General features: G+C 41.3%; 4 protein-coding genes and 1 long non-coding RNA gene across 12 annotated transcripts; 2 read left to right on the plus strand and 3 right to left on the minus strand.

Moving 5' to 3' along the window:
• Positions 1–10,123: 10,123 nt before the first annotated feature.
• LOC119024627 lies at positions 10,124–48,153 on the minus strand. 3 transcript variants are annotated; one of them, XR_005076537.1, is made up of 4 exons: positions 47,999–48,153; positions 15,557–15,643; positions 13,554–13,639; positions 10,124–11,076 (listed from the first exon to the last, which is right to left on the minus strand). It is a non-coding gene; the product is annotated as an uncharacterized LOC119024627 (long non-coding RNA). The 3 variants fall into 3 exon arrangements; XR_005076536.1 differs by having other exon boundaries at positions 10,124–12,518; XR_005076535.1 differs by having other exon boundaries at positions 10,124–12,521.
• On the plus strand, positions 42,855–56,829 carry rgma (repulsive guidance molecule BMP co-receptor a). Of its 2 annotated transcripts, none has more exons than XM_037107579.1 (4): positions 42,855–43,417; positions 48,127–48,242; positions 50,264–50,781; positions 53,372–56,829. In XM_037107579.1, exons 1-4 carry the CDS (start codon positions 43,404–43,406, stop codon positions 54,059–54,061), a joined length of 1,338 nt encoding a protein of 445 aa, XP_036963474.1. In that variant the 5' UTR covers positions 42,855–43,403; the 3' UTR covers positions 54,062–56,829. The 2 variants fall into 2 exon arrangements, with proteins under 2 accessions (XP_036963474.1, XP_036963473.1); XM_037107578.1 differs by lacking the exon at positions 42,855–43,417 and adding an exon at positions 47,478–47,766.
• A 1,428-nt stretch (positions 56,830–58,257) lies between these two features.
• On the minus strand, positions 58,258–86,248 carry chd2 (chromodomain helicase DNA binding protein 2). 5 transcript variants are annotated; one of them, XM_037107500.1, is made up of 42 exons: positions 86,110–86,248; positions 84,642–84,707; positions 84,437–84,498; positions 81,296–81,352; positions 77,765–79,733; positions 74,037–74,271; positions 72,892–72,978; positions 72,623–72,684; positions 72,094–72,216; positions 70,783–70,959; positions 70,523–70,662; positions 70,201–70,426; positions 70,008–70,108; positions 69,860–69,901; positions 69,558–69,736; positions 68,768–68,892; positions 68,429–68,645; positions 68,259–68,348; positions 67,953–68,143; positions 67,642–67,830; positions 67,358–67,520; positions 67,026–67,178; positions 66,016–66,087; positions 65,556–65,705; positions 65,318–65,466; positions 65,119–65,215; positions 64,937–65,029; positions 64,659–64,832; positions 64,348–64,517; positions 64,205–64,246; positions 63,945–64,084; positions 63,717–63,855; positions 63,456–63,606; positions 63,181–63,303; positions 62,938–63,060; positions 62,335–62,475; positions 62,031–62,147; positions 61,753–61,931; positions 61,560–61,659; positions 61,281–61,473; positions 60,333–60,579; positions 58,258–60,242 (listed from the first exon to the last, which is right to left on the minus strand). In XM_037107500.1, the coding sequence occupies exons 5-42, from the start codon at positions 77,914–77,916 to the stop codon at positions 59,957–59,959; spliced, it is 5,538 nt and encodes a 1,845-aa protein (XP_036963395.1). In that variant the 5' UTR covers positions 77,917–79,733; positions 81,296–81,352; positions 84,437–84,498; positions 84,642–84,707; positions 86,110–86,248; the 3' UTR covers positions 58,258–59,956. The 5 variants fall into 5 exon arrangements, with proteins under 5 accessions (XP_036963395.1, XP_036963393.1, XP_036963392.1 ...); XM_037107498.1 differs by having other exon boundaries at positions 67,642–67,833; XM_037107497.1 differs by having other exon boundaries at positions 74,031–74,271.
• On the plus strand, positions 86,191–95,994 carry fam174b (family with sequence similarity 174 member B). The gene is made up of 4 exons (XM_037107503.1): positions 86,191–86,322; positions 90,169–90,890; positions 91,615–91,746; positions 93,297–95,994. The coding sequence occupies exons 2-4, from the start codon at positions 90,601–90,603 to the stop codon at positions 93,298–93,300; spliced, it is 426 nt and encodes a 141-aa protein (XP_036963398.1). The 5' UTR covers positions 86,191–86,322; positions 90,169–90,600; the 3' UTR covers positions 93,301–95,994.
• Positions 95,995–96,438: 444 nt separating this feature from the next.
• st8sia2 (ST8 alpha-N-acetyl-neuraminide alpha-2,8-sialyltransferase 2) lies at positions 96,439–110,073 on the minus strand. The gene is made up of 6 exons (XM_037107502.1): positions 109,471–110,073; positions 107,856–107,912; positions 105,710–105,850; positions 105,326–105,583; positions 102,334–102,627; positions 96,439–99,195 (listed from the first exon to the last, which is right to left on the minus strand). The coding sequence occupies exons 1-6, from the start codon at positions 109,641–109,643 to the stop codon at positions 98,883–98,885; spliced, it is 1,236 nt and encodes a 411-aa protein (XP_036963397.1). The 5' UTR covers positions 109,644–110,073; the 3' UTR covers positions 96,439–98,882.
• Positions 110,074–115,384: the final 5,311 nt, after the last annotated feature.

Raw genomic sequence — 115,384 nt, forward strand, 5'->3', positions numbered from 1 at the left:
GAATTTTAAATGTGAACCCGTCAATACTCTGTGAATCTGCTGGGAGGAGAAGATAAGCAGGAGAGCTCCGTCCCTTTTGTGGCACAAACAAAAGCAGAAAACCCAATTATTCAACACAAAAGTTAAAACAATAAACTTTATATAGAATCTACAGATTGGTGGCTCTATTCATCTAATGTGCTTTGTGTGACATTTACTGTATGGGGCTCATTGAACGTGTCACTCAGAGACACTGTTTCTGTGACTGATGAATTCTGAATCACAATGAAGCATGAATTCATTACCCCGGGCGCTGATATTACAGCACAAACAACACGTTCGCTCGACAGTCAACACTGGATCTCCTCGGTTAGAACTGAGCCAGGGGAGTGTGGCGCGGAAAATATGGTTATTTGCCCTCAATTCAAATGCCTCACTAAGCCTTGTTTTGTTTATGCCCATTGAATTCTCCATTGAAGACTGAAACCTACCATTATCCTCTGCTTCCCCCGGCTGAGTTATTCATCTGGGTCTCCTGTCGTGTCTCCTAAATAAAGAGCCTGTAGCGCCTCGCCAACCTCCTGCTCTCCGAGGCACCGCAGGGCCTCTCGCAGAGCTAATGGTCACACCGGGGCCTGTCAGTCCTCTCCAAAGCCCATCCTTTGTACACACTCTGCTCCAGTCACCCCCGCTGCCCTGCACCTTACTACAAATGTCAAAGAATATTGATTTGGCTCAGAGTGACAAAGTCCTCAGTGAGATAGCTGCCTTTGTACTCCCGCAATAAAGGAAGAGCCCTGACCTTCATACAAGCTGCAGCTGGACCATCAATATTTCATCTCAAACTGTAGATTTTCCTGTTGAATTTGAATGATATCCAGAAGCGTATCAGACTGCCAGCTGAAACGTCGCAGTGGGACGGTAATTGCAAAAAGAAACGCTGCCAGGTTGTGAGCAACCCTCATAAATGCTGCTTCTCTGATGAACACGATGGTCTCTTTTAGAAACAAGCTTCTGAGGCGGTGTGAAAATTCCTGTGAGCCTCTTAGCGCGGCTGATGTACACAACGCGGGAGAGGAAGATATCATCTAAATTTCTGACTGATATCAGCTTCAAAAGAGCACCAGAGAAGCACGATAGACAAACATACCCGAGGAGGTACAAAAGAAAACAAGAGGACAACAAGTGGGTGTTTTTGAAAACGCACACATGGTTACGACTTTCTTCAAGATCTGTGAAATATCTCAGCTATGATTTCATAGATTGCGGCCGTTTATCTGACACCCTGATGTGTCACGGACGCAAAAAAAAAGCCACGTAATGTCCAATAAACCGTCTCATTATTCGTCGGCGTAAAACAAAAGCGTGACATTTATCCGAAATGTAGGTTGCTGCGCTGGATCCATGTGGCGTGATGCCCAGTTTCTTACGTCTTGCATGGCTGATATCTAATTGTTTCTGCAGAAAAACTCATTAGGACTCAGTTGACTGGAAATTCTCGCAGGAGAATCACCGCAGTCATCTGATAACCTCCACGTTCCCTTTCAGAGGAGTTTATTCGAAAATCCTCTTACAGAGACAGCGAGAACAAAAAGCCTCTGATTTCCCCGAGGTGTAATGATATTAGTCTACCTGATTATATTGTTGGAAGTCACACACACAAAAAACACAGTGTGGAGAATATGCTGCTTAATAACTGTGTTGTTCTGCATCATCTAGATGACTTTCCACTCGGAGTAATCAATCTGAGCAAATGACAAACAACAAATGGGAACAAATGACTGATCCTTTATCATTTACCCCACAGATATCATGTAGCTAGTTAGAAAAGTCAGTAAGTTTCAGCCTTTTTTGGGCATGAAAATAAGTTTCATCTATCTGACTTTAGGACTGTGTGATGTCTTTGTAATTCTCTAATGATTGTGAATGCTCGAATGCCTCATCAGGTTTTTCCTGCAGTCATCAGTCTGGGTTCAGGGGCACTTTGCCCTTTGCCTGTACTTGTACATGTGCTGGTCCCTCTCCTCTTGCCCTGCTCGCTCAGGGGAGCACTTCTCTGTAACGCTAGATGCATCCGTTGCATCTTCATCCCTCATTATTTTACCCCTCAAAGACCTTTGGCTGGAAACAGGAGATGCCGCAATCTGAAAGAAAGGTTTAACTCTTTGTTGTGTCACACTGTGAGCTGTGTTGTCTAATTTTCTGTCTAGGCCCACTTTGATAAACTTGCCAGGTGCTTAACAATGGAAATACACTGACAATTGTGAATCCTAAGCTCTCAGAGGAGCCACAAATAAGCCAATAACATGGGGATTGTAAAATGTTTTTATAAAAACATCAATCAAATGACAACTTGAATGTGAAAGGTGTTGCTCATATAAGGATGACGCACAAACTGTAAAATATGGACAGAGCTTCTGTGAAGCCAATACCAACGTGTCTCATTCCTGCAGTCTTTCCAATGACCAGCAGGTGACGACTCCACTAGTTTCAAAAAGAAGTCACATTGTATGTAAACTTACGAGAGAATAAACCTTCTTCTTACTTGATTTGTTGCATCAGCAAACAGTTTTTGGTCGCATTCTCTAGTTTCAAGTCTTCAATTCAGCATGAAACAGACAATAAAGCAGGGTATGCTTTAGAGCGTGGATGCTTTGTGATTGACAAGTCTATACCTCTTCGGGTTTTCAGTCAGATTCAGTCAGGATATCCTCCAAATCTCCACCCTCTTGTCCAAATATGGTCACTTATAACTCCAAACACAAGATGGCTATGATGTAAGGCCAAACTTGTGGTTTATAAATGGTAGTCCACAAACCATCGGGTGACGTTATGGTGGGTTTACAGTTGGGATGAACCCACAGAGAATTACCAACAGCAATTATCCGCATTAGCTCCGCAGCCTTACCTCGGACTGTTTTCGCATCTTTCAGATATTTGTTTTGGTTTCCACTCAGGACTTTAATGTTCTGGGCTCACTGTCGTCGCCCTAATCAGTGTCATGATGCAGCAGCAGATGTTTTTGTTCCAGCACCAAACAACAGACAAACTAAGCATCTAGTTTGAACAAAATGTTGTACTCAGCTTCAAGATAATTCCCTCAGTAGTCAGTAGGGACCAAAACCAGAGTCAGACGGTAGAAAATATTCAACCCAATCACCAGAATAAATGTTAGCCTTGTATGTTGTGACAAAACAACAGTTAAGATAAACTGAACATTCCTTTACGCTGCAACTCTACATTTGTTAAGGTAAAATGTATTTTGTCCCAATGCTTGCTGTGCTTATGCTCTCTTTTCCAATTGAAAAAAAATATTGTGTGGTTTAAAATACCTGTTTTGGTTGCCACAGTTACGGATGGAGATGGTCCAACATCTCATGAAAAATAGCTAGTTTTGATTAACACAAAGGCTAATAATTTATCCCCATCGCCTCAAAGGCAGTTGGAAATGTCCCCCAATGTCCTCAATAAAACTGTGTGGTGTGATTTGACTTTTTGCAGCCTAGTTGGCTTGTAATAACTCTTGACTCTCATTATAAGGCTCCTTTTGGCCCAACCCAACCATATTTTCAGTGTCCACCATTTTTCCCACACTTATTGAACATACTGTCTTGTATATACTAACATAGTTATTGGTTTTACTAGGAACATTTCCTTTCATTTGCTCTTATTCTAAATATAAGATGTGATCAAAGTCAGAGGGAACAGGAACTCGTTTAAAATCCTCCTCAAGGCTTAAGAAAATCGATTGTGGACGTAGTAAGAGTTGCCTTGCTTACATCTCCTTGAATAAATCTGTCTGATTGCACCACTAACGGCTAGAACTCAATTGCCCGGCTGATGGTTTCTGTCTGTACTTTACCGCTTGATCTATTTCACTTTTTCAAAGACTGGGCCTGTCCATCCCCCAGAGGCTTTCACCCTGCTACATTATGATTGATTGCCATTTCTATTTCATTTGGGAGGCAGGCCATAGAACAGGTAAATGAATTGTGGGTGGCTGCATCTATTCTACGAGTAGGGTGTTGAATACAGCGTATAAATTATCACAGTTTGACTGACATTTAATACCCCGACATTATTTCACCTGACAGACCTGAAATATTAGTGTCGCTCCAGGACGTCAGCTCAGTTTGATTCTGTCACAAAAGACAGCGAAACACACCCGATAAACCAGGAAATAGAAATGGACGTCCAAATTCTTGTAAAATAAATATCATTTTATCATTGTTACATTTTTTGGCCAAGTATTATTTTTTTCCTAGATAATGAAACATCAAGGAAAATCTCTTCAATGCCACACAGCGAAAATGTCCAGCGACAATCGATTAAAAACACCAGGAACATCTTTCATTTGCATCTGCATAATATATCAGCGTAATAGAAGGCTGATTTACCACAGTTGGCTTCAGGATTTCAGGTCATTCCAGGTGGAATGCCAAATAAATCCATCACATGATTAGACTGTGAGGTAAAATCAATGGTGCGCTAGATAAATGGTGCTGTTAAGTAAAAGGTGCATTAAATAAATGGTGTGAAGTGTGATGTTGGAATTAGTTCTAATCTAATCCGACAAGATGCCATGGTGCTGTAAACTGACGCTGATCCAAGCTGAGCCTTTTAATTGACTCTGAATATTGGATATTTTTTCGACAAAATGTTCAGTCACCACTCCTGAGGTTGATTTTGTGATTAGATACAAAATGAACATGCAAGTGTGACAGGAATGCTGATTATCAACCGACTTGCTGTCATGAAAATGAATGCTAATGTGCTAAACCTAAATCTGTGAAGCTGCAGTTCGGTGTCACTCCCTCACGCGTGTATACGAGGCTTGCAGTCGACAGGAGGAAGTCAGCGAGGAAGTAAAAACTGCAGCCATTATTAATTGTCAGAGCTCGTTGTGCTGAGTGATCAATCTGCCGCTGAGGTTGGACTGGAGGGAGGTCGGTAATGGAGTTGGCCATCTGACTTCCACACTGACTCTCTGCAGCCCGGCTCACATATTGATGAGGAACTGCTGCACAGACTGGAGAGTTACTTGGACATAAAGGATCATTTCGGCTTTAAGTGATGTCGTCTTCACATTATATAGATCTAAATATTCAAGTTTGTTTTGTCACACGTCTGTTTTTTTTGTATTTCTGTAAATTACTTCTGTTTGTCTGAGAGCTATGAGAACTGGAATCATTTAAATCTGTCATAATGTCCATTGCAGATTTGTTTTAACATAAAGGCTAGAGACATAAAGGTTGTTAGGTAAGCTAACATGCTCGCACTAGATTGAAGGCAACAGAGATTACAGCTAGGAAGTTGAAAATGACTGTAGAAGAAAGCGATGGTGAGTTTTATGGATAGTTGTGGTGCCGCACTTCTAGTATTTTCGTGGGACCTCTAAGTTTCTTTCATATCAAATTGACTAAAATATTGTTTGTTATGTTGTTGTAATCTCTTACAGAAACTGCTGTGTGTTGCTGGATGTCCATTTGTCTGAGAATATGGAAAGTACTCAGGTGAAAGAAATGCTAAATGAGAGATTAAAGATCTCATGAGGTCACAATCATTATGTCTTACTCTATATCTCACCTATATGGCAATATTGGGCCCAATAGTGGCAGAAAATGTCATTTTGAAAGTTTTGAGTTTGAAACTTTGATGACTCATCCTGCTCTCAGAGGTGTATACTAATTTAACGTCCAATAAACTTTGTCTGAACTGTTTCACTGATTGCTTTGTGGACTGGACAGGAAATCTTGTTTTCTCTGTGGAGCAAAATTGGATGGTACTACAAGAAAGAAAGAAAAAAGTGGGACTCCAGATTCTCCATTCTGTAAAAGGTCAGCACTGTCAGAACAGTTTGCAGTTGGTTAACCTTATAAATAAGCACGTTTATGGTCACCGAGGTAGAACTCAACAACAAAAGCTCTGCGCTGACTTGCTTCACCGCAGCAAGTGAATCCAATTTAATGCTTTGAAAATGAGCTGGTTTTGTTCTGAAAACGTCTCTGTAACTGCTGTTGTGACACGGAAGAGCACGAAAATGGCATAAAAAAGACGCAAAAAATGTTCTGTTGAAATACAAAATAATAACACTTGATCTTGATTTGGCTCAACACAAGGTGTCACATGGACATGAACCCACATCATGCAGATTAGCTCAATGTCGGGGGAATAAAGAAGCAGCGGCGGCAGGAAACAGGTGGCTGTCTCTCTCACTCTGACCAAATGAGAATACTTTGGTCGCCGGCCACTGGACTGAGCTAAAGTTGGCAAGTTTTGACCGCTTTGGTTGGCTTCTGGGCTTAGTTTCGCTAGGAGCAGGGTCAGCGTACCACGGTGCCATAATTACATTTGGCTCCCGCTCCCACAACAGGATTAGGTGATTTGTGGCCAAGAGGCCTTTATAATTGCCCCTGATTACCAGTTGCCAGTGCAGTGTAGAGAAAGGTCAGCCGGTCTGCCGCTCAGACACCCTTTGGGCTCATAATCCCTCAACGCCCTGTGTCTGTGTCACCCCCTCCCCCCTCCACACCTCTGAGCATGGATCATCACTTTTGTCTGTTATTGTCTGAATCCTAATTGTTGCTCGTCTGCCTTCACCGTTCAGCAGATAGGAAATAGCAAAAACAAAGAAGTGCTGCAGCGGATGTCGAAAGCATTACCTCCATGCATGTGGTCTACGTTTTTCTTTCCAGAGAGCCACGGGTGGCTCATTATCCGTGGCTGGAAATACGTGACCTTGTTTGGAACCACAAGAAAAATAGACATCGCAGGGTTGCATTGTCTGAAAGCAATTGTGTCTCTCTCATTTTCGCCTCTCGTTAAGCTTCGTAAGGGCTCTGAAAAAATTCCCTCAAGCCCCCTCAGTGTTTTTCGCGTCTAACTGAGAGATTCCTCTCCTTTTTTTTAAGTTCCAGCTTTGTTCGCCTGCTGAAAAGGAGCCGCTTGTACAGAAATAATTAGCTGCATTATGTGCGGAGATACAGGCATCTCCCTTCTGAGGTGAAAATCCTCTTATTCATTTCACTTCATGAAAGTCCAACATATCTCTGCACTTCAGCTCGTCAGCACTGGAGGTTTTTTTTAACTGCACTGAGGGTGAATTTTAGTGAGAGTGTGAGGCAAACTGAGATAATCTGATATTATTCCACTGGCTTTGTTCAAGACATTTTGCATACGCGTTATCTGCTGTGTTTCTGCTGAATATCATGGAAGTGTTGTTGTGGTGTCCCCTTGTTTTTCCTGTTGGTGCCGTTTTATATTAACTCCACAAGCATTTTTCTTATTTATGCACCATGAAAAACCCCGGTGGTTGTTGTGGCAAAGGTTAATACTCTCAGGGAGATTACTACAATGGCTAATCCATCTGGAAAAAAAAACAAACAGGCATATTTTTGCAATCACCTACAGACATTGCGGATGAGCTTAAAAATACAAAGTGTGATTTTTATAGCCACATATTTTTAACATGGAGTGAAATAAATACACAAAATTGGTGTGAGCCATTTTCACAGTAACCAGGAAGCCTCTTGCTTTGACAGACCGACTGCACAGGACAATTTTTAACCAACCTCAGACAGTTTTTAACACCTTAGGCCTGAAATCCCACAGTATGAACACAACACAGATTCACCATAGAGCCAGCTCTATGTTTTTACACTGAACCAACACAAGCATTATGTCGCCCCTGTATGTGATTTTGGATTGGGTGCCAGTGTCCGTCTCTAGTGTGGCTCCAGACGTGCCTGCTTGATCCTTTTTTACAGATGTCAGTATAGCTCTGTTACTTCTCATTCCTCTGCAAAACAACATGTCAACCGTTTCTATCTTTCTACCTTTGACACAGAGCGGTGAAGCGGAATCACTGAGTAACCTTCCCCCCTTTGAACAGGCAACGGAAAGATGCTTAGAGTGTGACTCCACCAATTTTCATGTGCAGTGTTTTTACACGTCTTAAGGAGTGTGACTGCATTTGTGAAAAAAACAGATGCTGATTGTAATCTGATAAATTGCTTCCTGTCATGCAACTCAGCAGCTAAGTTGCATTGTGGGTAATGTAGGTCCTGCATTTTTAGAAATGAAGAAGATTGTGTGGAATAAAAAAGACTATCTCTCTGGTTCAGCTGTCTCAATTTGGATAATTTAAAACTGAGTGACATCATTGAACTTAATTCAACAGATGACATGCACAAGAGGCTTTATACTACTTTTTCACATACATGTACTCCCCAAGACCTGTAAACACACAAATATGTCTAAGATTGGTGGAGTTACCATTTATTACTTAAAAAGTCAATGCCCAGCAAACAGAAAATTCAAAATGTACAACTAAAAATAATACATAAATAGTCAAATTAAACTTAAACCCAGCCTAAATATAGACATTTCCAAACATATCACTTATATGAATTCACCTGTGAAGCACGGTGAAGTATTACTGCATAGTTGTACCGATCAGTAGCACATCTGATTGGGCTCCAGGGGTAAAATTGGCGGAAACCGCTGGAGACATCATTCTGCAGCACAGCCAAAGACATTTGGAAATTGTCCTCTGCACTTCACTGAGGCTAATAATTTCAATCTCGACACAAAGCCCTTTGACTCGTCTTTGATGACGACTTTGTTCCGCCATAAAACCATTTTAGCTGCCTGTGGACAGCGGGCTTATAAAAGATTTATGTGAGAAATGGCGTTTGAAAAGGTGTCAGCGCAGTATCACAACATGTGTATTACTGCTCATTGTTGGGTGCAGGCAGCCCACCTCCCAAGGTCCTTGGCTTTTCAGATAAAGGATGATGTGAATGACCCAGTGTGACTGTTTGTTCTCCAATTTGTTCTGCAGTTTCTCTTGATCCTGAAAGGTGCCTTTGGCTTGGAGCAGCGCTGCCTCTAAGGCTGACTGAATTGCTTAACTGGGTGAGAAATGAAGATTTATCTGCACATCTGCGAGGCGCTCCGAGTCCACAATGTATCTGAACTTCTCACTCATACAACAACTGAGGAGCACATACACACAAGCTTTTGTTCAACTTCATTTCTATAGAGACTTTTTTTTCTATCAGTCCGAATTTTATACTCATTTGCTGTATAAAACTCAACTGTGACTCAACTTTTTCTGTGCTCAGTTGGACTTTTTTTTATTTATTCGGGCTCCAGCCCCACACTATCGCCCAAAACTGCCACAACCACCTTCATTTCCTGCCAGGCCCCAGCGCGGGCTCTCCCTCATCTGACCTCTCACACAGTGAACCCCATGAATGGACAATAGTGCCCTTCAGTGGGGCCCCACGACCATAGCAAAAAGCCTGCAGCTGGAGCACATAGCGAGGCTGCCCTGGCCTGAGGGTATGCTAACAGCTGAGGGAGATCACTGAACTGCCAAGGGGATTTTTGGAAATGCTCAGGGAAATCACAGATGTTAGGGATGAAAAGTGGCCTCTACGCCATGCAAGAGGATCAAGAGTTGGAGCTGTTTATTAGATGCAGTGGGAGAAGCGGCCTTTAACAGGTGCTCAGGGGCTGGATGGTGCATCTGGAGCTGAGCTGCACAAGGACAAACCTCTGGAAAGCCCCGGGGCTATTTTTCATCAGACAAAGGAAGCGGGGGATTAAGGCGGTTGCGACAAAATCCACTGGATTCCTTGCTGGATGTAAAAAATAATTAAATTTCAGATGAAACAATCAAAGCTGATTCAGTTTTTACCAGTCACATTACTAAATAAACTACACTCAGAGGGTAATAATTTAGATAGAAAGTCTAAAGCCCTTGAAAACTTGGTTTCAAATTTTAAAGTCCCCCTCTTGTCAAAAATGTGTATTTTTTTCCTACAGTTAAATGTTTGAGCATCACTGACTAGAATGAAGTAAGCTTGACATCAGAAGGCTGTTTTCACATTAATCTGCTGGAACTGTACATTTTCTCTGTGCTCTGATTTGAAGAGGCTATTCTATGAGCTTGATTTGTGACATCACAATTAGTCTAGAAGTCAATCGTGGTCCAATATTCAGCACATACGAGTGTGATGTGGAAACCTTGTCCAGCAGCTAATCTTGTGAGATGAAAGATCATTTGCATACTCACATACATATTTGCATATTTTCTGAATTTTTTTAACGAAGGAAAAGGAAGAGATGCCATTTTAACAACTTTAATGTGGTAATTCTGTTTTTTCAACCATATGTCATACACATATTAGAAAATTTTCATGTATGCCTTAATACATGTGTAGAGGGTAGTACAAGTATGTGTAACATAAAATATTCATGAATAAAAGAAAAAAATCTAAGCTGAAGCTGATAAATTACATCCCCAGTAATCACATATATTTAGGGTTTAATGCTCAAAAACTAAGCAAGTGTGCAACACTGGTTTCTCAAACCAGTGAGAAATTCCAATAACACAAAAGTACAGAATCTCTCATGAGAAAGTATGTTTTATAGGACTCTGTCATCATAGTAAGGGCCTTTAAAGAAGTCATATCTTGGCCTCACGAGACGAACGTAAAGAACCAGGAGCTTTGGCTGCAGTGACAACATCTCTGCATGCTACGCTACTGAAAATCGTCCAATATGTGCATTTACATGGCTCAAAACGTGCTATACTGTAACAGTAATGACTGTTGCGTGTGAGTGTGAGATGAAGAAGAAAAGGAAGAAGAAGAAGAATTTTATTTTGAGCTACTGGCACCAATAACCCATGTTTCTCCTCCCCACACTCAACCCATGCAGTAAGAGAGAATGATGTGTCCAGTATCTCTGCCCACTTTATCTAATCAGGAGACAGAACTCTATAAAGAGGCAGTCCTGTCTGCTTGTCAATGCTTAGAGGTCAGGATCCTCCCATTTGCCGATATGCCATGTCGGGTGTTTACCGCTCTGCATTCATGCAAAACAACAACAATACTTACAGCAGCTTTAAATTTTTTAAATGTGCAAAGTGGTTCTAACCTTCTGAAATGTAACAAGACGAGGAAAAGCAGAAGTTTTCAGACACTTGTTTGATCATCTTGTTGTTTTGAGCCTTTCAACCGTGGAGGTGTTCAACAACCCTCTTCAACAAAGTGCATCAGCCACAGATCATGTTTCTGTCGACGTCACCTAACGTAACACCCACATGAGACGAACACAAGAAAAAAGGCTATTTATTCCAGCCAGCCAGTCATTTAAATGATTGTTAGCAGCTCATATTTTCCTAATGAACAGATCATCAAAGGTTTACGCCAACCCTCTCCATCTGATTGAGAATTAATTCACAACAGTCCAGGTCAGATCAGTTTCTTCTGGTTGAAGTGGTTACATAACACATCTTATTCTGATTGGGGTGTTATTCTGGTTATTAGTGGAATATTAGGCTTGAGATTTTATGCTCATGTAGCTCTCAGGGAGCCAGTGGTGGGTTTAATGGTTTCACAGAACTCATTGATGGAGTATTGACCTTTACATTGCTTGTGTAATGAATGATCAATGTTTCTTAGTGAACACGTGTCCGTAACATGCTGTCATGTGCGGTGCGGCTCCCTCTGACGTCTCTGTATATCGCAAGCAATGCTGGCACCAAAGCAATCAGCCGCTCGGTGCGTTTAGCTTTTTGGTTTCTTGTTCTTCCCCCTGAAGGGTTTCTAATTAGACGAGAAAATCAATTATGTCTGAAAAAACACCAAACATGTCTTATCTTCTGTTGCCAGGGAGTTATTTGGTAGTTTGTGCCACGGGGCAAGTGCAGACGAAAAATACGCATGCAAATGAGAAGCAGAGGAGGGGAAAGAAGTCAGTGTGGGAATGAATCCATGAGTGTAGTCTTTGGACAAGATAAATACGATAAAAAAAAATCTGCAATCATCATCAGCATCACAAGGCTTCTTTCTCCTCCAGCCCTATAATAATATTCTGTCCAAGAAGCCGTTAACTCCAGCCAGCCCTGCTGCACTGAGAAGTCGTCCACATACTTGCCAGCGTGCCCCCGCCCTGCCTCTCTAAATGAGCCCTCATTAGCATAATGGTGTGTGCTGCTGCTTGGTGATTTCTTTTAATCAACCCCGGAGTCACTGGTAATTAGTAACAGACGACTAATGGATTCTGATGGACACTCTTGGCATCCTCTGACTTGTCTGCTGATTTGATACGAAGAGAAATCTCAGTGGCAGCTGCGACTGACAAATGTATTCCCATGGTGGGATTGTAGGGCGAATTAAAATAGGTTGAATTAAAAAAAAAAAAAAAAAAAAAACTGTCTGGCAGTGAATTCAGCACGTTTCTGATCTTCACTCCCACCTCAGCCATTGTCAGGTTTTCTCCAGCACATTTTTTAACTCGTTGGATCTCAGGTTTGACATCAGCTTAATCTTCAGTCGCTGAAAGAGAAAAAAAAAACCCTTCCTCTGAGCCGATTGGAGGAAATTGACATTCCCTCCGCTGTTTCCATCTTTTGACTGTGACTCGCAGCTTTGTTTCTCCACAGGACGTGTGGCGATTGCAGCTCTGAAAGGTAATAGGAGGAATAATATCCCGCGGTGCAAAGACACAGAGTGAGAGACTCAGTGCTTCTAGCGAGGGGACAGAAAAAAAGTTGTTAAAATTCATAGGACGAGAAAAGGAATCAACTGCAGAATACATTACGCAGCATCAACTGTTCCAAGGACAGGAAAGGTCAGACTGCTCGTCTGGCACGCTGTCTAGCAGTCAATGGGACTGGTGGGACTACATTGTACAAGGAAAAACCGAGGATTAAAGCCGCAGAATGGCAAGCTCCAAATCCATACACCCAATCTGCGATGGCTTCCCTGCATCACTGTCCACATATATGTGTGTGTCCCTTGACAGCATGTGTGGGCTTGTGTTTGTGGCACAAGCAATCCACGGCAGCCACTGACCCATTTCTTATTTCAAATTTACCAGCAACTCAACGCCCCGATGCTCGCCTTCACTCGGCTGCCCTGACCTTTGATAGAGAAGACTTACAGATCATGTACCCTGCAGACAGAGAGCTTGTCTCCAACCTAATCTGTCCCAAGGCTGAGATTGATGCCGTCCAGGGCTTAGAGGGGTTTCAATACAGACATGTCATTTCAAAAGAAATTCACCAGGATGTGTTGCAGCACGATCGCAAGTTACCAGAGTTGTTTAATCGCGGATTGATAAGAACAATAGTTTCCCTGGAGACCAGACTACGACGCATTTAGCTCCCAGACATGCAACCTCTCCAACATCATTCTTTGTCATTCTGTTTGCTTACGGCCCTGCTGTTTCTTAGATATACACAGATCACTCACGCTTACACACATAGAAACAGGCGCAGAGTGCCCAAACATGAACGAAAAAATGTAAAAACCTGTGCTCTCTCCCCTTCTTTTTTCTCTCTCCCACCTCCATGCATACACTTTTTTCTTGTTCAAAGTTATGGCAATGTGAGATTACATTTACGCAGAGGCCCCACCCAGCCCACCTCCCCCTCCTTCCCAGGGAGTGAGTATTTCAACACAGGCCGGGAGCCTGGGTGTATGTATGACTGTGAGCCACACCCCGCAGCTGTGCACCTGGAACTGCTCCCATTCCAGCATGGCAGTGAACCTACACACCTGTTCACACCTGAGGCCTGCGCCTCTGGACCGCCACCTCCTCGACTGCCTTTGTTTCATCCATCAACTCAAGAGACTGACACGAGCTGAAAGAGAGCGGGCGGAAAAAAAAAGTGTCAGTGTCCCATCAGAGTAACGTCAGGTATGTAACAGTTTGAGAGAACGTTATATGAAACTGTCGATGTCTGATCCGATTAGACATTTGCACTATTTTTCACATCTGTGTAATCTCATCCAGCCAGTTCAGCCGCTGCCTAACACAACACATTAGCATGATGAAATGGCTGACCCATTTTTCTCACTTGGAGCAGAGTTCAGGAGAGAAACAACTGTGTCATTTGTATTAATAACATTCACAGTGAAAGCAACAGGTGTTGTGTGATCTGTTGCAGCTGCGTGTCCTTTATCTCATCTCTGTACATTGACTGTACGTCTGTGTGCTGTTGGTTATTTGCAAGAAAGATATGAGAACAGGTTCACTGAGGAGGACTGGAGTCAAATCTATTAGTGCTGTGTCGGCTTTAGAGAGTTGCCCTGTCGGCACCCTGTACAAAAATGTAATATATGACAAATGTACATTATGTTACATGCTTTGTTAGGCAATGTATGATGATCACATACACTCGTCCTTGAAATTTTGGTAGCTTCTTCCTCGCCTCAGGTCTCGGTGCCCGGCCACGTCTCTTTAGTGACAGCTGTATGTGTGGGTGTGAGTGTGTGGGTCTGTGTGTGCGTATGTGTGGGAGTGTGTATGTATTTGTGTATCTCTTGGTGCATATCTGTGGGGGTGGGAGGGTTGCGTTCTTTTGATTTTCTTTTCTTGATTTTCTTTGTTGTTTTTAATCGCTGTTGTTGTTTTTAATCTCTGGGAGGCACTTTGTGCTACTTTCTGTATGAAAGTGCCATACAAATAAAGACTGATTGATTGATTGATTGAATTACAGAGATATATGTTTATAGCATTGAAATACCCATATTTAAATTTGTGAATGTTGAATTAAAATTTTTTTTGGTATTGTGTGCTGAAGCTGTACACGTTGATAACATATATGCAATTTATATATGGAAATATGAGTTAATAACATACATTAAAAAAGCCTTAGTAAAATGTATATGTGTGCAAAAATTAAAAGAATATATGATATGAACATTTCATATACATGTCCATCATGATCTATGCATATAGGTATTGTTTCTCCATTACATATTTATGTATATTATGCATTATATGAATGATTATATATGTGACATATGTGTATCTACCTAGATAAACATACATATTTGTATGTCCTGGACATAAATGCCCCTATATATAGATACAGGTGTAGAACATACATGAAATACCCCTAGTAGAATTTGTATATAGACATATATAAGAAAAAATGTCCATATGCTTATTTGCTATATGGTTTTACATGTTGCAGCTGCAATGTGTTAACAATAAATGTAACTATGTATTTTTTAAGATATATGAAATACCATAGTAAATAAAGAAGAATATATCTGATTAACTTTTCATGTATATGTTCATAATATTTTATACATAGATACAGTCTATATGTTACACATTTATACAAATACATGTCTGTCATATGTTTAATAATTTCCATGCAAACATATGTACAGAAATATGTTTATATGTCAATATATGGAATTGGTCCAATTTCAAAAAGGCTTCACAAATGGTTTGTACATATATTCCATATATGTACACATAGTACATTTACATATGGGAGTCTTTCTTGGAACAATGTCTCCTATTCTACTGCCATATTACTGGCTCTACAATACATGATGCAGTAATATTACAGGCAGTTATAGTAGCCCAGATTCAACAAAATCACAGTTTTCTTGAGCAGCAGAAGTTTTTATATCTCAACTTTATTCCTTACAACATTAAACACGATACATTTCTACATAAATCCTTTAAAATGCATGAAAACTTTGGATGCATTCATGATCTTAATAACACATTTGTGGTCAAAATGTCGTCTTTTACTTACTTTTGCTTTTCATTGAGCTCCTGATGATATTTCAGGACGTCTTTAGTGAATGGAATTTCTTCAGGTGTAGTCAAATGGTCGAAAGCTCTGTGAAAAGAAAATCAATGCAAAGTTAGAAAATAACCCAAAGTTTCTGATACCATATATGACTCATGTTCAATAACTCCTGACTCAAATGACTTTGGCTTCATGTGGCCTGTGTGGGTGTAGTGTGATTCAGTGTGACTGACAGCGTCATCACCCTGTCAGCATAAACAAACAGTCTAACAGCTGTCAGCAGAGATCTTTACTGTATATTGTTCAATCTTCATTGTATAAAAACACATGACATCACTTTTTCCAACACAGACGCACCTATATTAAACCGGGAGGAGGAGTCAACAAGAACACAGACCTGTCACATGAGAAACACAGTGATTGATGATTAATGTATTAATGTGCATCACTGTGTGTTTTCCAGCGTTCCTAGAAATATAAGTATTCAAGTACAAACAAACAAACAAACAAACACCTCTGTTATAGTTCACCAGCTTTGAACATGGCGGTTAAATAACAAGGGTTTTGTTTCTGTTTGTTTTTATTCATCCTCTGACCACCTGTCAGTGTCACATATGTGTGACTGTGTCACTTTGCAGAAACAGCACAAACACTCTTTGCTAATGACTTCACCACTGCAAACAAATGTGGGAGGTCTGAGCGCGCTCAGTTGCTCCACAGCGGGGCTGCCTGCCCTCCCTCATGCCTGCTGACAGGTACTGTATTAGACCATCTGTTGTGCCATTTAACCTCAACAAACCGGCCGGATTTAACAGGGGAATCACCTGTGAGGGCTGACCACCAGCTTACACAGAGAAAACAAGTGGATCCAAGGAAAAACACAACTGTGGATACTCCGGATAACAGCTGCCTGATTTCTGTTTTATTTATCTATTTCACCAGGAAGTCCCATTGAGATCAAGGACAGATCTGTCCAAGGTGGTAGCAGTAGAAAATTACACCATACCTCCTTCAACAGATTCCTAATGATGCCCAATATATATAAATGTGTCTAATTTCAGATCTAGTTTTCAGATCAAGCATGACAATGCAGTTTTTCCCTAAATCTGTCAAGATCCGGGGAACATTAAAAAGCAACCACTTGGAGGATTGTACACAGAGGTAACTTGGAAGTTTAATGGGTTTTATAGATTTCAAAAATATACTTGTGCCGTTGTTTGCGGGTGGTCAATGATGTCCAACCCCGGCAAATGGTAAAGAATACAATGGTGAGTAAGAGACTAAAGAGGCCTGGTGCACAAAGCTTGTTCAAATGGCTGCATGAGTATACAATCGTAGTCAACCACATGGAGAATTGTAGCTTCCATAAGTTTTCCTTGACATTGTCAGTAAAATCAGTGACTCTCAACAACTCAGAGAAGCAAGTTAACTTTTCCCATTAATCTGATACTTATGTGACACAGTTATTCCTATTTTACTGTTATATATACTTTTTTCATTGGTGACATCTCACACGTTTGATATCGAGAGCAGAAAAATACAAATCTAATCCTTCACTTTGCTCCAGTTTCTAGTCCCTGTCTTTGGCTTTGAACTACAGTGTCCAAATTTATCTGCACTTATCACACTCGTTTGTATAAAATGAGGAGTCTCTCTCGTGTCAGTGCAAACAACTTCAAGTAATGTCCATATTAATAGTAACACATGCATATGCAGGTCCATTTTATGCATGATTCTAAAGCAGTATGCTCCTGCTAAAGTGGTAAGCCTCACACATCTTGAAGCTAAATTAGTAGATAACAGCTAACAATAGCAATGCTAAATATAACAGCTTTTGAAATGTGAAACAGCACCTGTGTGCTGAGGCTTCACGTTATATTTAGAAACAGTGAGTCGCTTTTTATGGTGTGAGCCGAGACTGTGACTGTTTCATGTGTTAACTGGTTCATCTTGTCTATAAAACACTGTGAGAAAACATTGATTTTAGTTGGATCGTAGCAACATGATTGACTGAATACTGAGGCCACATAATTGTTGTTTGGTCTGTGTGAAAATAGTCCGTGTCATTAAGGACATAATGTGAAGTGTTCGCAGTTTGTTTTCTATTAAACTCTTTTGTAGCTACTCCGAAAGAATCTCTTGACGTGACATTAGATCGACAGCGTCTGTTAACTCAAAAAACAAGAACGCTGATCCGAGGTCTGGACATACATCGCCAATATCTGTTTTTCATTTGTTCTTTAATCTTCCGAGACAGACACATTGGTTTAATTATCCTCTTGTTTCTAAATTTATTAGAAAAAAAAAAGCTTTGTGCCTGAGAAAACAATAACGCCAACAGCGCTGAAATGTCTGAACAATGAGCACGGCTGTCAGTCTGAATGTCAGCCATGCGTCTCTGCTGGGAACGGATGTATCTTTCCAGTTTGGCATGAGGCACCTCCAAAAAAAAGAGGCTACCTTTCATCCTCCTCGGTCTAAAGGAATAATAAACTTTCTCTCTCCTCTCTATTTGTATCTGACCAGTGCGGAGTATTAGTCAAGGCTGTCACTGGTGAGAGCCCAATTAGAGGTCTGAGACCGCCCTGAGGGCTTATTTTCTGCCCTGTGTTTTGGGGACTCAGTTGCCAAGCACTGCCATGTGCGCTGAAATCGTTAGCAGCTCTCTGGCACATCACCCTGGGACTCTAAATACTTTAATTCTCTATGGTTGTCTCTGAATTGATTAATTGGTTGTCTACACACATACACAGGCTTCTCTGTCTGTGCAGCATCCAGTGTGTCGATACCGAGCTCTGTTTTTTTTTTCTTCTGTCAAATGCAAACTTCCGCTGCTCACATCTAATTGGCTGAAGCATTATATTTTTACATGTCTCTTTACAAGTTACCTCTGAAGTTGTCTCTAAAGAGAGAATGTTTAACCCTCATTTGCTTACCCTGAACACAAAAAAACAACCAGACGTGTTTTTTTTTTCTCATATAATGTATTCAAGAAATCGTTTTAAATCCTGACCACGTTCAGCTCCAGCGGTATCTTTCTCAAAGCTGCGAGTAATTGAGGAACAGGAGGCAAAGTCTAGTAACTCAGATGTATGAATCAAGGCACGTACAATACGAAATAAAAAGCAATGGAGACTACCAAATAAAGTCGGTATTTCAGTGAGCAGGCAGCAAGACAGCTGGACTAATCAAAACAGACCAAAAACTCCTGTGGTCTCTTGCAACAAGTGTTAACGGTGCAAGACCACCCACGTAGTCCACACACTATGACAAAATCAAGTTTTTTATCGTTTCAGCGCAAAATATTTCAAAATGACACCTGGAATCTGCTCAGATTCAGCTGCTACAAGACATACAAACGATTGCAACATGGCTTCGGATCATTTCCAAGCCTGAGGTCATAATTTTTTATGATGATTGGTGACAGTACTATACTATAGATAAAGACTGGAATTCACAACAACATCACAACTACTTGCAGAATAAAGTTCAGGAAATATGTGTTCTGTGATTGATGGATGTGCTGATAAATGTGGAACAAAAAATGGGACAGAAAGAAGATGAAGAGACTGATGTCAGAACTTACTGTTCTGTCTCCAAGAAGTTACATTTAAAAGCAACTTATTTGCAACATTAAATACATTTTGAGCGAAAGTCACTACGGACCAAAGTAATTATTAGGTACATAATAGGAAATGTTGTTCATTAACTCACCTAGGAAGACACAGAAATGTTTCTACAGAACGTACCAGTAAAATGTTCACTCAAAACAGGCAATCTTCCAATAAATTATCCTCTTGCAGTGGCTGCAGCCTCATTCAGTTGATCAGGAGGGTTATGTTACTTATGTTAACTTAAAGAAAGATCACAGTCAATTACAATCTCTCCCTATAACCTTACCAGAAGTTCTTATGTTGCCCATGCTTAAACACTGCTAGAGAAAGACTGCTAGATGCAAACCCTGGACCTTGGTCCACCCTCATCCATCCCAACTTCCCAAATCCAATACACATTGTCCTTATGTGTATTGATTCAGAAGCTTTTTCCACCAACTATATCTATATAAAATAACAACGATATAAGCATGAGATGATGTATCTCTGTTTTGAATTTGCTACACGGAGTTGCAGAACCTTCTGGAAGTTTTGTGAAAAACCTGAGAGTTAGGGCACAAATCCTCTGTGACTTTCTGTTTGGGCCTCTGTGGCCTCAGCTTGTTCCTGTAGGTTTGATGCAAGCCTGTGAAATTCTTGCTCTCACGCTCACCTACACTTGAGGGGGGCTCCACCTCCTGGACTTGCCCTGTGGGGGTTTTCAAACAGCCACGACTTGAAAGGTGTAGAAGATGTGGTGTAATAATGTGGAGAATGTGATAAAGGGAACAGTCGATTAAACTGCAGCCGATGACCAAAGTGTATGAGGCATTAGGTGACATGGCACTCAAAGAAAATGTGTCATCCTCACAAGTTTGCATTCAAAATAGAATCTTTGGTCACTGATCTTTGGTCATGCTTGGAAATTACTTTGGTAAAAGTGAAAGTCACACATAGGAATAGTACTTGGGCAAAAATATCTGATATTTGATGTCCTTAAAAATCAGAAAAGTACAAGTAAAAGTAAACTATACATATATTTACATGGATGAATTTACTGTTTACTATTAATATTACCCGTCTGGCAGATTATTAGATTGAATTTTCAGCATTTCTCTAATTATACAAATCTTTTTTTTTCATCTAACTGCAGAAGAAAACATGAATTAATTTGATGCAGCTGAAATCTGCAATGTAACTGGTTAGCAAATAAATGCAGTTGAGTCAAAAGTGAAATATTTGCCTCTCAAAAATGTTGTGGAGCAAAAGTATAAAGTAGCAGAAAATGGAGATGTACTTGTGTAAATTTTATCGCTGGTTATTGGTCATAGTTTTATCGCATCGTGCAGCAGCAAGATGTTGGCGCTCATGATGTCATGATGGTGACAGTGGAGGTGTTAATAATGACGATGATTCAGTCAGTGTTGCTGCATGCATTCTGGTTTATGGCAGCAAAACATTGCTTTAACCGTCTGTATTGATTTCCCTTTGAATAACACTTGATTAATATTTGATGACATGCAAATGAATGTGAAATTGCACTGTAAAAAAAAAAAAAAAAAAACATGGACGTGCGTGTTAATAGCTTTTAAAACACGAAAACAACGTGGAGGTCCTCTAAATGTACCATATGGTTGCAGCAACAAAACCACACAGTCTGAGAGGAGGGGGGCGGAAGAAAAGCTCTGACCTTTGGCTGTCTACAAAGCATTCCCTAGACTATGGACCCATTGAACTGAGGTTCTTCAGAGGTTTCATATAAAGAGCATCTCTAATGTGACCGCCATGCACAACTACCACAAACACCAATATCACCCAGGAAACTGATTCTCTGTGCAGCTGCCAATGAGCTGTCTTTACTCTTGCAACCATGTGGACGAGCCGGCCGCGTCCACGGCCCTCGTTGTCGAGGTGCTTTGTTCGTATGTAAAACAACACACTCACACACTGTTTTTTTTTTCTCTCCCTGTCTCACACACACACATGAAGCCAGAGTGTCATGTGTCCATCAGTACAGTTTGTAAATCCGGTCGGTATTCTTGGCTTCGCTCTGCGGAGGATATCTGTCTCCAACTCAACATCTGTTTAGCAGTCCTGTCAGCTGGAACAGTGGATAATCTCTAATTCTTCCAAATGTGGCACGAGTCGTGCATAATGCTGGCTCCGAGTCAGGGAGTATAAGAAAATAAATGCACATCCAAGCAGCTCTGCCAGGATATAGATTAAGTGCAACTGGCTCTTATTTATGCACTTGGTAGGCCCTATCTGAATATTACAGCACCGCCGTGCCTCCAGGAGCCCAAAATATAAACACTGAAGCTCATATTTAATTTATTGGCTGGAGTCTAACTTTTAGGTTTGTCTATATTTTGTTGTTTTTCGAAGCCACCAGGCCGTCGGTTACTTGAGATGTTGTAGAAACGGCTGTTTGAAGCGCTCAACACATTTAAAAAAAAAAAAAAAAAAAAAAAAAAAATCTCTTATCTGCTCATTGTGTTTGCCCAGCCTGTATACTCCATGTTGGATTTGGTCCGGTGTTTTTATGATGCTTATCAGGTGTGACAGCTCTTTGTCGCGACGATCTTCATGCTTCATAATGTCTTCAGTGTAATCTACCGCAGAGTAAAAGTTAAAAGGGAAAAAAAAAAGATGGAAGGGGGAACGTAACTGCAGAAAGAGGAATGATTTGTCATTCCTGCCTCTTGTGAATGGCTTGATTAAGATCTTGCAACAGCCGCATTTCCGCACTTTCAGCCAGGACTTAGGTTGTTATTCCTTCGCTCCACTGGGAAGGCAGAGGAGGGTTCGGTGTAAACACCTCAAGAGGGCTTTCGCTCTCTTTTCTCTGCAGGTGAGAAGCAGCCCCTCGCTCCACAATGCACCTCTGCAGCCTCGAGGCCCCCCCACCCCCCCGCGAGCACAGCAGCTATCTTTTCAGTGGGTTCGGGGGGTCACTATTTTCCCACCAGGGGGAAACTCTTTTTTTTTTTTTTCAGCTCATATACGGCGGATGCATTATGGCCTCTGAATGAAGAATCGTAGCTTTTCAATGTGCATTCCTCTGGGTTTCTGCTCATACAGAGGGCCAGTGAATGAGAAATCAGCATCTCTATAAAACGCTCTTTTTGGCACACAGTCCCCCTCCTTCCCCCCTTCTCCCTCCTCCTCCTCCTCCCTCCCAACTCCGTCCCCCTCCCCCCGCGCTGCCATTCTGTTGAAGTTGAGGAATCCATAGGAGGTTTATTTGAGATGCAAGCACAAGTGTGAGAACACTGGGCTTGAGAGAAAAAAAAAAATCCCTTCCTTTTTGGCCTGAATGGGGGCATTTGAAAAACCGGACGTTTTTTCGGGAACTCCTTCAGCAGCAGGCCTCGTCGTCTGTCAGTGGGACAAAAACACTGCTGCCATTCAGGGAAGAATAAAGCTTCATTACCGCCTAATTTGATTGAGTTTCGTTTAAAAAAAAAAAAAAAAAGTATTTTGTTTCTGTTTTTTTTTGTTCATATCGGGATGATAACTGTAACGACCCAATCTGGTAAACACGTTAAGAGACCCCGGACAATGTTTCGGGGCCATGGATCGGATGCTTTTTCCACAGCTGAGGCTCTGCTTAGCTACTGGTGTCGAGAAATGAAAAGAGAAGTCAGTCACACAGCGATACCCAGCCGCTTCATTCAACTCCGCTCCCATTTACACTTTCTGAGAACATCAAAGTCGCTCGCTGTCGGAGTCGAATCGCAGCAAAAAAAAGGGGACACAGAAGGGCTGAACATTCAGAAGTCCCTTTAAACTCGACATCAAGAATTGGCTTTCACGAGGACCAGTTCAACTGTCAGACGCATGAATAATGCATTTCTTTCAGGGGGTTATTGGGTTAATTTGTTCCTGTTATTTAACAACACAATCATTCATGGGATTTTATCACCTACTGTACATTTCTAATACAACCTTCCATTCCTGTATCTCAACTTGTTTCGCTAAAAAAGCTGCACACCCTCATAATAAAGATTTTTCTACTGACACTCTGAATGTATGGCACTATGAAATGGATCAGAGGATGATATTTGCAGAGGCGTCGCTGGCGCAGCATAATGAGATGAATCTAATAACAGTGTTGTCAAAACCATCCATAATGTCGACTAATGCACAGATACGGATGGCTGTGGGAGGCTGGCTGTGAATACAAACTCTGTCTTGGCTCTCTTGTCAACAGATTCTTTGGGTTTTTGTTTTTTTTTTCCCCCTCCTGCTGGCGTTTCTGCACACAATGTAAAAAAGAATTCTAATGACACTCTTCGGGCTTTTTTCGGCGATGGCAGGGAGGGTTTTTTAGAAACCTTGTTGCGTAACCGCCCACAGACTTTACATATTAATGCCGCCGGAGTCGAAAATTAGTATGCGTCTATTTTTATTTTTAGCCAAATAGAGTAATACTGGAAATGCTTTTGACAAAACCACACCGCAAACCTTTATTTCGCTGCCTGCAACAGACTTTTCTCTCTCGGTGAGATTGCGCCGATTTTGAAAATGATCTACAGGGAAAAAAATGTGCTTGTGTTTACTTCCAAATGGGCCTCCAGTGCCTGGATGAATTGGATCAATGCGTTGTAACTGACGCTGTCTCATTGTGCTGAATATTACAGCTTTCTGGGAACAAAAGTCCCCGGAGATGAAGCTGACACAAATCCAATTGTGCAGGGACGTAGAACATTTGTGTTTCATTCGGTCTGCTGTGGCTGATTTGTGTCTGCGCGACGGCTGGAGCTCCAACGTTTCTGGAGTAATGTCATGAAAGCTCCCACAGGAAAGTGTGTGAAATGACAAATGAAAAGTCTTTTCCACCCCAAAAAAATTATGCCATTCTACTCTTGGCTTCAACTAAGGCTTTTTTCATTGTTAGTGAATCAGTTGATTCATTCAAAGGTGTCTAAAGTGACATGTTTGAAGACTGAAATCAAAAGATAGACACTCATGATATAGAAAAGGTGTTAAATATGCACATTTGAGACACTGGATTGGCATTTTGGCTCAAACCATCGATTGATTCCCAAAATCTCTTCTGTCATTTATCTTGTTTGATTGGTCGACTAATTCAGCCCTAAAATCTACACGTCACATGTATCTTAGTTAACCTCGATCCATTGGTTTCCACCAATCGCGGCTCTATATATACCTAAATGTGTCACACACTGTTCCTGAGTGTTTGGTCTCCTCACACTTTGGGCAAAAACCCACCGAGCTGTTAGAATAAACAGCTTTTTGGGAGGTCTATCACTTTAATTAACGCTGAGGGGGTGAGGCTGACAGCTGTGATGGCAATAGGCGAGCCAATCGCAGGTGCTGTGTGGGGCACGGGGAGGAATGCGAGGGAGTGTTTGACAGAAGAGGCCATGTGCAGAAATAAGATGACAGGTGGTTGGTCTGATCCAGCGCCCAGGCTGCCAAAATGAGTTTGCCTCTGGGAGCTCCGGAGAAACATGACAGTGTTAATGAAAATGGCAGCGCCTAAATGTGTTACGCTCCACAACAGCAGCCCATCCCAAGGTTAGGAGAGTCTGGAATAAAGCCTTAGATTACCTGAAATAGAAAATTCTCAAGCGCTATGAGAGGAAAGGTATTTTTTCCACTTGACTTGTGGACTGAATTGAACTTCAGTGGAAATGTTTCTCTTCAAAAAGTTTCTAGTTGGGGTTTCCAACTGTTAAGTGGAGTCTCTTAATACAGTATGGCTGCGATCCATCTCTGAATATCATGTTGGATATATACCGAATGTGATTAAGCCGAATCTTAGGTTCGCTCTACATATTAGACTCGCTCTGATGTTTACAGATGAACTAAATCTGATTTTGTGTTGCTCCGTCGTTCAAAATCAAACATCTAAAAGTTGCTCCTCTGTATGTTTTCTTTTTTTTTTTAAAAAAAAGTCTCTGTGGGAGCTGCCCTAAAAACAACTCCCAGCTCACAGGAAGTAGAAACAGACACCCCCAGGTGCAACGCAAGATTGACACACATGTGAGCGCTGAACCTTTTTTTTTTTTAAGGAAAGGCTTTTTTGTTGGTGTCTGCACACGTAGAAAAATTCGTCACTCAGCATAGTATATTGTATAAGCCGCTCTGAAACAGAAGCATCAGCCAACAAAAATGAATCAAACAAAACACTCCCTGCATCTGAGTGCTGCAAGATCCCTGACCGAATTTAAAGCATTACTCACATTATAAAGTACTAATTATATTAAACAAACGTGCCTTACAGTTAATGTTTCTGCAAACCACACATACACTCAGAGATGTCTTGACATTTCTATAATACGTATCATATCATATTCACATCACACGTTTATGACCTGATTGTCACATCAGGAGGTGAAGGGCGACGGCGGTGGATTGAAAGGCGAGAAGGCTTCCAAATATTAGCTTAGAGTGAAGCGACTCTGTATTTTTCACAAGGGACTGCAGTGTTTTTCAGCTGGACTTTTTTAATGAGACCTCAGGACAGTTTTCAGCCTCGCTCGTCTGGCAGCAGAAAAACAGATATTTCTGACAAGAAGTCGCAACATCTCCAGCCTTGTTTGTGGTATTTTATGCCAACATGATGTTTTCTTATCCTGAGTGTTTTTTGTGCCTAAACCGAACCAGATGACAAGCGCAGTGTTGCTGTAGCATCAAATGGGGGAAAAAATTAACATTTAAGATAGCGTTGAAATCTGAGTTGTCAACAGATGTTCCCCAATGACAGATGTTCAAATGTTTTGGGACATAAATGTTTGCGTCTTTAAATGAAACATTTAGAGGTATCATTCTTTTGCTGGAAACATTGGAAAGATTTGTGGTGCAAAGTACTTTTTCTAAGTACTGTTTGTATAAGTCAAGTTTTGAGGTATATTACTCGAGTATTTCCATCTTATGTTTCTGCTCTACTTCTACTCCCACTACATATTGTTCTTTTTACCTCACTACATTTATTTGACAACTTTTATGACTCCACTAGTTAATTTAGGAGATTTCAGTGATTAAATTAATTTAGTTTATAAATAGTTAATCAAACTTTAGTTCATTGTTATTGAAAAGGTTTATAAACACCAGTTGCAACTTCACAATAAATCTATAACGCATGTCATTGTTTCTTAACAGTGAAATAACTAATAAATGACTTTTTTTTACCTATAAACTTTATCAATGGTAGTGTTACGTAAAGTAATTCAACCCAGGAACATATATTGTTTTTAAAATGTTCAGTTCAGCATAACAGTGTGCATATTTGGTATTTTTATGCTAATATGTATCTAAAGGTCTGTAAAAGAAACTTCATGGGATTCATCTATTTGTAATGTAAAATCTGTAACAAATGAACTGATGCCTGTTAAATGTGAATGACAAATGTGGCGAAGCAGACGTAGAAAATAGCAGAGATGGAAATGCTCAAGTGAGTGCGGATACCTCATGATCTGCCAGACTCAAACTAAATCAAGTTTTTCTCCCCAAACATGATGCAACTTCTACCCTCACCAACAATTTCATGCAGGAATAAACACATCCACATCCACTTAGCATGAATCCCTCTCTTCTATCTTCCTCTACCAAACCAAAACATTAATTCCAAGTTCAGTGTCTGCGCTGAACTTGAATTTACTGCTGGAAAATAAACTGCTCAGCAACATACACAAAACATTCACAGCGGTAAACAGCCGGTACGTATTTGTCCTGTGGGCGCACACGTTTGTGTGCATATGGATGTGTTCTTTATCCCTGCCAGCATTATTCCAACCGTATCACTGTAGATGTTCTCACTGTAAGCTAAGTTTTTTCCACCGCGTTGCTGCCGCGCGAGGCGCCGTGCATGCTGGGGCCTGTTCCTTAAGCCTGCCATTCTGACACACACAAAGTGCTGCTCATCCAGGCTTTGTGTCGGAGATTAGGAGAGCAGATACGCTGCAGCCACAGAGAGACACATTCAAAATTGCTGCTTCCGTTTTCTCACATATACCCCCGGTAGATTCCTGAGAACACGACGCAGGATTTGTCCCAGGTGGAGCAGTGAAAGTCTCAGCGGCAGCCCCCATGATGTCACAGCTTAAAAAGTGAAATCTAACTACAGTACGAGGAATTAGCGAGTCGCCGCAGGGGGGAAAAGAACGGTTAAACCGATAATCTGGAGTGTTATTAGCAAACACAGTAGACTTTTTGGAACGTAAGTTAACTGGCCTGACAAGTTAAGGGGTTTTAACGCCCGAGCTCACAGCGCAGCACAAAGGACGTCCAGTTGTTTCTAACTGCTTTTCAACCAAAGAACAGCGCGAGCCATCAAGTCCAATTAGTGTTGCGCTCTTATGTCACAGCCCAGAGGTTCAGAGCCGCACTGAGAGCAGCAGGAAAAGGATTAATGGCCCCTGAACCATGTTGAGGTAGTTGGAAACATACTGGAGAAGTGGGTGAGATTGTTTGACTAGAGCGTCTTTCTATCCATCGTCCAATCAGTTTTTTTTTTAATCTCAGTCTTTGCTTTTCTCAGAGCTTTTTTATTTGTCCACTAAATAAACAGTTTCCAATTGTTTCTCACAGTTTTATGGAAGATGCTTCATTGTCTGTTTCGATCGTATATCAACCTCTGATGTTTGCTCGCAAGACTATCTTGAGAAAAAGAAGACGGGAAAGAGTTTATGCTGATTAAGCAAGAATGAGTACTGACGTTGCCACTGCATGCACGGCTGTCAAAATAATGGATGATTTTTAATGTCTGCGCCAAATAAACCTTTCTCTCTCCGACGTGTTTTGCTTTGCTTTTCAGTCGATGGCGATAAAAGCGCGGATCCAGCTGCACAGATGTCAGCGGTGCTGTAGATTGCTGTGAGGCCTGTCTACGCTCATCTCTGGATCCTCCAGCTCCCTTTTCACACACCCCTTCATGCTTCCTGTATCTGTCTGAGTCTCCCTGCCTGGTTCTATTTGAGCAATTTTGCCTGGGTGGTTCCAATCGGATGCCTTAGAAGAGAGTATTTTTTTTTCTTTCTCACCCTCCATTCTGTTAAAACCATATTGGCTGACAGATGCCTCTGTGAAACCGAGGCTTCGGTTCTTTGTGAGCCTGCTTGCATTGTGACAGAAGAATCGCAGGTGCAAAAAAATAAGGAACGGTTAAATGAATAGAAAGGAAAAATGTGGGAGAGGTATATGAGTGCACATGCAAAAGAAAAGCAGGAGGAAGTAAAATACCAAGTCCTGTGGGTGTGAATGTCTGTATCTGTGTTGGTCATGGGTGAGGATTTTTGAGACACGTATGAGGCTATTTAATACAGAACAAGAGGAGACGACACTGATGGAAAAAACTGGCGTCTACATTCTTGAACAGCTCTCTTACTACAACTGCCTTAATTCTACTTGGAAAAGTCAGTCGATGGCAGCAATCAATACTCTGAAAATGCAGCAGAGGACAAGCACGGGCAGATTCTCTGGATTTTGCATGGCAGAATTCTTGGCTCTGGGATCTGACAGAAATTGAGTTTCTTATCTAAAATGGCAGAGTGATTTCAGATTTCCTCTGCGTAGGCTGGATTGGGTTCTTTCCAGTTCTCCGCAGACTGACGGTAATGCCAATGTGTCAGATTTACAAACCTCGAGTGGGCTGTATTTAAAGATACTACAGGTAAAAGTGTGCAAAACTGGCTTTGCATTAGGTCTCATCTTCTTTTATTTGCAATTCCATCGCATGTCTTTTGTACTCCCCCCATGTGTAGGGTGTGGTTGTGTTTTCCACATGGGGCAAAGTTGGGTCTGAGATGAGAGGCGCTGAGCGTTTGACTGCTGATACCCTGGAATTCGCTGCAAAGATACAGCTGGGATCATGAGTGCAGATCACCTTACTGTGAAAAAAGAGACTGATAGCAGCTGGAAAGCAAATGAGCATGTGTCAGCCATCTGGAAAAGTCACCCAAAGCACTATACATCCCCTGTGCTGAGACAAAGGAGTCATTTTACTTTATGAAAAGACTTGTTCTCTCTTTTCCACTGCAGATGAAGCAGAATACTTGAGCTCCCTTTTTAGTCAGATACAACAAATTTGGGATTTAGTGCTCCCTGAAGTCTCTTACAAATTCACTCTTACATTCAGCAGACTTAACGGCACGTCCAATCCCACATTTTGATGTGCTGAAAGCTTCTCCCACAGACCCGACCACACTTTGATTGTTCCGAAGGCCAAACGTGCTCCAAGTGAGCCGCACCTGATGCTGTTAAGCTCAAAGGCAGTTAGCTAAATTTGGCAAGCATGACAACTAGCTAGTGGAGCTGATGTTTGTTTGTCCGTGCAGACCAGAAAACACCACAAACAGCCAGTCTTAAAAAAAAAGGGCTTAGATGTGATGCATGGGCGGCTGACATCTTGTGTGGCAACCATATGATTCAGTCAGGAGACGACTGAGGTTGAACACTCTCACCTGGTGGGACTACAAAGAGAAGTTTGTATGAGGTGTTGTCCGAATACATATGATCAAAACGTGGCTATAGCTTTTTCTAATTTTTACTCTTTTGTTCCTGAGCTATGGCAGTGAATAACAGGCAAAAGTTGTAACAGTACATTTTCTCTCTGACGTTTTGGACATCAAATTACAGAACTGCATTATTTAATTCTATTAGATATTTGAGCAAAAATGTACTGTAATTATCGTATGAATGAGTTATGGCCTTAAATGTGTTTTGCAAGGTCATAGTTACTGTGACCATTGCCCTTTGGTAACCACACTCGAATCAGGTCTACCTTGAGTCATACTTGACATATGCAACAAATATGAAGAATTCACCTCTTGAGATGTTGTGTTAATGTGAATGGGACGGCCGGAGGGACCGACAGACAACCTGAAGACATAAGAGTAGGGAAAAACAAAAATATTGAAACTCAGACCCTGCTTATTTTCTTATTTCCTCACATCTGGCCAGTTCGTACATGAACTAAACATTTATTGAAGGATCAGCGCTTTCAGGAGGTTATGATGGAGAAGCTGTGGGCATCAAATCGACCATTCAACGAGCACATCAGTGAAGCTAACTGACTATATTACAGTGAACAGCTGGCTGGAGACTTGCCTCATAACACCACTTGCTACGTTATAAAGCTGGTCGGTTAGGGCCTCACACTCTCTCCTGGACCAACCACTTGGCCATGACCAAAACCACCATTCTGCTGATGGGCTTGAACAGCACACATTGACTTAAAAGCACGGTGGGGAAAAACATTCATTTCAGCCTTCAAGTTCTGCCTCTTACAAGAGGAAAAACTGCGATCAAATACAATATTTCCCACTGCCGAGGAAGAAAATACAGGACTGGCTGTACACCTGTGTCTCCTTTAGACAGTTACCTCTAAAGACTCAGCCTGTCCTTGATGGAAAGAAAGGCTTTATAAGTTGTTTGTGCAAGCGGTTTAGTTTACGATTATTGTTTGGCTGCGACCACTAATGGCTGCAATAAAAATAATGAGAGCAACGGAAGAAAGCAGTCGATGCCGTTCAAGAGTGACAAAGTCCACTCAAGGAGGTCAGTGGGGTTGGTGGTTGAGACCGCTGTTTATGTCCTGAGCAAAACCCAAAAATCATCAGTGAGTTCTTTAACTTATGTCAGGCGATTAAACTAAATCTTATACATAATGTATGTTTCATGTAACTTACATAACTTAGTTATTTTAACCCATACCATGATAAGTTTCTAAACCTGACCAATGAAGGTCCGGTCTGGTTCGCCTGTCGCTCTCCAATGGTCATATATTGTAGTTTTGTGAGTCACTTGCAATCAAGCTATTCATTCCTTGAGGTTATTAGTATCTGGTTTCACTTATCAGTGAACTTGCTGCAATTATGTAACAGAGCAAAAGAAGCTACAGGGCTATAACTGAAAATATATTTTTAAATGTCCCACCCCAGAGGTCAATAAATTATTTCTGATTCTGATTCTGTTCTCTAATTTCCACAATTCACAGTGACATTGTCAAGACTGCTTCTTTTGTACAACCAAAAGTCTTGTTTGTACTGTCATGAATGACAAAGAAAAGCAGCAAAAATTCTAAAAGTCCCATATTATGAAAAACACGTTTTCTCTGGTCTCTGCATATATAAACTGGTCCTCCCTGAGACTGCCAACTCCCAGAATAAGGAAACAAGCGATTCCTGCATGGTCTCTGCAGCCCACCCACTGGTAACACGGCGCTCCTACAGGCTGTTCAGATTCAGCGCCCTACGTTACGCAAAGAAAGGGAATCATTTTCTTAGGCCGACCTCCTCTGCGCGGTGATGGGAGATATCTGAGAGGGGGGCGTTCATCCCCGAGGTGAAGTTCGGTGTGTCCAGCTCTGAGCTGGACACGCAAATTGCTCTGTTGTTGGTTGTAAAAATCAACATAAGTGCCTATATTCTGTCCCAGCTACAGAACAACAGAAGAGACAGTGGTTTTAAGACAATGTGCAGGCTGCGGTTCATGTTAGCTTCTATGTGAGTGCTAACCACTTCACATCGGACTGCCTCAGTTAACGTAACGAGGGTCAAAACAAAGCTGGCTTTGCCTCGACACTGACCCTCGTAAAAGGATCAGTCCCAACCATACCAGACCCAGCAACAGCACCCGAGCCACCGAAAAGTATCGCCCCGGTTTAATAGTATTTATATTTGCGAGTATGGTGACGTCAGCTGGAAATCGGCTAACTAGTTAGCTCCGCTTCGGCCCGCTATGCAGTGGTGTTTGAAGCGAGTTTAATGTTCATAATATTACGATGGAGCTTGGTTGTCACAGTAAAAAGTCTGGGAACATGTGCAGACTGGAGACAGAGATAATGCGAACAGTGTCCGAGAGTTTGGAGACTGAGTTGGAGACAAACACATCTTTCGCTAGCTGTTAGCCATTAGCTAGATGGTAGTAACTGTAGCAACACATACGAACAAACTAACATTATTCATACTTACCATCTTGAAACGTCCTGCTGCAGCCATAGAATCTGTACTTCTTCAGCAGCCTCTCCTTCTAGGTCCCATTCTGGGTCAAACTGGTATGGTTGAACGAAAAAAATCTCCACGAGCCATAGCGATACATCCACCGTAAACATTAGCGCATGCTAATCAGTAGCGCAAGGGGCTTCCTCTCCCTGAGAATGACGTAGCAGGGCTTTCCGAGTAGGCGTTGACAGACGGAGTTCATTAGCATTTAAAGGTGCAGGCACAGAAACAGACTGCTCTGAATAGAGCTCTGTAGAGTGACTTTTAGACAGCAGAAATTCAGGACCACGCATGGGTTTGGGGCAATACATATCGAATACAGAGTTGTTGGGTCTCTGACAGCTGTGAAATTGATGAAAACAGTATAATATGGGACCTTTTAGGAGCTAGAACACCAGATTTATATTTTTGCTTGGGCAACCATTTTGGACTCATTGCACAAACACTCCAACCTCAGAAGAACAGGGGGTTTCCCTCCTTCTTCCTGTTCTACTGATACTGTGAGAACGCAGCAGCATTACAAGTCACTCCTCAGATGAGATTTGTGGGCCGCTGACAACCATTAACTTCAGATGATCGAGGTTGAATGCTCACTTTTTCTGTAATGAGACTTTAACTATGGCGAAACAGCTCGAAAGTGCTGCAGTGGTGTTGGCGTGTAGCTGTAGGGCAAAAACTGATATCTGAACCCACAAGTCAAGATTAAAGGTTTCTCTTCAGAGTGGTTCTGTACGTCTTAGAGGCCAGATTGTATAACTCAAGGAAGCTAATCACAGCAACAAAAATGTTCCCCCTCAATCTAAATCTTACAACATGAACTACTTTTGCCTGCTGGTATTTGATTGGTCAGTACAGGTTGTTTCACAATGACAGTGCAGTGCTCCAACTTTCTAGGTACACCATCTTGTGTTTTTGCTTGAGGCTTCTTCAACATTAAAACCCCCGTTGTGCCGGCGCAGTGGTCTCATTAAAACGAATGAGGAAACCAGCATTTTTTCACTGTGGTGTTACAGTCAAAGCGAAAAGGGCCCTGAGGCTGTGGAAAACAGTTATACTCAGACCAGCCCTTGAGCTCATCCAGGTGTGGGTTTGATATTCAGACGAAACAGGAAGCCCATGTATTTTCCACCTCAGCCCTCACCCAACCGCGGGAACTTAAGAGTCTTGTCACCTTTTCACTGTTAGTTTGCGACAGGTACAAGTTATTTAATCACGTCCGCAAATGAAAAGGTAGCTTGTTTTCATGTACTTGTTCAGCTCCTGCACAGAAACCAACTTTCTCGCCTCTGAAATTGCAGCTCAGCAGTACAAAGAGCTCATTTTCAGCCTCTCCCAGACTCCTCACACCTTCAGTAAAGCTGAAGTGGCAGCTCCAGCTCCTATCAGGGTGCTGGACATAATAGCCATGTGCTAAGTGGACGGCCGGGTGCCTCCAGCCGACTAACAAGAGGCAGCAGCACTGCCGTGGGCTCTCCCACTGGCAAAGACCTGTCGACTGAGGCTTCAGGGTGAATTTCATTCCCTTGATCAGGACTTTGTATTTGGTGCGCTTGATCTTTTTAGAAAAACCATTTAGTCTGGCATTATTTTTACGTGATATGGATGAGCAAGTATACCACTATTTGTGTCTGTTCAACCAATTAAATAATCTGTATCCATTTCTGTACACCGAGTGGGCAGGGTTTAAAACAGAACTGGGTGGGGCTTGTCAAAAGTTGTTGACTCAAGCCCCAAATTGATGTGATGTTGGTCAGAAGTTGCTATTTATTATTTGTTAGTAAACTAGTTATTGGACAGACTCTTTTAAAATATGTTTATTATATATCTCGGCACGATTTTGGATTTTGTAATATCATGATATGGCATAAGTGTTGTCTTTCCCTGGTATTAATGACTGAATGACAGTAAACTGATGTAATTTTTATACTTACCATTTTGTTTGATTTCATTAGTGATGATTATCTGCCAAAAATCTCATTGTATTAATACGCTGTACTGATAATCATCTGTACAATATTGTAACAATATTGATATCAACGTATTTGGATAAACACATCATTACATTCGCCCAGTCCTACAATCTCTGAAGTGCTTTTAGGGAGATTTCAATACCATGTGAACATTTCTACCAAACTTAAAGAAATTCCAGGAGATAGTGCTTTCACAAGACTAGGACGAGCAACCCGAAAACATTATAAAAATTATATGTATGCATGCAAAATTATTTTAAGACCGTTTCTCCCAGCACTGCTTTTTAATAAACTTTAATGAATAAACTTCACCATTTATTGTGGTTGTGCTGCTTTACTCAAGTAGTGTGCCTTTAACCAATGCTGCAAGACGTGTGATATCACAGTTTCCTGTCATAGATATTCTCTGTTACTGTACCTACATGCCTTTTTGGACTCTTTTTCTACCCTCAAAGTTAATTTGGCATCTCAGTGTCTCAGTGGTTGCGCAGGTCAACTAGTGAATCGGGGGCTTTTTTTGTGTGACATAGTAGCCTACATATCTATACCGGAGCTGCACACACAACAGTATATCACACCCTTCTGAACAACTGATTTACAGAGGGTATTAAAGCGCTTTTCTTTGAGTTTCTTCTGCTTTTCTTCTTTCTTTTCTGCAGCCAGTGGTTTGGGTGATTTACATGCCCTGACAGTTACAGTAAAATGTCTGTCAGGACACGTCACCGCTCCTCATAAAAGGTAACCTATTTTACCTAATATGTCACTTGTCATATCATTGAATTTTTATTGGCCAGAGGTACTTTTCTGCTTTGGTTTTCTGCTTTGATTGGCACAAACGAGAGGAAATGTAGACAATACCTGGGCAAGTAGAGGCACAAAGACCGAGCCAGACTTTTCCTATATTAGTCATGAAAACCACCATTCAATTTTCAATATAACTCAAACGCCTCGTCACAAGTGAGAGGTTGCAAACCTCTTGCTAATATACCTTCAGTGTAGCACAATGGTGGCACCTCATCTGAGTATCACTAACAGTCACATTAATCTCAATCTTAATGACTGGCCACGGATCGACCGTGGAAGACTTTTTAAATCGAGCCGTTTAATAGACACATTACGATGAGGTTAAATATGTGGCGACTCCTACTCGAGCTTTAATTAAAGTTACTGGTGAGAGGACCATCCTGCGTGTTGAGACAGAGGAGATAAAGTCAACGTGGCCTGAAGGCAACTATGACTCACTGATGTTATTTTGGCTCTGGCATAGGGATTTTTTTCCTGAGGGGGGGCTCGAGTCTCCTCCTGTTTCACAACTTTTCAGGAGAGCCGCGCCGTGTGAGGTGCAGCTTCGCCACGAACAGCCGTCAGGAAAAACATCAACAGCCTCCGCCGTCATTCCACTGTTTCAGCAAACACCTGACCAAACACAAGACGCCCGAGACTGTGCAGCTCCAGAAACCCATTCGACTCGCTGTTAATTAACCTCATTGCATATTAAGCACGATCCTCGAGCTACAGCGTCTCCATAACGAATCAGATCTTTAGAGCTGGTTCAGCACCAATATTTTTTTTTTCTCAGGGTCTGATTCAATTAACCTGCTTCTATTGCAGCAGACGAGCTGGAGAAATTACAGTATCATTTTACATATAATGATCAATAACAGCATCATTTGGCCCAGGGGAGAGGCCCGCTGTCTCAGAGGGCTGCAAGTCTTTATCCTGTAATTAGACGTCCGCGGACCCTTCAATTAATCTGAACCCAGAGCGCTGACATTTTCCACATCTCATTAATGAACAACAGCACACTTCACAAAGATGGAGTGGACTACACGGCTGCACAGGGATATGAACATGGATGACATATCGTGGTTGCGGACTCACTGTCTGTGGTAACAATGCGAGAGGCAGCTCCAACTGTTTTCGGAGGCGTCTAATGGGAAATAGCTCCTCTTTGGCCTGCTGACGAGATAGCATACATCTTAATGAGTTTCAAATTAATCTGTTCTTTCAGCCACCACTGAATTCCACTCTTCAACAGTTTTAAGGAGACTATAAATATTTCAGCATGGAAATGATCTCCGTCTACTTCGCCCTAGAATTGCAAATTCATTTCCCTTCCACCAGCAGAGGATAAAATGACTGCTGTTAGAAGGATTGCTCTGAAATTTTATCGCAGAGCTGACCCAAGATAATGGTTTAAAGCTTAATAGGGCTGCCAATTTATATTGCAAATGAAATCTACTTTGCTGCGCAGATATTGGAGGGAAATGACTCCAAACTCTCAAGCATCCCATAATGGTCATATTTGCTCGAAATAATGACAATTTCGAAAGGAATTAGTATCAAAATGTGAAATGGTGCGAGTTGTGGGATTTGTAGGAGCAGCTCTCCTGGTGGGGGAACTTTAAAGTCAATGTGTGTGGTCAGAGTAATAAAGAGAGAGAGCTAGAGGGTGAACAATGAAAAAGTTGCGAGCCAACCGTGCCATAATGCCGAAGATTTACCGGCTAGACTGGGTAGAAATTAATTTCGGATTGCGTCTTATTGGATTCCAGTCTTATGATGTTTCCTAAAACCAAAATGCGGGTTGATTTGTATGATAAACATCCAAGTGTTTGTCTGCAGGAGGCAACAGCAAACACGCATCTGACTCCCCCCAAGCAGCTTAGAAGAATTAGCCCGATTCCTGTTTCTCACTATCGGCAGAGCATGAAAGCTGCAAAGTGATTTTCGGGGGCTGCGGATAATTTGCTTGCACCTGCAAAAACTTGAGCTTCTCGCTGCAGCTATTGTGGCAAAATGGGACAAAAGGGAAGGGCAGGACGCAGCCCCTGCAGCTGTGTATACAGGACAACACTGCACAACACCAGTAAAGTTCAACAACCGAGCAGACGAAGCCAAGACATGAAAGAGCTGTGAGGAATCCAGACCGGGTTGCTTATTTTCCGACACCCAGACAGTGAGAGCATTCACCTTGATAGAAGTCGACATTTTGTCTGTGCTTGGATTCCTGTGACTGACTCCACATTTGCACAGGTCGAGGAGCTTAAATGGAGGGAAGAAATTGGGTCTGATAGGAAGATGTTTGCAGACAGAGAGAGTTGACTTGAGGTGAATGTCTTTCTGCCACGTTTTTCAGATAAGATATAAGCGTAGTAACACTGTGGCAAATATGGCGGTGACAGCGACTAATTTAAAAATCAAACGTGCCACTTTATGAATCCATTTAGTCCGAGGGATAAATGCGCCGCACCTAATTTTATTGTCCGAGCAAAAATGCAAAAACAAAAAAGAAGCGTTGATTGTTTTTTTTATTATGACAGTAAAGACAAATAAAGGCATAATGCCAAAATCTCTGAGACTGATTAGCTGTGAATTACTGTAAATTAAATTGCGGGAAAGGCATTTCACACCGCGTGGAGAAAAAAAAACCTTATCTAATTCTATTTTCATAAACCGAACGTCGAGATTGGTCTTTCACTTTTTTGCGCCGAAATTTCAGAAGCAGGAAATTAAAACAGGCAGCTGTTTTATTGAGATAAGCCGCAGTCTTCTTTGCGTGCATTTATGGCATCTTGCATGCTAATGGAGTCATGGCCGCTCACCAACATGTGTTGATGTTAAACCCTGTCAGGTGCAAAATTGCGATGATCATTCATGGTCCAAAACTGTTATTCGCTGGCTAATGTTCCTCCCCTAAAAAAAAATTTGGCTTGATGTGTCGTGTCTTCCATTGAGATCGCTTCTGTTTAGCAGCGGAGCTAATTATTTGTCTCGCAGTCTGTACACACTCTGTCTACTTCTGTCCATGTCTGGAATTAAACAGTGTGCATAATTCTCACTGGATTCGCAGTCTGGCTTTAGAAAGAAGGGGAGAAAATAAGGGCGGGGGAAGAAGAAACTCACCTTCTCTGCTTAAAAAATGAGATAGAGGAGTCTGTAATGAGGGTTTACACATTCAAGCCCATTCCTCCGTGTGCACCAACGGACCAATTTGCAAGCTTCCTGCATTCATATTGTTACCGACTGTGGCAGTAATTCCACACAGTGTCTGAGCCCCACATATCACCTCCTAATAGAATTTCTTGCATTCATGCTCACACCTGATTACCAAAGACAGTGCCACTAGATGAACTACCCCCTTTCCTTTTTTAAATGCCAATCATGTACATGCAACGTACATCTTGGTCTGGTTGAGCGAACCGCTGAATACCAAGGGACTCCACCCCCGGTTAACTGGGTAATATTTTTCTCATTGAATCGCCTTTACAGGAAGAAAGAAAAACCTTTGGCGGGGACAGAAGGTCATTCTTAACACTAAACACTGCTCTTCAACCATATTCGATACACTCAATGAGTTCTACAAGATGCATTTCAACACCGTGTTAGCAAACACAGTGGTGCAAATTGAAGGATATGCACATGTGGTATATGTGTGTTATATTAGTAAATGGATATTATTTCACGCTGGACTCGAGTCTTATGATGTGTGGAGAATACAAATAGAGGGCCTGTGTCATTACGAGCAGCAGATAGTTGCATTTGCTACAGTCGATTCAGTCAACATGGCGGTTTCTCCAACAAATCAGAAAAACACAAAGCAGTGCATGAATCACAACATGATACGCCATGTGTGTAAGCATGTAATGTGTATGCTGACAATATGCTGTTAAGTGCCACATCTTGTATGGACTCTTAAGTTTAAAAATGTTTTCACTTGAGCAATCTGGCAGCACAATCGGTTTGAAAAATCCAAATAAATAGCTTTTGTTTCTTGCAAAATCTGAAATATTCCTTTAAATATAATTAGTTTTTTCTGTTAGTTCTTTTAAGCTGTAATTGTAAAGAAAACTAATTAAAAACATTGCAGATAAGAGCTGCAACTATAGCCTTCATTTTATGAATTCATGTTTTCCTGTTTGGTCCATAAATGTCAGAAAATGGGTGAAAATGTCCTGTGTGATATCATCAAACATCTTGTTTTAAGCAACCAGAAGTAGGGCTGGACAATATATTGATATCATATCATTAGCATGACATAAGCCAATGTATTGTCTTATGGTTTCAGATATTGTTTTAGCATGATATGGCGTGAGTGTTGGTAAGTGTCATTTCCTGGTTTTAAAGGCGGCATTACAGTAAAGTGATGAGTCATATCCTGATCCTACTGTTTCTAATACTTGCCTTTATCTACGTAGTCATTATATGCACTTATACTGATGATTACTTATCATAATTGTCATGTAATGTGTTAATATTTTGTTGATGTTTAGATATTGGCATATTGTCACTGAGTGACATTTATAAAGTGCTTTTAGGGAGATTTTTAAAAAAAAGATATTGCAATCATGTATCAGGATATAGCCCAACAAAAAAAATCACAATATTATTCAAAGCCATATCACCTGGCACGTGTCTTTTTTAGCACTGTGTATTGTTATTTTTAATGTTACTGTTTTTTTTTTACCTTCCGAGGGACTATAAATTAGCATTCTTGCTAAAAACCTGCGTGTTTACATTGTGTATTTTTAAACTGATGTTCATTAATGTGCTCCATCCTGATCAAACGAACGAACGAACAAATGAATAAATAAAAGCGCAGCACCTAAAAGATATTCAGATTTTATCACCTAAGGCAAAGAGAAAAGCAGTAAATCCTCACAGCTAAGAGAACAAAACCAGGCAAAGACTTTTTCAAAATGTATTTTCGCAGATGTTCTGTCAGCTGACGCAGTGATCACAGAGGATGTGTCTGTATACTGTATCTCAAACAGCCCCTCAGATCTTCCAGTGTGACACCACAGGAATAAGCGGCGCGACACACTGTGACGAGCTAATTGTTATGCTGCAGCAGTTCAAAAGCCGACTGGAAGGTCAGTAAGAGCATAGTATGTTTACTAATCCGTGTCTGACTCAGAAATACTGCAACCGCTGACTCGTTTCCTGCATGTCTTTCATAATATCGTCCACTCCCAACATGCGGTCAGTTATGGAGACACATTTTTTCTCAACACCTCGTGTCCCACATGATCACTGTTTCACCTGGTATGATCTTGATCAAGATAAGAAGCTTTGACTGAGAATAAACACAAACAAACCAAGTCCGTCATCAGTAAACTGGGTTTATGATGAACTGATGATCACAATCTCTCCTTCAACAAGGGGAAAACAATCTGATTTTACGGTCAGAGTGAGTACAGCATGTGATGATCTGAATGACTCCTCTGCATGTGTTGACCTTACAGTATGTAAGTTTAGCGAATCTAGAGACACACAACTCTGCATGTCAGGAAAGTTAGAAGCAGAAACAATCATTAAGCCTCGTCTTGTCAGCATATACACTGTATTCTTTCTCTGACAAGGTTTGAAAAATAAATGCTTTCTGTGGCTTATAATCTTTTTTACATCAGCCTTGCAGGAATTTCCTTCACTCTGGCAGATTTTTCCGTCGGTTTCTGTCTCTGTGCCGCTTCTGTTTTATTTGGTGAGACCGCCTGAGCTGAACAGATTTTCATAATGGACTAAATCACAGGCTACCACCACATAGACCCCGAGAGCGTTACTCACTGCTCCTTTCATTTGGCCCCTATAGCAGTGACACGGCTGACTGTCACTGATTCGTTCTGTGAGAGAAAGCAGAAGCTGAGCTGCGCTGTTTCTTAATCCAGTGATATGTAAAGCAGATCTGTTGTGTTAACTCGCCATGATACCTCAGTGAGGCAGCGCTGTACACCAGCTGTGTTTGAGATGGGGCCAGCATCCGGCACCTCTTCAACCATTCTTTTCACACCGGGGTGTCACTCTTTCATGTTCTAATGTTACATCGATGTAAAATATGCTGCCTCTCAGTGGCCATCTGGGGAGGGCCGGTTCTGGGCTGTGATAGTAAACGAGTGGATTACAGGGGTCAGTTTCTCACTGGATGCATAAAGGGGATGATGTAATGTGTCCGGCAGCCACATGCAAATGACATCGCCTGCATCAGTGTTAATAAAGAGGGGAAAAATCACATGCTGGTTAATGAGAAGGTTTTAACTGTCATCACCACCAGTTACCATCCTGACATAGTGTAAGGACAGTGAACTTGTCGATGTGCTGCTTCAGTTGGCCTCCCCGATGTGGTGGATTTTCCTGATCACAAGCGAAACTGGAGCAGAGAGAACCAGTTAGGAGGAGCGGAGGCTTGAAAAAAGCTGAAGAGGAAAGGGGGGCGGGGGATGGGGGGGACTGTGGTGGTATTTTCCTGCATGCAGCCTGATCCTAAAACACAGGTGCAGCCTCTATGCAGTCCTCTCTGCCTTGAAGCCTTCCCCACCCCCCCTCCTGCAGGGCTGCAAAGTGTTTGTCCATCTGATCCTCCATTAAATCCTGATTATTATGGATTTGTCTTTTTCCAACCTGTCATTTGTAAAGATGGGGGACTGCTAAAGGTTACCCGACGAGGGTGCAGATCTGACAATGGAGCTGTTTGTTGAAAACGTTCAGAATTAATGAAGTTAGCAGCTCATGTTTAATCTCATATTTCTGTTGCCAAAGGTGCGGATACTCATACCCAAATTCTGCAGAAAAGATATTAAAAGGTACATTTCTCTTGTTAGGGTTTAGGCACAAAAACCACCTGGTTAGGGTTAGGAAAACATCATGTTTTTTGTTTAAAATATTTGTTTTGGTCACCACAAACACTGCAGATGTCCTGTTGAAAAAAAATCTTATTTTTGTAGCGACAAAATCAGCTGGAGATGTCCTGACTTCCTGTCAAAAATATTTGTAAAAATTTGCTACAAACATGGCTCGAGATGTCGTGACTTTCTATCAAAAACATCAATTCTTTCTCACCACAAGCATGGCTGAACATGTCCCAACTTCAAAAATATTAGATTTGTGTAGCCACAGAAACAGCAGGAGATGTCCCGACATCCTGTCAGAGATAAAAAAAAAAAAAAAAAAAGTTCCTCACCACAAACTCGGCCAAAGACATCCTGACTTCCCCTCAAAATAAAAGTATAAAAATAAAATAAAATGTAAAATATTTTCTCGCCACAAACATGGATAAAGATGGTCCAACTTCGAGTCAAAATATCAGTTTTCTTCCCCACAAACAGCCTGACTTCCACTCAAAAAGTATCTGGGTTGGTCACCACAAACAAGGCTGGAAATTGACAGACTTCAAAAATATTCCGTGGTGTGACTCCTACAAATATGGAACGCCGTCTCGAGCTGCGGTTACCGGCTTTTTGGCCGATAAACATGTACCGTGAACATGATATGACACAATTTGTGAAGACAGTATCAATATGTTGGGGCCTGTAGCCACTGACATGCACAAATCTGGGCATATCTGTGTTTTTGTTTTGTTTTGTTTTGTTTTGTTTGAAAAACACTTCATCTAACATCTTATCCTCCCGATCGGGCTGCTTATTCTGAAACGAGGCAGAAAAAACACAGCACATATCTTCTCTACACCTATCATGAGATTTACATTTGACACAACATGGGTTCTAGTCTCACTTGCTTTAACAATAAAAATGACACTGACTCAACGACTCAATTTTTTGTTTTGTTGTTGTTGTTGGCTTGTTTTTCCAATGCAGCTGCGCCTCCAAGCTGAGGACTCCTGTCTCCTAAAGCCTCAGAGAGAGAGAGAGAGAAGTTGTGTGTGTGTGTGTGTGTGTGTGTGTGTGCAGCAGAGGGGGTTCACACACAGCTGAGATGTGGGGCTCCCAGCGGCGTCATGCAGAGTCGATCATTGTCTCTCTCACACTTTCTAACTAGCCATTTCACAACATCCACGCAGCGGATCGGGGCCGTACAGAGCAGCAGCAGCAGCAGCAGCAGCAGCGGCGGCGGCGGTTCTTTTTGCCCCCGGGGCTTTTTTTTCTTTTCCTCCCCCGACCCGTCGACCATAAACAACAATTTGGATCCACCGCGCAGGATGAGGGCAATTACTGGACTTAATCTATCATAATGTCTCCTTTTCCCGATCGACTTGATAGTCAAATGAGTTCAGCAATGGCTGGAGAGATCTGAGTCCCCCCTCTCTCCTCTCCTCTCCTCTCTCCTCTCATGAAGCCTAACTCCCCCAAACAGCACTTTGATTTCCCTGAGAGGCTCATCGGTGGACATCATGAACACATCGGCGGGTTTTACGCTCAGAGAGCCGCTGGGTGCGTTTGATTTCGGATTACTGTGACGACTTGTTTGAAAAAGGGGGGAGATATTTTTTTTTTTTTTTTTTTCTGTTGGAGGAGTCGGCTTCCTCTCGCTCCTGTTCGCTGTCCTCCGGGTTCCTGCAGGACTCCAGAGCCGCGCAGAGCTCATGCAGTCGCCAAGGTCGGTTTGTCTGCTTTTATAAGTGACACGCTTGTTTTTTTTTATTTTAATTTTCATTTTTTTGAATATTTAAGTTCATTTATTTTAAAAGCGCAGGTGTCTTGTCTCTGTCTTTTCGCTTTCCAACTACTATCTGTCTGTGTGCCTGATTTCCAGCCAGCGGAGCTACGTTTCTGCAAAAACTTGATCCATTCCCGTCAAAGACGTTTTGCAAAACGCTTGAAATCGAACACCTTTATTCTCATCTATATCGCACAGACTGGTTTTTAATTACCATACTGTCAGGGTTGGTTACTTCTATCTGACAAGGTGTAAGGGATGATCAGGACAAAACGCGCCTGCCGGCTGCAGATCTCCACCTTCCCTTTTAAATGCAATCCCTAATTGCATGACAGCTGCAATTAGAGCAATAAGCGAGCTGCCCACAGAGCTCACGTTTAATGACAGGTTTGGTTGTCCTCGTACTGCCATGTGCGTTTGTGTGTCATGATTTGAGGTTTCATTATCAGAGCTCCCAACATGCGCCATCTGTTGGGAAAAGAGGATCAGTCCTCTGTGCGTCAAGACGCACGGATACCAAAAAAGGAGGGTAGTGCACGAGAGATGTGACACTGCACAAAAGAGAGAGAGAGAGAGAGAGAGAGAGAGAGAGAGAGAGAGAGAGAGAGAGAGAGAGAGAGAGAGAGATCATTTACCTAATATAAAAATGCCAAAAGTGTGTCTGCTTTGACAGGTGACATCAGAGGCTGGGAAGCAGCACACCATAAAAACGTGATTGGATGATACTCTCTGGGATTTATGGCGGTGTTTTATTGTTAAGTGATGTCACCTTTACCTGTTACAGCAGGTGGAGCTCATAATCTGTCTGGTGTCTCTGTGCAGATAAGTCTTAATTTACAGCTGTTTTTTTTATATATATATATATTTTACTACAGGGAGATGTTAAACCTCAGATTCATTCTGTTAAGAGCATCAAACAGTCAAACGGTTGATAAAATGACTGGAGTTGTCGTCTGAAAGCCCAAAATAGAGCTGATAGCAAATTCTTGATGATTAAAGGCTGTTGGGAAGACACCCCAACATGACTTTGACTGGTTGGGTAACCCAAATGATAAAAACGAGCCTTTATGATAAGAATTAGGACTGTGGCATTAAATGTTGCACATAAAATGGCCATCACAATTTCGTAAGAGCTCAATAAAATTGCTTCAGATTGCTAATTTTGCCCTCAAACAGCCCGAATAACTCCCCAAAATCATTGTATATTAACAAGAATCCTTGGAAATGAGACGCTGGAACCATGAGGACCCTTCTCGAGCCAGACCGATGCATGAGTTGGTCCATGTTATCGGCTGATATCGGCCTATCACAGGTATATCGGTATTAGCGTTATGGTGTCCTACACGCCCGTTAATGTGAAAACTATTCCTTTTTAGAGCATATAATGCAGAAAAAGATTACTGAGAAGATGTATAATTATTAAATCTGCAGTGAAATGTATTGTTTCATTGCAAAGATGTCATTTTAGACAATGACGTTTAAACTAAAATATTCTGCCACCGTTACACGTGTTTTGTGGCAAAGATATGCGACAAAAAATGCGTAGTTATGACCGATATATTGATATCGATCATTTGTTTTAATCCTCAACATTGGTATGAGCCAAAAAAAGTACAACTTCACATTTTTTCATAATAAATTACTTTATTAATCTATGAATTGACTTCTTATTTACAAGCTTATTGCCATTATTCGATATTACTGATTCAGAATAAGAACTAAATTCTCCCGTCCTGATGATGTAGACTCTAAAATCCATTGATACACGTTTAAAATCAGTGAAATAATTAATTTCTCCAGTGTCTTTGTTACAATGCAGATGAACGTAGTCTTGCACTAGAATCTCTAAATATCTACTATCAAAGCTCACTTGATGCCATAATTATCTTTTAATGATCTTAGCTCATTATTCATTAAAAAAACGGTTATTAGCAAACGAGTACTTATTCAATCACGACAGTGATGACATGATTAATAGACTAATTGTGTGACAATGTCACAACACGGCCTATTAACATCTTAATATAACTTAATGTGCAGTCATGATGCGCCTACATCTCGCAAAGCCACTGCAACAGGTGAAGAAGAACAAGGAACCAGAGCTTTTTTTCCTAAAACGAGTAACTCTTAAACCACCTGCAGCAAAATCCTCACAGTGATAGAGGATAGAGTTTTGTCTTCTACGTCCACAGTGTCACCGCTAAAGAAGCCAAAAAATGTTCCACAATCCATCACAAGACTTCACCGAGCTGCTTCTAGGCTTCCTTTCAGCTGCAGCCATTCATTTCAGATGTGGGTGCCTGGTATATATAAGAGCTAGAAATCAGTGTGCACGGGGCCACCCCTGATGAAAACATGTATAGGCTCAGACCTCATTGTACACCAGCGTATCCATCATCCACAAACGGGACAGCAATCACAAAGACATTCAACAGCCGCACTGTGGAAAAATACTGTACAAGCCAGCCTTAACATGAGCACGCAGACATCTGTCCGCTCGTATTCTGGTTTAAAAAGACACCAGTAATGTGTCATTTGTTGAAGTGAAAGGCGATGTTGTGGCTCTGAGAGGAGGGGCTCACAAATGATTCAGATCCTTTAAGCCAACATGCCAAAAATAAATGACGTCAAAGTCTTGCAACGTACCAAAAAATGTGCATGTGATGTGTTAACCTACTGCTGAGGCCTCATGTTTAATTATGAGCCCTTGGCTTGTTCTCTGCTGATCAATACGACTGTCCAGCACTGCAGGTGTCATTGAGAACACACAGCTCGTGTTCTGTTGCATTTCTGCTGGGAATTTTGGGTCATTTACCAACCCGAGGATTAAGTTTACATCATATAAATCACAGGCGTGTTACACAAAGTGTTTTTTTTTTAAGTGCTTATTCTAAATGTGCTTTCTTTACATCCACCCTGTCCAATTCAGTTTGATTTAATAAGCTGTGTTTAGGGAGTTAAATTCCCTTAAAACCCTTTAAAGCCCAGTTCCTCCCTTTTAATACACCCTCTTACAGTGCTGTCAGTATGATTAAGAGTATCTTACATAGATCTTTCACACATGTATCTTAAAAACATAAAATCAGGTGATCAATCGATATGTGAATCTGATATGCGGCATATGAAAACTTCATTGTTTTACAGAACACAGTGTAGAAAAAGACTCTTGTGACAATTATAATTATTAAATCCTTAGTGAGGTTTATTGTTTCACTGCACTGGTGTCATTTTGGACACTAGATAGATAGATAGATAGATAGATAGATAGATAGATAGATAGATAGATAGATAGATAGATAGATAGATTTTGTATATTTTCTATATATATAAGAATTTCAGCTGATATATCTATATTGTTTTTTATGTTCCCTTAATGGCAATAGCCCCAGAAATCCAGTATCAGTCAGGCTGTGGTTATGACAGCACTCTGGATCTGGCGATCATTTGCTATTTATCGGGTATCGGTGGTGATTATTCTGTCAGATTGCCGATAAAATAAGCTAATTTCAAGATGCTAGTTTGGGTCTGATGCATCATCCTCTCGCTCAATGTCCAATCTCTGATTGGTAACACGACACAATTAATAGCCTAGGAACACTGGACAATCAAAATCAGCTAAGTAACTAAAGTAATCAAATAACTTCAGTGGAGTGGAAGGATGAAGTCGCAGAACATGGAAATATTCAAAACTGTTTTGCTGCAAATGAATATCTGTCACAGATGTTAGGTTTTTAGTCTCCTTGATTGATTTCTAATAATCGCTATCGGTCGACCTCTATTTAATAGATTAGGCAATTAGTTGTTTGTTTGGTGTTTCAAATGTCAAAAAATGGCGAAAACGTTCAATCAGTGTTAAAAACCGATTAATCGATTATCTGATCGATTCATTTCTGCAGCTCCAAATCTTATGACACCTGAGTAAAATACAACAAGACTCATCAAATGTAAATATCCTTGATGTGCTGTGCCTCATTTTATAGACATCTATCTGTCAGATCGAGCCTGTCATGGTGTGAAGAGCTTGACTTGGCCTGTAGCCACCATTTTATTTCACAGCAGCTTTCGAAACTGGCAGTGAAGAAGTAAAATCAGATCTTTAGCGGAAGAATAAACGTGATTTTTGTTGACTCTGTGGGGTTTCTCCTCCAGTTTCCTCAGCACACAGGCTCTGTGGAGGCTCGACTCTCTCCTCATGGTTGTGTCCTCTCTCTCTTTCCCTACATGCTGTGGACTAACAACTTTGTGGGTCGTGAAGACTCGGTCGTCGTCGAACAAGTCTGCACGTCGAGGTGTAATTCGAAACTTTTCGGAGGGGGGTTTTATGGGCACCACAGGCGGCCGTGATTGGTGCAGTGTGTCCGCTGGGCCTCAGGGGCTGCACCTTGTCGACACTCCCTAAAAGGAAGAGAGCTCGCCGGGCTGCGCTCAGCCGTTGGCCCCGCACTGGCTGTTAGTTAGCTAACTCGGCTGTAGCCGCTCGGTTTAACTCTCGTACAGAAGGAAAGAATAACAACTTCTTACCCCATAGTGATGAGAAGACGGGGACCGGCTTCAGACCTCTTTCTATGGACTTTTTTTGTGTTTTGTCACCGAGGACTTGGGTGGCTCTAACTCTTCTCCTCTGTCCTTCCTTAATCCGGTTTGAGCAGGGAGAGGAGTGAAGTGCGACCCCGAGCTGGATGGATGGTTATGGGGAAAAGAGGAAGACCCTCGGCGCTTGACGTGTGCAGAGTCCTCGCCGTGTTTCTCTCACTCTTCCCCGCCGGTAAGAAGCTACTTTTTACCTAACAAAACCAGTTTGTTTTTAAAACGGAGAGTATCAAGTATGTAAACCAAATGCTATTAACTCAACGAAACATGTTTAACTTTGTAAATCACAGCGTTAGCTAGCTCTGAAGCGTTAACACACTACTTTATCACGTTGTGTGGCAGACTTTCCAGTTTCGGTCTGTATTTATTAGCCGAATTACTTAAGTGATGTTACAATTCAAGTTAAGTTTCTCAATACACCTAGAATATGTACGTTTTTTGCTGGAGACCGCTAATAGTGATAAAAATAGCAAAATTCCGCAATTCGCCGCAGCAAATCAATTGGAATCCAATCGAACTCATATTCAAAAATGATTAGATTCTTCTAGACTACAGCGATTTAGGGCGAAGTGCGTACGTGCAGACGCCTGAAAAAAAAAATAGCTGAATGTTTGGAAAATATTACATGAATCTTACAGCGCCGAATGTGACTCATTTAAGTAGTTGTAAGTCTGTTTTTATTTGACTTTTACGTTATTAGAGAAAGACGGAACAAAGTGAGAGGTCCGTGTGGAGCTGCTGCAGCCCCTCAACCCCTTGTTTTGTTTGGGGGATGGGGCATGCCTCAGTATTTCACATCGTCAGCTCCCAATAGTTTAGTTTTTTCCCAACCTTGGGTCTTAATTTAGCAAGGAATGGCATTTTGATTTGTTTTAAATATTGCCCTTGATTTTGAATAACTATTTTGTATCAATTGTGTCCTGAACGTGCCTGTTGAAATGGTTTTAAAGCCCCCAAAACTTTACTGAGGAGAAGATTTTCAAAAGCACTGCCAGAACAATGTCTCTTGACATCAGAAGGGAGATCTTACATTCAAACCCCACAATTTTGCATTTAAATTGACTTCGAAAATGTGACTTGACAACAGGATTGATGGCAGTGGGTCAGTTTTTGCAGCGGGGACACCTCATTCAGCTCACCTTGCACGTTTGCCAAAACCCTTATCAGTTTCCCTCTTAAGTCACTTACCATCCAACAACAAGGTGATAATGCACTGAGTTGAGATCAAGATAAGTTTTATTGCCATCTATCAAATGGTTGGTAAATGGAGAGGTGGTGTGGGGGTTGGAAGGAGCTGCGGTGAAGCTTTCAGGAGGGATATTGTTTTAAGTGGGACTTCAAAGTGTCGATATGGCTCCCCCCTTGAGACACTGGGTGAAACTTCTCACAAGCCCATTCAGATAAATGCTTTATTAGTCAAAGGTAATGCTAGGCAAACATGGTGTTGCAACAGGGCATCCTGGGAAATGTTTGAAGAGCATTTGTGCAAAGAGTTTGCCGGATGTGGAAATAAAGCTGGGAACAACAATCAACAGCCGAGCAGCGTTTATTATCATCAAAGGTGTAGATTAGGATCCTGAATGGCTTTTTTTATTTGTACATAAAGCAGAAACCACTGGGTGTGAAATGGAAGTGCACTGCTTTCTACAATAAACAGCAGAGTTGTACCCAGGTTGACTTGAGGAAGGTTCAGACGTGCTTTTATGCTTTTTCTCAAGAGCTTTTGTTCACTGTTTGCTAAGAAGTACAATGTTTTATGCTATAAACATGCAAAGATTTGTATAGAAATAGATGTTATTTGTTTTTTATGATGCTGAAACTAAAGCCATCAGTGACACAAAATGAAGCTTTCCCTTTTCTTTTCTCTCACTGTAAGGTGTTTTTTAAGATGTTGACTGAATGCCAACTTGAAAATAGACAAAATCAAATGTTTGGCAAAAACATGAATTAATGTTTATTATCATGATGAATATAATTTGATGTATAATAGTCCCATGCAAGAAAAGTAGTCTAACACCAGTGGCTTTGTGGGTATTTGGTATTCGTATCAGTAGATTCAGTATTATGTAAATCTGTGGTTTTAAGCTATCATCAAAAAGAGTCACATTATCTGTGTCAGTGTCATGTTTCTAAATGACGTGGTGGCCTCTGATTTGCTTTCTCTTGTTCAACTCGTATCGTGTTCCTCCCTCACAGTGAGTCTGCAGTGCAAGATCCTCAAGTGTAACTCCGAATTTTGGGCGTCCACCTCAAACTCTGGGCCAGAGGAGGAGTTTTGCACAGCACTGCGAGCGTACAACAGCTGCGTACGCCGGACCGCTCGTACCTGCAGGGGTGACTTGGCGTACCACTCCGCCCAGCATGGCATAGAAGATCTAATGAGCCAGCACAACTGCTCCAAGGAGGGGCCGACATCCCAGCCACGTGCCCGCACCCCGGTTCCTCCTCCTTCCCCTCCGCTCCTGCCTGACAGCCAGGAACGCTCTGATGGACCGGAAGTGTGCCATTATGAGCGCAGTCTTCCACGCAACACAGCGCCGCCCAACTACACCCACTGTGGCTTCTTTGGAGATCCACACCTCCGGACTTTTGGTGACGACTTCCAGACGTGTAAGGTGGAAGGAGCCTGGCCGCTCATCCACAACAAGTACCTGTCTGTCCAGGTGACCAACACTCCCGTAGTGCCAGGTTCTCCAGCCACTGCCACAAGCAAGGTGAGGCTCCTTTCTCTTCATCCTGTCCAATTAAGACAGCAAATAATGACTTCTTTCATCATCGCTTTAATCTGCTGGTCATATTTGTGATTTATCATTTAGTCGATAGAATATTAGAAACTAGAAAAAAATCAACGTGACGTCTTCAAATTGCTTCTTTTGTCCAACCGACAGTCCAAATCCCGAATATTCTTCATTAAATGTCATAATTGAACAAAAAATAAACAGAAAATCCTGACGCTCAAGAAGCTGGAACCAGCAAATGTTTGACATTTCTGTTTGAAAAATGACTGAAATGATTAATTATGAAAATACTGTAGTTGGCAGTTGATTTTCTTTGGATCGACTCAAAGAATTGGACTAGCCATTGCAGCTCTGGTATGCATGTTAACATTCTCTACTTGGACCAGTAAATCTTCATCAGACAGTAAATCAATTAAGTCTGCAGCTAACATTTGTTTTTAAGTTAATTCATCTGCTATTTTTTTCTGAAAAATGGAGACATGTTGTTCTTGTTTTGTCCGACTAGCAGTCCAAAACCCAAAAACATTCAGTTTCCTCTCAGATCAGAAAATAAGCAAATTCTCACCTTTTGAGAAGCAAAAAAAGGGAAATTTGGCATTTTTGTCTGAAATGCGTTAAATAATAAATCAATCACAAACATCTTTGCGATAATCAATAAGCACTGAAGTCATTTATTGAAGCAAAATTGTACTGGAATGTGTGGGTACTGGACTGATGATAAAATAAGACCAGAAATGGTGAAAAAAAAGTCATTTTTTATCGTTTTCTGTCATTTGTTACTGCCAAATTGACTAAAATAATCATCAACAAATAAATCTGCAATTAAGATGATCATTAGTTGCCCCTTGCTGGATTGACATTAAGTGTTCAGTGTGGCTGACGCAAGTTATCACAACATTTTCTTGGTGTCCATAGAAGTCAGTGCTGCATCAGAACATCTTGCTCTTGATATTTTTGTGTGTGTGTGAGTCTCTACTTTCATGTGGTCTGATTGTGAGGGCTTCTGGTCCTCTGTCAAACTGTGGACTCTGGTTAGTGTTTGGATGAGCTCCACGATAACTGATAAAGAATCCAAACCCAGCTTAATTGCAAAGATCTTGATAAGCATTATAAATGATGTGTTAGTATTATAACAGCAGTGTTTTGTCAGATGTTAACATGGGGCTGAATTTTCCCTTTTCACGGTGGCCAGCTCAGGCTGGTGTTTGGCCTTCTTAAGAGTTTAGTCCATGCTGAAGCACACTGAATTAAAAGCTGTAGATGTTGTGTGTAGATTTAGATATGTTCTATTATATCTGTATCAGCAGTGCATTCCTGTGTTGTTGTTTTGTTTAATGGTTAGTTTGGACGGCTATGCCTGAAATAGCGCTGAGTAGAACAAAGAGGTAGGAGTATTTGTAGTTTGCGAAATTTACTTTGAGTTGTTCCAAATTTAGCAAAGTTTTGACATCAGTCAGTGTGGACCAGAGCCTCTTTGTTGAGTATCATAACTGAGGTATAAGAGCACTTTGTCCTTAATCACATTTGTAGAAAGTATAATTTTCTGCAATCAAGGTTTCTTAATGATACCCTATTAAGCATTTGTGGGGGTTTTTAAGCTTTTAAAAGTAATGACATTTTTATGTTGCTGTTCTTGGAAGCAAATGAGACAGCTTTTTTAAGATCTTGATTCTGGACAAAGGGAAAACAAGGCAGCAGCCAATGCCACCTGTGCAAACAAGGCCCCTTTGGTAAAAGATCTGCATTAGCAGAGCTCTGTGCTTGGTACATTGCTCTCGCTAGAACAAATAAAACTGTCTGGTTATTTCCATCTTCATTCTGAGAGAGGGATAATGGAGGCATTTCTTCTTTTGTTTGTTTTCATTAAGAGCTTTAGAAACGAAGCAGGACGAAAACAGAAGTTAATGTAGGTGGGAATGTTAGCTGAGTGGAGGGGGGGCCTGAGACAGAACTGGTGCAATAGATGAATTGTCGAGCTATTAGTATTCTGTAGACTCTCCCTGTCCTCTGTCCCGAGCGAGCAGACATCAGAGTCCCTAGGCTGTCCTGGTATCGCTGCTCTGACAATGGTTCATTGGTGTCTTGATGAAACCAAGCTTGCAGAGTCCTGACCAGTCTCACTTAATTAGCTGCAGAGTATATCGCTCTGTCCTGGCCCGACGCCACTCCCTGGAGCATAGTTCTGGGGTTCACAGGCAGGTTTTTCAGCGCTATGAATGGATCGTCTTTGTGTCTGCAAACTGAGGCCTGATTTTACATGGCCGAGACTCATGTTTTTTGAGGGCGTTTACCTTGGCCTCCCCCATGTTGAGCCAGTGCTGAAATGTGACACTTAACTGGGGTGGTGGGGTAGATGGCACATATTGCACAAACTTGTTCCTAATGCAAAAGTATAAGCACTTCCCTTTTCTAAATCTGATGTTTACAGTTACTGCATTTTACAAGGAATTCTGTATGTGACCAGGAAAACTCAGCGGCTCATGACTGCGTGCTTGTATATGAGAGCATCTTAAAGGCTCATTTCTACTTAACGTTAATGAGATTTCTCTTGCTTTCTGTCCTGCAGCTGACAATCATCTTTAAGAATTTCCAGGAATGTGTGGACCAGAAGATGTACCATGCAGAGACGGATGAGTTGCCAGCTGCATTCGCAGACGGATCCAAGAACGGAGGGGATCGGCACGGAGCGAACACTCTGCGCGTGGTGGAGAAGGTTCCCGGGCAGCACGTGGAGATCCAGGCCAGGTATATTGGAACAACCATAGTGGTGAGGCAGGTAGGCCGCTACTTGACCTTCGCCGTGCGGATGCCGGAGGAAGTTGTGAACTCTGTGGAGGAAGGTGACGTCCAGGACTTGTACTTGTGTCTTCATGGCTGTCCTGTCAACCAGCGCATCGACTTCAGGAACTTCAGGGCTCGAGCAGCCGAGGCCCACAGCACTAGCAGAACCAGGGCTCAAGGCTTCACCTACCAGTCTGCCAAGGACAAGTGCAAAGATCGGCTCCCAGTGGAGGATCTTTACTTTCAGTCCTGCGTGTTTGATCTGCTCTCCTCTGGAGACATAAACTTCACCATGGCAGCCTACTACGCCTTTGAGGATGTAAAAATGCTCCACTCAAACAGCAAGAGACACCACATCTTTGAAAATGTTATCCGGAACAGCGCAGCACAGAAAGGCAAAGATTTGCTTTCACTGTTCCTCCTCAACCTCCTCGCTGTCGTATTGTGGATTGAGTGCTGCACAGCTCATCTATAGTCCCTTTACAACAGTATCCTCATGGTGTATCTGTCAGTGAGTGTTGTCGCTGTGTCGTTCATTGGCTGCTGTCTTCTGCTCTGGTTCTGTGACGCGACCGGTGGCTTGCCAGTAGGCTCATCCAAGCCGAGAGTCTCATTTTAGTTGTTTTGTCATGTCTTGACTTCAGCCGAATGACAGGGCGGGTTTCACTGTGCTCTCCACCTCTCATCACATGTATTTAGCTGCTTCGTAGGACTGGTCTTTGAAGAGAGCAGCGGTGAGAGAGCCCAGCCACTCCGGAGCTCAGGATATCCACCTGGGATTAAATCCCACATTCTCACCGGGGCTGCATGCCTATGGGAAGCCGGACAAGATGATCTTTTGCAGAAAGAGGAGTTTGCTGATCCTCCCCTCCCCTGATCCCCTCATTGGTGCCAAGCCAGTGAAGCTCTCTGTGGCTCATGTGGCGAAGCGAGAGGACCTGACAGGGGCTTTTGTTAACCTAAGGCCAGAAGCAGCTCTATGTTTGATTAGTTTCCAGCTTTGGAAAAGCCTGAGCCTTTTTGGAGGAAGCACTCAGCCAAAAGGATGTCAGAGCAGCGTCTCCAGTTGTCTGCTGTGGAGATTAATGGGTCATATTGTTAGGGTGTGTGTGTGTGTGCGTGAGTTAGTACAGTATGTGTGCAGAATTCAGCGTCTGTGGTTAATTTTGTGTGTTTGTGGGTGCAGGAGTTCCCAGAAGTGAGATAACAAACCTCCAATGGGAGAAATCTTTCCCATGTCTTTATGTTGCACCCAAATCTTCAGAAATAGAAAAGACAAGGCGCTCTCCAGTCTGCTAGAACAGACTCTACCAGCCAAGTAGTGAATCCCCAAAAGGGAACCGATAAAAATAATCTCGTTTCATCTGTATGTCATTTTCATTGTCCTCCAGCCTTTCTCTCTCCATTGTTCGAGCTGATGTGTTGATTGGACAGCGTTTGTATTTTAAGTCTGTAATGTGAATGTAGCTAACAAGAAAGCAAAAGAACAACCTTAGTTTAGGGCACTCGGAGTGTTTACAGAATTTAGATCAAAACCAATCACGACACGTCTTTGATAGCATCTTGTGAATTTCAACTCATTTTAAGTCTGTTATCACTAGCAGTGGTGTATGGAGGACTGAATCTGCCAAAATCAAGACGTGCATAAATGAGTCAGTAAATGAATAAATATGCCATTAAAGGGATCAACAATAAGTCATTTTACAACACCCGCTTTGTCGACAGGAGTCTCTCTTCCCTGAGGAAAGAAGCTGCTCCGTAGACTCGTGGTATGAAGCAGAATTGCAACTCAATTATAGTATAATACAGACATAAATGGAGAATTACATTTAAAAATGTATAAATGCATTTTTATTGAATTAGATCCAAACAAATTGCAATTAATACAAAACCAAATAAAATATAAATATACATTTTCATAATGCATTTTACATGCATTTTAAATACTTTTGATACATGTAATGGCATATTCATTGAGACATTTACTAATTACTTTTTATTTGTATTTTAGATGTTGCCAGTTTCGGGCCTCCATATCGCTGTAGTAACTGTAAGAACTAACCGTTAAGACGTCATTTCCAGTCGGTTTTTAGCAATTTCTAGACTACCAGTGTGCTGACCCGACTGTGGCTTAAATGATAAGCATATGTCTGTAGACGTGATTTCATGGCTTAAGTCATTGCCAAAGAACAAGCCCTCGTGCCAACATTTCCCCCAACAACTGAATTTCCATCTTTCAGTGTTAAAACATTCGGGGGGGATTCTTAATTGTATATAACTTGTGTTTGTGTTGGAATTTGTGGTTTTGCAGAAAAATGACAGCTGACACACTATAAAAGCAGCATTTAGTTTCTGGTTTTTGCAGTCTCACCTTTTTGCTTTTTCTTGTGTTTCATGATAGCACTCCCCGCTAAGAGAACATTTGAACTCTCTGCAGCTTGCAGTATCTTGTAACGTGTAAGTCATCCCTGTAGATACTGTTGTTCTTCGGGCACAGTTTTAACGCTCATTTATCCTTTACACTGAAGTATTTGGCAGATCCTTACTACTGCTATTTGGAACATGTATTGGTGCAACAGCAACAAAAAAAATACATACAAACAAAATGATTGTAATGTTGAATCTTGTGTTAATAGATGTAATTTGTATTGTGAGTTTTGCAGTATACGGTTCTACACGTTTAATGTGAGATTGTACATATGTTTTGTGAGTTTGTTGAGTTTAAATTTGTATATTACCAGTTGTGTTTTTGAATTTATCACAGTTTTTTGTACATCAAATGTTTTGGTGAATGTGAACCTATTTTTTTTCTTATTTTGAAAAGGGATTTTTGCAAAAACATGAACACCACAGAACATAATCTTCTTTACTAAATATAGTATACTCAGCCAGTTTTCGTGGAGGAAGTGGAAAAAAAACAAAAAGCTCACTTTGTTGTCAATCAAATCAAACTTCCTAAATGCAGCCCACCTCATTCAGAAAGGGAATGTAGGAACGTGTTGTGGGGTGTTCATGTTTTTGAGTTTCAAGCACTTTATGTTTTTCTTTTTTCATTTAGCTCTTATGTTGGTTTGAAATTCTGTCAGACTTGTACTGGTTCAAAAGATTGAAAAAAAAAAATAGCTGAATGGGGAAAAATGCCAGAAAGATCAAACTGTGTTTGTATGTAAAGCAAATGTTGTGCCACACGCCAGCTGTTTATAATGTAAATTATTTATTGAATAAAAGAAAATGTCTTGTTAATCAGGTGTCCTCTTGTCTCATTTACTGTTGCTGTGAGCTTTTTGTGGAAATCACAACCTGTGACTTCTCACCATAACAAAAGTGATGTTTGACTGCCCCCTGCTGTCAAAACCTAGTGGAGCATGTGAGGAGTGGGCTGCTTTGTACTTAATCAACCAATAGCACAACCTTCAAGTGTCCCATGTCTTTACAACTTCATGCTTACCTCGTCACGATGAAGACAAGATTGGTTCAGTAAATTGTAGAATACACGCGAGGTTATTCATGGACATATTGAACATGTTAAAGTAACTGTGTGTGAGTGAGAAATGTCTGTAGAGGCCATATAATATATTTATAGTGTTTGACTTTGTTCTTCTGTAACGGAGGTCTCAGTACTCACTGGCATGTTTGTATATTTAGAAGTTACACATTTGACTTCTACATTCTGATTTAAACTCACCAGTATTTTCATCTTCTCAACACAGCTCACCTAATGTCAGTATTGGATTTTACATTTTTTAGGCTTTATTGACAGAACAGATTGAGGTATGACAGGAAATAAGATGAGAGAGAGAGTGCAGGGCAGCGCAGGGCCCCCAGCCAGGACTCCAACCCAGGGAGGACAAAGCCTCCGTGCATGCGATGCTCGCTCTACCAAGTGAGCTAAACAGCAGCCCATTATTGCCATATTTTAAAATCAATATAGATGTGCCAAATGTGGACATCAGGAAGAATCACACTAATAAACATGCGATTGCATTCATGTTAGATGTATGTTTCTGTGGTGCTTTTCCTGTTTTCAGTGTCTTGCTCATGGATGCTTGACATGCAGCTGGTGTTTGCTGGGGAAACGAACATCACATGATACCTATTATCACCATATTCCTACATAAAATTTGTCTCTCTCTTTGCACAGGACCACAAACACACTTACAGACCTTTATATCACCTGCAGTGCTCGAATGAGAAAATGATCTGTCCTAAAATCTTAAATTTGTTTAAAGATTAGGTCATAAAAAGCAGCAAATGGAAGTGTCTGACAGGGGAGTCATCATATACCAATACTGTCAATAATCATATTTAAATACAACATATTTCATACACAGATGGTACTTCTAGTTACTTCTTTCCATTCTTGCTTTGTCATAATTGACGACAACGACGCACTCGATTGCGGGTAGCCAAACAACATGTAGCGTAACTTTCATTTTGTGTGCTTCTGTACAGTTATGGTTACAGACTCGCGCCACCTCCCTTCATTTGTGTTTTGAGTTTGAAGCATTTGCCAGAAAGATATACAATTTTGGGGTTTTTCATTTAATTTGTATGATTTTAAGCATCCGTCCTGAAAACATATGATGATGTGACTGAGATTGTAAAATGCATTGATCAGGTTTACTTTAATCAAGTCAGCCTCCATCAGCAGATGAAAGACGACACATTTCATTGTGTAACAAAGTTTATTACATATGTCCAAACATATGTACAGCACGTTTCTCATTAAGAGTGGTTTTTGTCACAAATATAAATTATTTAGACTTTTCTTAAAGAACATATGATACAGGAACCGTAGCTTGCTTAACTTGGAAGAAAAGATGTGCTGGCTGTTCACTGTAACAGGTCGGTTAAGTGCCCCTGACGAAACCCCTACACACAATCCATTCTGTATATTAATGTTTTATATTTTCCCCTCAAATCATCAACTCTTTTTGGAAAAAAAAAAAAAAACCCACGATGATTACCAGAATACATGGTCCCTTCATTGTTTTTCTTTTCATTTTCCTTAAAATGTGGCTGTAATACTACACGTCCCGCCTGTTGTTCGGCCCCAGTACTGTCCATGGACCAATATACAGCATGATAATACACATAAATAAGGCACAAATGGAGAAGCATTTAAAAAAAAACAAAAAAAAAAAACATTTGAGGGCCAGAGCGGAACCAGATTTGGCACAGGAGAAGGAGTGACCAAAAGGTAATAAACACAATAAAATGGCATTAGCAACTTCCTGATAACCCTTTAACAACCTACCAGTCTGTGGGTCAGACATACTGCCAAACCATAGCATAGGAAAGAAAACTTTTTTTTTTTTTTTTAACACATAGTATTTCCGGACATAATTGAGTACTTACATACAGGAGGTGGAAAAGATGGGTGAATTACTGAAACTACACTGAAGTACCATTCTTGTCCAGCATAATACTGAGAGGCAAAAAATAAAGGATATTTCTCTACGTCATAGTGTTATGAACCTTTTTGCACAAGTTGTTGCAATAAATACTGCTTAAGAAGCTTCCAATTCATCACCTACGAAGACAAACAGTGGTTAAAGTGAACAGAGCAAGAGGACTGCAATGATTCATGTCGCTACACAATTACAGAAGTCGTGATTATCTGTACAACGTGGAGGAAAAACTGAATCAGCTAAAAAAACTTTCTCTAACTGCGTGTCGAGTGCTTGGAGGAAGCATACTGGCTTCATTGATCGTTCACAATCAAAGAGAATTAGGCCGCCCCCACCTCACGCCACGCCACGTGGCGATACTCCATGATTCAGCTTCAGCTACATGTTCAAGATTAAACATTTAGAAAGGTGCATATGATAACACATAACACATTCTTTTGTACTGACATGTTCTAAATGACATCATTTTAAAGCTAAACACAAAAAAATAATGAAGTCCATGACATGCGTCCTCTGGGAATGATCCCATACATTTACCATTCAGAAAGGCCAAAACCTTCAGGCACTTCTAGGATTGTGATCAGTCGTCAGTTCATGTATCCTAAAGTCACTTCAGATAATAGTCCATGGGACTAAGCATCCATCAGCGTTCCACTCAGTCTTAGTCACTGATCGAGTCAATTCATTTTAAATAAGATGCGTATTTTAGTTTATGTTTGTGTTCATCATGGAGATGACAGGAGGAAACCGACTCCTTCCTTCAGGGCACGAATCATTCACAGCCACAGTCACGGGGGGGAAAAGAGCAAAACAGTTTTGCTGGTAAAGAAGGTACAGGTTGATTCCCTTTCCAACTGTGAGCTTATGATTGGTGAGTCCACATTTGTCCATCAGCAGCATGTGGCTTTGACCCTGGACAAAATACACAGATCAGTTTTCTGAGACAGCACCGGCCTCCTTTATGTTTTCCTGTTGTTCCAGTTCGGATCCGCCGCGGCATTCGGATCTGCGGGCCGCTCGGGGGGAGAGCGAGAGTCCTGGGGAGACTTCTGGGCCTGCGGGGAGCGAGGGTCCAGCAGCGGGGGAGGTTTGTCCGGGTGGAAGGGTCGGCTGTAGTGCTCGGGCCCCGCTGGACCTGCTGGCCTGTGATCCGGCATCCTCCTGAAGTCCTGAAGGGGGCCGTCTCTTCCCTGGTGGTAGTTGGGATGGAACTCATCACCGCGTCTTCTTTTGGGGTCTGGATGCCTGAAACATCATTTGTATATCACATTTATATATAGGTACCTGGTATTTAAACTAAAAACTAAAACAAGTGATCAGGTTTGAGTAACTCACCTGTCGTAGTAAGGTCTGTGACCCCTGTGGTCCCGGTCGTTGCTGTACTGGTCATATGACCTTTTGCGAGGGGAGCTGTTGTTGCGGTAACTGCCGGAGCTGCGATACGGGTCTCCATGTGAGCGCCGATCGTTGTAGTGCTCCTTGTAGCGGTGTGGGTCATAGGGGTGATGTCGGTCTCCCTGCCATGACTGGTTGCTGTTACCTGGGTAATTGTATTTGCGGTCCCTCTGCCAGTCTCCCCTGTCTGTGATCAAACATGTCAAACTGATATTAAAAGATGTTCTGTTATTGTGAAAGAGCGAAATTATGTAACTTCAATCAAAGGAATAGTTCAACGTATAGGGGACAAAATCATTAATGTGCCAGGAGAGACGTAAATTACACAATTTATAACTCTCATGTCCGCATGGTAAAGATGCAGGCAGGACACAGCTAGCTTAGCATAGCATAGCATAGCTAGGCATAGCATAGCATCTCAGGCCTTGTCCTGACACATTTTGCTCCACCGTTTTACACCATCTCTCTGTATACGATTCCAAGCGCCCAAACAAGCATGCCTGACCAGTAGGTGGTGATAAAGTCAATGTTAGGTCAAACACTAGTGAAGAACGTTCTGAAAATGTGGGTTTTAAGTTTAGTTGTAGACCTCGCAGTGCTAACCACACCTTAACAAACAGTACTCTGCCATTGTTGCAGTTTCAGGCGCAGGCTCATAACACAAAACACTGATGAGCATGCATGAATTGAGGCTGTTTTACATGTATGGGTACACACAAATGGGACTTTTTAAAAAATCTGCACTGAATGAAAGGCAAAGGTGCTCTTGACTGTAAAGGGAAAATAAGAATTTTGCACAATATCCATATACACAAGGACAGAGTCTGAAGCTCACTAATGCTCACGTTGCCTGTGCTTTATACTAAAATAACTCTTTTCTGCACGTACCATCGTTGCCAAAGTGCCGCTTGTTAGCTGGGTTGTACTGTTCTCTGTGGTGTCCGTGGGAGCCCGGCTGGTTCGAGTGAGGTCCAGATTTGGAGGACGGCTGAGTACCCGTAGAGTCTCGACTAGAACCGGACGGCTCAGGTCTGAAGGTTTTGGCCCTCCCTGCAGGGTCCTCCTTTTTCTTCTGCTCCTTCTGGAAATCACAGGATTTTTTTAGCATTGGTGTTTCTTAACACTTGGAAAAGCAGAGTGTCAACAGCTAGAAACAGGAACACTTGCCTCCTCTTCATGCGATCGCTTCTTCTGTGCCATTTTGTAAAGCTTGTGAAGCTTCCTGGCACCAAACTCTGTAAACTTGGACACAAATATCCAGAGGTTTCTGTGGGGAAAGGGCACAAAATAATCCCATTAGCTGAGTGGAACAGGTGAGCATGATCACAAATTTAACAAAGGTCATATCTAATCATCCTACCGTCGCCATATTTTGACATGTTCTGGGTCACTGTAAGCTTTAAGGCACTCTGTGATTCGGTCTCCAATCTTCAGTAGGCATGTGCGAGTGTGCTGGAGCTGCTCCTGGTCAGACAGACCCTCATCTGGCTTATCCAGCTGCTTCAGGGCCTTTTTCACTGGCCTCATGCGCTCCTTACACTGTACACACAAACGTGATCAATATTATTATCTGACACGGACACTTATTAAAGACAACTGAAATAATTTTGCAGGAGAGCTGGAGAAGAAGAAACTCACAATACTGAAAGTCTCCTGGTCGAGTTCATCGTCCTCCTTTCCTTCAATAGGGACGGGCTCAGACCCAGCTGTGATGTGGACTGGACCTTGAGTCTTTTTCCCTTTGGCTCCTTTAGCCTGAAAGATGGAAATCCAGACAATTAACCCTCATTCACAAACATTTAAGGGATTATTTACAGGATGGGGAAAAAAGCCATGACATTGTAGCTGCTTTCTTGTAGCCTCGTGTTGCATTTCAGGGCTTAAATTAGGGTCTAATAAGGATAAATAATAAAATAAGACTATGTATATTTGGCTGAAATACCTTTTCTTTTCTGGGCTTGGCACCCTTCTTTTCTTTGTCCCCGTCTTTCTCCTTTTTAGGGGTTCCCTGTTTTTCTTTGTTCTCTTTGTTGTCCTTTTTCTTTTGTCTTTTCTTGGCAGGGGACTTCTCCGTTCCGTCATCCTGCTCGAACACGATAGAAGACAATGCAAATTAAACAACAGAAGGTCATACAGCAGTAGAGGACAAGTGTTGTGCACGCTAATCAAATGCACCCTGACTGTGATCATGTAAAACAAAGAGCTGAAGTACATCTCTTTGTTACACTGACACACACACTGACAGGCCATGAGTGCATTTAATACATCAGCAGTAACTCTGTCTACATTCTGTCAACAGGTCCAATTCAGTAATGGCATTAAGGACGAGGTCTGCTGTGTTTGCCAGGTTGCAAAATCAAATCTGTGAACAAACACTCGGTGACAAAACAAAGTATAGTCACTATTGTTTCTATTTGTCGAAACAGCTTTTATCAGCTACAACAACATGCTGCACATAAAAACATCATGTGGGCAGCAAGAGACCTCGACGCTGAAGCATAACATGCACCCCCACGGACTAACAGGTGGTGATCTCAAGTCTCACCTTGACCTCGCCCTCCTCCGACGGGTTGTCCGACAGGCGGGGGGAGGAGATATCGTTGCCCTGCTCGTCCTTGAGGATCTTGCTCTCCTTCTTCGCCCGCGGCTTCCTCTTCCTCACTTTGACCTTCAGAGGGAGAGACTGGGTGAGGCCGTGTGGCCAGCGGGTGCTTTGTGCACATCAAAGGCAAAGCTCATGCAGTGAAAACAGTGCAGGCGAGTTACTCAGTGATTAACAGCAGCATACCTCCTCCCCCGTTTTAGACACATCGCTACTGTCTTGTTCTTTTTTCAGCAGCTTGAGGAGGTATTCAGCTCTCGCCTGTAGTTGCTTGCCCTGGGGCTTCTTGCTTGGATCGTCTGGGAGAATCTGTAGAGAAGGAGTCGATGTTACACTCCTGACTTGTAAAGGTATTTTTCAAAGCTCTTACAATATCTGAACAGGCGAGTTTTGGTCCAAATGCATGCCTTTTTATTTATACAAGTACCCTCTCCAACTTAGTGCCAAAGGTAGACATTTACCTTATCAGCGAGTTTAAGGTCAGGATCCGTCTTGATCAGATCCCAGTTACCAAAGCCGTGCTCGTAAATACCAAGCAAGAGCTGAATGTCATCCTGCAGGTCCCAGTCGACATCAAAGTGGGCTACCTTGACCCTGCACGTCAGCTTGAACCTGCGGGAAACAGAGACTCGCTGTTTTTGATCTGCAGCACAGATACACTTTCTTATCTTGAATGCAACACTAAGCCTGGGCTGCTTCTTACATCAGCAGCAGGATCTTACTTATTTCTCTCGGCAGGGTTGACGGGCACTGCTTTGTGCAGAGGCTCAAACTCTTCCTCATGCTGGATGATGGACTTGGCGTTGACCTGCACTCCCGAGATCTTGATGTTGATTCCTCGCCGTTTCCCAGGACCTTTGGCTGGAACATTAACATGGGTCAATTTCTAGGGTCTGGAAAATGATTGATTTGATTTCAAGGAACTCTAAAGAAATAAAAACCAACAGTACCTTCAACTGGGTTCTCTTTAAGGTGCTCCTCGTGCTCCTGCACTGCAGCCACACAGCTAGTGTGAATCAGTTCACCGAGTCTCTTCAGGTCTGCGATGGACTTGTCAACCAGCTCGGAGTCTCGGGCGATGCCCTCCAACCTGAACACAGAGCAGAGCACCTGACTGCACTGTGTGTTGAGAACCTTACTGCTCAAACTTTCCTCACTTCATGATGCAGATATACAGCATACAGACTGTGATATCAGTTACTCTGTCTACCTTTCAAGTGGAGATCCAAATTTCTTGTAGGCCTTAATGAACCTGTTTAAGATATTAAATTGAACACATTTGAATTGTTTTCATGAAAAGAATCACAAAACAAAAAAGAAAATCAGAAAACAAACAATCACTAAATGTGTTACCTGCGTATTTCAGCATCAGTGAAACCTTCCACGTTGTTCTTGCGGGCTCTCGGCCTGCCTCTCTTTTTTGGCTTCTTGTCGTCATCGCTATCATCGGTCTCACTGTCAGAGCCCGAGGAGCGGTTCTTCAGCTTAGAGCCCACGTCACTATCACTGTCATTGGCCTGAGCCTGAAAAAGGGCGACACTTTATCACCGGATTCTAAAGCTTCTAACGGAGCTGCTTGAAGACAAAAAGCATCTTGGAGAATGTTTCTGAGATGCAAAAGTTAACATAGCATCCAAACAACTGTTTTTTCCCTCTCCTCTTACCCTCTTGTTAGAGCTCCTGCTTCTGGGCAGCATGAAGATGTCCTCCATTTCCCGCTGCTTCTCCTCCTCCTCAATTTTTTTGCGCTGCTCTTCAGGGATGATGTCGTCCCATTCGCGAATGGACTTCCCCTCAAGCTCCGGAGTGCTCTCTTCCATGCTGGAGAAATTGGCCACCTGCAGCAACACGCAGAGAAGACGAAGAAGGGAAATCATTAGATGCTGAAAGAGGCAGACAGCTGACTGTGGTACGGTGCAGAACAGTAACAACTTAAAAGTACCTTAAACTGAGACAGAAGTTCATCTGTAGCACTTGAGCCCTGATCACTTTCTCTTGTTTCAGCCAACCTCAGGATCTCCTCAATGTCCATCTCCTGCAAAAGCAAAGACATTTTGGTTTGAGTTTACAAATATATAAGGCATGTATTTTTGATGCATAGCAGATAATCAGCTGTTGTGATACCTGTGGTTCAGACTCTTCTCCCTCTGGCTCTTTGAAAAGCTCCTCTGCACCAAACTTGAGGATGGCGGTCAGTTCTTCTTTATTGAAAGGGTTTGAACTGAAACAAAAGTCAGCGTTTAACACAGAATATTTCACTGTCTAAAAATTGAACAGAATCTATCAGGAAAAAAAATCCCACAGCTTTTTTCTGACATCGTACTTTGTGTTCCTTGAGTTGCTGTCCAGTACAGTTCGACCAGTGGTGTCCATTCTCTGGATGACGAGATGGTCCAGAACCATCTTCTTCTTCGCCCTCTCAATGATGTCCTCCTCCACCGTTCCCTTGGTGACCAGTCGATAAATATTTACCTATGACGACAACGTGCTGATGTTAATATTCTTGCGCTCTTACAATTATCTGTAGCAGGTGAAGGTATTCTGTTTGAATCGAGGGTTACCTGTTTCTTCTGGCCGATTCTGTGAGCCCTGGCTTGGGCCTGCAGGTCGTTCTGAGGGTTCCAGTCGGAGTCGAAGATGACTACAGTGTCTGCTGAGGCCAAATTGATCCCTAAACCTCCAGCTCTGGTGGACAGCAGGAAGCAGAAGTCCTAGAAAACAGATGAAACTCTTAATACATATCTGATCCACCTATTCACACACTAATATTTGCAAATGCGTCTTGCGTACAAATAAAGAAAGGAGATTAAATTTGAAATAAACTTTTTTCAGGTAATGATTAATCTTCTGACTTTACTCTTGAAGTAGTCAAAAAAACAAGCAGGAAATTTACATTATGTGTCTTTGATACAGTCATTATCCCAATGTGTTATTTGACAGTACTTAAACAAACTAACAATAAACTAAAAAATCTATCTCCCTGTCTGTTTGTTAGCAGCATTAGGTCATTTGTTCACACACCTCTGAGCCTTCTGCATTGAAGTGGTCAAGCGCCTGCTTTCGGATTTCTCCCTTTATGGAACCATCCAGCCGCTGAAGAGGAGAGAGCCAAACAGAGACAATCATCAACCTCTGAAGATTTCCTTGGCAGCCGTCTGCAGTAACCTTGGCATCACTCTGCTTTACATGCCAAAGCACCCCCCTAGTCTATATGCTCAGACTGATCACAACAGTCTGCACCACTGAACAAGTCAGCAAAAACCCAGGTCGAGTGACTTGCAGGAGTTCAGGCTGGTCTGCAGCAGCAAATAACATGTTGATATAAATAACCACATGAAGTCTGAGCCTGTCCAAGTATGTTTGCAACAACAAGTGACATCTGAGCCTGATAAGAGTCTAACCCGCCCAATGCAAGGACCTCAAAACGCCCCGTCACTGTAAACAACAATGAAAAAACAACAGTAAAAACTGATATATGGATCAAAAATAGTAGTGGTTATATATATGTCTAAGCCCCATCTGTAATGTGAATTCCTAAATATCAAATCTGCAATTTTCTGTAGTCGTCAAAGTTTCAAAGCACTCAAGGACACAACACAATAGTATACTATTACTTGATCTTAAGGAGTACTGAATTAGTAGATCCCATGATGTGTGGCAGAGCTGCATTTAAGTTAAATACAGCTGTAGAATGACTTACATCTTCAAATGTTTGATTTTAAAGAGAATGTTTTTTTAATTTCTTTTAATTATTTTAATACTCTCTCTGCTCATTCATTTGGTTTGTAATGTGATTTCTATTCTAACCTATAGGATGTCTCATGCTTTTCTTGCCCTCTTGCTCACTCTGCATTTAGTGTTTTGTGAGGTGGGCCCAACTGGTTCATTTAACTGGCTGAAGTTGTAGCAAGGTATGAACCCATTAGTGTCAGCCTTTGAGAGTTATGGTACATAACTAATATTTGTTGCTCCAACACAGTAGGTTGTTTTAAATGTAAAGGGTTATCAGAACTTAACATTTGCAATCTTACCTGGAAAGGGTAGCGATTCTTAGTGAGGTATTCAGCCAAGATGTCCAACATCCGGACCATCTGGGAGAAGATCAGCACCCGGTTGCCTCGTTCTCTCAGTCTGGTCAGCAGCTTGTCCAGCAGCACCAGCTTCCCGCTGCCCCTCACTACACCCTGAAACGTACAAAAGTTAGGGGTTTGAACACAAGGATTCATGAATAATAAAAAAGCGCTGGGCCGTCTTTTGCGACTCATGTTTTCATCTTTGTTATGTCACAACTCGTTTCCTCTGCAGAGCAGAGCTATCCTGAGGTGCTGCTGGGAGCCAAAGAAGAGTTCAGGAGAAGACTCACCTGCAGGTGTTCCGCTTGTGTTTCACATTCTCCATCCTCGGGCTGTTTAATGAGGAAACTGTGGTTGCAGCACTTTTTGAGCTCCATAACAATGTTCAGGAAGCCGGAGGAGCTGCCTCGGGTGCCTTTGGAGAGAGCTTTGTAATTCCTCGTTAAAATCCACCTGGAAATATTCAGAAACAGATTAGGTTAATGTAGAGGAGGAGTGCAGCTACTGTAGGAGCGGTTTGTGTGAAACACAGGAGCAATAAAAAAGGCTACGAAAGACAGAAATAAAACCGTACTTGTAGAATTGTTTCTGCTGTGCAGTCATGTCGACGCGGAGGATCTGCTCCACCTTGGCAGGGAGAGATTTTTCCACATCTTTCTTGACTCGCCGCAGGAGGAAGGGCTCGAGGACTTTGTGAAGACTCTGATAACCATTTTCCCTTCCTTTCCCGTGTTCATCCTCAAAATCCTCCCAGGAATGAAACCTGCTGTTCGCAATGAAGACAAAAAAAAAAGGTTCTCGAATCTGAAACTGATGGCATTTTCCACTTTTTGTGCTTGGCATCATATCAAGTGTCTAACTTGTCAGGCATGAGGCATGACGTACTTGTCAGGCATGAGGAAGTGCAGCAGTGACCAGAGCTCTTTGAGGGAGTTCTGCAGCGGAGTGCCAGTAATGAGGAGTCTGTGGTTGGACCTGAACTCCATCAATGTTTTATACAGCAGGGAATCATCATTCTTCAGCCTGTGAGCTTCATCGACACCCAGGAAGGCCCAGTTGATGTTCCCAAGCACCCCCTGGAGATAAATGTTAAGTCCTTGTAAACCAAAGTGATTGATTCTCTTCATGCACAGACACACTGTGGAATAAAACCGAAACAAAATCATCCTAAATCATGTTAATTACACCTACCTTGTCTTTGAGGAGAATTTCGTAAGTGGTTAATAGTGCATTGAAACGGATTCTTTTCGTCTGATGGTTCACCCACTCGTAGTCGCGGATCTAAATGAAAACAAAAGCAATCGATGTCAGTTTACGTCAACAAACTCAGTAAAGAGAAAGCACCTGCAGATTCAACCTACCGTTTTCCTGCTCATGACATCACCGAGGTAGACGACCACGTTCATGTCTGGGGCCCAGGTCTCAAACTCCCTCTGCCAGGAGGTGAGCGTGGACAGAGGCACCACCACTAGGAAAGGCCCGTACAGCTGATGCTGGTGAAACAGGTAGGACAGGAAGGAGATGGTCTGGATCGTCTTTCCGAGCCCCATTTCATCAGCGAGGATAACGCTGTTGCACCTAAGGACGAAGAATTAAAAAACACTCTGGTTTAGGCCATTTTCTGTGTGTAATTTTTTTTTTTTTTTTTAAATTGAGGTCATCCAAACCAACATTAAGCAATTTATTTATTTGCGCAGTACCTGCACCAGGAGTGAGCCAACCAGTTCAACCCATCCAGCTGATAATCTCTCAGCTGAAGGCTCTCGTCTCCAATATACGACGGCTGTTTCTTCAGAGCAACAAACCTGGGTCTTTGCTTTAACACCTGAAATGATAGATAGGAACACCTTTCTTTAGTTACATGGAGAAAAACATACCCATCTGAAATGTACTTTGAAAAAGCAATTAAAAAATAAATCTGAAGAACTCCAGACTGTAAACATTAAGCTGCATTTACGACCACTTGTGGAGGCAACGAGACCACATTTTATAACCAGGAGCATCGACTTGCAAATATACCCCCCCTCATGGTTTTGCTTTTGAAAATCATCAGCACATATTCATGTGGAACAGCAACATTTCTCATGATAACATTTTCCCATGGCCGCCACAGCAATAATTACAAAGCAAAACATTCCATCTCCTCTAAACAAATGCAAATCCTCTTTCTGACCACTAATACAACCCAGTAAGAAAGAAGAACATTATAGTTTTAACATTATTTGTACTCCGTTTAAATCTTTTGTTGTCGCTGGATGGTTTTAAATATATCTCGTTTTAGAAGAGACTGCCGCCTTCTTTGGAAAACCATTTTCTCTAAAAGCTCTAAAAACAGCTAACTGTTATTTCTGTTCGCTATATTTATTATAAAAACAACTATTGCTTTGCACGCCAATTTTAGCGGCGCTCTTAAAATACTTCTGAGTTCAGTAAGCAGCCGGAGCTCCGTTTGTAGAAACAGTTTGCGTAGAGCCCTGATTGAACTCTTACCTTACAGTCTTTGGAGGGGACCGTTTTACAGGTGCTTCGGTTCGTGAAGCTGTTGATGCAGGACTGAAACTTCTTCCTAACCAAAGCTCCGTCCTCCCAGCTGCACTCCGAGTAAGGCAAGCCCATCCACTTGCATAGATACTCTGGCTCATTAGAGGAGGGTGTCTTGTGACTATGAGCTTTATGAAAAAGGCAGGAAAATTATTACATAACGTAATACTGTATGAAGATGTACAACTCATGAGACCATCAATAAAGACAGAATTCAGGAATGATGCTGAGAGTTTTGATAAAGGACTTACAGGGGAAGTCAGAGGGCCCTTGTGTCTTTCCTGTTCTTGTAGCTGAAAATAATAAGACTCTCTTTTAATACAAATGCAATATGTATTCAAACAAAATATCCACTGCACAACCAGGCAAAAGCAGCTGCATTTGATGATGAATTCTTACCGATAACACGCTCCACAAACTGAAACTGCTTGCTCAGGTCAGCAGTGAGCTCTTGTTGGCAGTTATGAAACTCTATGTCCTCAGGGGAAGCCCTCCTCAACCTACAAACAGAGACAGAATTAACAGTGAAAACGCTTGGAGAAAAGTGTTTATTTGCAAAGATGCTTTTGATGAAAAGACAAAAGATTCACACCATGAATTCAGCTCTTCTTGCTTCCTTTTGTAGTTGTCCAATTTCTTTAGTCCCTTGACCTTTTGCAGCGTCAGAGAGTCCATGCTCTCCCACGTGTTGTGGATGTAGGACCAGCCCTTCCACTTGATCAGGTACTGAACCTCGCCTTCATCGTTCTCGGGGTCGAAGCCTTCATTTGGATCCCCGTTTTCCTCCACGGCATACACAGTGGTGGAAGCACCGGTGGCTAGAAAAAGCAAGATAAACAACTTTTAAACCGTATGTGCAAGGCAGATATTTCAATGAGAAGCAACTTGGTAGGACACAAGTGAAAATGCATCACCTCCTTTTTTGGCTGTCCTGGTTTCCATGACCCTCTCAATGGTTTCACTGTCATCATCCTGCTGCTCCTCGCCTGCATCCCCTGTCATTTCAATCAGGTCATCAGAGTCTGTTTCAAAGTCATGTTGGTCCTCTTTGTAACTGTGAAACGAAAGAAGTGGAAACACGTAGTATCAATATGAAAACTGTGCATTTAGAAAAGTCACTTTTTTATCGTGGAAAACAGTCCTGAGTTCATAATCTCAGTGTTTGGAAATGCACCTTTTGACTTTTGTTGCTCCCCTTCTTCTAGTCTGTCTCTTTGGAGTGTCTTCCTCATCGTCCTCATCATCGTCATCTTCCTCCTCCTCATCGTCTTCTTCACCAGATGAGTCCGGTTTCCTGGACTTCCTTCCTTTTTGTGCCAGCTGCTTTTTGGCTGTTGATTTGGTTTGAGGTCTGTAAAACACACAGTTAAGCACAAAAACTAAAAAAAAATGTTTTGAAAGCTTTTGATCGATTCTTAGATGCATCTAAGATTCTCTCTTTAAAGATAACGTCTTTACACAGAAAAGTGAAGAATCGGACGTTTAAAACCCAATTCTCAACATTATGATCACCTGTAACAAGATCAGGATGTAATTTCCTTACAGCTAAATCAACTGGTTGGTGAAATGTAATGGGCATGTTACAGGTACGACATGTTTATGTTCTATGTTAGGCTGCTTCTGGAATTTTGATAAGGATGTCTCTGTGACAGTAAAGATAACAGACTTAGATTCATCTGTTTATTCAAATCATGGATCATTACAGGTATACTGTGTTTTAACACACAGAAAAAATGATTAGACTGATGCAATAGGTGATATTTCCTGTGCTTAGTGAAACTAGAGTATGTAGAGTACGATAATAACTGATAAAAAGCGGCACAATTTCGATGCATCAAGGTGCATTGACATTTGTTTTGTAAGTCGTTCTCAGCCCTCTGAATTAGATTCAGATTGTGAGGTGCCAAGAGATTCCCATACCTGGTACAGGCGTGATTTAAATCAGCTCAGACCAGGACTCTGACTGCAGAAAAAGGCAGGTGTAGGAGAGCCATGAGGCATCATCAGTGCCCACCTGTGGATGTCCTCAACTAGACTATCGGGCTATTGCTTCTTCAGTAGACATCTCTACAATAAAAACTAGATTTGTTTAATATAAAGACCTTATTTCTCTACATTCTGATTGATAATTTATTTTTAACATTTTACACTAATTCTAAACTCTTGCATATTGCACTAGGATGCAACCTCCTGAATCAATGTCACAGTAACTTTAGTCTCTGACTGATTGACAAATTGCAGCAAACAGCCACATTTAAAAAGAATATTGATGAGTATCAGTAGCATGTATTAAGATTAGATTAAATTAAACACTTTAGATGTTTTAGAGTCTAAACTTTCATATTACAGCACATACATCATGTCTATAGTTCACACCAAAGTAAAAGAGACAAAATGTAATCAAACAACTGTTCACACAATATGGAATGATTTTCAGATGACCAGTGGGTAGCTGTCTGATGGCCAGGCTTCGCTACACTCTTACCTTCTAGCAGGAAGTCGTCTGGATCTAACTTTTTTCTCTTCCTGCTCACTGTCTGTAATGTCGGAAGCTTCCTCCTCCTCCTCTTCCTCTTCACCATTTGAGTCATCATCATTCCAGATATTTCTTACAACAAAGAAATGCCACAAGTTCACCCTCAAGGCCAACCAATGCTATAACCAATTTCAAATTTCATCAAACGCTGGCCATAGGGGTGTTCACCAAAACTCAGTTTGATCAGGGATAAGCCACTGATCAGACCAATCAAATTTGTTGTGAATGTAGAACATCACCTGGCTGACTGAAGCTAACTGAGCCCCAATTAGAACAAACAGATACCCAGTTACACAAAATGATAAGAGTCACAGTATGATCACAGACCGGCACCACAATGACAAAAACAGACATGAACTGTGCAGAACTACGGTATGGATCGAGTCTTAAATCATAAACATCTTGCTAACAAAAGTGCTCAAATAAATACAAAATTATTAATAATACCCAAGATTTGTTTAACAATCATCATACTTACTCTTTTTTCTTGGCTCGTGAAGTTTTCCTCTTCGGACTTTCGCTCTCAGAGTCACTGCTACCCTGCAAATACAGTCGGCACAGCCAACACACATTTCAGCAGAGGATTTGTTTTCACAGGAAAAGTAGCAGCACTTCTGTAGAGCGTCCACTAGATGGCACAATTGGCTTGTTGCAAAGGGCTCGTGTCAGTAGCAATATCTGCAGAGCAAGGCCATGCCGCATGTTAGTATCGCTGGTCTTTTATGGTTTCTTTGTCCGTCTGCTTACCCCAGCTCCGATGTTCAAACGAGCCGGCTCCTGTCTGCTGCGATTTGACCTCCTGACCCCGTACACATCTGGATGTTCTTCCCACATCTGTAGACAGACACCGACTGCTATTAGAGAGCCACTGATTATCTGAACCAATATATAAATATAGTGTGCCCCAATTTCTTTATACATTTTAATATGTACACCTGCTACTGGACAGCAACTTGCAATTATTTCATTAGACATGACATGGTGACATTTTTAAGTGGCTTACTTTGTCCAAAGATTTATTTTGACATCTACATTACGGAGGGAAATGAAGAAACCTACAATTTAGAAGTAATAACTAGGGTTTTCTTGGTACTTTTACCAGAAAAACTAAACATAAAAGCAGTATTTTAAATGTTAAAATCGTTGGTTTATGGTTTATGGAGATTATTCGATTATTTCACCAACTGCTTTCACTCTATTGGGCTATTAAGTAGTTGTCTTAGTATACTGTTTTTGCTCTTAGCATGTTATGCTCTGTTTTATACTACCGTTCCACCACCGTGTCTTAGCCTACTAGTGCCTCTGTTTCCTTAGGTAATCATCAGTAATCACTGTGGTACAATAGTGTATCTCAGCAGCATCTTTAAGGGTGCTTTCCAGGATAAATACCTCACAATGTTAAGAATACTTTTTATTACTTTTTCAATGTGAATGAGTGTTGTCATGATACTGGAAACACTGAAGGCAACCAAGGGCATAAAGTGTTAGAAGGGCTTGTGTACTGTGTGTTAACCACAACAGCATCTAAATCAATTTACGTCTGAACATGATTAAAAGAGTGGAAAGCAGCGCGTATCAACTGCTGTCAGAGCAAAGAGGGAGCGAGAGAGTGTAGCTGGAGCAGCTGTATCACTACTGTGGGAAACAGGTAGTGAACATTTTTGACAACATTAACATGAAACCAGCTTTTGTCTAAGGTGGGCATAAAAGAAAGTATGGCTAAAACCTTTATACAGCTGTCCTACATGTCAAACCCCCTGCAATTAAATATAGAGCCTGATTAGAGAAACAAAGTTAACTCAGTCTCCATTGTCAGAGGAGAGGAACCTTGATCTGCTTCATAAACAGTAAGTCACCATAGAAGTTCCTCTGAAAAGCTCAGTCACCTTTACCTTCTTCACATCCGCCAGGCGCTCCTTCTTTCTAACTGGCTTGTCTTTGACTTCTGATGTGGTTTGCTGTGATTTGGACCCGGTGGACTCGCTCCCTGACTCTGAGTGACTCTCTGACTCCGAGGAGCTGTTCGACTCGGAGTTGTGGGATCTCCTCCTCTCGCTGCCATGCTCGCTCTCTGACTGACTTCCAGACTCCGAAGCAGAGCGGTTGGACTCCTCTGAAGCTGAATTGCTACAGGAACAAGAACATGTTCATTGTTTTGTTTTGTTTTTTCGACTTTGCAGTGCATACGCATGTGGTTAGATAACTCCAGCACCTGACAACGATATGACAAAATGTATCTTAAAAATCAACCTCTAAGTGCACACACCGTCACTGGGACAAGGAGAGACAAAGCGCTTGACAGCATGAGTAAGTTGTGATCGTCAGCCAAGTGGAACGGATACCTCATTACATCATGCAGCATGTTCCTTACTTAGCGAACTGTCTTATAATAACCTCATTCTCTCTAGGGCACACAAATCCTCTTACAGGCATTTTGAAAAGCCTAAGATCAGCTTTCACTACTAAATAAAACCGAGCTTAACGGTAATTAAGTAAGTATCGAAATCATTCGTCCCTGCTACTCTGCAATTACTTGTGACATGGCAGTAATATAATCAGACAGCGGTACAACGGTCATGAATAAATGAACAAGACAGTAAAATGTGCACTTCTCCCACTGTAAGTAGGCTAATTCATACTCATTAAACTCCATTCTTTTTGTGGAGGAATGACAATCTTTAAGAACCTTATTTGAGCATGAATTATGAGCAGTTTAACAAAAATTGTAATTTCTTTTCTCATATTATTGTACTGGAAGGATTTTTAGAACCCTGAAGACTTGGAACATTTTCAGTGAAAAAGAAAATATTAACCAAAATGTTTGAAAACTAAACATTATTTGGTGTCACAGAAATGTTTCTTTTGCTTGTGTACAAACCCCACATTTTAAGGATTTAAGAAAAAAAAAAAAGTCAAAATATCTCAGTATCACTGTACACAAGGAGCCTCAGATGTTTTTAGGACCCCTTTTCAAAACAAGAAGGTACATCTCACATTCCAATAAATTCAAATGTGCTGCAAATGCATCAGTTTTGTTTTAATTAAATAAATTAGCTGACACTTAATACGTCACGTCGATGTGATAAGGGGCCATCAGTGCATAAAACATCAGGTTGAGTATGATGACCTCTCTGTCTGGCTTTCTCTCCATTCAATAACTTGTCTGGACACATGGGGGCGCTACACCCATTCACAATAAATTACAGGGTTCACTGCCTTATATGGATCACTTTGCAAAAGACACAAACATCCGTGTCAACAACGTTAAAACAAATAGGTTGACCTTATCATCTTATTTCATATATTGTATTTAATTAAAAACACGCCTACTATTTATATTTGTCTTACTATATACTGCTATTTATATTCAACTGTGAGAATGAAACTAAAGAGGAACATTAATTTATTCTTTTTTAATAAATACTTACAATCTAGCTGGTGTTAAAAAGCATATAACGACTCTGTAAGTCGATTTTACAGCCTGTACTTTCAGCTTTCAGTGACCTAACTCGGATGTGCATGGCTCCTTCCGCTTTAAGTGAGGTCAAAAGTGGGCGGGGCGTGAAAATAAACTCGAATTGTCATTGGCTGGCATGTTGCTATGTGGAATTCTGGCCTATGGCAGCGCAGCGTGAAGGCTTTTCCAGGGTCTGAACTCTTCCTGGTCCTCCTCCATGTAGTTCTGAGCTGAGTTTTAATACAGATAAGTGAGCAAGCTGGGCACACAAAGCAAGGGCCATTTTGTGGCTCAGAGGAGCATGAACACTGTGTGGCATTTTTGTGAGATTTTATAGGAAATCACCATGTTTTCTGCAGCTCATTCTGCTGCTCTGCATGCCCACAGTAGTCATCAATCACTGCTACAAAGTTAGGCTGTCATCAGCAGCAGAGGGTATATTTCAGTCACAGCTGAAAACACTAAAATGGCTGCCACAAGATCACACAGAAAAACTACAAGTGTGATGTAACCTGCTGCAGTGAACAGTCTGTAAAATACTGAAGGAGATTACCTGCATTTAGCATCCAAACTCCCTTGTGGCTTCATCTAAAAACAGTCTAATAAGGCTGCATTATTTGTTGTGAAAATATGGCAGCAGTTATTACAGTGAGAACTTGATTTGGGCCATAGCTTTTTATGCAAAAAAAGACACATATTCTTTTATAAAGAAAGAAACATAGCTTGCCACTTGTGTTTCTGAATTTCTGCATTGTTCTGACACCATGCAAATGACCTGGTATTAGTTTTAAAACAATCTTTATTGATCAAAATAGACTGATGTTTCCACTTGTTTTGGTATTTGAAGATTCAGATACCTGCGGATGATGTATACACACTTGCCCAATTGTCCTCATTTTACATTTACCGTCTTTATAAAAAAGAAAATCAGACAATATTGCAAAAAAAAATACACATTAGTGTCAAGACTCATGGCCACAGGCCTTTAAATATAATCTACCTTGTAAGTAATACAAATAAAGCCAGATTTGAATAGAAAATATTTTGTTTTTGCTGTAACATCCACATAAATCAGACATGTTCAAATCCAATACTTCAATCAACACATCAATCTTCATATAACTGAAATTCAGTAATACAAAAAGTACCTCTGTAACTTGTCAGATACTTAAATATGACAGTAAATTTATGTGATAGGATATCAGCCAATATATTGCATGACAAGTGAAAACAATTATTAGAATACCTGTAATAAGACAAAAAATCATTCAAAACCTGTAATAAGAGAGACAATTATCATGTATCAAGAGAAACATTTGAAATTAAACTGTCAATTGCAAGAAGGCCTCAGGAACAGAAAGTAAAACAAGCTTCTCCTTGATACAAATATAAAGCTGGGAGGTTAAAAGGTTATGTTACATAAGCAGGTGGCCACTGACATAACTGTCAGACCTGGAGTAGTTTCAAGTTTTACTATCCATCTTGAAGCAAGACAAAATGATTTACAAGGTATCAAAATCTTTTAGATGAAGGGGCTTAATGAGTAGAAATAACTAAGCATGAAACTGTCAAAACTATAAAGCACAGATCCAGATGAAAGGTTACAGACTGATATAACAATTAAAATTGTAGCCACAAGTAAGCTGTACTAAAAAGGTCAAATAACTAGACACAAAGCATGTTGTATATAAACCCCCCCTGTACTATACTGGATTACATTACAGGTCATAATGAACAACCAAAGCAATTCATTGTTTCTGAAATAAATAAAAACCAAACATCAACGTTGTTTTAAAAAAATGGTGCAATGCAGTACCAACTAGTAAGACAAGGTCATGTTACTTTATAGCGATTGGACAACAAACATTTGTGACAAATCATGTGCAACATAATAGGACAGATTACTTTTTTCCTGAGGTCTAACACACACGTCTTGTGGGCAATGATCTCTAAACACAGGGCCCTGAAACCTCAGTATTGAGTGTAAGAAATGGTAGGAAAATCAGGGTGTGGCTATTAAACAATAGCAAGGTCATTCATGACAGTGGTGCACTTCAACAAAAACCACGTCGCACATGTACACACAGGTGATCAACCATGCTTGACAAGGTAAACAATCAAGGCAGATATGGCAAAAAGGGAAAAAAAGTATAAGGATCATACCTTGATGCATTGCTCTGAGTCGATCCTTCATCCTCTTGTTTTTTACTTTTATTCTTCATCATCGTATTATCCTGAAAGTCTTTTGATGGGTGATCTGTTTTTGTCTCCTGGTATTTACGGTCAAAAAGTTGAAGGGAAGCATGAACTATCATACAAGTCCCACAAGACTGCCTTCTGCTCAGGTGGCAGTTAAAACCCAGGCGGTGCGACACGAGTCAGGAAAAAAGGCATTAAATCGGACCGATCCGAGGACCATTATTTACATCGATAATGTAAATAAAAGCGAAGGAAAATGACAGGTGCCGATACAAAAAAAGGGAGAATATCCAACTTAAATCTTGTCATATAGTCCACGGATGAAGCCGCATGCAATTAATTCTAACTGCGTCATCAGATGAAGGGTAAGAAAAATAAGATTTAAAGGTGAGAAAACCAGAAAATTATGCACTACACAATGTAAACAGACCAATTCAAAGTGAAGGAAAAGGTGGTAACCTATAAATGAACTATTAGATTCAACTTCGCTGTGTCACAACGGGTTTTTATCCGACTCGGATAAAAACAAACAAACTGTAAAAATAATAACTTAACAATAAATTACAGAAAGAGCCTCTTTTCGTGAAGCTCGCAGGCCTTTAAAGTCTTCATCTAGCAGTCAGACTCAGAGAGACAGACGCGAGCAGCACACTAAAAATGGAGGCGCGCCATGGCTGCCAGAGCCCAGTATGGAAAACAACGACAAGCACTCCCCTCGCACAGACGGCTCATTCGGCTCGAAAAACCGACCCAAAAACCTCACAAAATGCCTAAATTCCCGTAAAAACACCGATCGTACGTTTAAATCCCTTGGTTTTCATCAGAATCGAGCGGTTTCGGCCGAAAAACAGGCAACAGAAACGGTCTGACGAAAGCCCATGGCACCCTTCCCAAGGCTCAGCCGCCATCTAGAGCTCCTTCCTAGCTCTGAAAGCTTTGCCTTTGATTGACGTTATTTCCATTTACACCACACTCAGGTGATGTTTAAGTCCCACCCCTTTTATTATGTTTTAAAATGTACTTTTATATAAACTTGCATGTTTATTTCAGCCTCAGGACAACAATCTTTAAAACTGGACCCCTTTTCTTTTCCACTACATAAAAAAGGTAAGAATATTGAGAGGCTGCTTAAGTGTATAATTCTTTTGCACCAATTGCATCACTTCCTGCTCAGACAGGAAGAGGGACGATCAGGAGCCATTTTAGGGAGCCTTTTGGAGACCATTTTTGTTCAGACCAAAACCTTTTTAAAAAACTACTTTACAATTTATGAATGTATCCATCTATTTTCATTAATCATGATTTATCAAAACACAAGTGTGCACTTTCATTAACCCCTTTCCATTCATCTCATCAATCGAGTGATCATTTCCTTTTGTATAAAACACTCGAAAAGAAAGTATTATTTAAGGAGATTCATTAACCCAGTGCGTAGCTTTAGCACTTGGCTAGCTTGTAAATTAACTGGGCAAACCTTGATGGCAAGTGACACAATGTCAATGCAAACCTAATTAATTTGTTGAATGAATTAGCTGAAATATTAAAAACATACAGCGGAAATAATGGACTAACACTGTAAAAAAAAATATTACGCCAAATATCCTGTTGTGGTTTTCTGGTTAATTAGCTAATGAAACAAAGCCAGGAAAAATACGTGGACATACACTTTATTTAAAAACAGCATTTGAATATCAAATGTACACAGGCGGATTTGTGTTTCCCAAAAACATTTTTCAACAAGTCCACTATACAGCCAGCAACAGTGTTCCAGTGTCCATGTTGTCGTAAAAAAAATAAAGTAAAAATCCAATCGTCAAAGTCCAGACAGAAAAAAAGTTTCATCTTGCCAAAATTTGGCTAACTGCCAAATCGCTTGCATTCTTCACGTTAAACAACGCTGTCTCCACCTCAGCAATATCCAGTTGAATGGGGTCTTGATAGGATAAAAAAAGAAGGAAAAGTTGTAAGCCCACAGTGCAACTGAAATGAGCAATGATTCACTTGTCCAGAAGATAACGGCGGCTCGCTAACCGTAACTAAAATCAAGATAGAATAGTCACAGCTAGCCATCAGCTGCGTTAGCTAGCATTGCACAAACATGAGCGTTTGTGAGAATACCCGCTTGTTTTTAAGTATTTAACAAAGCTGCTCTTCTCAAACTGGGATTAAAAGTCATCATACTGACATGATGTATGGAACGCAAGCTAGTTTCGAGTGTGTGTTTTAGGATCAAAATTGTTGAACATTTGTTTTACAGCCAAAACTTGTGGGTTTTTTTTCTTTTCTTCAATTCCTATACGAAAGAAATCCGACTTTCAATACATTGCACAAAACACTTTTGAAGATGTGGTACACTGTTTAAAGTGCAACAATGCTGACAGACCTAATCGAAATTGACATTTGACTCGGCTTCGAACTGATATATTCTTTGGTGAGTTCAAAGTAACCTGCAACATGAAGTCCGAGTTGAGTCGAGGCTCCACTATTTCGCAAGTTATCATTATGAGTTCATCAACTGACCACCAGGGGTATGGTGAGTCTACACTTAGCCAAATTCACATTCTGCATAAAACATTTTTTATGCTTTGCGCAACATCGATGCTCAATCAAATTACGATTAAAAACACAAAACATTGGCATGTGAGCAAACAATGCTGTATGCAAAATAGGATTCCTTGACTGATCTAATGAAATATTTACCAGTCACCAAAGCAAATACATGACTGACCAACAGTTTAACATTTAATTGATGCTATTAAAGTGTCAAAGTAATCACTGAAACAATGTTTTCAGAAATCTATTGTTCAAAATCAGAAAAAAATGTTCCCATACTGTTCTTCAAATGTTGAAATGTTTATATGTGATATTGATGTTTATATTTAATATTTGTCAACTAAGAGCTGCTATCCATGTATCATTGTTTTTGAAACAATGACAAACATTTATTCTATTCAACCTATTCTATCATAAATACATCAGTTAAATGTAAGTAATGTGACCTAGACATTTGAGCATGAATTTTTAATGCTAAAAAACCTATCTAGCATTTTAACAGAAGTGGAGAATATGTCATCTCTTGAAGTAATGTGGCCTTTTTTGTAATGTAACAACAGACGGCAACACAGCAAATGTCCACATAAAGCCACAGTAAAAAAATAGCATATATTATTAATATTCAATTAAACCACAAGGAATAAAAAAAATCCTGTACACGTTGTACAATAAACGTACATTTGTAAACTTAACATTTCATTTTGCACACTACGTGCTAACATCTAGGTCTTTGGCTAGCCTTTAGAATTAACTCTATGAGGCAGTAACATACGTTCCTGATAAATGCGGGGAAGCCTGCTTAAAATAGCAGAACAGCATCCTAAACCTATCCAAGTGTGATTCTAGAGAAGATGTCATTTCATTTTTAAACAACATTTTCTATGGATTACATTAATTCAGTAGGCATTTGAATTACACTCAGCTGAAACATGAAAAACTTACAGAGCTGTCTTCTTTTTCTTCAAATTTGGAAATTCTTCCCACCAGGGCAGGTCTCCACTGTGGAAGAGAAGGAATAATGAATGATACCCATATTACCATAAATCAGATTTACACAGAAATGGTATACTGGTGGGCTGATCAATGTGACTGGCTTGAACTAATTTGGACATTTGGGACTTCTGATTTAAACATTGATTGGCAAAAATTACTTAAACAAGCAATCTTTTGAATTTGAGTTGAGGAGTTAGTCTCAGAGAAAATAAACAATTTTCACCAACCTTCCCAGTATTAACAACTTAAAATAAATAAATAGCTCATGTCTTGCACCGCATAGCTTTTGCAAATGCTATTTTTATAAGGTTCACTGTGTATGATGGGTCAAATACAGCAAAAAAGAAAAAGTTTCATAACTGGATAATATTTAAAACTAATATCATGTCTTATTACAGTGGTAATCAAAACTTAAGTTCCTTTTAAAAAGGTACAAAAAAAAAACAATGCCCGTGGTACATGGTCGGGGAAGAGCCCTGCATTTTTAACTAAGCAATGTGCAGAAGTGAAACATGACACTGTGCAAGTATGAAATTTCTTGTGCTGTTTTGTGCATTCATGTGCTCTTGAGAAACTCATCAGAGTTGTCGATTTACTGCAACGTTGGAATTGTTTTTTTGTTTGTATTTACATCACTGTGACTGTCCACCAAATTACTTTTGTCTAACTGAGCACTTCAGACAGCCAACATCATGGTTTTGCCTTAATGATTTGGGGATATTTCTAGTCTCAGGGTTTTCGTTTTTAATAACAAAGGTTTATTTTACTACGAGGGAAATACATACATACATCTAGGGGGGCCGCCAAAAAAGCTCATTTCTGTGTTAAGGGTGACTTGCTTTATCCATCTTATTTGGTTAAAAGCTGTCTTTGAATAGTGATTGATATTTAGTAGACAATTTGAGAATATATTTTACTCATTATCCAAACGTGTTATTGATCACAAGTAGATAGTTAAGGCATTAAGTTGTTGTTGCTGTTATGTCTCAAGACATCCCTCATATTTCACGATTGGCTTAATTTATTCATATTTTGGAGCGATAGTATTTGCAATGACGTTGTTTTGGTTGCAAACAACGTCACAGTTGCCAATAATGACAGGAACTGTTCATCTTGAGTTATGAGAATATAGATCACGAACCAAAAGCTGTAACATGAGAAAATAACGTACAACCAAGATATAATGCAGCACATGGCACCAAATATATAAACTATGGTTCAAATATGGATGATGACAAAATTACTTAATAATGCGCCCAACAGGCCTTGATTAAACTGCATTTTAAAATTGCAACCGTTGAGCCAAAATGGCTAATAGTTATTTTACAATGAGCCATGTGAAATGTCACCAGTTTGCAGACATTCATAAACTGAGCAACATGTAATCTATAAACAAATTTGTGTGTTGTGTTTTCACATGTTGTCAAAAAGCTGCCCAGTATGGCAGTAATCAAAAAATATGGTGAGTGTTTTGGCTCTTAAAAAAAAACAAAAAAACAATTTACTCACAATTATGATCCACATTCTAAATTGCCATCATTTTTCTCAGTCTGAAGGATGAAATGGCCTGTTGATTATACAGCCTGACATAAATGTGAATGTGCATGTTTGAACCATCACTTTGCACTCTACATATTTCTATCATGACATAAATTCCTCATCCTCCATATGCGTTGTTTAACATCATCGAAGGAAGATCTAACTGACGTTGTTCGTCTAAATCAACACTGCCATCTAGTTGGCTACATCAATCTAGTGGCTTGTGCGTGTATAGCATATCTGCTCATAGATGGGTTGTCTCATGTTTGTCAATATAAGAGGACATTCAATACCACAATCTCATCGATTAGCCTGAATAGTAGATTGTGGACGCCTCGAAGTCTGACCAGAATCTAAAATCTACCATCACCCATTCCTAACCCATGGTCGAAATGTTAAAACATTATCTGCCCCAGCTTAGTTTTACTACCAGTCTTGATACAGCTTTCTATTTTGAACCTCTTAGAGGTACACACAAGCTCCAAACCCATAAAGAATTATATGGCTAAAAGTTGCGATGAATGTTAAGCCGTAGTAACTGAAACATGACCTTGAAAATCGCCAACCCACTAAATGTACTTCTGGCATTGGCACCACAGTTACTGTTGTTGAATAGCAGTTTCATTAAGTAGGCGTGTCAGTTAATATGACTAATATGGCTGCAACACGAAACTTGTCAGCTGCATTTTTGTTGCCAGGGTTCAACGTTAATTTTCCCCCCCACATCTTTTGGCATGTTGGTCGGAAATCAACTTGCCCGAAGTCAATTTGAACTCATCCTTATATCTTTTAAGGGTTTATCAAATAATTACACCTCAAGATAATTGCTATGTTAAATCTTATGTGCCTTGCTCAACAGCCTGTGGCAAACCACGCGCCATATGGTTTTGCCCACATCTTCTAACCCCACCCAACTGAACTCCAAATGACCCCCACCATTTACCTACGACTGTCCAATCGGTACTGTACACATGCAACTCTTGACAGATAAGAGAGAAGCAAGATGGCCCCCTCCTTAGCTACTTTCAACATCAGCTCCGGAAAAAACGACGTGTTTAACTCTTTTTCGCTACCTGCCCAATCGAGCACATCGTATCGTCGAACTATTTTGGTGATACGTTGAATCCACTAAATAATCAACTCTAAAAATGTATACTAAGTATAATATATTTCTGTAAGCATTTGAAGTTAAGTGAAATGTCTCTTCTGGGAAATTTGATAACATAGGTAACTTCGATTGATGTGCCACATCATACACTAGGTGGCGTAACTTTTCTAACATCAGACATGGTTGTTATTGCTTTCAGTCAAAACTAGGCCAATGCATGATATAAAAAACAGAAACTACATATGCTTAGCGCTATTTCTTAGCATTGACATACATATTAAATAAAAAATATACTTTATTTATGCTGCTGTTCACTTAGTTATGTTTGAGGTCATTTAAAAAGTTAATTTGATTTAACACATTTGACGACTTAAGTGCAGAGAAGTACAGACTATGCACAGAGTTTTCTAAGAACAATTTGTCTTTCTTAAAAATGTACTTACAATTCCCCATTGCTGTACGGGTCACTCAAATCCTTCGTCTTCGTGGTGGCTACATGTTAACCCTTAAAAAAGACAAAATAAGATTCAGAGAAGAAATGTGACAACAGCACACCCTATTGGTTGTATGTATGTAGCAGTGAAGACAAAGAAGCTAGTAGGACTGCAAAAAAACATTTAAATGCCTGAAACGGTTAAAAACACATACCATTTAGGGCGAGTCACATGATGTCCTTTCTTCATCGACGCACTTTGTGAAACACCAAGGGAATCCCTGCAATATACAAAACATGATTTTTGATCATTTTTGTACTTATAATGTGCAACTTATGGTTGCAGAAAAACAGACATAAATAGGCTTTTAGTGTTTTAAGCTATTTTAAAGATACTTTTCGGGATGGTTTCAGAGCTCATTAACATATTACGAAAATCATAAATAAGTTGTTGCACATTTAATTGGGTATATGCTTCTTCTTAGCCTGTCTTGGTGGCTCAAAATGCAACTAAATTTGTCTTCAACAGTAATGTCCCATTGAGAATAGCTATGAGAAGACATTTTGTTTCGTGCTGGGTGGTACTAATCCTTTGGATTTACCATATAGTTTAACATGCATAAATATTTATTACAAAAGAGAGTATATCATCTATTTATAATGTGTGGTATTTGCCTTCATATGCAGGTAGACCAACAACCTTGTCCCTGAGACGGTAATATTGAGATGAATTTATTTCTTTATTTAATTTTTATGCAGTATTTTGAGTTTTCTTCAATTCACATACTTGTAGTGAAGCTTTCTAACATAAAAATCGTTCTTAACATGTCTCACAGGTGTAATGTAAGATGGAAAAATAAAATAAATGTATATATTTAGATAACTTCTCCATTCAGTACCTCAAAGGGTTAAAAGCCAACACCCTATTTTGTATTTCGAAGTGTATCTAAGCTTTTAAAACATATAGAAGCTTTAATTGGCAAACAAATCCAAGTATTGTTTATTAAGAGTGTCTACAATCGAAGAATTGCATCAAATAGTCACATTTAGAGCATTTTGACAACTTGTCCAAATTTATTTCAACTATTTTTCAAATAAAAAGAATTAAGCATCTCACACTATTTAAAATCTGGACATAAACTACATGTGTACAGCCCTGTGGTAAGATAGTGTGAAAAACTGTCGATTTTAAAATGTATTTTTGATCTGTAATTCGGAGAAAAACCTCAAAAAACAAGTATGCTGAAAATAAACAAAATTCTGCTTAAGATTGGTTTGTTGATGTCTTTCAGTCCCAGTACCACATTCAAAAAACTAAACATTTGCCTATTTTTGTTGTTTTTGTCGAGCAAATTCGAACAAGGGCATTTGCCCTTTCAAGGACAAAGCAAATTTTAAATGCGTAGGTTGAAAAAACTCCAAACAAGTCGAGGACAAATGTGCTTGTCCAAATATCAACAAAGTTTACTCGAAAAAGGGCGACCAAACATGCAAAATCCACCAACCAAAACACCATTTCGTGCAATTTACCGTCTCTACGTCGTTATCTTTATTCTTCGCTGACAACACACCATGGCCATTTTTACAACACTGCGTCTAACTGTCGTTCTATCCACCATATTGCCAGACACCCCTAACTCGCATTCTACAGCTATTAATGTTGGATTACTCGTAATTTCTTACCCATTTTCCAGGCCGCGTCTATCCGCCGTCGTCTGCCCTGGCCAGTGTCGCTTTTTGGGGCGATTTTCGTCGTTTTGGTGGGTCTTTCGGCCGCATCGTTCCGCCCTTCCTCCTCTCCGCTCTCGACGCCTCGCTCCTCTGTTGTGTGTGTCCTCCTCTCTGCCGCTGCCTGAGCTGATATCCTTCAGCGGCTCTGCCCACTTTCCTCTCAACGTAAGCCAAACTCCACTTCCTCCCCAGCCCCGTCCAAGCTAGCGCTAGCAGCCCACTGATCGTGAAACTTGTACCCTCTTTTTTCTTTTTTTATAAACCCGAAGCAGCAAAACTAAATTTGTTTTCAAGTGGCGTCAGTAAAACAAACTTTATGTTGTTTATGTGATAAACAGCAACAGCTACACGCAGGTACGTTGGGAGTAAACCAGCCGAATCAAGCTAGTTAGCTAGAATTTGAGAACTTTTTTTTATGTTATCACAGGTGTGACCCAAATTACTGCAAAGAAGTTGAATGATTTTTAATAATATTTAAATCTACTTTAAGAAAAAGTGATACTACTGAAAATATGAAGATGGGTTAATATGTTTACTAATGACAGAAAACTAATTCCCTCTTGTGCTTCTATATAGGAACACTGCTCAAAACACAAGTAAGTATATTTGTTGTGGTATATCACACAGTAGAGTTTAAATCAGTAAACACAGGCCTTCTTTGAACATTTTCCTTCAGGGGAGCCTTGAAATGTAGTCTACTGTGTGTGCAGAGCTGCTAATAAATGAACAATAACACATTTATTACCCCGTTCGTGTACAACAAAGTTCAGACTTAAGACTTGTCCCCTGGCACTGATGCCTGATTGCCACCATTTCATAATGATAAAGGAAACGTTGAGGTGTTTTCATGATACAAACATTTAAAACTATTCAGAAATTGAGAATTGACAGTCCCCATGCAATAAGTGTGACTGAATCTTGATATAAGTGTGCCCTGTCTGTGGCAAAACAGCAGCATCAGTTACATTTATTATATTATCTATATTAGTTGAGAAAATGTTGAAGAACAAAATTAGAAACTCCAATGGGGGCAACCACACTTGGAAAACTTTGGCTGCTCAGTCAGTGCAGCAGCCGTCATTGGACAGTCCATGGAGTCTGTGGTATGCACTCCACCCCCCATCACCAACCAATGAGGTGTTTCAGACCACAGCGCATGCTCCGTGCAGTGGAAGATTTCTTTAAAAAGATCCTCAGCCTAGCAACAAGAGTGCCCCTGCAAGTGTATTACAAATCCAGACGCTACAAGTGAAGTGAACACAGCCTTATATTGACTGACTGGTTGGACGGGTTTGAATAGGGGAGTGATTACCCACCAGAAAGATTAAGATCCCCCAAAAAGTCCCAAGTATTCCAACTTTTATCAGTGTGTTTGCAGTTGTCGTTGTCATTCGTGATGCAGTATGAAACTACTTTTAGAGATTGAGAATTGGAAATTTACCAACAAAGCTGAGTTAAGAGCACCTATTGGCTTCAGTGACTGTGGCTGTTAAATTTGTTGAGAAGACAGAATAAACAAAGAGGAAAGAACAGGAAGAAGAAAATGTTTTGTGCCATACTTGATCATTTAATGACTTTTCTGCCAAAGACACATCTTGTTGGCCATTTTGTAGAGAAGTAAAGACTTAGGTCAGTGGAAAGCAGGGACATTTACATTGATATGGTACCAGTTACTGTGACATATAATGTGTTTATTTGTTTATTTAAAGGATACCTATTAGTTGATGCCATAAGCTAATCTTCTTGGAGTCAACTCTTGGCATACAACACATATCACATTCATGATGACCTCTAGTTGCATTAGTTTAAATAACATGAAATTCATATATATTGATATAAAAATCCAAACCTGCATTAATATAGAAAACAAAATGCATTCATATACAGTTAAAAGCCAGTCAACACTGTACATACATTTAGCTAGAATACTAAGCATGTTTACCATGAAGCCTGTCTATGCTTCAGAATGGGTAGTTAGTGTTGCAACCATGAACGCACACAGCGCTGTTGCAGAAGGGTTGTGCTGTAACACGTAGCAAAGTGGCAACAGACAGGATTGCACTCACGGGTGTGTTATTTCAGAAGGAAGCACATGCAACCAAACCTCCTGGTATGTTGCAAAACACCTCTGACGGTTAACATAACAGGCTGTGCTCTTAGATTTGCTTCCACTTAGCAAGACAAATGATACTGTGTGCTTTACAGTAGTCATGTAACTCAACAAACAAGCTTTGTAACTCAAGTTTAGCAAATTCCAAAACCAACACCATGACTGTATATTCAGCCTAGACCACAGTCTTATTTCAGTGCTTTGTGAGAACAACTACTTGTGTTAAATAGTAGCTAAACTGAAACTGACGCACCCAAAACAAACTGGATTGTAACCCAGTTCAAGACAATGTAACACGATCCCTGCAGACGCACTCTGAGCCGTTTCTCTGAGCAAAGTTCAGGCCGTTGTCTCAGAATGTGAAAACTCTCTTCAGCTTGAGATTTAGATCGACCTGCATCAACTGAATCATGGTTCATGGAGCAAAATGTTCTTGCTGAGCATTAAATCTCCATGCACAATCAAGATATATAGAAATATGTTTTGCGTGCATGTTAGATTACAATGCATTCCTCACTTTAAATGCCTTATAACTGTCCCATTTTATTAACAAGACATGGCAGCTACCGAATGTCTTATAAACATGCTGTTACAAATCAGTCTCTCCTGAATTTGGACCTAGGGGTTGAAGGAAAATGCAGCCATCCCCGTTGTTATTTTGTGCTGCCATCTGCTGGGCTTTGATCAAATTAAACAGCAGCAGAGGGCCCTCGCTCCCAGGAGTAGGTGTTCAGAAATAAGACACATCAAACCAGACAAAGCTGAACAGGCTGTTGTGTTGTCGTTGTTGTTATTGTTGTTGTTGTTGTTGTTGTTGTTTTCAGATAAAGGGAGTCCCTTCAGGTTTGCACACTGCGAGAAATTAGTCTGACGAATAAGTCGAAAGCATTTTAACTACAAGCCTTCAAAGAGATTTTTTTTGTAGATGTAAATCTAAGTGGTGATCTACTTTTAAATCAGGATTATGCATATTGCACGTCCCGTTCACACCCGTGAAAATATAAATTGAGATAATTTGTGTCTGCCTGTGTGTCTGACTGAGAAAGACAAGGAAAGACTTTGACAGTGTGTGTATAGATTTTGCCAAATCGATTAGTTATCTCCACCATGGATCAGTCGGATGCTTTTCACCATCTTGTCTGTTCAAGACTTTATTGGAATCTGCGGTCATGACCTGCAGTCTGCTGCCCTTGGAAAATTGGGTTTGCTGTGTCCGATTGGTAAACAGAGAAATGATGCCTTCAGATGCTGTCGGAAATTTAGCCACTGCCAGTCACCACCATAATATGTACAGTCAAGTGGTGAGAGATGTTTGAATGATCTTTGACGCCAAAGTCTCCAAATATACAACGTTTCACCATTAACACAATTTTTAAAGAAATATTTGTTTGAATGTAGAATATAAACACCTGAATTTTTTTCCCCTCTTTTGCTGCACATTTTTCAAAAATAATAGTCTGATCTCTACGAATACCAGGAACACTGCAGTGACGTGCATGATATATGAATATACTAGCACTAGCTGAGGGCAAAGTCATGTCCTCTGTGTTGCCGTATTGTGGGGCCTTCAAAGAGCCACTTGAAGGTTCTATGTTTTGCGAACCTTTTTCTTTAACTTAACATTGTCTGAAAATTACCTGAGGGTGTGTTTAAATTCTGGAGGCACACACATGTTGAACATACAAGTGTTCAAAACTAACCAGAATTTTTAGACTCTCTGTATGTCAATTTGCTTATTTTTTTTTAGTAAAAATAGAATTGATAATGAAGAAAAAACAAGTTAATAAAGAAGCTATTTCTCCAATTTTTTAGTATTTATTCTTTAAAAAATAAATAAATACAATTTTGCGTGCCATGTCTTCCATCTGAAGCCGCCCACTTCCTTTCCTCGGTGACATCAGGTGTGTAGGTGTTCGGGAAGTACGAGGGCTCCCTGAAGGCATCACCAGCCCACATAATGCTCCTCTTCAGCACTGGGAAGAGCGGGCCAGCCTGCAGAGCGCTTCCGGAGGCGGATAATCCCCATCCCTCTACACGAAGTCCTAATGCAATCAGGAAGGGACTGCCATAGCTCACCTCAAGGGAAACACGTTTTGGAGGCAAATCGCGAGTGACGACCTCCCAAGAAATCCGGTGAGAGGAGAGAGGGGCTCGGACGGGCAGAGAGATGGATGTCTGCGTCTCACATTGTCTTCATCGTGTGAACGGCAGAGTCTGATAAAAGCCGATCCCTCTCTGTATAATGTGACAGCTGCTGTCGCATTTTCACCCAGTTTGGAGAAAAACTACTGAAGGAACAAAACCTGCAGTACATTTTCCTTGACACCGGCACCATGGCGACCTACAGTCTGGTTTTAACTTTCGTTGTTGCGGCTCTTTGGCGGGTCAGCGCTGTACCACAAACTCTTCCTTCACCCGCGACGCAGTTCAATTCAACATCATCATCATCATCATCTTCATCCATCATCAGCGAGGATGGACTGACGAGTAATGTGACAGATGCAGCCGTGGGATCCCGGATTTCGTCTCTCATGACGCATCTTCCAACTCTGAAAAACATTGTTATTTTCATCTGCGTGCTAACAGCTGTTCTCATCACAGTCCTGGTCATCAAAGTGATCAGGTAAGACAGGTTGATGCTTCTATGTAATTATCATTATTTTTATTTTTTTTAATGATGCGTTTAAATGTAAATGTAAGCAGTCTTTCCTGGTGGAGGAATCGATTAAGAGCATGTGGTTGCCTGGAGGAGGTCTGGGCCTATTAATAATGCTCCTACAGGGAGCTGATGTAGTCTATCTTACGTGTTTGTGACAATCAGTCTTATTTAATTGATTATGTATACTGTGACATTAATCACTAGCATCTTTGCATTCACCTCAGAAGTCACATCTTACAGCAGGGCTGCAGGTCATGATGAATTTACCGCTGGATTGCACATGTTTTCGATTAGTCAGTGAATCATTTTGCCTGTAAAAGTGTGAAAATTGTCACGAGTTCCCAGAGCCCGCTGTGATGTCTTCATATTGACCTACAATGACATAAAACTGGGAGGAAAAAAACAAAACAGGTGTAACTACACAACTATGGTTGTCCTTTCAGAGCTGATTTGATCTTGGTAAAAACATTGGGCGGTCGTGACTCTACTTACAGCCAGTTTGAGCATTAATATGATTGCGAAAAAGCTTAGTTTTTTTTTTCACCAGTCTAATCCTCTTCATCTGGAGGAGCTAAAAATGGCTTCACAGCTGATGTTGTGGTGTAGTCAGTCAGCCCTAAATAATTTGATTCTGTTTGCGGTGTCGTCTCATGTCTGGCACCGTTTCCCTCCCCTCCTCTCCCCACAGATCTGGCAGGAGGATCAGGAAAACACGTAAATATGACATCATAACGACACCTGCGGAGCGCGTGGAGATGGCCCCTCTTAATGAGGAGAACGATGAAGACGATGACTCAACCCTCTTTGATGTCAAATACAGGTTTGTTTCTCTTTTTTAATCACTGAAGCTGTGGGAGGTGCGTGCTGCAGATGTTCACGGTGCCAAATAAGCCAAATAAAACTTTTCTTTTTCTGCTGTGAGAACAGCTGTGGGCTCAGTCCCACTGAAAAAGTTCTGGCACATATCAGATGAGTTTGATGTGTAACTACCTAGATGGTTACAGTGCAGATACTGACCACAGTGAAGCTTGATAAGGGTATTATGAACAATATGGCCGTTTATTGCAACAGAAATCCATCTATCAGTATATGACTATGAGAATTTTAATCTTTTTTGTAAGAGTTTGACTTTATCAAACAGATTGTAAGAAATCTTAACCCTTTTTAGTATTGTTGTACTTTTAAAATGACTGGAGTTTGGTACTCTTAATGTTAATGTTATTTATCTTACTTGTCACCAGTGTAGTCATTAACCGTTTAACCTTCATTTCCCTGTAAGTAAATCTCCTCTTGACCCTGTTTTGACTATCTTGTCTTTGCAGGGAGGCACCAGCTAACTGGATGGTGTAACAGTCTCTTCCTTTAGTAAACATATAATGTCTACCACTTAAAGGTGCAATATGTATAAATTGTCCACCAAGTGTATACTCAAAACCAATAGGGGGCAGCATATCACCAGAGTAAATGCTAACTGCTGCTTGCTGTAGCTGTCCTGAGCTAGTAAGCTCACTTAGCCGTGCAGCTGTCGGGTCTGACTGGGATTGTTAGTGTTCACACCGCTAGCACCAGAACAGGCTGCGGCTAGCTGGTTAGCATGCTAACTTAAGTAGACATAGACATCATAATGTCAAAACAGTGTTTTATTCACATACTGTTGATCAGTTTTGTGACTTTTTGAATGTTTTCAACCAGAATTCTCACTTTGATATGAAGCAATCAGGAGAGTTTGTACAAAGTCTTTAAAAGTTGTCAAATCCTTCATTTTATCCGTTGTGTTTTTCAAGGTTAGTCTGGTGTTGTATCTGTTGTATCATTCATAGAAACCAAAACGCCTTTGATATTTTATACGTTATATAAATTGTTGATGTCTCCTGTAAGTGAACACAATACACATTGATTGCTGAGGGTATAAAGGAATTCTGCAAATGTACTTTTTCACAGTTTTAACAATTCAGCTGATAAAGGCTTGAGAGTGTTGGGTGACTTTAAAGTTGCTTGTAAGGTGCTTATATTTACTCTTGAGCAGTCGTATGAACACTTGAATGAGACGCAGCACAAAAGCACACAGACATAACAGGGGTAACTATATGAAAGTATGCACTGAAACTGGTATTTGGTTTTCTTGCTCTGCTTGGAGAAAAACACCACTTTGGTGAAAAAGCTCTGGCAGTGTTGACATTAGGTTTCACCCTTCCGTCCTTTCTATTGTTCTTTAACATACAACCACTTCCTCAAAGGAAGGTATGACGCCCTGTTTACCTGACATTCCGGATTCCGCGGCAGGCAAATGTATTTCCTCGTTGCTGTGTAGAAAGTAACTCTGCATAAAACTGAATGAAATAACTGTGTTTTTTTCCCTTTTTATTCCAGGTGAATTCCAGCATGGACATCAATATTTGAGAACTCCTATTTTGCCCCCGAGACAACTCAAGTGATTTTCTGTATTATAATTTTTTTGTGTTGCCAAGTCTGACCAAATCAGCAACTTCCCACGCTGCTTGTGCATGGCTTTTTAAATTTTTTTGTCTGTGTTCGAAGGACTGAAGCCTCATAGATATCATTGTTTGCCATTTTTTACCGATCATGTGGCTCAAATAAACTGCCCGATTCTTCTTCATATTTAATCAGGATGCTTCATGCTGTGACCTTTCCTCTGAAGTCATTCAGTAATCAGGCTGTTAGGGACTCGTTGTCTTCATAACAACTCATGTTTTGTTGGGTTTTTTTTGTTTTTTTTAGACTGACCACTTTTGTTATCTACATTTTAGTTTTTACACTTGAGTGACAGCATGTTGCGCTGGGGAGTTCATCGTAGGAGGAGCGAACGCCTACACTGTCTATATTTAAATGCAGGATTAATCACTCTTTTTGATTTGAGTGAATATGTAATCTTTAAATAAATACTGGCTGGCCACTAGAGACCATCATCTAACGCATAAAATGTTAACAAGCATTGTGCAGAGAATACCTTATTCAGTAAAGATGTGCACAATCTGAAGGATCTATCTATAATATACAGTAATTGATATTTTTAAACTAAACTTTCATACCAAATATATTTCTATCTACTAACCACTTTATTGTGCATATATACTGAAGGCTTTCTGTCCTCATGTATGGAGTAAGCGTATATATTTTTTTACCGTGTGTTGTTTTAGACATTCCTATTTTGCTGCTATCTCAGCTGAAAATTTTACGTTTTCATACGGTTCATATTGGTGAAAAGCTCAAAGAATTATTGTCTGGACGTATTTGTGAGGTGCTTGTGGAATATGTCCGCTGGCTCTGAATGTGAATGCTGTAATCTTTTGTGACCAGGTGTGTTCAATCATGTGGCGACTGCATTTAATCAAGTAACGACTGAAGGATGTTTAAACGACAGTGATGTAGTTACAGTATTTGAAGTGTTCGACATGAACCCAATGTCTTGTTTTCTAAATTAAATCACATTGTTATGTTAAAAAAAAAAAAAGCGAGAGAGAAAGAGCAGTTCTTCCTAAATAGTTGCTTCTGTGCCACAGACTCTGTTAGAAAGAGATCAGTTGGCCAGCTTGGATCAGCTTGGCCCTCAATTAATTAAATTTTGGTATTTTGAGTGCAGTGTTAGCGTGCAAATAGAGACGAACCAGAACCAAACCGAAGCCCAGCGTATTGTTTGTTAAATAAAGTCATTACGGGCTTCGACTTTTGATGGAAACGATTTGACATACAGGTTTGAAAGGGGCCCAGTTTAGTTTTGGAAAAAGAAATTCAGGAACTCAGAAAGTTAATATATTCATACAATATTAATGAGGTAATAATACAAACTCTGTGACTGAATGAACAAGCTGTTCTGTTTGAAGCTGGAAAGGTAACAGGGTCTGCCACATATAAACTGAGTACAACAGTATAAAACTGTGTTGTCCTTTAATATCAGTTTATGAAAATGAAGAGAGTTTATTTAGGCATAAAAGTCAGTCGATGAAGATCTTTCCCCACTGATGTCTAACTTTCTGCCAAAGCTCCTCTCAAGATCTAATGGCCCTCCCTCTCTAATAGTCCTAAATCCTAAAGTAATTATACAAAACATCAGACTGTTCAATTTGTTATATCTTTAATTCAAATACAGAACAGTCGGATTTAGTGGAGTAAATGAAAGAAAATCAGATGTTTTCAAACCTTCCTCATCTCCATCCTCAATCTAAATGTAAAAATCAAAGTAAGCTGACAACAACGCAGAGTAAACCTAGATTAGTTTTCCTGCGCCAAATGTGAGTGTTGTAGGTGACCTTCTGTTTTAATCCAGACTGATATTTGATAGTGCACCGCCGCCTGCAGGTGCAGCTGTCTGCAGACGGTCTCCAGCCAACAGAAAAGAAAAACTAAACTGCACAGTTCAATCTCGTACAAGCTATTCCACATTTTCTTTCCAGGAGAAAGAACACTGTGTATTTTTCTTTGTTACTGCCATTCACATGGGGGACTGGGTACATTTGTCATCACTGTTAGATCTACAAGTGGTATGTGGGAGTGCGCGTGTGAATGTCTTGAGTCCAACTTTCAGCCATGTTTTTAAATTGCTGGCTGCAGACGACGTGACTTCTGCTCATGTCAGTGTTTTGTCATGTTTCACTGATTGTACTGATCCATTTTTTTTTTTGTGCGCCTCTGCACAAGCGAGCATTTGACCCGTTGTACAGTTAAGGTCTTTCATCCTGGCAACGTCTTCTGTTTTTATCTTTAGTTGTGTGTGAAACTGTGGAAAAAAGCCTGCTCATTTACAGACACTAATGCTGGACTTTTATTTCACCGAATCATCAGCTGCAGAAAAGTTCCTCTCGTAAAAATGAATCAAAGTCATTGTGGTAGCTATTCGGGGACTCGTTAATCACCTCCCCATCCCACATTCAAACCAGAAAAAAGTTCAATGTTCACACTGTTTTTGAAAGTTTATTGAAAACAAGTCCCCGCTTGGTTTTCTTTTTTTGTACACAGAGATGTTATGTGTACCCACAGCTGTTTCCTCAGTTTCCATGTTCTTTGAAAAACACTACTGAAATAAAATTGCTTCCTTTGAAGTGTTAACTCATTTTAAGGGAGAGGCTGGAAGTCTTGTTTTTTCCATTCTGCTCTTTTGTGTGTCTTTTTTTTTCTTTTGCTATAGGAAAGTACATTCACTTTGTCATGGCCGCACAATTTAAGTGTCCTCAAGTCATTCCGAATATTTTTTTAAATACAAAGAGATTGAAATATGCTCAAGATGAATCTATCAAGACGAGACGAACATGCAAAAAAAAACCAACGTCTGTCAGCATCAAAGCGATGTTAATGTACAGTCTTACATGATAAAAGAAGGTCAACTACACAGCACAGTCCCCACAGAAGCTACATGTCGGTAGAAATGTTATCTAAACTGAGGCGAATTCCAGATTTTGGGTTAATTAACGTAATTGTGTTGGTCACAGAATGTTGCTATTTTTGCCAAGCGCAGACGAGCCCCAAACAAATAAAACCTTTCACTGCCTCAGACTGCTGACGTCTCTGGTACAACTTTCATGTTTATTCTTAACAGGCAGCGTAGTGCTACACGCAAGTCAACAGGCGCATTCTGTCAAAACAACACTTTAATGAACGAATGAGTGGAAGCACATGAGAGGTCGCTTGTTTAGCCGCGGGAGCCTCTTTGAATATTTCAAATACTTCAGTTGATTTTTTTACTTTTTTTTTTTATAGAGGGATCAAGTTAAAAAACACCAAACTGAAAAAAACTCTACGCAAGACTTTCACCGAGTTGGAGCTTGGCAGTACAAAAGATACAATCCAGACTATCACTGAAGGTGCACTGGGTAGTTCTTGGGAACAAACTTTAATTGGAGGAGGAGAATCTTAACTGATTGATTTTCCACGCTTGGATAAACCGAATAATCAAACTGTCTCTGCTTTCATGATGGAGTAAACCGAATAAACAAACTGATAACACAATTTCATACTGCTTTACTTTGTTTATATGTGGCGGACCCTGCCACGCTTTCTAGCTTCAGATAGTGTTCTGGGGACCTGATTTTCCTCTGAGAACAGCTTGTTTAGTCAGTTATGGAAATACAAAATACCTCTGAGTGTGTATTACTACCTCATTTTCTGAGTTTTTAAATTTATCTCCTAAAACTACATAGTGCACCTGATGTAAGCTGATGTTTCGGTTTGACAAATTGTTTAAGAAAACAACATAATAATGAGTTTATTCTCTGACAAAACTTGAGTAAAATCTTTTTTTTTTCTTTTACACATTTTCTAAGTATTGTAGTTCATCCACATTCAAGAAATGATTTGCCTTAAACGTTGACTTCCAGTATTTTAATTAGGTTCAAATGGAAAATTTCACATTCAATGATAATTCCTTCTATAACATCGTGTCAATGTGAACAAACTAAACAACTTGGTATTCACGTGCTTATTATTGATATAAATTTCATACATAGATGTGTTATTCTGTCTCCAGTGATCAGTCACACATCTGCTTCTTTAACTTATAAACATTGGCTGAACATGACAGAAAACCCTTTGCATGTCATTTGACACTGAAAATGTGTGTGATGTAGATGTGATCAAAGTACTTCATCGTTTGAGGCAAATCAGTTTTTTGAGCACAGAAGTGAGTCTCACTTTTGAAACAATCGTGTCATGTTTTATTTTCCTCATCCTGTGAGGGAAAAACTTGGATAAAACCCTGAACATGTATCACATCTTGGCATGTAAGAGGTCCATTTTTTTTTTTTTTTTTTTTTTTTTTAAATGTATTGTTTATTATTAGGCACAAAACACTGGCAGCTTCAATCAAATCTATAAATATCTGCATCAACCTACACGAGTACATAAAGGCAACAAAGTCATCCGCTTCAGTACAATCAAAGCTGTTGTCAACGGTGACGAGGAATCACTTTAAAGCACATGGGGGGACTCATTTCTCACAGACCCTGTAAGAATATCACCGGTACATTCAGTAAACATTAAGAAGCTTCTATCTACCGCTACGTAACCACGGTCTGTGCAGAAAACAGGGCTGGTGCTCTTTGAGTCAGCAGAGTGAGTTTACTGTCGGCGGAGTCGGTGTAAACATTCTTATGTGAACAGCTGGTACACTCCTTTATCCTCACCGAGGCTGGGTACAATTCAACAGTGCTTCCACTCAAGGTGACCTGACCTCATCACGTGGCACTTCTCTGTGAATTTTTGCTTGTGAATCACCTGTTTTGTTTTGTTTTTTACTGAACAGCAGTGAAGGTGCTTTATAAATGAGCTACAAAAGCAGAAAACGTTCTCTATCGGAAGGGAAATGTGTCATCGCAGGTCGAGCATCGTACCAAAAACCTCACAATCAAACGGGTTGATCGTATTAAAAACTCATTTTAACATCTGACCTACATTTTTTCTTTCATCGCCCATCTCCCTGATTATTAAGTGCTTCCATCTTGTGGCCTAAACAGTGACTCACAGCAGCCATTAATTCAGCAGCTCTTCATGCCTCGACATGCTGGGTAAATTAAAATGACATTAACGGAGCCCTTTTCCTGCCGTGAGGTGGGGAATATTAATTTATGTCGTCTCATTAATTGAAAATAAAAACAAATATGTGTTCTGAATGCTCCACTTGTAAACCCTACTGGAGACCCTGGTGGAGTGTGAGAGAGCATAAACTCAGCTCTTTGAGTAGAAACGGGGGGGCCAACAGATGGACGTGACAGGATCTAGATGAGTCTCACTATTTGCTTTTTAAGGTTACCATAGAAATCTCGTTAAAAGTTAAAACACACCAGTGGAACGAGTCGCTAAAGGAGCCCGAAATAGAAAAAAAAAAAAGTTCATTCCAATCAGTGAAAATAAGTTAATTCAAGTTTCATTAGAAGAGTAACAAGAAAAAAACTGTCCGTGCAGAGTCTGCTCAGTGGTTTCCATGGAGATCACCCCCTCCAGTTCGGGCTATTTGCTCTGGAGCTCCGTCTGTGGTGTCCTCTCGGCATCGCAGGTCCCGGTGTGGAGCCGGAGCGCCCCCTGTCTGTGCAACGTGCTCAGGGTCCTGAACTCCAGAGGCATGGTGTGAGGACTGGAGCTGGACGTGTACTCGTACTTCAGAGTGTCGTAGTAGTGGTACTTGACCGGTTTGCCGTGCGGGTCGAGCGGGAAGGGCCAGAAGCCGTACAGGTGGATCTCCTCGCAGAAGCGGGTGGCCATCGTGTACATGAGGAGGCCGGTGGTCGGGCGCTTGATGTGGACATTGTTGGTCAGCCAATACCTGTTGAATAAAGATGCGCATATTGTGTGTTAAGCTGCATCAGGTGACACAGTTACTGTCTCCCAAACTAGAAATACAGCTACAGGCAGAATCTGTTCAAGGTCTCTGGGTCTGTTTCTTTTATAATCTCCTTCGCTAAGACCATTCTCCCACTGGGGTTCTTTTGATATTAAGCCGGATATACAGCATGCTGGAGCGCACAGAGAGAGGCTGAATCCTAAAACGGTCACACAAGTAGAAATGCAGAGCTCGCCAGACATGTTTGCTCTGTTGTGGACCACCAAATTGCGCCTTAAGAGCCCTGCGCTCACAGAAAATCAATAATGGACCATTTTGTTTTCTTCCTCTTCTTCTTGCTCGGTGGATGAACCGTGAAAAACCCCACCCTCTTAACAAGCCATTTGGTCTAGAAAGTCAGAAAATCTGTTTCTTTAACTACATCTGAGGCAGCTGGTCAATGAACTTCCATTTTGATGGAAAAACAATAGTCATTTATAAAGCAAACACATGAAGCACTCTCAGGTTCCAGCTCCCCTAATATGAAGCTGTGCTGAGCCTCTCTGTTTTATATAATTGAAAAAATGATATATTTGTGTTTTGCCCTGTTTACTGGACATAATAAGCAATCCTGAGACGCCACTTCAGGCTCGAGAAAATGGCATGTTTCCACCATTCTCTGACATTTCTTTCTTCTTGCAGCCCCATTGTTAGGACAGTAAAACAAGATTATCCCACACATTTCCAATTCAAAAACCAACTGGCTCACACATCTTGAGTTAAGTGCCATTCTCTCGATACCGGCGCTGCCATCTGCAGCGGGGAAAACAAAGATTTTCTGTTCCGTCCAGTTTTCGAACAGAGACACTTCTGATGTAATGGAAACTAAACTGTGAAAAGTGGATTCATCTCGGCACGCTGTCAGAGCGTTTCCTGTACGTCTCTTATCTTTCGTACCCCCTTGCAGTCTGAATGTCAGATTAAATTACCTTTTGTGTGTTCGCTGAGCACACACTGCATGTTCTTTTGCTGGAGCGGGGGCTTTTAACAAAACAGCGGCGGCCCCTCTGCACAATAGCATTCTTCAACTTCAGGTGACCTACAAGCTGCTGTGACATTGAGATACCACATGCTGCCCCCCCATCCCAGGAGCAGCTGATCAGATGTTCACTTGCTCTTACTTCATTTTCCTTTCCAGTCACTAACCCACTGCTCCAGGCTACCGTCGCCTCCTGCGGCTGTGCACTCTGCGGTTAGCGTGGAAGGTCGCGTTGAGATGCAGAGGATGTACTATTTAAAGCTGTTCATGTGCCGTGAAGGGCAAACAGCGGGCAAGGTTTACAGTCCGACTCAACACTCCAGCAGGTGATGAGCATTTTAATAAGCAGAGGAGCCGGTCTAATTATCAGTGAGAAGGTCTGATGTGGCATTAGTCCGGAGTATAAGTATGAGCTTTGTCCTCTGCTGCACCTGATGGGGATTTTAAGATTCAGCTTTCACTGAGAAAAAGGAGAAGTTCACTTATCAGACAACACTGTAGAGAGAGCAGAGGAATGTGGTTCTTATCCAACTAGATTTCAGGCTAATTATTTTCTCTTGTAAAACGCTGATCTTACAGACTGTGAGCTGCTGCACGGCCCGGTTCTACCCCTCTGCAATACCGAGTGTTAGTTGGGGCATACAAAATGACATTTTTGGTCACTGACCAGCAGTGGCTGTTAGGCTTTGAACAATGCAGGAAAGACCCAGAGCAGAGTCTGGTTGTGATGAGAGAGAGGCAACGGCAGCACAAAAATTTGCAGAGAGGGATTTTATGAAAGCCTGAAGGCAGCGGAGGCTGGATTTGACAAAAAGCAAAAAAAAAGATACTCGACCGGCTCAAAAATCACCACTTTGGTGCAACAGCTATTGAATGAGACTCTACCTCTATCACTGTGGTGTTGACATGTGTGCGTTTTCAAGTGAAACATCTCTCCAACTACTGAATAGGTTGTAATGATAGTTGGTACAGACATCCCTGTGAGAATGAATTCAGGGCAAACATTTTAATTTGTCCAGTGCTTCAGTTTATATGCAAATACCTGCAAAAGTAAGAATATGCCCACCAGCATCAGCTGTAACCTGTGGTTACTGCTAATTAGCAAAAGTTAGCATGCTGAAACACTAAACTTAAACCTAGCCCTAGCAACCCACATGAAGACTCAGAGCTCATTCAGATGCTGGGATAACGTTATGCTGCTATGCTCCTGGTTAGAGAATCCGACGAATCGTTATCATTTCCCCATTTGCCAATTGATCAGCGACTGAAAATGTCTCGAGGGACATCGGGCCACATTTCAAGATAGAAACTATTTGATAACCCATTAGCTATCGTTAGCATTCAACTCCTTCCTCACAAAAGTAACTGTGTGATTCCATCCAGTGCGTTTTACTTCCAGGGTTAAATACACATGTTCAAGATGTGTGTTGAATAATTTACGCCTTTCCTATCATAACGCAAGTTATAGCATTTCACACCATTGGCCCAGCTTGTAGTCTAATGCCTCACTGTTTTTTATAGAGCAGGTTCAGTACAGCCTTGTGTGACTGTGGGGACGGTTACAGTGTGGATTACACAAAGCGTGGTAATTATTCGGCTTTGGAAGTGTTGGGAGGTACATTTTGAAACTTTGAACACAGCGCGGCTGGCTTTAAGCCCCTTTTTTCAGAAGCTAATTGCCTCATGGCTCCTGCCTCTTGATTGACACACTGGGCAGTAGTATTGATCTTCTCATTCTCTGCAAGGAAGCAAAGACGCTACATTTCCCAAAATGTTTGAGTATTTGTTTAAGAGAGACAGAGACAGCCCAGAGAGATCCTCGCACACAAATCAAAGAGAAAATAGACTGAGAAAATAGACCGAATCAAACAAACGAAGACGGACTGAGACTTAATCGAGACTGGTTTGGTGAGACGACTCGAAGGTGCACCCTGTCTCAAGCGAGATCAGAGTCGCGCTCTCGCTCTCGACTGGTGATCAGCTGTAATGCTCTGTGTAAAAATAGCCACCTGGGCTGCAGATTAGAGTTTGCCAGCCCCTTGATTATGCTGCTCACAGGTGTTCTCATGAGAGACGGCACAGCAGGAGCAGCTGCATCTTACCCTCTGACAGCGTGGAGAAGCCGCAGTGAGGGGAAGGCGGTGCGTACGTCCACAGTGTGCAGCAGGATGAGGCGGAGGGCCCATTCCACGCGCTCCTCTCCCCCCTTGGCCATGAAGGCTGGAATCCACAGCACACTACCGCTGAGGCTTTGAAGACGCTGCAAGAAGCGATCCCTCCACTCCTCGCTCACCAGGTCCTGGAAGGCCCGCTGTACCACCGAAGGGTTCATGGTCACCAAGTTGGTCCGCCAGCCCACGTCACGATAGTAGTCCTCCACTGGTGCCAGGTTACACCTGAGGACAAACAGGCACAGGTCGATCAATTTCGTATAGATCCATACCTTTTAATTACATGTTTCTTTGTGTTATGTTATGAACTTCTCCCTCTAAGGTTTTGTTCCCCTGTCTAAATCGAGGGTGTAAGGATACAGGGTGTCATATGTTAAAGTCCCTCGAGTTTTTAAGTGCTGTATCGTAGGCATCTAGACTTGTTTAAGTTTAACCTTCCATCTTTAACCATCTCATCTAAGAGGTGAGTCCAGTTGCCTATGATACAGCACTTAGATGGCATATCCATGACCTGGATGACTGAGAACCTTCATCAACCATGTGATATTAACAAAATTGAATCCAGTGTTTTGGGTTTTACATGAATAGTTCCTTGGAGGGGTCCCTCACATAGTTAACACTCGTGATTCTCCCACAAGTTTTCTTCTCCCTTTTTTAGATTTAGTGACTAATAAAGCGATGACATCTCCCACATCCCTTCTCACTTTTTTCTTTTTAAACACACTGAGGTAGGCAGAACCCGAAATATCTCTGCACACAGTGGGCTGTTGTCAAGATTTAATTTTTAAAAAATCTTAAAGGAAACTTTGTGAGTGCTCGGCCTATTAGTTACTTAATATCATTGTTGGCAGCACCTGATGTAGACACAGTGTGATGTCACCCATTAGTTTTAAAGCTTTTCAGTCTGGCATTATGGACGTCACCATCTTGTTTGGGGTTTTTCAGAGCTCGTAGCGAATGAGACAGTGGGGCAATCGCACAGAGAGAAGTCACCACCCTCCTGGTTACAGACCATCATGGGTGAGAAGTGAGAAGTAGGGCCATTTTCTCATAAGCTTACATACAATCAGATTTCTTTTTGCAACCGGTGGATTTGCCCCCTGCTGGCCATGAGAAAGAAGGCACTGACAATTGACACCAATCTTTCATCTCCTCACTATCCTCGTGTCCTTAAATGTTCCCAACAACTTTTTCAAAGCAACTTTTAAGTGGCACGATAACTGGACTACATTCCACCGAGCGCTGAAACTGTTCTGGCAGCTCTTGTTGGCCTGACACTTTCAGTTTCTTTGGTTTTCTTTCTTGAACTCATCACCCATCTGTCCGTGTCCTCAAGCTCGTCAAACCACATTCCCTGCAGAAATGTTCTTGCAGGAGTGAAATAAAGCAGAAATACAGGGTAAGTTCTGCAGAAAAAAAAAAGCAGAGGATGGCATTCTTGCTAATCAAAGTTATCCCTGGCCTCTAAATAAATGCCAGAAAAAACACACACAAAAGGCAGTAATTATCTTCACGGTGACGCATCTCTGGTCTCTAAACAATGTGGCAGGGAGAGACACACAGGACGGCCCTTTTTTAACACACACACACACACACACACACACACACACACACACACACACACACACACACGGTGTCCTTGCAAAACATCAACTTTCCAGATAATCCAATGTTTGTTTTTAAGAGTTTGAAGAAGCAAAATAAATCCTAATTCTTCATTTTATCTGAAAAAGTGTGAACGTGATAGACATCTGTCACTGAACAGAGCTCAGCGGTTGCTGTCAACACTACGACAGCGCCGTCATATTATCATAACACTGAGCTGAAATCATCTGATAACAGTACCCCAAACACTGTCAGCCTACTTTGTGGAGACGAGAGTGTAGGGCAGAGATCTATATTTAGCTGAGACATTATCTCCCGATCTGATACGTTGAATACCCGAGCAAATTCCTCAGCTTCTCAAAATGCCACATTCCCTGTTGTCTGCCTTCAGTCAGCCATTTACCAGCCCTCGCCTTGGCGTTATTATCATGCTGCCGGAGTCTAGAATCCATGACCTCTTCTTCCTCATCAGCAATTACATCGCAGCACTCAGAAAAGGACAAGACACACACACACACACACACACAATAGGATCAACTTCAGAATTAAAAGAAAAGAGGCCCCATTCAGCTGTCAATCAATCAGCTCGATGAGGTGCCGCCACAGACAGCCGCTTCCTGCTCCATTTATACAACAACATTAACGCCATTGATTTATGACAAGACGTTTCTCACAGTGGATCCTCAGCATTTAGTGCACGTTTGCTCGGATTTCTCCTCGCCGTTCACAGAAACCCAACAAGAATGTGTTTCTTTTTTTGTACTAGCCTGATTTTATGGTTTATTTTCCCCTCCAACGACGAGTATGAATAGTGATAAATAACCCGCTCTGTGACTCCCCATTTCGCTTACGCCCAAACACAAAACAGAGCCGGCACGATGGCCCCGTGAACACAATCCTCCTGTACATGCGAGTGGGACCCCTGAGAGAGCCGCCGTTTTCTCAGACGAATGCAAAAAGACAGCTTTTCAAAATGTCAATTTAATGTATGATCATGCATCTAATTGCTCGCAGTCTGCCAGCTTGTTCCAAACTTTAAAAAAAAAAAAGGCTCTGACAGCTTTTTCAAACGTGCAATTAATACATTTCCAGCTGTGTGAGCATTGCCTCTGAACCTGAATTAAAAACTGAGAGCTGGGAGAAAAGAGAAAGAATTGCACTCTCAGTAAAGTGAGATAAACCTAAAACTGAAACTAATGTGCTAATCCATTTCAATAACGGTCCACTTTAACTCGCAATGTTTCATAATTTATTTCAAGTGGAAGGCTTCCAGCGCTGTAATCACTTGTGCCGTTTCCGTGGGCAAAAAAAGAAATACCTGATAACAAAGTCGTGGGAGTCGATCTCGGGGCCACAGCTGCTGTTCAGCAGGATCCCGGAGTTTCCCACAATGGCACAGCGCCTGTGGTGTTGGTTCTTCATGGGGGACACAGTTGGCAGGAGACGGTAGAGATTCTCAGAGATGTTGGTGGTGCTGTGACGATCAAACACATAGTGGATGATATCTCCCGGCTTCAGCGTGCCCTTCAGGATAGAGATGTCTCTCTCCGGATCAAGAAATCTGAGAATATTCTTCCTGCAGTAAAAGAAAACACACACACACACACACACACACACACACACACACACTACAGTTATAAAAGACTCTGCCCCGGTCTAGTGTGAAGACATCGAGCGGACTGTGGAGAGCGGTGAGTCTTGCCTGATGAGGTTGGAGAGGGTCTTGTTGAAGGTCCAGTTGTTTGAGGAGAGCTTGGCAGTGTTGTTGTAGCTCGGGCCGAGGCGTTTCATGCCTTTGCTCAGTCTCGTTGAAGCGGTTGGATCCGCATGAGCAGCAGCCTTTCTAAATTGGGAGGAAAAAGAGGCGTTATTGCTGATCATTAAGAAAAGAAAAGCTTTGTTATTTGCTCCACGTAACTTTGTGTGAACCCCAATTAAAGTTTGTTTTGCGGAGTTTCTTCGATCTGAGTCAGGGCTCTGAGAATAGAGGGCGTCAAATATTGTTAAGATTAAGACTGGTCAGATCTGAGGCTAATATGTGCCTTGGGGTAATATTAACAGTGATGGTAGTAACAAAAGCGTGACTATTTTTATGCTACTTGATTCCTCTTCTGTCATTCCATTGCAGAGCCCAACTAATACTGTTTTCGTGGGATATATCAGCTGATTTTCTTCTGCACAGCATATGAACATTCACACTCATTTTTGCAATGATCCCTGAAAAGTGTTTTTCAAACACTTATGCATAGACATGTATCAGGGGCCACATAATTTACAATTTCATGATTATAAGCTTGAACATTATGTCTGTGATAGGCCAGCATCCCCACTGATGTATCAGTTGGCTTGATTACACTGTGTAGGAAGATTTCACGTGCAAAGATAAAGTCAGTACTAACGAAAGCTTGAACTGTGAAGCATTGTTATGGATTCATGTAAGATAATTACCGTTCAAAATAGTTCCAGCTCAACAAGCTACAGCAGTGAAAGGGGCTGGATGAAACTTCTGTGTTGTGCTGGAGGCCAGACGTTTCAACTTCTGAACTAACATTAGCGAGAACGTGTATAAAAGTCACATTCTTTGGACTGTTGCATATAATCTGACATGAGTCCTTCACAAAGTTATACACTCCCCAGCAGCGTTAAACAACTTAAAGAAGACTTATTATTTTGCTTTTTTGTTTTTTTCCCCATCCCTTAAGTGTGTTATAGAGCTTCTTGTGTGTATAAACAGTCTTAAAATTTTAAGGTCAACGTCTATACCAGCAGAACCTCCGCTCTCCCACAGAATACACTGCTCCTGAAATGCCTCGTAAGTAGTCCCGCCTTAAATTCTGTGACTTTGTGACATCAAACTATGTCACCATGTCACACATTTACATAATTTCTGCCTAGTGGCTCGTTTGGCACCTAAGAATGATTTTGACACATCTGCTCTGATGTTAGCTGTGCCGGCTCAGGCATGAGCAAGCTGACCAATCAGACGACACTGGGTAGTTGGGGGGGGGGGGGGGGCCTTAAAGAGACAGGAGCTAAAACAGGGCATTTTAGACAGAGGGGGAACACAGTGCTGCAGAACTGGACAGTGTGAAAAAACTGGTGTGTATTCTTTTTGCATTAAAGCAGCTAAACCTATTATGGTAGTTACCCAAAATAAAATGATGAACCTGCATAATTTTGCATAAAATGTCTCCTTTAAACAAATCGTCCAGAAGCTTCTATTAGCAACCGGGTGGGTCTTATTTTTATTGTCATGTTACAATTCACTCAAATAGGGCTGATGAAAAAGTGATAATGGATATCAAATAGTTACAAAGTGTATGTATGAATTAATGCATCAGAAATAGTGATTTAATGACAAAATATTGGCATAGTGAGCACTTTTGCTAGACTTTAGCCATATGTAATACATTTAATACGTATGTAGCTTTTATTAAGTACAATTATAAAAGGACTTTTACTCTTAATTAACAATTTATACATAAAGCTGCACCTGCTTTTACTGAAGTAAAGGACCTGAGTACTTCCCCACTGACTTGCCTTGAAATGACGTCATTTCAGTACAGTTAACAGTTGAATAAAGTTCAATTCAGCATTTTCTTTTGTGGCAGCTGGTTTTGTTAGAACACACAGTAGATACCAGCAGACTGACAGGTATTTATAGCAGCTGCCTTTTCCCTGTAAAAAGTAATGAGACACTCGGTGCGAATGACTCACTGTGTTCAAGGCTGCAAAGGAATCAAATGACCAGTGCCTACTGGAAATATAGAAGGACTGGAGGTGTTCATTTACAGTATATCCATACGTGTGTGTATGTGTGTGCGGTGGGAAATAATTGGATCTCAGACCTGTGCGGTTTCGGGATGAGTTGATGCAAGGCCGTCTTCTTCGAATGTCCATTATTTCTAGAAGAAGAAGAAAAAAAGGGGGGGGGGGGGTTTATATTGAATTATGAAGCACATTCTGCTGCCCGACGTCTGAGCTGGTAATGGACAGACGCTTTGAATCCTTCCTGTGATCATATCATGTAACAATAATGGAACCAACGCGTCGACAGCCGCCGTATTGTGCGTCTATCTTTTAAGACAGAATGAAGGTGAAAAGCACATTAAGGTATTTTTAGAGCAATCCACTGTGGGCCCATTTGCTGATGTAATGAGGAGAAATGTGGCCTTAATGGGGCTCCATTACACTGACACGAGGTTTTCTTTTTTTTTTTCTACAGGGGCATTGAACACCTCAGCCAAGATGCATTTACAGTCAACCCGCTGTCTGTGCATTCACATTTTTCAGCCCATTCTGCAATCCTGACCTTGGCCACACATGATGAAATCGTGTTGAGTCGGCAGCAGCTGCTCTGACAGACAGGTGGGCACTTCCTCCTCAATAACCGGTGGCTTTAAATACATAATAGTGTTAAGCTGGTTTATGCACAAGTGGAATTGGTTCTGGCTCCTCTCTCAAGGCGGAATCAGAAAAAAAAAAAAAAAAACACAATGTGACCTCATTACTACGTGAGCCACAGCCGGGTAATTGCATTCCAAACAAAAAAATGTTCTTGCTGAGGGGGGAAAATGTGAGAATCCGAAAAACAAACAAAACAAAACAAAAAAAAAGTCCTATTTTGCTATTCAGGTAACGGAGAATCTTTACGGCTGTGGCGATAACGATGAGGAGGGAGGAGGAGGAGGAAGAGGTTGTCAAATCAAGAATATATTTTTCATGCAGGTCAAACACAAGTGGGGCACGAGTGTGTGTGTGTGTGTGTGTGTGTCTGCGTGTGTGTGTGTGACTTGTGGAGGATTTCTGCTGCACTGCTCAACACCTCAAAGTGTGAGAATGAGAAAAGAGAAAGGAGAGAGCAGAGAGGAGAGCCTCTTTTGTTTCCAATCTGTTGCCCCCCCCTTCCCTCCACCTCCTCCCTCTCTCTCCTCTGTCTCGCTCTCTCTCTCACTACTCACACTCACACACACACACACACACACACACTCCACTCCACTCCACTCCACAGTGTAAACGTATCCTATCCCGCATGCAGGCTGCTGCAAGACAAATAGCCAAATCCTTGGAGACCCGGGCAGGCTGCTGTCTGAGCAGCTGCTGCTGCTGCTGCTGCTGCTGCACCCAAGTGTTACAAACGTAGAAACAAAACCACACACACACACACACACACACACACACACACACACACACACACACCACATTTTAACTCCAAACTTCATTTTAATAATAATTCAGAAAAACTCATTCGATTTACTCAGTGAGTGTATTTCCTCCTCCTCTTCCTCCTCTTCCTCCTCTCACCACCAACACTTCACAGCTTCAGTGTGATGAGGAGGAGAAGCCTGGAGGAAATAGAAACCTGCCGGACAAGAAAACAATGGACGCGCACCACACACTCACACCATACACTCTCACACACACACACACGCATGCACGGATCAATTGTGGTGGGCTACTTACGCAGTTTCTTCCTCCACTTCTGCAATATCATCTATGATCAGAACCACAACCAGCAGCGTTACGAAGCCGAACAGCAGCGAGCGGAACACAAGCGGCATGGCTGAGAGTGAGGGGGGGCCGGTGGAGCTGGAGCTGGAGCTGGTGGAGCTGCAGCCGGGGGTCCCTCCTTTCATCAAACACTGTGCTACATTCACCTTCTTGTGTTTCCCATTTAGAGATCGAGAATCCGCTCAGTCATCTGTTAGCATTGTTTCTTATCGCCGGAGTCGAGCTGCGCTCCTTGTCCTCTGCGCTCCTCAGATGGTGGTGATGAAGATTTGCCTTTGGTGTGTGTGTGTGTGTGTGTGTGTGAGTGTGTGAGTGAGTGTGTGTGTGGGGTGTGTGTGTGTTCCCCGGCGGGGCGACGCTGCCTCCGTCTCCAGTGTTACCTCTCTCTCTCTATTCCCCAGTCAAACTTTGAAAGCGTGCACCTCCACAGCCTGCCATGGGAGCAGCAGAGATGTGGACCACATGCAGCCTTAAAGGCGCAGAGACACACAGCTCTCTCCCGGTCCGCTCCACTCCTCCAGGTGTTGCAGGAGGAGGAGGAGGAGGAGGAGGAGGACCGCAGTGTGGAGACAGGTGTATGAGGCCGAGCGCACAGGGTGGTTTCATTAACCGGGGTGTGTTTTATAGCCTACATTTCAAAAAGATGGAGGTCAACAGTGAGGGAGAGACACTGGGGGGCAATGGGGACAGCTTTATTTAGCTGAGTACATTAAAGGGGCTGTGTGTGTGTGTGTGTGTGTGTGTGTGTGTGTGTGTGTGTGTGTGTGTGTGTGTGTGTGTGTGTGTGAAGAAATCCAAACCCAGAATTTGGATATTCATAATATTAATGATGGAATAGCACAAACTCAGACATGTTTATTTTTACCTTAACTGTCCACAGAGGAAAATAAATAAGGTCCCCAGAAACACTGTTTGAAGCTGGAAAGGTGGCAGGGTGTAGAAATGTAGAAATAAAAACCACCAAACAACATTGCGAAATGGCTCCAAACAGCTTGTCCAGCTTAATCCAAGTCTCCAAAACTGATTGAAAAAGAAAATATTCACACTCTCAATGCCACAATCGAGCTTGTGCAGATGTCAGCTGATTTATTGTCTTATGGAGATTTGGATTTCCTGACGAGCTGGATGGATCCATTTTGTGTTTATCTTCAGCTGTGTAGGAGAATGCTGTGCGAGTGTTTTGCTGTGAAGCTCCAGAAATGCTTTGTGGACTATTAAACCTCACCTGACCTTCCATCGGCATGAGGGTCATGACTACATTTTCATTTTTGTGTGAACTTATCCTTTACTTACAATTTTTACTGCTAGTATGGGATTTTATTCTGCTGCTGCCCTACAGTTCAGAAGGAAACTTTCTATCAATGGAGTGAAAAGAACAATACTTGAAGAATAAAGTAACATAAAACAGAAATACTCGAGTGAAGTACAACTACCTTAAAATTGTACTGAAACACAGTACTCGTATAAATGTACTTCTTTCCACCACTGCGATCATTAAAGGTCACTTTAGTCGGGGAGTTAACAAAGTGACCTTCAAGCAGGAAGTTGCAGAGGCCGTGTGACGGCACCACAGAGATGCTGGACTGTTGAAGAAGATCCGGATCGTTTCGGGCCTTCCTCATGTCCTGTTTCCTGTTTTTCGAAGTGGCTGCTGTGAAGGCGTGTCACCGCTGCAGCGGCTGATTCAGGGCGACACGCTCGACTGTTCGGACAATAAGTGAGGAAATCTTGTTTTTGTCCACAAAAAATGGGGCATTCAGCAGCTGTGAGTCACATCCCAAAAGAGCCATGATAGACAAATGTGTACTGTCGAACTGTGGTTAAAAAACTTTCCTGCAAACACATTTTACTTTTAGGACTCTGAATGCTGGACTTTCACGTATATTTTTTACTTCATTTAAAGATCCAATTACTTCTTAATCCTGCAGCTACAAACCACTTGAACGAGGTTTGGGGGTTTAACATTTATGGTTAACTTCAGTAGTTCGGGAGGAACGGCAGAGATGAAAGTAACATGAGCCTCTCTGTTTTTCATGTTTGGGAGAGATATTTCCCTGTGAATGATAAATGCTGGACGCTGCTCTCATTTCCGAAATAATGTTTTTGAAGATTACATTTCTCATTTCTGTTGCGTCGCTCAGGGGAGCTCCAGTGCGCAGAATGGCAAGAGTGCTGATGATGGGAAAGGAAATGCATCAGACCGTATATCTTTGTGGAACTTGTTACCACCAGCGGCTCTGCTCTGTCTTTGAATATAGATTTTTGAAAGCTTGAGTTTTATCCCAGAGAGAAGCTGGCGCTGCTCTCTCTCTCTCTCGCATTTTCCCTGCTACTCCTTCGGCGCATAAATGTTGATGTTGGAGCCGCAGCAAAGGCCCATTTCCCTGAGAGCAGCAGAGTGCACAAATTGCTGCCTAATTAAGCACCGAGTAAACACATGTTTGCATTTTAATTCAAAGTTAACATTAACTGCTGCCGAAGCTATCGGTGTAATTAACTACAGGTATGGGCGAGCACTGTAGCCAGATTGCATTAGACGTCCGATCATCATCATAATCATCATCGTTCACTCTTTCTTGTCAGATTGTGTTGAAAACATCTGTGATTTACTTCTAGACTGGGTTTTGCTCAGTGTTCTAGGATCCAAACCAAGCAAGGTGAAGCAAGATGAAGCCTGTTTCATTTTTTTATGCCCCCCACCTGTCGAACAAAGTGCTCCAAACACCCGAGGTCCGCTAAAACTCAAGACATTACCGTTTACTGTGGCTTCTTTTTAATTTCTAAATCGTGTTTTATTGTCTTAGAAATAAAAGAAACAGCTATTTTTTCTAATGCTTCTAATTGTCCTTAAATGCAATTTGTACATCAGCCACCTGTTGAATTCATACTCCAAACAAACAGGGGGCAGCATGTCACCAGCCAGCTGTGGCTGCCAACAGCTAGCTAGCTCCATTAGCCGTGCACCTAGCAGTCTGTGCCTGGAGCCACAGGGGAGCGCTGGACTTGGATACACTGCTAGCACAGTAGCTACAGTAGAGCTGAGATGAGGGGCAGGGCTATGTGGTTAGCATGCTAACTTCAGATATCTTTCGTAACTCTGCAACGCAATACGTAAACGCCATAATATCAAAAACTGTCATTCAGCGTTTTTAACTAAATTCTTACATATTGCACCTTTAATGTCTCATTTTGTTTGAATGATTTCAACGCTCCTGTAAGGCCTTGTGTCTGAATGGTGCCAAATACAATACATACATTTGCATTGCCTTTATAGCTGCCTTACAAAACACTCATATCATTATCATATATTTAACCACAGGACAGCCGACCACACTGTTAATATGTAAAGAGGCTGCGTTCATGTATTATCCGCACGACTGTGTCTCACAGACGTGGATAAAGGGCTGATTTACATGAAGTGAAGAGTGCAGCTGGAGCCTTGAGAGCGCGCATAAAGACAAGACTGTGTTTACCGTGGTAGCACTATGCTCTCTAATGCTGAATCAGTATTTAAACTGCATGTTTGACTCTTCATGCACATCCTAAAAATCTCACATGAACCTCTGTCTTCTTCTGCAGCTTGTGAGCTCGTAGCGAGAAAACCAAGCACGAAAAATTGAAAATGTCAGCAGGCTGACCTCACTCCGCTAGATTGATATTTGGCGTATCCCTCGACAATATGGGAAGAAAAGACATAAATCAAAGCTCTCCGCTGAGGATTTATTGCTTTATTTCTCCTGCCGGAGCTGTTGCGTAACAGTTCCTCTCACTAACGCACCCATTAGGCTAATTGCAGCCTCTTGATTAAAAGAGAAAACCCTTTCTCGTAGCAGCTTCTGTTTCCAGGTTGTTCGGTGGCTTCTTCTTCTTCTTCTTCTTCTTCTTGTGTTTTGACTTCCACTTTGCAGGGACACCTTCCCACAGACTCCTGGTTGTGTTTTGTGTGACTTTGATGTGACGAGCTACGGCAGCGAGGTGTGTATCAGAGAGCGCGTTGTTAACTGAGGCGGATGCTGCTGATACCGCTGCTGCTGTCGTCGTACGTGGGCTTTTTGTCTTGCTGAAGCGTGTCACTGTGCTATTATTAGACCTTACAACCACCTGACAACCACACACACTGATGTCAAGTGATATCAACTGCGACATTGTTTCCTTAAAAGCCAGTTTCTGTGGGGCACGAGCCAAACATCAGCATTTTCAATAAACTTCTGATTTATTATTCATTGTTCACGTGGTATCAGTAATGTATGTAATCCCAGTGAGATCTGTGATTTAATGAATCTGATTCATTCCAGTCCACCAGACCGTGTTTTGTTGTACTTGATGAAGATAACAAGGAAACGGATGAATGTCTCCTGTGGGAGTTTTGGCTCCGTCGTTTTTTGGACTGCAAATGAATTACATTTGATTCATTTAAAAAAGGAAAATCCAAGCTCCAAACTCTCTGTTTGGTCTTCAAATTAAAAAAAAAAGAAAGAAAAAAAAGAAAGAAAAAACCCCTCTGTCAAGGCTGACTCTGTGCCGCTGTGACACACTCAGGTCACCCTCTAATTGGCTGCGTGCAGCTGTGACAGCCGCTCGTTTGGAACGCAGAGGGCGACCTTTTGAAAATATTTCCGGATATGATTGTTGGCTACAAAGAAATGTCATCTATTATTTCGTGTTTCTGCCCACTTAAAGTTGAAGTGTGTCTCGCACACAGTCCAGGCCCCGAAGTCTCGCTAGATGCGAGAGCGGGCATTTAAGCGGCTCACGTCTGCGGCCCTCCTGGACACCAGGGGGCGCCGCAGAGGAGAAAACAACATCAACTGAGGCCATTAAAATCATTTTAAAGATATAAAAAGTATCTTAGACTCAAAACTTAATTTCGTGTTTATATATTTCAAGCAACATTATGTAGAATTTGGCCTTTTGTGAGATTTGGCGCCCCCCGCAGGTTTCGGAGTTTTTTACGACCACTGTCGTAAATACAAATCCTACGAACAATGTAGCATCCATATGTTTTTAAGGTAATGTTACATAATGTTGCATTCAATTGAAAGTATTGCTCACACACTGTACCCCCAAAATGTTGTGTTATATAATGTAGATAATAACTTGTTTCGGACGTTCTTGGGAAAACGGGAAAAAGGACCGCTTCAGAAACCTAGAGGCAAACCAACGAAAAGGGAAGGAAGGAGGAAGGAAATATTAAAAAGCTTTTATTATAATGACCCGATCGCGACTACCTGATGGCTCGACACTTCAGAGACCATCACAATAGTCGGATGGCTAATGGATCATTATTGTGCGTAGGGGGAACTGAGCACATCAAACCTTTGGTCAGCGGAGGGAAACCTAACCATAAGATTGACGGACTGGATGCATTCAAATGTCTCTGTGCAGACTTATAAAAAAACCTCCGACATTTTGAGTCTTGATGAAGAACTAACTGCGGAAACATGTTGACTTTTAAAACACGTCCTTCCTTGTCTGCCTGGATTTGCATCTTGTTTTTGGATGACACGGGTGATTTGAGCAAAAAAATGTAATAAATAAAAAAATAACAAATAATCTCAAGAGCTTCCAGAATGGTTAATTGGTGAGCACAGTCATGGTGTTTTCACATCATGGAGTGGCTGAAAATAACAAATAAAAAGGGTCATCGCTCTTCAAAAACGAGACATTATGTGTTCGTGCCTTGGCTGCTTTGTGTCTTTTCACCGTTTTATTTACACAATGCAAACGGATCCTTTTCATGACACTAATGTTTCCCCACAGTGGTATAAAAAGGCTCCAAATCACTTGACAGTAGTGACAAATCCACTTCAGTACAACTGCAGGATCTGTGAAAAATGTCAGTTTAAGAATACATCAGGAGATAAAT

Source organism: Acanthopagrus latus, chromosome 8 (assembly GCF_904848185.1).
Source record: "Acanthopagrus latus isolate v.2019 chromosome 8, fAcaLat1.1, whole genome shotgun sequence".
In the NCBI taxonomy this organism is placed as follows: domain Eukaryota; kingdom Metazoa; phylum Chordata; class Actinopteri; order Spariformes; family Sparidae; genus Acanthopagrus; species Acanthopagrus latus.

Bases quoted from the DNA above. Each gene is read 5' to 3' on its own strand.
- fam174b (XM_037107503.1), top strand. From the start codon at position 90,601: ATGGCGACCTACAGTCTGGTTTTAACTTTCGTTGTTGCGGCTCTTTGG. The intron at 90,891-91,614 runs GTAAGACAGGTT...CTCTCCCCACAG, and splicing joins CTGGTCATCAAAGTGATCAG to ATCTGGCAGGAGGATCAGGA.
- chd2 (XM_037107496.1), bottom strand. From the start codon at position 77,916: ATGATAGTTCATGCTTCCCTTCAACTTTTTGACCGTAAATACCAGGAG. The intron at 67,179-67,357 runs GTGAGTCTTCTC...TGTACGTTTCAG, and splicing joins CACAAGCGGAACACCTGCAG to GGTGTAGTGAGGGGCAGCGG. The intron at 64,247-64,347 runs GTAACACATTTA...TATCTTAAACAG, and splicing joins ACTGATGCTGAAATACGCAG to GTTCATTAAGGCCTACAAGA.
- rgma (XM_037107578.1), top strand. From the start codon at position 47,699: ATGCTGTGGACTAACAACTTTGTGGGTCGTGAAGACTCGGTCGTCGTC. The intron at 47,767-48,126 runs GTGTAATTCGAA...CGGTTTGAGCAG, and splicing joins GAACAAGTCTGCACGTCGAG to GGAGAGGAGTGAAGTGCGAC. The intron at 48,243-50,263 runs GTAAGAAGCTAC...CCTCCCTCACAG, and splicing joins TCTCTCACTCTTCCCCGCCG to TGAGTCTGCAGTGCAAGATC.
- st8sia2 (XM_037107502.1), bottom strand. From the start codon at position 109,643: ATGAAAGGAGGGACCCCCGGCTGCAGCTCCACCAGCTCCAGCTCCAGC. The intron at 107,913-109,470 runs GTAAGTAGCCCA...TTCTTCTTCTAG, and splicing joins GAAGTGGAGGAAGAAACTGC to AAATAATGGACATTCGAAGA. The intron at 105,851-107,855 runs GTCTGAGATCCA...CTCCCAATTTAG, and splicing joins CTCATCCCGAAACCGCACAG to AAAGGCTGCTGCTCATGCGG.